The sequence below is a fragment of the Cyclopterus lumpus genome, chromosome 17, assembly GCF_009769545.1.
Source record: "Cyclopterus lumpus isolate fCycLum1 chromosome 17, fCycLum1.pri, whole genome shotgun sequence".
Taxonomy (NCBI): Eukaryota; Metazoa; Chordata; class Actinopteri; order Perciformes; family Cyclopteridae; genus Cyclopterus; species Cyclopterus lumpus.
Window position 1 is genome coordinate 4,303,951 of NC_046982.1, and position 144,179 is coordinate 4,448,129.

Consider the following 144,179-nt stretch of genomic DNA (forward strand, 5'->3'; position numbering starts at 1 on the left):
TATGTTTTCTTTGCAAAATGTAGTGAAAACACTTAAGTACAGTAACAAAGTATTTTTTACTTCGTTACTATACACCACTGATTATAGACGTATTAAAATAAAATGTACAATATCTGCATCTGACATTCAGTAAAGTTGAAGTATAAAGCTACATCAACTGCAAGCACTCAAGTAAAAGTACCTTGAATTTGTACCTGCATGTTAATCTTTCTGCGAATGATCGCAGTAACGCAGAAGCAATGTGAATAATCTTTATCAACGTCATTTTTCTGATCATTTTTAGTAGCGGCCCTTGTGCACAGTTGTTTTTTAATAATTGTTTATGCCTATTAAAATCTTTTTGTGACAAGTTAATCTGCAGCATGGGAAAAAGAGGGGGAGGATGTGCAGAGGAAGGGAGCGACAGAGGAGGAGGGGAAAAGAAAAGAAGCAGGCACGGACAGGAGCTTCTTCAGGACAGAGGACAAGAGAAGAAAGGAGGAAAGATAAGTGGAGGAGAAAAGAAAACAGGAGAAAATTGGGAGTCAGAGAGGTTATCAGAGGAGAGCTTGACCCCTATGGGTAGGATTAACCCAAACAACGGACCTGCCCTCAAACACACACGGACACACCAACAGTCACCAGACGGAAACGCTGCAGGCCAAACGCTTGATACCGTTTACCTGATTTATCTTGTCTTCTATTTGAGGATACAATTGTGTGCGCACGGCTATTTTATCTTTTTTCTTTTCCACGCCCAATATTGGCAGTGGATCACTAGCTTGGGTTAAAAAAGACATACACAAATCTATCTGAGGGGAAACTCTCCCGTTAATCTCTCAAATTCTTAAATCACTTTCAGACCTGCGTGCTTTTGATGAAAGCCCGCATTGCGAAGATTAGAAACGTTTTGGATAATGACTGGAGCAGGCATCCAGCATCACATTAGAGAAGTCACAGGGCCTCAGATACACGCAGCCGACAAGACCGGAATGTGACTTGCAAATTCAGTCATTTCATTATTTTAGCAGATTACAACAGATTATCTCAACGTTACTGAGTGGACAGTGTGTGCTTTAACCCGAGGACTCAAACGTTAAATGGACCATTAATCATGGTGAAGACACAAGACACTGTAATACATAGCAATACCGTAAGCTACGTGTCACACCACCAGGTAAGGCAGCAAAACATTGATTTATTGAACGCTCATGAGCTACGGTGCCTTTTAGTGCTTATGGATTTTATTTTTCATTTGTAAAAGGAATATTTTCTTATCTTCTGTCAAAAGTTACATAGTCTCTCTATGAAATTTGAAATTTAGGGGCAAAGCAATCAGCTAACGAAGCACCACTTTTTACACTAGCAACATTTGCATATAATTGAAGTTGTGTTTCTGTCCTCCTAGTGAATTTTAGACCTTGACCCTGACCTCACTCACTCACTCCTATTAGCTCTGTTTTGGTCTCAACCAACTCCTGCGGGAAATATCGGCAAAATATCTAGCTAGCTGCTAAGTGCTCTGCTGCGTTCAATAGCTAAAGTTGCTAACTGTGTCTGTCCGCCGTTTGCTGCTACACAGGCAGCATACAGGTTTATTAAAGCTATTTATCTAGAATCAGCTGCCTGCTGCAGCAGAACATCATTGATGAGAGCCATGAGACTCAACCAAAACATTAAGCTGAAAGATGCTAAAATGCTCTTTAAAGCTGATGGAAAATACATTGTTGATCATTTTTACGTATTTCTCACTTCGCATCCCTTCTCACGTAACCCAAAGTCATTCAATTCAAGGTTTAAGGTTTATTTAAATATCCCGATCACAATCATGTTCCGATTGAGTGGTTTGGTGGCCGTTGAAGAAAAGAAAACATTTACTTTTGCCATAAAATTAAGTTAAAACAGTCTTATGGTAAGTGGTGCGTGAGAGCAGCACAGACTCTTCAACATGAGGGCTGATTGGCTTAATGGCTGACAGGCTGCCTGCCGATCCACAGTTCATTAACACAGTAAGCATTTGAGTCTGCTAACGTTGTAGATGAACTTCTGACTTTGAACACACACACACACACACACACACACAGATGTTCGCTCAATGCCACACTGCACGGCCTACACCATTATTGAGATGAAAGAATGCATTGTTAGGAGGTCAGGGATGGACATCTGCAGAAGGACAGTTTCCATTACATAAAGTGTCCCGGCTTTCACCCCAGACATTTCTTCTTTTTTTGTGGCTGATTTCATAGTACATAGTACATGAAAACTAGGAAATGTGCCAGGAAAAGTGGCATTCTTCCATTTTCTAGAAAGGTTTTTCTGTAATACTGTAAACTTTATTTCATACGATGCCTTCAAACGTTCTTTGAGATTAGTCATTTTCTGTTCACGCTATCTTACAGTGAGAGCAGACAGGGATCATTTGAGATGAACCAACCAAGCAAGCGGTCAATCAATTTCTACAACTGTTTATGATCTGATTATGCATGTGTAGGGCATTGAATGTGAGACTTGTGTGTTTGTGTGTGCGCATGTTGGGTGTTGGAGGTGTTTGCTCAGCTGCAAGTGTTGTCCCCAGTGCAAACAACCTCTCATTGCTTCCCGCATCGACTCGCCTCTTCCTCCAATACGAATGTTAATGAAACACATGGGAGGCACAGTGATTGGGAGGGTGGGGGAATGAAAGACAACCTTCAGAGAAATGCGACAGGAAAATATTATCTCATGGTGTTCCTCTGGCAGAGAACCATCTATTGACGTGCGCCCACTGGAGTCGCACCACAAAATTCGCTATTGTTCAGATCGGTGATCTGTGTTTGTGTGTCTGTTGAGACTTTCTAACAGGACAGTCCTTGTGTCAGTCCTAAACTGAGGTTTAGCACTGATAGAATGCACAAAAAGCTATTCTTCAAACATATACTGTTCAGGCCCGAGATCGGGTCGTTCATTTACTTGTGTTGCGGGGGCGATTTCTCCAAAAGCTTAGTTTACATAACTTGTCCGAATTTAGATTTTTGCCCTCTAGTCCCTAAAAAGGATCTGGGTCATGTATCTTATAGTGGTAAATTAGTCCCGAGTGTCCTGAGCACATTCTGTCCTCCTTCAGTCATAGAAGTAAAAACATCTCCGTGGCTTTCTTAAGCTGCACAGCTCTCCAACCCGACGGGGAGTCCCTGAGGAACTGGATGATACGGAACACACTGACATAGTGGGAGGCAGTGTTTTTAGATTAAGTTAAACATTTTCTTCAATGATACAGACGTGATAGGAAACTGAGAAAGAAGTGTTTTAGTTTCAGGATTCTCAGGAGTGTTGAACGATGTTTGACCAACGATGATGGCTGAACAAAATGTATCGTTTTTGACAAAAGGGTGAAGGAAAAAAGAGATACAATTAAAAACTAGTGACGCTAACATTGCAATGAGATATGATTTTTATAAACTTAACTTCAATAGTGGTTTCACTTCCACCTAAACTTCTACTTAGAGGACAGAGGTTTTGACCTCTAGCAGCACTATGGAGCCGGGTTTGTTATTTATTATTATGAGCAGGTCCCCATTTAGTTTAACTCACGAGGACGTTACAGTTGGTTTCATACCTGAGTTTAGGATTCACAGTTTAGTGCACAGTGGGGAAAAAAAATAAATGCAGTCAATTACTGTCTATTTGAACAAACATAATAATGATATACATTCCTGCTAATGTTTTTTTTTTTTTTTTTTTACAGGTGCCGGTAATACTCCGTGACACACAGCAAAGACACAGAAGAAGAAGGCCGCACGCCAGCATGGATGCTAACAATGACGTAAAAGTTTAAAGATTCGCACAATGCCTTTGGGTAAGAAACACTGACCCTCTGCAAACAAAAGATATTCAAGTGGGATGTTTATATTCTCTATGAATTGCCATTCGAATAATAAGCAGATTTAGAAGGTCAGAGTCCGGTCAAATTCAGGTTTCTAAATTATACTCCAATTGGATTACTTGAGAATATGTGCGGAGCATTGCCATATTATTATTCCATAAAAGTCCCCTTAGAGGACAGAGCAAAAGTCACAACATCTGCTATGATGAAGACGTTAGCAAGATTTGTTTTAGCGAAGGGAAAGTGTATAATTTCCTTTAGCCACAGACTCCAAAATATTCAAAAGCATAGCCGAGAAAACACAAACACAGAAGAACAGTGTACTTTCACCGTTTGCCTTTTAACCACTTTCTGAAAGTGTCCTCCAACCGAGAAAAGAGAACAACCAAAGTAACCAGCATGACAAACTCCTACAAGACAGTGTGGTCTTTATGGGTGTCTCAGATTAAAGTCCCCGTTTAAAACTATATGTTTAAATCAGAGCAGTAGGGGAAAAAACTAAGCGAGAAAGCTAAAGTAACTGCCTTACATGACACAAAACTAATTGCAGGTCAGGTTACCATCGTCAGTGTGCCAACTATTTACTGGCTGATAGCATCTCATTAGCTCTCTGAACCCACTTTCATCTGTGTAAGAAGGAGTTTGGCTTACATGGAGGTCCTTCTACATTGTTATCAGTCTAGAAGCTGTGAATGAGTGTCTCACATGACGGACAGCAGACGCAGGAGGCCGCCGCTGAGGACAAGGACAAAGACCCTGATGGGTAGGATAGAACACTCTCCAGTGTTATCTTCAGGCTGCATCAAACATTTAGGCCTTAAACATGTTACTTTTCTCAATTCCCTTGATCATTTCCCTTTTTGAAAGACATTATATAACTCATACGACATGGTATCAACATAAGCATCGCTTCACCTTTCTCCAACAACACCACTACACTGAACGAGATGTGAAATCTGTTGGTGAAATACCGGAATAGCTGAGCGCCAGGAAATTCATTGGCAAAGATCTCAATTCTAGATTTAAAAAGTTACTTTTCCTGTAAAAAAAAAAAAACAACAACAAATATTTGCTGGGTTAAAAAAAATTGTTGTGTTACCATTATTGTGTATTCACATGTAATGCAATAACAATGCACGTAAAAGTCTAAAATAAAAGCCATAAAGTGTGCACATAAACGGAATGTTAACACTTTCTTCGAGTAAATAGAGTTTTGGATTCTCTTAGTTGAAATACTTTCTTTGTACGTGTTTTGCCCCAACGACCAGATAGCATGGAACAGACGTACAATGATAATGATTCATGCTCCACTTTTTAGGCGGTAACTATGGAAACGGTGTACCCAAACACCAACAACAGAAAACGTTCTGTTTCCTCTCTAAAAAAAAAAAAAGGAAAAAGAAAAAGCATTACAATCAAAGCTGTCGTTTTTGTATCTCTTAAAAAACACAAATTTAACGAATGCTTCTGATATCACTTTAACGTCCTCTGCACAAAGCAGCTTCTTCTCTGGCTCGTCTTGGGGACGTCTCCTCTATACGGGAAATGGAACCAAGGCTGAAGAACGACATCATCTCAGTGAGCATCACATCATGGAAAAACAGAAAGGCATGAGACCCAGAAAAGAAACACCCATTCTTATTTTCAAGTTTCCACTCCCCCCCCCCATCCCATAGAGCTGACCGTTACACGCATACAGCAATGACACCTTTTACAGTTGCCCCATTGTGCCCGACTCTGTTCCAATCAAAGTCACTCTGGCTGAGTGAGCACATTCCAGACAGGACGCCGCTGCAGCGAGGGCGTTCGGTTCCTCCAATATACTGAAGACATTTAGGTGCAGGCCCTTTCATGACATTCACGCCTGCCAGGTTTTTAAACTCATAAAACACTAAATGGAGCACGGTGGGAGTTTCATTTCCGTAACATCAGAGACCAAATCGGGTCAAGAGGGGAAGCAGTTGAAAGGCTTTGTAGGTACAAGCCGACACTAAAATATGTTTTTGACCGAAAATTAAATAATGCGACTTTGGTTTTCGCAGTACAGAGGCGCGCCTCGTCCAAAACAGACTCCTACTGGGCTCACCTCACAATCATTTATATTGGCTAAACATGGAATCCTTTCAGAGCAACTCAACCAACGGTAAATGGAAAGTGAAGGTTCCTGGAGGCTGGAAAAAGAGTGTTTTTTGGGAGGGGGACAGGGTGAAGTTTGGAGTGCAGAAAACAGTAAGTAAAAAGCTTCTCTTTCAGCTGGTTCTGTTTCTGGAGATGTAGACACTGACAACGAAGCTCACCCTAAACGGAACACACTAAACCTAAACTATGACATGATATACTTCCAGCATGCCGAAAAGTTTGATTTAGGTCCAGGAAAGATTGGGTAAATGGTAAATAAAATATGGCTCCTGTACGGTTGGGTGAGGCAACGACAACCCCCAGTCAAGTTTAGGTAAAGACTGTGATCCCTTTATTACGCAGAATTACAACATTAATTGTAGATTTGCATGTGGCAGGAGGCGACTCCGGGCTCCTGCATGAAAGTTGTTGTGCTAACATGCCCATCCACTACCAACCCCGATGCGCTTAAGGCGTCAGTATGCTTCAGGCAAACTGCTTGTCGGATGGTCAAAAGTGGTCCAAGTAACCTTCGACAATCCGACAGTCACGCACAGTGATTGGCCAGGTGTGCAGAGGTAAAAGAAATAGGTTTGAACTTCTCACACACATTTTCATTGTTTTTACATAACTACCACTTTTAGTGTGAACAATCGGATGCAACACTGAGAATGACATCAAGAAAAGTTTGTGTTCGCCGCATATTTGAAAGATTCTCGTGTCTCGCGACTTTAACACTTTTGCCTTCCAACGTGGCCGGATGCTGCTTTCTACGTTCTAGTTAATAAGGTACTACAGTGTTTTTATTGAGACATTTGATTTATGTAAAGCCTAAAAATTTTCATATTGGGTTAAAGTTACCAGAACATAATAGTTAGAACTAACAAACACCAAATAGAGTTGAAATAAGCGTTGCGTCCAGGACTCCAGGAGTCAAAGAGATGACATTTATTGTGTTTTGCCCAGTGCGCTTAACTTGGAACACTCTGCTATTCCAAGCTGTGTTTTTGACTTTAAACATATGATTTTCTAATCACAAGACTATCTCTAACCGTCCAGCCTGTGGCAGTCCGCAATGTGATAAACTGTGTTCTGTGTAAAGAAAAAAAAAACCTGAATCCTGGATTATTTATGGCTTTCTGTAAATGTTCGAAATAGAAAATTTGTTCCACCTAACCTACACCTGCTGACATCCAACTGGCACAGGGACAAGTGTGTTTCTCGAGGTGCCACTTCAAAGCTCCGCCTGAACCAACCCAATGGTCCTCTCTGATGTTCTCAAGCACGCAAACAGCACCGGTGCAGTGTGGACGAAACCCCTCACACCATTACCATTACCACACACACAAAACACTCCATTTCTCACCCTGGTGCAGCGTCCTGCCTCCTCCAGCAAACCTCATTGTACACACACACACACACACAGATAGGGGTGGCTATAGAGGGCAGAGGAAGCCTGTTCTATCACCAAATAAACAAACTATCTCTCTCCAGCAGAGCTGTATAAGAGGAGCCTCACAGCAGGGAGTAACTAAAGGAAACCCACAGCTGCAGACAGAGGTGTGAAAATGGAAATGGTAAGGGACTTGTAATGGATCTTGTGAGGGAGGAGTGGGTACCATGAATTTTCGAGTCTTGCCATTGTCATTAAAGACGGAAAACATTTGACCATAGTTATTTGGCATGTCGTGACCTAATTCACCAATTCCTTTGGGTGTTCTAGAAATTGTCCAGGTATCATGGCCCACACTGAGCAGCTCTTTGGCTACTCACCCACAAAAACCTCATGCTGGAGGTATGCTCAGTCTCAAGTGAAAGTGAAATGGATATTCAGTATAGTGCTAGTGTGGTATTTTTAGGTTTTCTCGCAAATATGCAGGTTACTCTGATAACGGTGTCAGAGCCGAGACAAATTATTTGTATATTTCGTAAACATTTTTAAAAATGTACAAGATTTCAGGCAGTGGTTAAATAAAGGATTCTCATTTCTCTGTCTGAAATGACCACTGTCGCTCACACATTTCATCCAGCGCAGCTAGCTACAGTAAATAAGCTAGTTAGCATGTTTGGCTAACTAGCTTATTTACTACAGGACCTAAGCTGGCGTTTCTTCCGAGGCCAGGCTCATTTCTTGCTCAATTAAATGTCTTTAAAAGGTTTATGGTTCTTGTTTTAAGCTTGAAAACATTCCAAGTCAGAAGCCATACCATGAAGTCGACATTAATCAGCCTAATTAGCTTTAAGTTTGCAGTTTACATGAGAACAAACAAACACACTGATGCATCCATTACCTATACTTTGACTCTTTGGTTTGAGAGAGGATGATGAAAGAAACCACCATCCAACCAGCCGCCAATAAAACATGTTCACATTGAACATTAAATAAATTGAGGCTACATCTGCGCTTTAAAAACTATAACATCTGAATTAATTGCCAAGATCATTCTATATGGTCAACAATTTTGACAGTTTTTTACTGCCACAAGATGAAAAATATTCTTAATTTTACCTGATCGACATTAGAACTTTACTGGCCCTTAACGTGATTCATCATAAGCGAGATACAGTGCCATCAAAGCAATGAAATCCATTTCAAATGGTGATCAACAACAGAATTAATTGCTTTCCATGGTCATAACATTTTCTAATGGGATTTGAAGATTAGTTAGAGCTTCATCAACATGAGGAAGAGCTCCTTTACTGTTGAGTCAATAACAAACAGTATTATCCCTCCTGTTCTCCTGTGGTGGAGCCAACACAGCTGTATATTGCTTTGACAGTGTCCGCAAAGAGCTGCAGCAGCATGGCTCTTACCTTCTATAACCTGCAGGGCAGCGGCCAGCCAACACAGCAGGACTGGATGCAGGGCGAGAGACCACCTAAGGAGACACATCAGTCACATAAATTGCATTTTATAAAGACTTAAGATATTAAAAAAACAGGTGTAAAAAGTATCAGAAAAGAATCAATTTAAGAAAGCTGAAGAAATGTTGCTAAATTGGTGGTCCACCCTGAGCTGAAGTGGAGATATGAAATGGATGGTGAGGTAAAGTCCACTCTGCTTTATTTACGCGCAGAAAAACGTTGAGGTAACATTGAATTGTCTTACCCTTGAAACATTTTAGCGAGTAAAGGAATACAAATCCAGGTTTGGACGAGGATGTGTGTGATGGAATTCCGTCAAACTCCGTGGTCCCTCTGCCTCACTGTGCAGACCTGAAGTCACACTACTGCTCTCTCTCTCTCTCTCTCTCTCTCTCTCTCTCTCTCTCTCTCTCTCTCTCTCTCTCTCAGTACAAAGGCTCTCTCAGTTCTGAGCTGAGTGACTCTCAGACCCACTGAGTTGGGAAATTTGACTCTCTTAAAGGAAAAAAAAAGAAAACCCCCTCTGACTCACTGAGTGGACCCTCTCTCCTAACCTGCTGCTGGACTCAAGTTCCTATAACATAATGACATAATGTAAATGTATGTTTAACTCCTCATGAGGGTGCCATTCCAACTGGGAAAAGTGCAGCTAATATTAGACTGAGATTACATTTTCCAAAAACACAAATATCTATGAATGAATCAATAAATATGTGAGATGGTCATGGGGCGAAAACAATTAATAAAGAAATCAATGTTGGGGCTTTTGACCTACTTCCCACCTTCTATGTATGCACCCTGTGTATAGCCTCTAAATTCCCATTAGCTATGGTGCAAAGAGGAAATTACACATGGCAGACTTATATGCTCTGAGAACCAGAAAACTACTCCTGCGGTGGAATAATACTACCTGATCCCAGGTTCTGGCAGTTCATTAGTTGTCACTTGAACAATGCTAACTTTATTTGGGCATATGCAGCATTAGCGAAAATAACTATGTTTTAACTTTATACTCCAAAATATGAACTTTGCATCAAGGGGTTTTACAGTCTGTACAATATACACCTTCTAGTCAGAAATTCATTCAAAAGAGAAACTAAATAGTCTCCTCGGACATGCATTAGATCAAAATAGCAGAATGATTTATGTGAGATCAGATTACAATATCACGGATGGAATGTACAAATTAAGAATATGGATCCTGAGGTCGGCGAGCCACTTCCAGGTGCTGCCCAATTTATAGTGAATACAACAAAAGTCTTGGAGTCCTTCACTTTTACAGAAACGTGTCGAGCATCCAAATGACACCGTTTTTGACACTGCGCTCACATCGGTCCCCAAGCAATACAATAGCCAAGTGGGAAGCAGATCGGATGGATTGTTCTCGAGATATGCAAAAGACACACAGACAGACTCCTTGCTTTAGTTTTATGATAAAACTACTGAAATGTTCCTGTGTGACACGCACAAATGTAGTGTAACAATTACAGTGGAGTCACAAAATCAGGGAACTGATGAAGTAACGTCAGTTTCATAGCCATATTTGTTTGAATTTCACTAACATACGCCACCATTAGCCAGCGTTCACAAACCTTTGTGGTCCAGCCACTAAACCACAAAGGTTTGTGAATTCACCTTGTTGTTTGAAAGAGGATGATAAGTCATTTCAAAGTGTCATCATTCCACTTTGAAACTAGTCTATGATACAGGACCATTGGGCCATAAGGCAGGACCAATATTTACCTCGTAGGAACACAGCCAGCTTGGTGAATAGAGATTTGTTTTTTTTGTCTTTTCTTCACATTCAACTAATTCAATTATACAAGGCTGCATATGCAAGGGGCTGGTTCAAAAAGCACAAAACTGAAAACCATTGCACTACCTGCTGTCCCGAAGTCTACCAGTCAAAGCATTTCTCTTGCGTGTTGCCTTCCCATTAGATTTAAACTCACTCCCTGAGTGAAATACACGACTCCTCCGAACAGAAAAGACATGTCATATATGCATCACCCAATTGTTTGGCGCTTTAATGAGTCAGAGATGAAAATTATTTCAGACCATTATAGTCACACCCTGACACTCTGTCCATACTGATACTAAACACTGATTTATTTATTTTTCATAATGCACAAATACCCATAAGTCTAGTGTGCTGACAGTTATTTCACATTTCTCATCAGGGTAAAGGAGTCCATTTAAGTGCTGGACTTCTTCTGTCCCAAGCTTCAGGGGTCAACAAGATCAGAGGGAGTCTCAGGGAAATTATCCATGTTGTGATGTTAACACCCCACTATTAGCACATGCTGGAATGATAATGGCTCAGAGAGAAAAGAAAAGGTACCCCCCCCCCCCCCCCCCCCCCCCCCTCCCCCTCACACACACCCCCTGTCCTCGGACTGCATTCCCTTCCTAAGCCACTTGTGTTTTCCCTCTTTAGCCCGTCTCCCAGATTAAGCTCTCAGAAGTGGAAGAAAAGAAAACACTTTTTAGCCAAAGGTCCGGGTGTTACTGGAAGGTCAGTGCAAGCTGTGGGAAGATGATGATGAATGTCAATTTGCGAGTATTTGGTCAGAAAACAAAAAAAGTTTAACATTTCAAAATGATGACCGGAAAAGTTAGAAGTCTGGAAGATTTGAGTTTATTTGATTGGAGGGAATTTGTTTGTGTTTTTTTAATTGCTGAAATCCTTACGCCAATAGACTAATTGTCTTTGTTCCCCCTTTGTTCTTTTTTGTGATCTATTTGTTGTGGAGTACAACCCAACAATTAATGAGCAAACGGAGTCCGGTGAAGTAAAGTTAGTTCTCAATATTTATTCAGTAATAAAAGCAGAGTTAATGCTCCCGTACAGTTAAACGTGCACGGTCCTAAAATGAACATCCAACAGGGTTGAGAGTCCAATGAAAAAGGCGCTTAAACAGAGTGCGCAGAAGCGGCATATAGGATTCCTCTTATCAGGTCCCATTAGATTAGAAGTCAAAACTGATGCAGAGGGGGCAAGGTTTATACCCAGCCTGTCCGGTAGGAGCACTGAGTACTGTCCACTCACACTGGCTCACGTCCCGGCATCTTCTTATCAGTGCGCGTGCATGTTGTACGGTGTGAGAAGGTGGGGGCATGATCGGAGTGCGAAGGTGGGGGCATGGTCAGAGTTGGTATAATTCAGCTTCTCAGGATGGAATGCCCTTGACTACCGTCTGGGACGCTACTGTGTATGTCTTCTCCTTTGCCCCAGTTAGATAAGGGCAGTCTGGTCCGCTGGGAACCGGACCCTAGCTTCTGAGTTCGGCCTTGGGCTCTCCCACTCTTAACGCTAGGGTATGTGTTGTTGTTCAGACTGAAGCGAGCTAGTGTGCAGATTTACCTTAATGCTGTATAAAGATGCAAGATGCTCTATAAATGTGTTATCTAGGCTGAAGCAAGCTGATGTGCAGATTTTACCTTAATGCTGTATTAAAATGCTCTATATATTTTTTGGGGGGTCATTTTTGTCTGTTCAGTTCTATTTAAATAATTATTAAGGGGTAATAAAACCCTCTCTACAGTATAGGCCAGGGGTGTCAAACTCATGTTCACCGTGGGCCACGTCAGCGTCATGGCTGTCCTCAAAGGGCCGGTTGTAACTGTAATACTGTATGAATATATAAATACATAATGTATAAATGTAACTACTCCCGAACATTTTGTTAAATAACTCTTTGCATTTGATTATTTTTTATTCAAGTGTAGAAATATTGTACATGCATTTATATAAATGTAAAAATATATATAAGCAAATTTCTTTAATATTATAACATAAATCCATTTCATTTAATTATATTTATTATAACCCACATTACTGTATCAAAGATCAAATGGACATTATTAAATTTTTTGTCACAGTTGAGAATGACATAACTCTGGTCCAACAAATAATAGTGAGCTGCTCAGAACATGTGTGACAAATGTGGTCTGGGGCAGTGGTTCTCCACTGGTCTGGGGGGCAGTGGTTCTCCACTGGTCTGGGGGGCAATGGTTCTCCACTGGTCTGGGGGGCAGTGGTTCTCCACTGGTCTGAAATAAAAAAGTCTGGTGAGAAGTAGTTTTAAAAAGCTGTAACTTATGGCTCAAGTTAGTGTCTTGGGCCATATTAAATGACGGGCCTTGTGTTTGACACGGCTGTACCCTCTCTGTATAGGCTGTACTATCTCTGTATACCCTCTCTGTATAGGCTGTACCCTCTCTGTATACCCTCTCTGTATAGGCTGTACTATCTCTGTATACCCTCTCTGTATAGGCTGTACTATCTCTGTATACCCTCTCTGTATAGGCTGTACCCTCTCTGTATAGGCTGTACCCTCTCTGTATACCCTCTCTGTATAGGCTGTACCCTCTCTGTATACCCTCTCTGTATAGGCTGTACTATCTCTGTATACCCTCTCTGTATAGGCTGTACTATCTCTGTATACCCTCTCTGTATAGGCTGTACCCTCTCTGTATACCCTCTCTGTATAGGCTGTACTATCTCTGTATACCCTCTCTGTATAGGCTGTACCCTCTCTGTATACCCTCTCTGTATAGGCTGTACTATCTCTGTATACCCTCTCTGTATAGGCTGTACCCTCTCTGCATACCCTCTCTGTATAGGATATACTCTCTCTGTATAGGCTCGTATTGCGTGTTCAGACAGTTCTCATTGAAAAAAAAACTTACATTTGGAGGCAGGTTGAGATAACACACACAACCTGATCTACTACATATATACAGTAGCACATAAATAATATATGCATGCTTGTGCCCTTCATGATCTTATAATATGCAGCTGAACTCACGACAGAACTAAGATCGTGCAAATCTTTGGATGTTAAAACCAAATTTGCAGTAATTTAGTTTTTGTATGTGCATCCTGGCCACTACACAAGATTCCCATCAGGGAGATAATAATGCTTTACAGTGAGCACAGAGTGAGCAGGACAGACAGCACAGCATGTAGCTGAGATGTAGCTCAGACACTGATCAAAGCACCAGACCTAGGTTGTTGTTGTTGTTGTTGTTGTTGTTGTTCTGTGCGTGCTGACCCAACTAACTACTCAAACAGGAAGCCATTTATCCAAGGCCAAACTTCTTACTGCAGCTCCAAGATTGCTTTTGTTCTTTTGTGCAACGGCAGACAATCATGATTTTGGGGTGAGATTGATTTTTAGAGACGGAGTCCCGGTTCGGTTACGTAAGGCGGATCCAGCTCGGCTCCCATCTGGGTCAGACGGGAACGTATTCCATCGGACAAAAGAAATACAATAAATCACCTTCTGATATATGTCACATAAGGAAATCAGTGAATTTTAATGATTGATACAAATATAGAAAGAAAAATAAATTGGATTCAGGTTTTGATGCATTACGTCTCAGTTACCAGGATGAATGATTCATCGTTTTTTTGGGGAGTTTTCCCTGATCCGATGTGAGGTCCTGGGACAGGGATGTTGTATGTGTACAGATTGTAAAGCCCTCTGAGGCAGATTAGTCATTTGTGATTTGGGGCTAAACTAAATAAACTTAATTGAATTGAAACATTCTAATAATAATAATCACAGTGATCTAAATCTGACCAAACACTCATCCAGCTTCATTTCCTTTGTCTCCCAACTTCCTGCTTTGACGTTTTCACGCCTCTTTAATGCGTGTGTCTGCATCTTTCATGCCATGTTATGGGAGTTTGTCTGAATAAACAGACTCAATTGTTTACATGCACAAATGGTGCCTTATGTACAGATAGAGATGAACACAGTGTATAATCCGTTGTCAGGATTTGTTGTTGATGCTGTTAACGGCAGAGTACAGAATCTCATTATATGGTGGAAAACCCAGCTTCCTAGTTAGAGGAAGTTCGCTTTGCAGTCTCCATTTCAGTTTATATTCCAGTACTGTGTCAGGATATCACCCAGAAGACGTATTTAAAAGCAGCAGACTTCTCGGCGCCAAAGCATCGAGGACTTTTGTTGATGCCGTCCCTCTACGGGGACACCGGAAAGGTACGAAAAACAACTCGACTAAAGACTCGAGGGGTGAATTCACGAAGGGATTCCGCAGCTTTTGCGGCCGCTAAACCTGCACAAATAAGAAAATATCAACTTCTCAAATCCACCCCTTACTGCGCTGTCGAGCAAATAGCGGATCAGTGCTACGTTCACATTTTTAAATTAAGTAATATGCATACATTTGGGCACAGAAATCAACAAAGTGGTACTCATTTGGGAAGATTATCTTGCCGAACTAAAAAGTCTGTATCGTAAACTTCAACAAACTATTCTGCAAAAATCTGAATTTCCAATGGAAATAATTCCCATTGGCTATTTATTCAGGGATCAGTGTGAAGCTTCCGGGGGGGTTGGCCTGCAAACATACGTCATATTCGCAGTTAAAGTGAAATTATTAGCGACCTCAGAGAGTTGGCAGCATATGAAGCGCATTTACAAGAGTTGTCACATCCAGACTTTCCACTGACGCATAACGCCATCTTCTTTTACAGCCTGAAGATGTGCATTATATCCCAAATGAGGGTATAAATTCCCCACCTCAGGTTCAGAGGACTGCCTCTGGCCCTCGGCGGTCCGGTCCTCTCGCTCGCCGCCTGAACATTTAATTTGTCTCTCTGTCATTGTTCCGCCTGCAGAGTTAATTGCCGCAAATCTATATACATTTACACTTTGCCAAATGGATAATTGCAATCAGATGCAATGAAAGGGCTAATAGAACTCAACTGCAACACTTTATGGGTGTGTTTGAGCTGTGATATCATCAGCATATTGTTTGTGAATCAAACCGCTATCTGCGGTTGCAAGTGATTGAAGTGATGGCGCCATTAGCGGCCGCAATCCTCTCTTCCCTCGTCAGATTTCTGGACATTCTTTTTTTTTTTTTTTTTTGTTGAACCAACACATTGTACTTAAAAACAATAGCAATATTCAATGAAATATAGGCTCTACGTTGCTCCGTTTCTTTAACCCTGTGTACTCACGCACACGCCTTAACATTCTGCACCAAAACAAACAATACAGTCAGATACATTGTTAACTCAACTAAAAATGCACTAAAATCCCTCCCCTTGCATTCTCACCTGCTCCTTAAGCAATGTCAAAGACAATCTACGGATTACAATCAATCAAGTTTGCCCTTGAACTGTTCTCATAGTGATCAATGGCATTTTGGCTTCTGATGCAGTGACATGAGGCAAACGCACCGAATATAATGGCTTAAAAACATGACCAACTGGAAAGTCGGCTCTTGTCATACATCGATGAAAGGTTCCATCAACGGTACTGAGATAAATAAAAAGGCACTACGTTTGCAACCTTCGTTGGAGCCGATGAGCCTGTAAGCAGCTACAACAATCAGTGGAATGCTTAAAAGGAAAACACACTTCTCCTGAGGAAAGAACATCTCCGCAGTGCAACCACACAGTAGTCATTTTACAGTGTATAGAGTCAGAGGACGAGCCCCAGGACGAAGGGGTGCAGAGAGCCCTCTGTTGCCCCGGACACTGCACTGAGCTCAGGCTGTGCTGCAGGTAGATCACGGGCCTCCTTTCCCCTCAACCCCCCGACAGAGTGAGAGGCAGTGTACTGTACTTCCTCTGTCCAACATCTTTGCCCATCATGCATCTCAAAGTCCGGCCTTCTCCCTCCGCCAACACCCTGTCCTCTGGGGTTCCACTGCCCAACAGTGTTTACATCCAAAAGGATTCGGAACCTCTTGGTGCTATGAGTAGATGGTGATGACCTCCCGACCCCCTCCACGAACCAACAGGACGCGGTCCAGGCCCTCCATCAGGACCTCCAGGAACTCCATATCTGTGAGGCACATTCTGGTTAAGGACATTCTGCACAGTGATGGCATTTACTTGAGAACTGTACTTAGACACACACTTGATGTGCTTGTAATCTACTTGAGTATTTCCATTTGATGTTTCTTTGAACTTGCACTTCACTGCATATTTGTCTAAATTGCTGCAACACTTTTGTATTAGTTTATTTACAATTAACCTAAATAAAATAGTTAGTCATTTTGGGAAATACACTTATTCACTTAAGAGTATGAAGAGAGTTAAATGAGACTATCGATAGCACTCTAATTTATACTAAGTGGGAAACTACAGCTTTGTAGCTAGTTAGCTTAGCATTAAGCATGGCTGTGTAAGAAAAAATATATGCCTACATTTTCTAAATTTGAATGGATAAGATGACTGACATTGGAAGGGCATCAAGAGAGGTGGATATGGATTAAACAAAATAGATATCCCATGTATGGTGTATTTATATGATGATTTCAGTAAGATTAGCTGGTGCCATTGCCACAGACTCTTTTTCAACTATTCCTTTAATGCGTCAAACTTTCTGCACACAAGGATACAATTGCTGTCCCCTTTCTTGTTCTTCGGCGGGCCCGGCATGTTGAGCAAGACCAGCTGCGAGTCGCAGGACTTCTTGAGCACCACCTCGTTCAGCTTCACAGCTGTGTGCATTCTCCGCACGTTGGACTGGTTGCTACGTTGGACCACAGACATTAATGAGAGCATCGGTTATCCTGGCATTCTATCTCAGGGCGATAATCTACAGGAAGCACAGCGTGAGTGGCCGTGGATATGATGATCTTGGAGGCAAATGAAGGTGCAGCTTTCATATTTGTCATCATGCAGCAACATACAAACAGAACTGGTGATCTACTTTCACACAAGCATGCCAGCACGGACATTATTTGTGCACATTGCGTATGCACAGAGAATGAAGGCACATGCAAACAAGAAGCGTGACTTACAGATTCTCCCACTCGCTGGAGGAATGGATAAAAAAAAGAAAAACATATCCAACATTAGCACAATAATAAGGGCTGATCTAGATGCAGGGAGGTCTTGGATAATTAGCGCTCCTCTGCTGTCAAACATGAGCAAATTACATTATAAACTACAAGCCAAAAGCAAAATGATTGAATACACTTAAGAGGCCAACCCTTGAATAATACAATGTGATGTGTTCATTTTGGTAAGCCCCGCCCATCTCTCTTACGCAGTCATGCCCGGTTGGAGCGGGCCGATGAAACGCTCCGACTGGCCAGTCTGCGTTCGAGGGGCGGGACTTAGCGAAGATGGCAAGGAACAATTACAAATTTGTCACAAGTACTTCTTGCGGCATTTTTAAATACATACAACACATGTAATAACATGAATTATTAAAGTGCAATACATTAAGATAATAATAAAAACATTTAACCAGACAAAGGAATAATAGTGTTCAGTGTAGCGTTGCATATAAACATAATGTTTAGCAGTGCAGCTGGAGCTACTCACGGCCTCATGTTGAAGATGTCTTTAACCCCCATGCCTTCTCTGTGTCTGTTCCTCTCGTTGACCAGTTTGTCTTTGGTCCAGGTCATGTGGACGCGATCCGGCGGGGCGCCTGCATCTCGGTCATTTGTTGCGGAATGAGACGCGGTATTCCGATCGTGGATCAGCTGGGCCTAAACCAAGGACAGGACAGACGATGCAAAAGACAGGTTGGTGTTTTTCTTTTTTTTTAAAACCATGTTGCATTCTCTAACTTCTCTTAAGAAAAATTGGATCTCAATTCAAAACCTTTCTAGTGCTCGACTCAAAAACATCCAACTGATTCTACGTTTCTGTTCAGCAGCATCCTGTATTTTATCTTTGCGTTGTTTTTTTTTACATTTTAACCAAAACATATTGTCATTGCAAGTATGTAATTATGAGGGATGCTCAAACATGATGAGAAGAGGATACAAGGACAAATTATTTAGATGTAGAGCAGACAGGTTCATGGAGATGCACATGCAGGAAAAGTACACAGAAACACACACATATTTACATATTACTACAAGTATTACAAAAGTTCAAAAGAGTAATTTAAAAAGAATCAGGTGAAATCTTCAGAAACACTGAAATGTTGCATATCTAAAATGCCTTAGTAAACAACAATAAAAGCAAAATCCAGTGAGCCTCATCCAGGCCCCTATGTATACTTCCCCTTACCTGGATCGTGGAAATGTATACAAGCACGACTATAAAATAATGTATATTCCTTAATGCTGACCTTCTAGTATCAAACGTCAGATTAGTTAGGATGGGAATGTGGAAGGAACCACAATTATTTTTGCTACAAACTACAAACATGCTCCATAACATGCTGACCCATTTGTGTGTGTTAGAGATGTTGTTGAGGGATGTAATGGTTAATAGTAACTGTCTCATGTAGACCTCCCGTACTGCGAGTCTAGTGCACATTTAAAAGTATTCAGTGAGGAATTTGTCTCCCTCTAGTGGCAGCTTCTAGTCCCCGCGTTTCTGCCTACTCAGCATCTATAGAATTATAGAGTTCAGCTTCTAATGACCTCACGGTCTGCAGCATCGCGGGTGTTATGAATGAATTATGCAAATAGTTGGACCAGTGGCAACAAGGTTGGCTGCTACATGCCGTTTGGTCGCCGTGGCTACCTCATCCTCCGGTATGCACAGGGCGCTGAGGGAACGGGCTCCTGGCGACTTCTTCCTCTTTATGTAGCCGCGCGATACATCTGTAATGCTCTGAATCTGAACCCGCTGTCCAATCACAGAAGTTGGAAGGGTTCAAAGGTCAACGACAGCAGATCACGAGACGAGTTAAGCTACGCATTTGGGTTGAGGATAGCTGTGTCAGTATTTAGTATTTTATAGTAGTTTATAGTTTAGTATAGAATGTCTACATTGTGTTTTAAAGTGTAAACATTACACCTGAATATTTAAAAAATAAAATATAAACGTTTTTGAGTGCATACTAGCTCTATTTATAGTGTAGTTTTGCAACAAAGTTTACAACTTTTCTTCTTGTTTGGTTTTCAGAGTTGTGGATAGCGCTTATGTTTATTTTGGTGACACTTTCAATTGACCCTTCGCCAAGTCCTGCCCTTCAATCATAGCGTTACATTGGCCAGCTTCAACCATTGTCCAACAAATATGCGTCTCTGCTCCATAGACTCTCATGCACAGGTTTTAGATATTTTTTATCTTGAGGCTGGTTTTGTGGATTTAGAGTTGAGATACTCGTTACCCGGCGAGGTTTGAAGGAGATAGACGTTTCTAAAACACTAAAAACAGCTAGTCAGCTAACAATAGCACATCATTAACTAGCGTTAGCACTTCTATGCTACTGGTCTTGTCTCGATCTCCAGGTGATGTGGTGTTTCACTTTTACACTCTGATCTGTAGGGTTTAGTTTCTACCTTTATCTTTTGAACTCAGACATCCTAATATAGCCTTCAAACACATATTGTTTGATTTGCTTCTCTCTAAAATCGCTATTTTGTTTTTCAAAAAATTGGATCATATTTATTCAGGGAGTTAGCGACTGTGTGGGCTCCTTGGTATCTCTGACTGAGTAGCAGCGGCGGTGTCACTCCTACCTCTTGATGCTGTTGGTTACAACATGTCCTTGTGTTGGTAATAAGGTCTAATGGCACAGACATTACAGTGTCGAATGACAGGCCGCGGTCGATTAGTCAAAAAAATGACCTCCTAACGTGTAAACCCGTACCACTTTTCATTGACCTCTGTGGAAAACGTCACGGGGTCGAGGAAAGATGGGAATGAGAATTCATGAGGAGTTATGAGGCGACGGCCGGCAGATGTTATTGACGTCGGTCTGCAGCGGTGAAACTACAACGTTCAGGAGATGGACTACAACAAAGCGCATCTTAGATACTTGGTCTGTGCTCTCACAGTGTTGTGTCATAACGACATGAACAACCCGGTTCATAGTATGACTTTATTAACGAGGTTGGAATAGAAATGACAAAAGTGTCACCAGCTAATCTTACTGTAACACGAAATATTAAAGTGAAACCAAGGGATTGTTACAGAGAGAACAAAGTCTCATTGTTCAGGGTCAAACATGCTGAATTAAATATGTCCCCCCCACTAACAATGTCTCATATCCCTTTATGTTGTTATGGATTATATGCAGATTATAATCTGACCATAAGAATATGCAGACACTAGTTCATGAAACACCACACAACTGTGTGAGCTAGACGTGTTGACTTGATCTTGTTTTAAAATTGTAATGTGACAAAATAGTTGATTCAAAAGATGATAATCAAAAACATGACGTCCAGTTTAACACTTTTATCAAAGCTTCTGTAATTTAAGTCAAATAAAAGAATGCGGGCTGAGGCTGCATTACAACACCAGAGAGAGAATATCAAATATGTCAGTTTGATCACTTTTCAGCAACAGCAAAGTAACGTTCGTAGTTCGCCAGCAGGTTTAACAGATTATTGAAAGTATTTTTCAAGTTATAGCAACGGTTATTTACATGATCTGAGTTGGTCGGTCATGATCGTAGAATGGTGCGTCACTTTAAATGTTGCCCGCTCCAAGGAATTCTGGGGCGGAATTATCTCCTTTCCTTTTGTAAAGGAAGGTCCACTATGCTAAAGGAGCTAAATAAGGAAGCATTGAAGCTCCTTTCCTTTGCATGTAAAGCACTTATCGTGGCGGCCACTTGGCGGGTCATTTCAGTGAGGAACCTTCCTAACCAAAAGGAAATATTCGATCGAGTACCTCTCTCTCCCTCTCGGTGCGGGACAGCTGCATCTGTTTGAGCAGTTGAGACCTCTGCTCCATCACCAGGGTCTTCTCATAGGTGAAGGCTGAGATGTCGCTTTCATGCTGGAGGGACACATAGAACAGGCTTGTAGTTACTCTGGTGAGGCTAATGTTCTCATTAAGGGCAGATTAGAGAAACAGAGAGCCTTTCTGTATCTCGCCCTAGGGTCACGTAGGACCACCACCACCTGGCTTACCAATCATTAGATACCAAAAGGAAGTGACTGAATATCAAATTGTCCCACCATTTCCACCACCTCCACCACAGCATCCAGACGTAGGTGGTAGAGAAACATCTGGAGGTCTTTCTTCATCTGGATGGAGTTGTCCTCCATATGGGCCACCGTGAAGATTCGCATTTTACATTTCCTCCACACCTGCAGAGATTAGAGCTGGATCAGCTGCTGGTTGCACACAAACTCTCAGCAACTTGAATTATGCACACAGTAAAATAGGTTTTAAAAGGTTCTATGAAGGGTGTAGTTTTTACATGATTACTTTTTAAAGTAAATAATCTAAAAAGGGAAAAGACCATTTAGACAACACACACGCACACACCTTGTGTTGACTAAGTAGAAACGGCAGCAGCATGAGCAGTCCACCATCGTGTACGATCCACCACACGTCGATGGTTCCCTCCTTCAGACGATCCTGGTTGCCAGGGAAATGGTCGATGTTCTTGGCAACCAGCAGAGCCTGATGGGCCGCCGTCGTCTCTCTCACCGTTTCTGCAGAAAGGAGAGGTCAGGGTTCTGTGTCCTGCTGTGTTTTCCCCTCAACTCTTTCCATGATTGGTTTAATCTTGCCGCACACTTCCTTCAAGGCGTTCTGGAGCATTTTTTACCTATGAAGTTCCTCCTCGCGGAGGCGTCCCGGTGCTCACTCCAGCCGGCCGGCCAGGCCATCAGGACGGCATTGTGTTTCATACCTCCCAATCCCGCTGACTGGATGAGCAGGGAGAAGCCGTCTCGCAGGTTGGAGGACACCACCACGTGGGAGAAACCCTTCATCTTCTCTGCCGCCATGGCCGCTTTCAAGTTCTGGAGTGGAGGCCGAGTGGTGGGAAGAAAGGGAGAAGGGAACGGACAGGGAAATGTGGGGATTTAGATGTAAATTGGTAAACTGAATTATCAGGGTTTAAACCGATGCTGGTCTTTAACATGATTCACTCTCTGAAACTTGAGTTTGTATAAATTGTTTTCTAAAACTTTTAATGAGAGATATAAACACACTGAAGCAGGACTAACGATGACTTTATTGGAATTGTGGCGTGGTAGCTTACATTAAAAAAAACATCCATCTGTCCTCACTCAGGGCTGAATTTTATTCGCTGCCACCTTTACAACTTGATCATTTGTTCATATACGTTATGTTTTCAGCTTGTTCTACTGCCCCCAAGTGGCCAAAGAGAATATTTTAATGCAGCTTCAAAAAGTATAAAACAGCTCCACAATCAGATCGCTGGATTAAAAAAAAGAAGAAATTTTAAAGCTAAAAATGCACAATTTATACAATTTTGCAGTGGAGTCTCAAGCTTTCGTAAACAGAGTCTTGTAGCACACCAATTTATAGTACCTCGTTTATAGTTTTCTTAATGCATATGTACTTGTTTTGCAGATTATATCACTTTAAAAAGGGTTGTAGCTGTATGCTAAATTATATAACATGCACTCAGTGGCAACTTTATACAGTACACCTGTCAGCATGTGATTCAACTACAACTGTTCAATACAACGGTGATCTCAGTAATCAACATATTTAAATTTACACATTTACAAAAAACGGAACATCTTAAAAAGGTAGAATCTGCCGCTGTGTTGAATTGCAGTGGATTTCACAGGTGTGCCTAATAAAATGGCCACTACTTTAAATGTAAATGAGCACAGCATTTCTTTTGTATAGCTTTAAAAGGTTGCACGCAGAGGACTGAACAGAGCCGACCGACAAACCTTCTCTCCCGTCTTGGCTTCGTTCCCCCGGGTCATGAAGGTTCCCTCCAGGACCGAGCTGACGATGGTCAGTCCCTTCCCCGCTTTGAGCTGCGTCGTGAATGACAGGAGGCGAGGGTGCTTCACCCCCAGGTCGGAGTCCAACTTACACAACACCAGCAGCTGAGGCCTGAAGAAAGAGAGAGAGACACAGGGTCAGTAGTAGAACACAAAGGGGGGGAATAAGCATTAAGAATGACATATTACAAATCTGTCGTTCTACTAAAAGGAAAGTGGCCCGGTTGTACTCATCACAGTGTGTTTACATGTCACTACTAGCAAAACCCACCTGAATCCTAGACTGAACTCGCGAGGGACATGATTTTTTGGGATTATATTTTGCACATATTTTAATTTTAAAAGTTGCTCCAGAAGAAATCCAGGCATGACAAGAAATAAAGATCCTTCCTTTGGATCAAAGCAAATCACAACGCACACTCACCTCCAGTTTTTGGTGTGGAGCGGCACTTCCTCCAGGCGGATGAGAGCGTAGCGTGCTGCATTCAGGGACAGACCTCTGATCCCATCCCCCCATTCCTTCACTGCCCTGCAAACCCCAAAAAGTACCAAAGCGGGCCTCGTTTCACCTCGTTCCCGAACGCGACACAATAAAATGAGACATTCGCATGTTTCGCCGGCTCTTGGCGGCGTGAAAGATGTAAAGCTTCCTCTACTGCCGTGATAGATCTCCTGACTCACCCTCTGTACTCAATGTACTTGTAGAGACAACCGGCTATCACCATGGCGACCAGGGCGTAGTACCAGGAGGAGATGAACATGAGAGAGAGACACAGGCTCATCCCTAAGAAGGACAGGGTCCTACAAGGACACTACATATTAAAACATGTGTGCTTTTAATCAAAGCATTATTTCTCACATGTTCTTGCGTCTAGTCGGAAGCTGTTCTTACCAGTGATAGAACTTGAAGCGAGGTCTCCAGTTGGGGGTGCGGAGCAAAGTCTGGACAGCACAGGCCAGGTTAACAAACAGATAGCACATGAGGAAAAACCTGAGCGGGGAGCCAAAACGAAAAGATTATTGAAGAGAGAAAGAACCGTCATTAAAAAAGTAACGCGGGCTGACGGGTAGGTGAACAAACGGACTATCCCTGAAGGTTGGACAGGTTAGTTTGTGGTGTTTTACAGGGATGTGCCACGTACATGGAGAGGATGGGGGCCACGGCATCCAGAGAAGCAATGAGGATCCCTATCTCACAGATCCCCACTGTCAGCAACAGAGCCCAGGTGGGCTCCCCGTTAGCCTTCCCATGACCGAACACCTGAGAGAGAGAGAGAGAGAGAGACACAAACATGTCTTATTGTTCAGGTCAAACACTTTCCAACACTTTTCACACATCATAAGAAGCATGACATGTTTAGTTGCTTTTTTTGTCTTTGAATCTTACTGCGATGTAGCATTGTAAGGATATTGTATATGTGATAACTGAGTATTATTATTTCAGCCAGTTATCGAGCAAAAATCACATTATGCTCAAGGGAATTACGATGGGCATATTTGTTTTTACGGTTGTTCAGACAAAATAATTATTCCACAATGGTCGTCCTGCAAAATAAACGTGGCTTTTCTTATCTTAAAGCTGTTCCAGGTCCATAATCTCTCTTGTCTAAACAAACACTTTACAGCCTGTTTCAGCCTGATGAATGTCACCTTGTCATGTGGAGGTGCATTTATTTGATTATTTTGTTTATTTTGCCCCTAAATGTACATTTCAGGCTGCCCAATCGCGGGTAGGTTTAACTCACCAAAGAGTTACAACAACAACAATTTAAAAACAATTTGAATAAATAACTGGTACGAAATATGGCAAGCAAGGGTCAAACACACACACACACACACACAGGTGTTTTTTTTACCCTTGTGGAGAAAGACCATCTGTAGCCGAGATGACTGGTACGACAGAAATTCCAAGAACGTGAAAATTGGTGAATGCCACGTGATGAGTGCTCATACGGTTGCGCAAAAATAATTGCTTATTGTGTTTTTCTTCAATTCTACATTTGTGTAATATAGGATTTAAATGACTACATTATTTTGTTGCCATGTATAATATGACCAATAATTTATTTCATTATTTTATAAAAGCATCAGGATCTTTTAAAATAAATACAAAATACTGTATATATTTGTATATGCGGTATGCGGCCCTGCGGTCTATTGCCCTTTTTTGAGGGATTCCTGCGGCAGAAGTGGCAAAATAAAGCGGGCAAAATAAAGGTCAGCAATCATTACTGTGTAATGTAATTAGGCCGACAAATGGCAGTGTCATTGAGCTGAAAAGATTCAAGACCAGATCAAAGAGTAACACAAACCAACATTTTGTGGTTGGGCCGACGCTTGACTTTAAAAGCACACAGGACTGACACTGACCTGCAAGAACGGAATGATGCCATCCCGAGCGATGGCCTGCAACAGCCGGGGGGCGCCAGTGAGGCTCTGAAGCCCCGCCCCGCAGCAGGAGAAAAACGCGCCAATCACAATCACCCAGGGCGACGGCCAGGCCAGAATGCCAATCACCGGGGTCTTATTCACGGAGTAACCAAACCTGCAACGGCCACATCCACACACACCATCAGAGGCAGTTCAGAAAGCAGACGGCCCACTGGGAGGCGTGGTCGCGCCCGCTTAGGAAACAGGAAGTGCACGACATCTTCGTTATGGAGCATCTTTGATACCATATCCTATACTCTTACTTGTCTCTCAGCACCACTCCTTCAATACAGGCTCCAAACAAGACCACAAAGGAGATGTCTGAGCGCCAAGTTAAGATGGAAAACGTGCACGTCGTATTTACTAAACACCTCCTACACATGCATAAGCTAGTTTGTACTGTAGTGTGTTTATATGTCTCAGAGGATACAGATGAACGAGGTGGTGAGAATGGCCATTATGGTTCCTATTGGGATGGACCTCTGGGCGTCTCTGAGATCACCAGACCTATTGGAACCGGCCATGATACCTAAAAACACACACACACACACACACACAAAACGTAAGAGTTAGAGGAAGTATGGAAGTATTGTGATCCTTTACTTCTACTGTCTATTTAAGACTCTTTTCAAAGTGTTTCAATATATAGCATCACCATCATAATTTCTTATTGATATAATCTCAGACTCCTCACCTATTCATATTTGTTTGGTATTTGATCTACCTGTGACGGAGGGGAAGTATATTCCCACCAGCAGAGTGAAGTAGGTGGCGATGTCATTGGAGACGTAAGGCATGGACATGTCCCCGGACGAGTCCTGGGCTTGCACTGAAGGCTGGCTTTTCTTCTCTATGTTGGTATTAGCTGGACCATATTCGCCCCACAGGTTGTCTAGCGGAAAGACGCGCAAGGAAAAGCAACCGGGTGAACATGAGGATTCATTCTCGTTGGGCGGTGAATGTCTTGTGGACGCAGCTGAGAGAAACAATACTGGATCTCAGCATCATGAAGGGTTGACGCTTCAGAATCGGTCCCCTCCTCCTCCTCCTCCTCCTCCTCCTCCTCACCATTGATAACTCCACTCAGGAGCCCAGGTATGGCCTGTATCTCCGTCAGGTTGTTGAGGGTGAAGTATTCATCACAGGTCGCGTTGGAATAGTCGCTTTCACAGAAGATGCTCCACAGCTCCGTGAACGCCGTGACGTTTTGCACAACCACCGTCTTGGCGCACGTCTTAAACAAGTAGTTCTTCAGAGATCGGTTCCCCAACAGACAGGCGCTGTGGAGGACGGGAACAAATGCGGACAAGGAATGAAGGAGGGATTTGCAACAGTGCAAACAGCGGTAACAGCGATGCTAGCGGTGTTTACCGGAGTGTGTATGCTACGCCACGGTTCGGGGCGGCGTTATCAGCTGTAACCGCCATATGACAGCGGCGCAGAGCGGCAGCGGTGAGCTAGAAAATTAGGGCAAGGCAAGGTACACTAACATTTGTTCCATAGTTAATTAGGCAAAGCAAGTTGAGTATGTTGCGTGATGCAACTTAACTTGCTTACGGGTCTTAAAATGAGACTTTTGGTTTCACGTGGGAGCCAAGGAACGCTGTAGCTTGTATACAGCCATCTCTATTCACGGCACACACAACCCCCTGCATGCCGCTAGTGCCACGCGTATTATGAACCAGTGAGTCACAGCCGTAACCATGACAGCCCCAATCAATGAAGGCAATGAAGGGCATCCCATTTGCCCTTTTGCATTCATATCCGACACTTAAAAAGCGTTAAATGATTCTTCAGTAACTCACTTAATCTCTGGTGGTTCAATGATCGTCTTGATGACTCCTGCGTAAGTGGCCAAGATCGAGAGAACCACCCAGGCCAGAAACACCAGAGACAGTTTGTTCACATACCTGCAGAAAGAACGGGAATACATGAGAGTCTGCATGCTAGTGTGTGTGTGTGTGTGTGTGTGTGTGTGTGTGTGTGTGTGTGTGTGTGTGTGTGTGTGTGTGTGTGTGGGCACTTACTTCACCCCTACAAACACTACCAGAGCCATCAGGAGCAGGCAGCATGTGCCATAGACGCGCATATTGTTGGACAGTTCTTCAAGCATCGGTGCCTTCGGAGCGATGTAGATCTAGCAGTGGGTAGAAGGCATCAGAAAGAGAGGGAGGGGGTCATTAGGGGTCATTAGTGTGCAGCAGAAGTGACGTGGCCGACCTCCTACCGCCAGTGTGGTAACATACCAGCAGAATCTCTATGGTGCCCAGTATGTACATGGATCCAGCGAAGGTGGTTCCCAGGTAGAAACAGAGACCCACCGCTCCTCCAAACTCGGGCCCCAGAGATCTGGAGATCATGTAGTACGAGCCGCCGGCTTCGGAGAAATGAAAACAGTTAGTTCGACAGCTGGTACATTGCCATTTCAAAATGTATTGTAAAAAACTCTGGGACGACAAGCTCTAATCTGATAGAAATGTTAATATGTAAAATTATTGATCTCATGCTCACAGAAATGTGTCAGTGGAGTTTTTTTTTTTTTTTGGTAAGTCTCTAGCACTGATTATCAATCAAAAGGGAATGCAGTAAAAAAACATTTGATTATTTATTGCGTTTAAAGGTTGACAATTGAAGTAGCAGTTAGAATTCCAGTAAAAACCCGTTATTTAACATTATTCATATCAAGCAGATTCTAAGTGATTTTAGGCATGAAATGCAACAATTTAGTGGGCATTCTGCCATTATGACTAATGTCTTTTCCCCAGAGACATCCTGTGAGGTTTTTAGGAACTTACAGGACAGCAAAATAAGGTATCGCCATTAGCTTTCACCACAGAATCGTATCTATCTTTATCTAAGCCGTTCGTTGCTTTTCAATATTTCAAGTGGAAAAGACAAAATAAATAATAATAATAATATTAATGGACGCATTATACGCACCTGGGACCACTCCGTTGGTTGCTATGGCACTCATTGATATGGCTGTGAGCAAGGTCTGCGTGGAGACCAAGAGGACAGATGTCAGGTTTCGGATGGAAGAAAATACAGATGTTTGCCATCTGCAATTAATGTATTTTGTTTTGTTTTGTTGAAGCAACAACTCTCTTTTGGATCTTTTGTACTTCTACCACGGTAGAATATCATATAATCCCGATCGCTAAACCATAAACAAGTTCTAAAAAAGGGATTGAAATGAAAGAAAGGCCAATGCACGGCAATAAGTACATGTCATACACTGAGCTCTCACCGTCTGCCCCGTGGGGGAGTGGGTTTGGGTTTGGTGGATTACAGAAGTCTCCAAACTTCCTTGTTAATCTCCAAAAATATAAAGAGTCTTTTGCAACCGAGAATGACCTCTGACCTTATCTGGGGTCATGTCTCCAGACAACTCGAAAGATGTCTGACCTCCCAGAAACAGAAGAATGACTCAGAGCTCCTACTTGTAAACTTTGGGCAAAAGCCGCGGCCGCCGCCCACAACACCCTTCGTCATCTCTCGGGTCTGAAGCACCAGAGCCAGACAGGGTGGGCGCGTCCTGCAGGAGGGCGCTGAGCGCCGGCTGCTCGCATCACATGACCGATGAGCATTTTGAGTTCAAACTTTCCAAACAGTCAGCTCTCTGTTTGGCCGCGGAGCCGCTGACGTATGAGCCCCGGATGCAAATGAGACGGCAATGTTCCGCTCGGTCTTTTTTGTTTTTGTTTTAGTGTGTGTTTCTCTTGCAGACCCCACTGAGCATGAATCGACATCACAGGCCGAGAGGACGGCGTGCTGATTGGCCTGCGGTCTTGACTGCCATGCTCTAAATCTCAGACTGAACCTCAGATAGATAGATAGATAGATACTTTATTCATCCTCATTGTTCCGTTCATTCACAGTGTCATTGGTGCCACCTGCCTATTTCGACCCCATCCTCCCCCGCACCATTTCTTCCTGCCGCCTGTCTGCATTCAGCAGAGAACCAATGCGGTCGGTTTTGTGAATCACTCACGCAGATGCAGCACATGGAGACGATGGCGAAGGAGCCCAGGATTCCCGCTGTGCCCACGATCCAGGTGAGACGCAGGAAGAGGATCACGCCCAGGATGTTCTGCATGCAGGGCAGGTAGACGCCGATGAAGGTTCCCATCTGGGGCACCTGGGGGCGGATAAAGGAGCACACAGGGGGTGTCACGGAGTCCGACGAATATGAAAATATGATTTAAAAAAGTGAAAAAAGGACCAGAAATTCCTGTTGCCATCATATCATTCATATATATATATATATATATATATATATATATATATATATATATATATATATATATATATATATATATATATATAAACCTTCTTCTCTCCCCTACAAGCAAGTGTACATACCATTTTCCCAGTTACAAACATTTTTTCCTGAGCTTTCTCCACCGCGCTCAGCTGTCGGTCTAAATACTGTGACGGGCCTGACGTTGATCTCCAGATGTCCCACATCTTGCCTCTCGTGTTAGTCCGTCTTTCTTCCCCTGTCTGCTCCTCTGCCCCTCTCTCTCCCTCTGCATGTCTGACTCGTTCTGCTTAAGTCTCCAAACTTCTGCTCTTAAAGGAAAAGCACAGCTCCTCAGATCATGCAGGGGGCGGGTTTCTCTGAGACGTCGGCAGTGCCTCAAAGCTGCGGTCCGAGGTCCCACATGTGTGTCACCCGAAGACAGCGGGAGCGACCGAGGACGCCGGCGGTGCTGAGAATGTTTTCAACATATTTGCATGTGCAGTTTTATCTGTCAGTAATGTGGCAAATGAGAGCACATTACTGAGATTATAGAGATTTTAGGGGATTTTTGTGGGGACTTTTCTATCCAATTGGAATGTATACATGTTAAATATATATAAATATAAATAGTCTCTTTTTTTTTTACTACCTCAAGCTACTTTTACAAAGTGAAAATACTGGGTCCATTATTTCCCCACAGAATTGTATTCCTAGCAATGTGGAGAAAACTTCATGTGAAGCAATACAATTTTAAAGAAAAGGGAATTAGAAAATTCTACAGATTCTCTTTTTTTAAGCGTCTGGTGAAAGTCCTAGCTGTGGTCCATTCTGTAGCTGACATTGAGAGGATGAAGATGTCTCCGGGCTACAAATGCAAATAAATGGCACTTTGTATTTCAAGTAAGTGACAAACAGATTATGAATTGAGTCAAAAAGCCTGAAAACAAAACAAAAAAGCAGTCTGGTGTTTTCTTTATGGGCTAGGCAGCTTTGTGTGTTGTCCCAAGTCTTCTATCCCTATTTGCCTTTAGGCGAGACACCTCAGTCAAAAGAATATATATATATATATATATATATTCTTTTATACATATATATATATATATATATATATATATATATATATTGTCTTATATAATATTCTTTTATACATATATATATATATTTTTCTTATATAATATTCTTTTATATATACAGTATATATATATATATATATATATATATATATATATTATTTTGCCTGAAGTGTCTCGCCTAAAGGCAAATAGGGATAGAAGACTTGGGACAACACTAAAAGCTGCCTTTTTTTTCAAGCAGTAGTCCATTTTTTGATTTTCAGCTATTTTGCTTCCATAAAACATCTTCTTTCAGACCTTTGGAAAGAAAACATCCAAATTAAACATTTAGGTGATTATTTTACTACTTTGTCTGTTTGCTTCTGCAGATTTCTCCTAAATTCTCCAGAAGGTGCCATCAGATCATGCCTCATTTGATATGTACCACTTCAGAAAATGTCAGTAATCAACTGGGTACGTTTAATGGTGATACTTATTAGTTAATTATCCACCTGATTCACCTGTAGTGTCTTAAAATTGTATGTAATTTTACAAAACATATCTTTGAAGGCCTTTTTCTCAAAATGTCAGCATATATTATTTTTTCTTTTGTATGGCTGTTTACAGTATTTCTAATGTATGGAGTGCCAAAAAGCGATGCCATTAATGAAAACCTTTGGCTCGAATAAACCAACAAAACTAATCTAGAATTTGGAAACTGGTTTTACCTAATGTTCCGATTTCTGTTCTGGGAATGTATGCAAAGTATTGCATATTTAATAAAATCGTGCTTGATTTGCACATTTAAGCATTCATACAAAATAATAATTGAAAAACACTTAATGACGTTAATAATTAACAGGGAATGTTTTGGAGTTCCATTCATACATTGTCATATTCATGTAATGTGTTTATGTAACTTTGTAATGCTGTTCATTCTGTACACATGACATCTATTGCTTCTGTCCATCCGGGGAGAGGGATCCTCCTCTGTTGCTCTCCTGAAGGTTTCTTCCCTTTTTTCCCTGTGAAAGGTTATTTTTGGGGAGTTTTTCCTGATCCGATGTGAGGTCCTGGGACAGGGATGTCGTATGTGTACAGATTGTAAAGCCCTCTGAGGCAAATTTGTAATTTGTGATATTGGGCTATACAAAATAAACTGAATTGAATTGAATTGACAGCGATATCTAGTGAATCTTTTCCATTCTATTCACCGGGGGTCCTAAAGGACTTGTTGTTAGCTTAGCATAGCATAAAGTCTGGAAACAGACTCTGTCTGAAGGCAACAATATCCACCATATTCCTTCAATTGTTTTTAATTCTCACCCCTTGATGACGAACAATTCAGAGGCTTGGCTTTTACAGAGCTCTCCAACACATGACCAGGCCCAGAGGTGGATTCTTGCACTGCGCAAATTTCAAGCTCTGAAAATGTGTTATGCAAAAGACTTAAAGATCATGGCACTTCTTTCTCACAATACAGCCCATTCTTTGGCGATGTTTATGAGCTGCATTAACTCCTCGTGATATCTTTACAAACATCAAAGCCTCCAGTAAACTGTACTCAAGCTGCATTTACAGCATTTAAAGAATGGATTGCAATGTGGTTTGACTAAATCATTTTGAATGCATTTCAGAAAGGCAGGTGGTAATTGTGCCCTCGAAGACAGTGAAGATGAAACACGTCAGATCAAGGGCACACGTGAAAACTGGAGTTCTTTTGGGTCCGGTTGTGCGTCATAACGACACAGTGGGCTGCTTTATGAGGGGGCCAGTGAGACAATAAAATACGCTCCAGGAAGTCTGGTTTGAGTGACAGAATGCATTCAGAGGCCCCAAAACAGACTGCCCTTTGGGCACCCTTGCTGAGCCACTGGTTCTCACCTTTTTTCACTAACATACGTTGTGTGAAATTTCTTTCCAGCCAAGTACCCTCTAAACAGCGCAGATCATTTGGGGTTGAAAACAAAGATGTAATACACAGCGCTGTGCCAGCAGTGTCTGATTTAATATTCCATCCATCCATCCCATCCATCCATCCATTCAGTTTATGAACTTACACTTATATTTTATAGAATATTTATTAAATGACACATTTTAAAAGGATTTTTTAATGGATGCTAATTTTAAATATATTTTAAAAGAATATCACGTACCCCCCTGGCGTGCCTCCATGTACCCCTATTAGAGAACCATTGTTTTAGTGGAAAAGAAAGCTGCCAGAATTAGTTTACTCCACGCTGGCTGCTTAAAACAGATTTAAAAATCTAAACTGACGATCCCTACTAAACATCACACAGGATTAAAAACGTTGGTCCTCACCACGACAGCGACCCTCCTGACCCCATCCTCGTACTCGGCCTCCTCGTGCTCTCGAACGCCCTGGGTCAGGTTGGTGTAGTTGGCCAGCTTGTTGAGGAGAGATGACACCATCGGGTTACTGTCCATTTCCTCCTGCAGGGGGACAGAGGGGAAACAAATATATGCACGAATGAAAAAAAGCATGCGCATTTTGGCTTTTGACAGGAACATCGCCCCCCCAGTTTGTTTAGAATGGATTTTAAGATCTTATTGATTACTTCAAAGACTCGTTGTGGCATCGCTCCTCGCTATATTTCTCACCTCTTTGTGACATAGCAGCCTGTGCATAGTTTGAGGTACTCATTCAGAGGTCTTATATCTGTTCCACAGTCCTGGCTTGAAACTAGAAGGGACCGAGCGCTTGCAGTCAGGGCCCTGACCTTATTTTACAAACTTCCATCAGAACGCAAATTCTGATTCTTCTTGGGCCTTTGAATTTTACTTCAATTCAATTCAATTCGGTTTATTTTGTATAGCCTAAAGTCACAAATTACAAATTTGCCTTAGAGGGCTTTACAATCTGTACTAATACGACATCCCTGTCCCAGGACCTCACATTAGATCAGGACCCCCCCCCCCCCCCCCTCAAAAAAAGAATTGTCTTTTGTTTTTAATCAAGCTTCTATTTGCTTCTATCTTACATTTCCATCTCACAATGATGGAAATCAATCAATTATCATGACAATTATTACCCATGTCTGAAGGTTTGGAGCAATGAAAGCTTCTGATCATAGGCTACAGCTGTGCCTTGAACCTCTCAGTCAGAAAACTTCCAATAACGTACCGGTTATTATTTATCCATAAATCTTTTTTGCTTTAAAAATGTCACCTTAGAGCTTTTGCATCAAATGGTTTAACATTCATAAACAGTGGACATCCGGACATGGTCTTACCTCAAACAAGGCCATGTTCTTGCCTTCATAATAATGTTCTCTGTCATCGTCTGTGTTGATGAAGGGAATGGACTCTCTCTGACTGTCATGTCCTAGTGGGAACACACGAGACAAATACGCACACTGTGAGACGCACACCACTAAGCAGCGAGAGAACATTGTTCTTGTGTAGCATCTGCAGATGTGTAGTGTCTGTATACTGTACTGCAATGTCAATTTGACAAGAAAACACACTAAAATACAACATTTATGATACACAAGATTTATACAGGCGAGTTCCATGTTTTGGCCATGTTTACTGTTTACATGTTGGCTATCTACAGTTTTACTTCAAATCACAATGTATTTCTATATGACCATGTTACATATGGCTTACATTCCCCCAAATAAGGCAATAGTACAACACAATGAATATTGATCAATATGTGTGTATTTATCTAGTTTAATATGAAAAAAAAAGTATCACAGATCTTTTGAACATAACTTGCTTGTGTATTTAAGAAGGTTACATTTGAACGACTTCATTATTCAAACACTTCGCATGTAGACACATTTTTGCACAACACACAGTTAGATGTTTAAACGTGCTTCTATTAATAGACCATCTTCTACTGCGGGTTTTTGTAACTACGTCAGGGGAAAGGAAAATAATGTTGACCTTGAGGAACCTGGCAAACATAATCAGAACCACAGATAGTGTTTCGGATTACTTTGCAAGTTGTACCAATTCTATAAAACAAAAAAAAGACAAATGAAGGCTCCGCCCCCTGTTAGCTTTTTTAAAGACATAGCAACATAGAGTAACATGGTGGGCCTTTTACACGGCTCCTCAATTTTGGTCACTTTAGCCCCCCGGTTGTCATGCAGTGGTTTATTAGGGTCGGTATGCTATCACACTTTAGCCCGTCTTTATTGCCTTGAAGGACCCGAGACCTAACAATGTTTCAGAGGTCACTGAAGAGCATTTAATAAGACCAGTGTACTGTGGATTGCACGTGAGATGGTGAGGATTGTAACAAGATGCAACGGTGACATGGGAAGTCTCTCAGAGGGCTCTGAGCCCAAAACCCCAGTCCTTAAAACAAACTGAGGGGATCTTCATGGAATTCTTAAACCCCAGTGGTGCAGAGGTCACGGTCAGGGTTTAAATCTGGAATCAGTGTTTTCCTTTGCTCTGCGGCCACTTGGTAACCCGCGATGAAATGGAATACATGAAACTGAACAATAGGGAAGTACGACAACAGCTCTGCCTTCCTTTGCATCAGGAATTATCTCAGCACGGATTGTTTGACACATTTAATCTGAAAGCCACTGTATGTCAGATCACGGTGTCCGCAACACATCAGTATATGATTGTCTAAGCAGTGAACAAACACCTGGGCAACATTAAGTAAGCTGTAATAAACTTTCATTGAAGAGCTAATACCTTTTGGATTACCTTTCAATGTTCACCTCAGTGACGTAAAACCACCAGGAGGCCAGATGTGACGTAGTAATTGACGCATGACGTAGTAATTATTAATATAGCTGGCCCATATGGAGAAAATCAAATATCACAATATCTTTGGACCCAATCCTTCATTATCGATATTAAACACTGGTGCTATTGCAAAAATATTTCCACATTATCAGTCGTGCGGATATAATGACTTAATGGTGAAGGCAAATAAAAGAACAGCTAGATCAAAAAAGTCTGGCACAAGGAAAAGACAACACTATTTTGCTGGCCCCGCTGGAGGAAAGGGGGGCACGGGAGCACCAGAACCAGGACTGCAGGTGGCAGACTGTCAGACCCTGCTGCAGTAAAAGGAGAGGTTTTCTACAGGGACTCTGGTGCTCAGAGACACTACCGCCCTCGTCCACCAGGACTGCCAAAATCAACACAAACTGAAAGTACCAGGTAGTAGCTTTAAGGACTGCTGTGAATCATAAGCTGACTAAAGGTCGATCAGACACACATACAAAATGATGTGTTTTGTGCATACTGACACCAGCATACTGTCTCTTTCATGGCAGTAAAGTGCACACTCAGCTCCTCAAGCATGTTCCTTTGAAACAATTGGCACAGTATTGCTGAGCTGTCAGTTGGTCTCTGGCGTCAGACGAACACACAAATATGTATACCTTCGTTGAACATTCACTGCCTGGGGTTAACATTGACCTTCAAAACCAACTATTTAACTTAAACTCTGCCAGTGACAAAATACGATTCAAAGTTATGTCTCAATTTTGAAATGCTTTACTGAAAGAAAGTCCATCCATACATTTTCATCTGCTTAATCCGTGGTCGGATCGCGGTGAAAGAAAGATCCAGCAGGCGGACCCAGGCTTCCCTCTCACCCGCAACATTGTCTAGCTCATTCTGGAGGATCCCGAGACGTTCCAGCTGGGAGATATAATCCCTCCAGTGTGTTCTGGGTCTTCCCCGGGGTCTCCTACCAGTTGGACTTGCCTGGAAAAGCTCTAATGTGAGGTGTCCAGGAGGCATCCTTTTTATCAATGAATGCGGAGGTTAAATAAATGCACAGTAGATTTTAAAAGTGTGAGAGCTGTCTGTTGCTCGCACATTTCATTTGCTTACACAAAAGCTAACGTGAGGAAAAGCTTGCAGGGTAGAGGATCAGTTCATCAACTATATCACAGCATGCACAAACTGCTGCTAAATGATTAACAACCAGGATACTTAGATAATTGTGGTTGTGATCAAATAAATGTAACAGTACTATCATAGCACTCTGTTGAATGCACTGAGAGTGTTTATCTTTCAGAGAAAGCTGAGTCACATTAGTTAGTTTTCTTCTATTGTTTTTGGTTTCCTCTGGCATGAAGGAAGACCCATTGACTATTTTGCTAAGCCCCACCCCCTCCTGCTACGTCAAGCTGTCAGAGCTACCATGGAGCCCACACTGTCACTAACTGCACCCTCTCAATAAATATTATAATTTTTTGGGAAAAACTAAAAAGGGATATTATAAAGTAGCCAAAGCAGTGAATTGGATGTATCAAGGACGCCAAACTGATTCAGCAGTAAAAACAGGTTCAAAAGATAAAGATAGACGCTAAAACTACAGAAGTGTAAACTGAACCACCTCCTCATCTGGGGATCGAGACAGGAGACAATGAATGTTCCTGTAACGCTGGGTAGGTCTTTATGCAAAAGAAGCATGCGTTTACATTCAGTATACAGTACCTGCAGTAGCTAGCGTACCATAGATGTGCTAACGCTAGTTAATAACGTCTTAACATACTCTACTAGTGTTAGCTCCACAGGTTATAACGTTTATGAAATGCTAGTTAGTAGTGGGGTGTCAAAACTATGTTTTTGTGCAATTAGTCAAAGACAAGTTGAACATGAATTGGAATTCATATACATCAGAATGAATCTCCGGTGAGGAAGTTCAACCATACATTTAGAAACCAGCCATTACTGTCCAATGCAGTAGTGTGCATATTTTAGACTAATGTTAACTCTTTTGCTTAATTTAAAATCTATAAATACATAAATGAAAGTTTCTGCTAGATCTGCGAAATGCAAGTGTTGTGTGCAGCCTAAGCAACAATACTTCAAGCAGAACACCACCAAAGACGACACCAGTCAAAGGTTAGCTTTGGAAAATGATTGTAATGAGATGTTATTGTTTATACAGATAACATCTTGTGTAATCAGCACTGAGCGCTTAACGTTCCGTGACTTCTGCCTCTGCGATGAAACACATGTACGAGTACCCACTGTACCGCCACTAATAGAGGGTGATATTGGGAGCCCTGCTGATAGTGCATTAAAGGGATAGTTAGGTTTTTTTGCTCACAATGGGGCACTACAAATATTTTCACATCAGGTTCAGTTTCATCAATATCTACAGTTGTACAATTGGTCTGTGGCTCTGGGAGTGTGGAGTCAGAAAGAAGTGAGCATACCAGACCTCTGTAGCCCACTTCTGCTCAAGGCTACAGGCTCGGTCCAATGATAGCGTGCTGGGAAAGTTGCATTCTGGGAAATGTAGGATTGAGTGCTGTTGGGGCTAAACCCATAAGGGTTGCATTAAGCACCCTCTTTAAATACCCTTTTTAAAAAGGTATGTTGAGAATCCAAATGAGCCTAGCTTAGCATAGCGACTAGATGTCTATGGGGTTAGTTTGTGTGCCTGTGTGTGTGTGAGTGAGAGAAATTCTGAAAATCTCACTGCTTCTAAATTAATGTCGAGAGATAAACAAATGCATCAATGATCGATTTGTTTTTGGGTGACAAATATACAAAGATACAATAAAGCTGTCATTTAAATTTAGATCTTTAGTCAGATATTTTTTCTAAATGACTGATTTGTACTTTCATTTCCAGGTGTTACGACACTCAACAATCCACATTATTTGAATTACCCAAAAACTCAGTGAACAACCAACATAAGTTGGGGAGGGTAGGCCATAGATTCCTGCTAAACAGGAATTGCATTGCATGTGGAGTTTTCTGTAATAAAATGCTCAGCCTTCAAACAAAGGTATGTTGTCATCGTAGCGTGGAATTAACCAGCTCTAGACCCTTGGCAACGGAGCACACTGCATTCTGTCATGTTGCCTTAAAGTAGTTACCGAAGTAGATCGCTCCGAAAGCGGTGTAGACTAGTTTTGCTAAAAAGGAACAGCAAACTGACCTAAACCCATCAACACGCACAGACAGAAATATTAGAAAAAAAGACAAGGTATCCAAAGAACAAAATCAGAATGTTTGGTTTGATCTCGTGGCTTAACCTTCAGTGCAAACTGAGGACATCCTGGTCACTCATTGGCAGATTTCTTCATCCTTGTCATAAACATTAAGTTGCAATGGCTAACTAGACAGCTAAATAAAAAGAGCTAATAACAAGTTTAAAGCTTTGTTTGTGAAATGTAAAGTCCAAATGTCATTACACACAACACTGAATGTTAGATGTTAAAGGAAAGCAGGATTGTTGGAGACAAAAAATTAGCGTGCCTTCCCCGGGCCCAAAATCACTATCAGTAGTGTGTGAAGTTAATGAGTGAACAAATGAAGAGTCTGTCCAATAGCATAAAATTACGAAAACACATCGGCCAGGTTTAAACAAAGAGACAAAATGACCACAAGTAGAGGCAACTATCTTAACATTTAGCAACTACAAAGACATGCAGAGCAACCACAAAGAGACGCCACCAACCACAAAGAAACGCACAACAACCACAAAGATACACAAAACAACCACAAGGAGACACAAAACAACCAGAAATGAATGTGAAATGAATGCTAAAAGATGGTGTGATGCCCTTGTTTTTTTTTTTGCATCTTTTTCTGTCAGTGGGTCTTGCTGTCTGTGTCCTCCTTGTCTCATAATCTGGCCATGACTGCAGGCTGTCTGGTGTAACAAATAGCATCAATTTATTATTCAAAGAGACAGTGTCTTAATCCAAATGAGAGAAAACAAAAGTTAGCTAAACTGCTGCTAAGGTAAAACTACCGTAGCCAATTTCTGTAGCTGCCATCTCTGCTTTTGACTTATATATTAATAATCATAATTTATGCGATTTGGTGAACTGAAGCTAAATCACATACTTAAATGCATTGAATCGGGACTGAATCCACTATCTTGGTCTAAATATATGCCGTGATTGTGGTCAAACAGCAGACAGCTAGAAAAACAGAGGTACATGGTCCGTAAAAAATAAACGTTATAGGCGCTAAACACGAGATTGGAAGCATTTCTATTGCCTCTGAGTGGCTCTTAACATGGAGACGGCTGAGCCGGTGGCTAACGCGGCTAACAGTGCTAAAAGTGATGACAATGTCGCTTTCGCGAACGGCGGCGCTATCAGCTGTAACCGCCTTATGAGCGCGGTGCACGCTCACATGCACGACAACCGTGCCCCATTGGCCCACATATGTCAACAAAGCAAGGAGGAACTCAGATGACGTCACACACACACACACACACACACACAGAGAGGGAGAGCGGCTTCATTTTCTGCTCGGGTGGACATGAATCCATTATATCTTTACATAGCAAATAGTTAGTAGCTGCAATATTATTGCTTGGAATTCCTGACTATTGGAAGTTCAAAATGAACGAGAGAGCTGAACCTTTTGTCGGTAGACAGATACTACATTTTCTTCAAGCATTCCGTGGCGACAATGCAAAGGTAGTGGGCAGTGTCATGTAGGTTCTGTCATGTCATTTAAATCAGCCTTAAAAATACTTCTACTACTTCTGTCCTTACAGCTCCAACAGCTTTTTATGGGCTTAAGTAACAAGAACCCCTTCCCCCTACTACTACACTAACCAAGCTGTCTTGCAAGTTCTAGCTAGCTGTGTCTGTGCGTGTGTGTGTGTGTGTGTGTGTGTGTGTGTACACCATGTGCCTGCCATAACCTGTCAGCGTGCTTCCCTTTGTAAGTGTTCAATTACACACTGAGGCATACAGTTTATCAAGCATGCACATTACAACAGCCAGTGCATGCTGGGATAGGTTCCTGGAATAAGAGGGTCTTAAAAGCGGGCCTCCACAGCTGTCGGAGCATGCCTACGGGCCAAAGTAGAGGCTATTGTCTTACACCGTGTCCTTACCTGAGTGAGGTCCTTGTGAGTTGTCGTCATCTTCTTCCGCTCTGAAGATTTTTCCCAAACTGACAGGTCTGCTGCCTCCAGCCGCCGCCGCCGCGCTGCTGCTGCTGTTGCCGCCGCTGCTGCCCTCTGCATCCTCCACGGGCACTACGGTGAAGTTGGTGGGCATCTTGACTACTCAGTTGTCTGGAAGATAGTTTGAAAGAGGTTGTCCAGGGAAGGCACTTTGTGTTGTGCCACTTTAACCACCACAGGGAAGAGACAAAAAAACACAAAAAAAACCATCCATAGCAAGTGAAATCAAGGCAGTTAGAGCTTTGGCTTGACCTCAACATGGCACTCGCTCTGAATCTTTGGTTCCATTCCTCTTTGTTATGAGATCCAGTGTCCTCTAAGCTCAGGGGGGAAGTGCCGCTGCCTCCTGTGCATGAGGCAGGCCAAAGTCCTGCAGCATGTATATTCTTTACTCTCTCCTTTTTCCCTTCCCTCCCTCCTCCTCCCTCAACCCCACGGCTCCCAAGACTATTGCCCCATGTGACCCTTTTTTACCATATGAACAGAGTTGGAGTCCATACACGGAGACCACTGCAGCTCCTCCCAGTGCTCTGACCGTCCCACTTCTCTGACTCACACCTTTGTCATGCCAAAAGGCAGAGAAACAAACTGAAGGATCTGTAAACGTTTCCAGATTATATATCAAATCCACTCTGACTGAAAACAGCTGCCTCGTGTTTGAGAAGGGGCAATCCAAGCGCAAGCTCCTTTTCTTTCTCCGTTCCTCTGGCTTTCCTTTTGTTTTCCTTTTGCTTCCTCTTTCCAGACTGGTAGAAGTTTCTGTCTGGCTTCCTCCAGGTAAACAAAAGGGGCGTTGCATTTCTTTCTCCCACAGTGCATTATGGGTAGCGGTGCTGAATACCTCATGCTCACAGGCATTGTGTTGGCAAAGGAAACACCTTGAGAAGCTTGGACACAAACTATCCTCCAGTGTAGGTGACAATGGACAGTCTCAGGGGAACAGGACTAACCTTGGTATTAACAATGGACAAACATAAACAGGAATTGTTTTCAGTTTGTCGGAATGGTTTTAGTGGCACTCTCAGGCAAGGTTTTCTCAAGAAGTCTTGATGCTCTGAGCTTTTCCCTACTTTAGAAGGATATGCAGCAGTGCAAGTAATAGAAAGTAAGTAGTGTATACAGTGTGAATGTATATTTCTGACAGTGGATTTTTCTGTAGCATTGTCTGTTTGGATACTTAAGTACAGTGGTAGAGTAAATGTAACCAGTAAATATAACCAGCCTCCGTTTGTTATTTTTGTTGTCAGGTTGAGACTTACTATAGAATAGAACAGCCAATAATATCAAACATTGTTGTTCACTAAGTAAGTGCTCATTTGTCATGACTCTTTCTTTAAACCATGCCATTCTAGTTTGACCTGTTTCCTAGAAAGGTAATACAGCAAATAATGTAAATTCTTCTTTTTATAACACACTTCCACTAAGTAGTCCTAGACATTTACATTTACAATTACTTTTTTTCTACTTTTTATTGTTGACATCATAATGCAAAATCTAACAATGCTGAAATTAAAATGATGAGACGTAAGCGCTGGCTACATTAATATGCATATCATTGTTCTGTTCCTGATATGATTTGCTCCCTGCTGACCTGTCCTCGCTGTTCAAAATCACATACTATTCATACATGACGTTAGATTGAGCATGTAGTGCGTTCACACTGCATAGTAGTGTGGAAGTATGCGACAATAGCAAGAATTTCTGAGTGTGAAACATGAGCTTACTGTACATAATCAACTGCCCCACAATGCATTGCTGTTGGGTACCTTGAGACAGCCGTCAGTCCTGTGAGATTTTGAGCTCAGAGATAAAAAACTGTTAATATTTTGTTTCACATTTTTATCTAAATAACGCTTGTTTAGAAATTTGCTGCAACTTCGTCAGAGATGTGAGAGCTGTGATATACTTGATATCTTCTAGGCCCATAGCTACCTTTTCTTAGCTTTGTTTAGCTTAGCATATTCTGCAGTACCTCACCGAAGCTTTCTTAGCTTTGCACATACAGTATGTCTTTGAGCTGAGCTAAACCATAGCCCTAGTTTTTGTTATTCTATGTTAGCTTAACTTAACTCAGTTTGTATTAATGTAGCTTAGTTTAGCTTATCCTTCCGCTAATACTGCAGAATGTTGTAGTGTTTCTAAACTGGTGATAGCAATAGCCTACCTGAACAAAACAAACTAAAATGACTTTATGAAAAATATGTGAAAGCAAACAAAGTAATGAATTGTCCTTGGAGGGACAAAGGGACCGCAACATTTTAATTTATTTTATAGTTTGTCAGTGTGGACTCTAAGCCATATATTTCTACACCATGTCCAACATACTTACCGTGCTAATGATTATGTCTGTCCTTTCCCAGATATATCGAGGAAGGACTTTGTTACCTTGATACAGCTTTCTTTGGTCCATGACAATAACTTTAACTTTTGGTCTCTGGATCGGAAAACTCTCACTTCACTTTCTTGAGTGTTTTTGTCTGACAGAGGAATCATATGTTGATCAATCCTCCAAGATTCTCCAACTAAACTTAATTAAACACACAGGTGTAAATCGATTTTGAATTTTTTTAAATGCAGGCTGCCCAGATGTTTAACCAGATGTTTGTCTTTGAAGAATGAGAATTCGTCCCCAGGCCTATTTCAAAACTGCTGAGCCATGTGATAATTAACATGAAATATAGTGTGCCATGAAACGTAGACCTTAATGGACCAAACTGGTTTGGAACAGCAATGAAAGCAAACATGGCTCATGTTTAACCTGCAGACACCCCTTCTACTGTAGGCCTGACACCAGATAATCTCCCGGACACGAAAGCCACACTGGATACCACAAAAGAAAGCTGCTGTTTGTTCAGCTTTGTTGAGAGAAGTGGTGTACGATGAAGCTGTACATATTGCGTTTCTTTCCTCTGCCTTAAGCTAAGTGACAAAGAGCTGAGCTGTAGAATATTTAAAGTCTGCATTAACTTTTCCTTCTTTATATCTTTCACTTTCACTTGTAAGTGACATATGTTGTTATAACTCTTGTTCTAAAGCATCTCTTTAGGTTTTTAAAGAAATTCAAAATGTTCTTCATCACAGCGTCAAGTGCTAGTGACAACGTCTGCCTGTGTAATGCCAGCAGAGGGGGCTGTGGGTTCATGGAGGGCTAAACATCTAAGTTGACAGTGAATAGTAGAGGCCGAGAGACATTCGGTCTATGTCCAACTCAGAGGGAAAGACATTTATAGCTTTGTGAGCCAGCAGTGGGGGAACAAGTGCAAATAGGTTTTAGCAATGGTTCACAGCAGGAGGTAGTAACAAGCACAAATACATACTCCAGGAGCTTGAGGACTTGTGGCAACAAGTATCAGCACTGTTGAAGGCACTCAATCAATGTTTGGCGCTGACCCTGACTTCTGACCTCTGACCTTCGGGTGATACGCATGCATGTTTACAAGTGTGCATGCTTGCTTACAGATGTCTTCTGAAAGATGCAGAACCTCCAACCACCTTGAAACATTCATTAGCTGGCACGGCTTCTCATTGACGTGATATCACTTGGCCCACGACTGAACTACTCCAGCTTTTTCTCCGTGGACAAAACTGCCATTTTATACCTCTCAAGATGGCTTAAGTGTGAATGTTGGGGGAGGAGGGAAAGCGAGAGAGTTGGAGGTGAAATCAAATCCCTTTAGCAAACAGTAAAAAGGTCAGTGCTGACGCAGACCCGGGAACAGGCTGCCCTCCCTCAAGACTATATTATTAAGTGGCTAGGTTCTATTTGTAGCATTTTTACCTGTTTACTGACTCCCCCCAGTCCAAAGCCAGGTAGCTGAGCAAACATACTGGAGGGTTTGGACGACCTCTTGTGTCATCACACGGGGAATAAATTTCAACTGCCGGCACTGTGCTGTCGGACCGCAAAACGCAATATCAGGGCGAATGTACGCATGTTCATCAGGTGCACTTTTTTTCAATCTGGATCAGCTCCAGGATCCTTATTCCTCCCGATCATCTAATATGAGAATCCAGCTTTGAATTATTAGCAAATATAAATTGCAAATTAATTGCAGTTTCCTTCTGGATAAAGCAATATTGCAGTGTTTTGTTGAGCAGTAGATAACTTACAAGCTATAAAAACAAGTGGTTCTGTACTAAACCTTTTTTAGTTGTGGTTCTTTATGGTTGTTTATAATAACCCTAAGGATTCTTCATACTCATTCTACTAGAGCATAGAGTTTTGTTTTATCCTCCAAGTGGTTCATTTGTTTTTTTGAAATGGTGTTTGTGATGAAGTGATGAAATGGACAGGAGGTACAGGCTTCGTTCTCTCTCTCAACAACACTGGTTGAAGAGCAGCACTACTCTGAGGATTAGAAACAGGAACAAAAAGAAAAGGTACATTTATTAAGTTAAGATAGTTAGTCGCCATCTGACTAAAAACGTTAGCCAGTTCTGTTGACACCATTTTTAAAGGCATTTCAAGTAGTAGCAGTAGTAGTGTTAGCCAAATACACTTCATTTAAAGTGGAAAGAGACAACTTCTGTACTGAAATGGGGATAGCCATAGCTACCTTGGGTAAAAAATTTGTATCCTGTTCCTGTTTAGGTTTCATACGGTTGACGTACTTCCTTTGTGCTCTAAATCCGGCCTTCATTTTTCCAAAAAAACATACCCGGTGGACAGAAATATTGCACAGTGCAATGGACGGAAGTCCACTAACACATAGTGTACTGACATCTGACTTTTGTCCTTAGAGGGGAAAGTTTCAATCTGCATTCATTACCGTGACAAATGACTCACCAGCTCCGATCTGCAGTGATGGAAAGATGACACCCGGGTTGCCCCTTTTTTGGCTCAATGCTGCATGCTAAGCGATAACTTCAGTTCTGCTATTTCTTTTCATCTCAGCCACGAATTTCAGATTGAAAAAAAGATCGGATAAGTAACATATATTAAAAAAGGTAGTAAGATTAAGATGTATCCAACATAACAAATTCACTGAATACCAACCCTGTTTTCCGTTTTAGGTGAAAAGAGGTGTTATAGGGAACCAATCTCAATATTGATATTATTTTTCCAAAGCCATTCTATTGTGCAACCAAGTTAAAGGGAAAACAAATTGTCTATCGACCCTCATACAGCCAACATCATCAAGCCGAGGTGGCGTTTGAGCCCCAGCCATCCAGATGACTTAACAGTATCAAATCTGGTTGTTGCATGTTCCAGTGTCAGAATCAACAGCAGTGGTTCTTAACCATGGGCAACACCTAGAGGGCAACTCTTTCAGTTTTGCAACGCCACGAATCTAACAGCATGAAAGAAAAGTGAAGTACTGCTACATTTTAAATAATTTTGACAAAACTGAGCAATATAATGTCAACTTACCTCCATGTCCTCTTCACCGTAACCTCCCATAAGTGTGTTACGAGCTGAACCTACCAATAGAAACTCCTGGCTCAAGCCCACTACGTCCAAACTCAACTCGTAGCTTTTGGTTTTTTTTGTTTTTTTTTAGAGCAAAAGTTTTTATATTTGCAGCCAGAAATTCTAGTTTCATAAGCAAAACTAACACATAATTTATTCTCAGTTTATATATTTGTAATTACAAACGAGAAATTTGCCCTCAAAACCTTTTTTGTTTGTTTGCGTAATATAGACACAAATCTACCTTCTTACTGTGGTTGCTCGTAAAAACTTACGTAGGTAATAAAAACCCAAATGAGTATTTGAAATTGGCGTTCAAGAGAACACCTACATGTTCTGTCCGACAATACTAGAAACTATCACTACACACTACACACTAATAAATGCCTTAACTGCCACTGGATTGAAAAATAAATCTGGTATTTGACTCACATGACCACAGATAACGTAAGCATCTATTGACTGTGTGCTCGTAATTTCTCGCTGGTGTAATGGTATTCGCAATCAAATACCTGTATATATCTGGCCACTAAGTGTAAGATCACTTGCTAATGGCTTCTACCGACTTCATAACAGCACGTGCCAATTGATGCGAATGGCGCGGCGTGAAAATGTCATCGAAGTTGAAATATTTTAAGTTTGGCAAAATATTCGCCCGACGCTGTGTGGCGAAAGCCAATAAGCATTGAGACGCTCCGCCCGCCTGGCTGCTGCTACTAGAGTAGACTAGAGTAGCGCTGGAAGCGGCAGTTATTCAGACGTAGTCGGTGAAATTCATCGAGCTGTGTGAGCCTACGGGTGACGTTATGAACCCAAACACGAGGGCGTTAGATGTTCCGACATTTGTGGGATGTCCACAACAAGTATAAAGCAGAAATAGGGGTTCATTCTTCCGTGGTGGATGGCGGAAATGATAACCGTTTCCACGGAGATAAGGCGCGAATGAAGCGAATGACGTGAATAAACCACAACATGTCGGGCGATTAAACTCACGCGAGTAAAGCGTTGAGAATATTCGCAACGCTTTTGGTGTGAATGCAGCTATGTTTTCTCCACAAATCTAATATTGAAACTTTTTGTGGCAAAAGATTATTTGATTTTGGGACCAAGACCAAGGGTTGACGGTTTTATGAGAGCAATAAGAGTGTAATATTTGCAAAGAGTGCTGTAAAGACACCAATGTGGGCATCCTTCAACCATATTATTATAAAATTCTAGCTTTTCATTTAATAATAAATTGGGTCTTTGGGCCAAAGTAGTATACTGTATAGTAGCATTGAAGATCATATACAGTGCCTACCTTGTCCTCGCCCTTCATCTTTTTTTAGGGACATGCCCACTCTACATACAGCAAAGCCCAGAACACCCAGTAGTATTTTCCTTTATTTCATCTCCCTCTTTCTCAAACTCTCAATGCTTTTCGCACGCAACGTCTTACAAAAACTGGATGTTCATTCACCATAGTTAAAAATAAAACGAATACAATAAATTAATGAATTTCATAACTATTAGGATGAAAATAGTCTGGTCGTCCGTCTCTGTGCTCAGATTTCCATAAGCGACAGGAGGGCGACAGGAGGGCACCAGACGAGCGTGGCCAGCAGTGAGACAACTATTTTTGGTGCGAATGGAAAAGTTCTACGGGGATTCTATGGTGGTGGGGACCAACAGCAGAGAATCAGGGGGAAAGTCTGTGAAACTTGTGGGACTGTGGGAAACAGTGACCCTCTGCCACACTCTGCTGGCACTGGAGGTCTGCGTGTGGGTTACCAACAAAACGGGAGGACAGGGAGAGCTGCCAAGCCCATAATTTCAGTTTGGGATCAGTATGTGTTGGAGTGTGTGTGTGTGTGTGTGTGTGTGTGTGTGTGTGTGTGTGTGTGTGTGTGTTCGGTGGGTAGTAGGTGTAGGACTCTGGGAAAGCCAAAATTCACCGTCCTTAAAAAAAATCTTTCCCAAATGCTTTTTATTTATATAAAAAAAGTAGTACAATCTGCAACGGGTGACATCGTGTGAATGATCTTCTTCATGTCAGCGTCTTGAAATAAAACAGACAAGCTAGACCACTCCTCTTGTATCAAACACTGTCCCTTTAGAAGTGTGAGGGAGAAAAGATGGAGGCAGCTGGCAAATTAAATGAAAAAGATGGAGGCAAAGGAGGTAGAAAAGTAAGAATGAGGAGTAAACGGAGTGGGGGAGCTTACCTCCAGTTCTTCCTAAATACTAAAAGGAACAAGCACTATGACTACACATGACAGATTGGGATTAATAACTTATTCCATCTGTAATTAGTCAGCTCAAATGTATTAGATGGGCACTATTAAGTGCCATAGGATAGGAAAGGAGAACAACATGGGTGGCAAGGATGCTAGAATCACAGCCTGGTCGGTAGAGGGAAGTCATTTTGTGCAGGAGGAAAGATAAGAGGCCAAAGAAGACGCCCGGCAGTTGTAGCTTCAAGTGAGACGAACAAGGAGATTGTGCCAAGCGGTAGACAAGGTTTAAGATGTACTGACCTGAATTGAACTGTGACCGGTTACTGTATGCAGTCCAACAGAAATGTTTGCCGAGGGAGTTTAGAAACCGTGCGACTGAGTGAGATATCTGTCTCGCATTTATTTCTGTCGCCTGTCATCACCCACTCACTTGCAGAGTGGGCAGAGCATTGGCAGCAACCGTGTTTCCCACTGGGACGACCTGTAGGCGCGAAAATGAAAAACACTCACGGTATATTTTTGAACTGAAGGAGGTGTCTCAATCCGGTTCCCCCTCAGGTTAACACTGTTAGCTCTGTCAGCACTGTTGCCGTGGTTTGCACTGATAGCTGTGCCAGCGCGTTGCTTGCATCGTCAGCGTCAGGCTTAGCTGTAGCCATGTTGAGAACTGTGTGGAGACAATAGATATGCTCTGAATTACAAATGTAGCACCTTTTACGTCAGTATAATAGCAGGTTTAACAAATTGAATTCCAATCTGTATGTAGGGGCGGGTATATGTTTGTGGGTTTATGCCTCGTATCGTAATTTCTGGGTGCATTGCTATGATATTTTTGACACACTCTGTATCTACCACCATCACATTTAAATTTGTCCAATGCTATATAGTTAACACATCAGCCGCAACTGTACTTTGTGTTTAGTGCTACTTAGAAATGCTCACGCCTTAATGGATGGGCGTGGTAAACGTTACCTGTGAACATGTTAGCATGCTGCAGTTAGCATGTAGCTCAAAGCACCTTTGGGGGCGAAAATACAGCCTCACAGAGCCGTTTGCAGGGCTGTGAACTGTTAGCCTCGTTTAATCTTGAGAATATTTCATTGACTTATATTGTTATATGCATTCTCGAAACTGCACCAACATATAGATGCAGAGTTTTATTCTGGTTTGTGGTTTCTTTCACTTTACATTTTGTTCTTTCTATCAGAGAGTAAATTAAAAAAAAATATGCCAAATGCTTCCATCAGGGCAAATAAAGGCCGACCAAATGACATGTTGTGATTTTGAAAAGCCTCCCCATCTGTGTTGTGTCATGAGAAAGTGGAGTGAAACAGTCCACAGTTATAAATACACCTCAGCCCGATAGAAAAGCCAGCAGCGGGGAGATGATTACCATGTTTCGCCACCAAAACACAGCTGCTAACTATGTTGAAATAATAACGTCTAAATCTATGAGTGGTGGAGGGCTGAGAGGAGGAAGTCCAACCGCACATTTAAACACCAGCATACACACACACACACACACATTGCTTCTCATCCTGTCCGCAGTGATTGTTCGCCCACATGCACGGTGTGTGTCCGCCCTGGAGTTAACCGCCTGAGGAGCCGGTTACATAGCATGAGAGTGATTGCATATTTAGAGAGTGCCTCACTTCAACCCATGCCAGGCAAATGCAAAACTACACATTCACATAGATGTATTCATACATAACCACATATACACACACACACGCACACACACACACACACACACACACATAAAGGCAGGCGCACACCGGTGTGTTTCAGGCAAGTGTCCAAATTTCAAACACATCTCAAAAACCCTCATAATTGCTACGTCCATTGGACGTTTCTGTAGTTCACTGACCAACACACACAATCAAAAAGGTTTTAATGCTAAAATTGGCAACACATGAATCTGTTGTTAGACTTACACAAATACCAGCCATGACTATTTATTCATTTGCTATGAAAAGACTCATACTTTCTCCTACAGCTTAATGTTATGGATTAAGCTTTCAAGGCCTGTAACTAGCATTATTTAAAGAGTCGTGAAATGACAGTTATGCGTATGGGTGGAAAAAATAGAGCCAAAGTGGGGTGACTCAGTTTAGTTTGGTTTGTGAGTGAACATTTTGAAGGCAGATTTACTGAAGCATTCAACGTACGCAGTGGCTTGCTGAGCAGTGTGGCTCACGGAGGGGAGCGTACGTCCTCCAGCTCCCGATGCCAGGTTCTACTCTGCTAAGTTCTACGCATCAAGGTCAAGGGGCCATGTTTCCTTTCTTGTCAGGGGGCTCAGAATTCCAGTGCACTTGGGCTCCTTTGAATACTGCACGCTGCCATGTTTCACAGAAGACAGAAACATCTTTGCCAAGGGAATAAAAGCTCACTTTAGGCTGCAAACAAACTGCACCGTGGTTGCATGAGCGCGAGTATAGACAACCTCGTGAGCAACCGTCTTTTTTTAAGAATAAAATATTCCAAATTTACTTACGTATTTTATATCGTAAAACAAAACTCTTAAGCTTGCGTTAGCTGCAAAACCTTTATCGGCCATCACCAAAAACCTACGTTGCGCTGTCATCTCCCAAGGATGAACACAATGGGTAAGCCAATGTTCAAGGATCAATGCCCTTTATTCTTCAGTCTCTACATCAATGACCTCCCCTGTGTAGGTTATGGAGTAAATGTACAAATGTAAGCTGATGACATTGTTATCTACACTAAAAGTGCAGAGGAAGTGGCAAACAAACTCACATCAGTGATAGAGAAAGTAACAGAAGGACTTCATCACTCCTGCCTTATTCTAAACATGGACAAACGTGTTGCCATGTTTTTCTTTCTATAAGAGAGAATATCCAATGCTATCCTAACATTCAATTGGAACTCTCAACACAAATATCTGGGATTTACTTTCGATCCGACTTTTAAAAACACATTAAAAGAAATTCCTGAATTTCAAACTTAAGACACAAGTCTACATTACCTTTCTCTACAAGCTGCCAATTATTTTTCTATTATGCTAAAAAGGTATTTATTGTGCTAAAAAGGTGGTAGAATCAAGAATTAAATCATTAATTTAAATTATGAACAATTCAAACAACTACAACTGTATTTCATAGTGCTTGTTTTATGTACTCCACATACTGTCTGTATTATTGTTCACCTTCATCATCTCCATCGTTCTTACTCCCGGTAAGAAAAAGGAATAGGCGGGTTGCCAGAAATGTCAAACTATCCCTTTAAGAAACCAGTATCCTGAAAAGCCTGAAAAGCCTTTGACTGAATGACAGCCTGCTTTCTGTAATGGACTTTTTGGCTGTCTGACTGAGAGTCATGACGTACAAACTAAATTTCACATTGATGAAGTGCTGCCTGCCGACTCTAAATGCTTGGAAAAAACTGGAATTGGCTCGCATGATGACGGACTGACTGTTTTCTAACTGACAGGCTGGCTAACTGACTGCAGCAGATCACAGACGTCCTGCGCCACTGGTCGCCTCTGTAACAGGGTTGTGTGGATTTTGACAGCTCTGCGATGCTTGCCCTTTTTCTCCAGGAGACCCGGCCCAAACCCAGGATATTTTATCTTGGCTCATGTGATATAAATTCAGGGAAAAGGGTTATATCCATTTCAGAGCCATATTACTTAAATAAATGCTTTTTCAGAGCATGTTTTTAACATGTTTAAAGCAAATTCCTGGTAAAGATATTCCCAATTGTGTACTTTATGGTCATTAAAATGGGTCATACTTTTGAATATTAGCACAACAAATATCAATACCTACAAAAGGAAATTGTTTATGTTGGAAAGTTTGTGACTGGCCCACCAAGGTGAAAGCAGTGGAGCACAGACAAAGCCCCTCCCACCCTCTGGAGCAAAAGTACTCTTTTACAGCTTGACAGTACACTAAAAAGTGCTTCTGAAAGAGAAATAGGCAATACAGTAAAATAATCTTGAGTCATAGTTTGACAGTTTGATTGGAGTTGTCGTGCTTCACCAAAGGTGATTGACAGCACCGTCAGAGACTCTTGGCCTCTGATTGGTTGTTTTCCTTCGGGCGTGATGGATCTTGCAAATGAAATCAAGAAACTAAGATGAGGCAGAAGGAGCAGATTTTATTCACAGAATATCAGTCATATGCACTACTGTCAGGACATATTTTAACAAATGTGAAAAAAAGTATAGTTCTAAGGGGTGACTGACAGGGACTTTGTAGCTGGAGCCAGACCACATTTGTGCCCTGTCTAGATGAGGGAACGGAAATGCGTCCTGAGATGTTGAGGTCAGCTCCACACAGAGCTGGTCTTTGTGTGTGCACAGTCAGCGGTCCTGAGCACCTTCACATCAGTTAACTCACTTCACTGGGATTCAACTGAAATGTGAGAAGCGAAACAAAACATACACAAATGTGGTAATGCATTGAAATGTCTCGTCGATTAATACAGGGAGATGAAAAGTGAAGGATTGAATCGTTACGTGCGGGTCAGGGCCGGTGATATTAAAATTGATTATTTTCCTAATTGGACTTTGTAATGTAAGATTCTTTTATTCCCAGAAGGTAACATGTTGTGAATCTTGAATTGAAGTGATATTATTTTAAGCACTTGGGTACAGTATTAACAAAAGCAAAATCTTAAAGAGACGGTTCACCCCAAAATCAGAAGTCATTTTTTTGCATCTACCTGTAGTGCTAGTTATCAATATCTCCAGTATTTATGAGCCAACTCAGAATGGATCTGTGTATTGCATGGTGTTTGCATAGAATTGTTCCAGACCTTTTCAATAACGCCAGAGAAACTCCAAAAGTCAGTGATTTGGTTGGTGGGTGTAGTACAGGAGAAAGAAAATAGTTCCGACATGAAACTGCTCAAAACAGGTTTGACTGATTATCTGGAGTAAAAATGTCCGATTTCTGGAAAGAGATTTTGAGTTTTACAAAACTTTGTCATAGAGTTTCATTGTATTTGATTGTTTTTGAAAGGCCAACACATATGGAATAAAACTGAATATTTTGCAAGATAAAATGTAATTTTTTAAATAATTAATACATGTATCTTCTTTCAATAGATGTTGGCTTTTGGACTTTACAAAACACCGGAATATTGTAAGTGTGCACAATATACAGATTCTGGGTCCGCTTGCGATCCCCGCAGAAGATGGTTAACTAGAACTATACGGTCATTTTCTATTTTGGTGTGAACTGTTTCCTTAAGTCTGACGGGTAGGACTGTAAGGACATATCTCCTGTTTTGACTGCACTGACAACTTATTTTCCCGTTACTTGAAACATGCAAAGCCAACTTGTAGATAAGATCTCCTCCCTGGAACTGAAACCAGCAGCTTTCTCTTCCTCTGTGTTCCCCACAGATCCTGGAAACAACCACAGCTTTCTTAAAAGAAAGTTTACATGAATGTTTTGATCCGCAGCTGAATTTGAGACGTTGTTGAAATGTTAATGCCCAGATTCCTCAGGCTATCTGAACGCTGTAGGGAATGATATTCAAATAAGGTGGCCACTCAACCATATGTCTGTAACCATATGACCGCAAAAAAAGGAAAACAAGTGTAATATAATACAATGTAAACTGAGGAGCAGAGTCAAGCTTGTAACTTGTGGTTTGTAGAATTAAGGTTTAGTATTTTCTGATACATCCTGCCGGAGAATATAGTTTATTGATTTTATAACACTGACTGTTTAAAACAATAAGACATGACACAAAAACACATCTGAATTTAATCTCCAAGTCATTTATTTGTAGTTCGGCCATGCACGTTCCTGGCCAGCCAGGGTCCATTTATATAAATCTATTAACAAAAGCTGGGAAATGCAGCATAAAATAAAACAATATGTTACATACACAATATTTACAAACATATGAATATAATGATTGTCCTTTATAAAAAATAACAGCTTGAGTGACAAATATATGATTTGCATGCAGAATCTGTTTTCAGCATCTACTGCTTATTGCTTGTATTGCTCTTTGTATGGCTGGCAATGTATTAGAAATGTTAAGGAAAAAGGCAACAGTAGCAAGCATTACATAGCAAAGTGTTCAATACTATTTACAACATTATGTACATTAATATACAATCTGTATCTTACTGCCTGCATTTTTGGTATAGTATATAACCACTGTGACAAAAAGTGATATGTGGAGGCCAAAACCAGACTTAAAATGAATTCAATACATTTGAAAAATCCCTCTCCTTGTGTGCATGGCCAGATTTAATAGCTGAACCTAATTATGATATGATGAATAAAATCTTCAATATGCAACATTTGAAATAAAGCCACATGGATCGTTCCCAACACACATGATGCTGCGAGACCGCTCAGGTAAACAGGCTTACCAGCAAAGTTTGTTGACGTGGCGTGATTGATGGGTATGTGTGGCGCCGGACTACCGGAGACCGGAGTTCGCTTCCCTTCCAGAACAACATCAATGAGTTAATGTTAGCTGAAGAAAACGTTCTCTCTCGCCAGCCTTTGAGTTGCTTAACCATAACCGCCCCATAGGCAGTGTTTATTTACTATATATTTAACATTTAATGTAGTTACTATGCATGGATAATCTAAAAAAATAAATGTTAAGAGTTGAACTTTCAAACATGTTGTCAGTGGACATAGAAAGAATCATCCAATTGCAACTTCTGCAATAATATTTGAGATTAAAATATTTTCTACAGTAGAAGTACAATACAATTCATGCCAATAAATGTTAATTGCAGTGGTGGTTATTATCGTTGCTAAATGTTACAGAAATCATAGTTTTAAAAACTGTCTCGGATGATCCGGTACCAATGAAATGGAAAACTGCCCAATCTAACATCAATATAGTGATTTGATGTGTAAACAGATGTCAAGCAGGACAATAAATGATGCTGATGGACAGATACATCCTGCTCATACAAAGAAAAGAAGAAAAAAAAACATTTTAATTAATAATCTCTCCAGTTTGGTCCTCCATAGCATATACAAGACGGTGTTTTGTGCTAGTGTGATGGGCACAAAATACCCAAGGAATTCATTTCAGCCCTGATGGTTTGACTAAATAACCGTCTAATCTTGTTCCCACAAGACGCCAGAACAGATTTTATGACTCTGTATCGGACTGCCCCATCATGTAGCTGCTGTGTGTCTACATTTAGCTTAGACATACATCAAATCTCTGAGGTTATATTTTGACCTTCACGTTCTGAAATTGTGGTGGGCATTTAGAGCGGCGCTACGTCTGGTGGTGTATATTCTGTTTTAAGTGATAAAAAAAACATGAAGTCATGATACCATGTCAGAAAGATGCATGGCAGCCCGATGTGGTTATTACTGTGAGCACTTGAAATGTAGGAGAGACGTAATGCAAAAGACATCCCGAATCATCGTTCACCAAACAGCCTTTGCTGAAATGTAATTTGACACAGGTTCGCTCATGACCAGACATAGGGAAACCTTAAAGCAATGTTACACTTTAAGTATCAGACGCCAAATTATTTAACCTAAGAATGACTAATTACAGGTTGCAAGATGATGAGTGGGTTTGCTGGATGTGAAGTGGCCATGTTGGATGGCACTCTGTCCTTTGAGAGTGTCTTTTCAGATGACTGCGAACACTCTGAAGGCTTTTCCACCTGTCGGGTTCAGTAGGCTGGAAGAAGAAGGGCAGGCAGACAACAGTGGTGGTAAACAACAATGGCGTGTGGTTTTCCACTGCAATAAAAGGTTCTCACATAAAGATGTATTCTAAAATTGATTTGCTCATCACACTGAAAGAGATGAACTCAAGACAAGGTCCAACTCCATATCAAATGAAATACACATACATTAAAAATATGTATACGTTCACATTAGTTCTTCTCCATATACACTGAACATAATGTACTTCATATACTTTGTTAATCGTACCTCTCTGAGGTGATGCCATTCTGGTAGCTGCCACTGTACTGCTTCCTTTTATCCACAGGCATCACATCGAGGTACCCTCCTGACTCATTCTGGATCACTCCAGCATGAACAGCTGCTCGGCAGATACTGGATTTCTGAAAACAAATAAGAAACCGGTTGTTACATCAAATCATTCCTTTAAGAAACAAATCCTGAGAAGAATTCCCACTGTTATCTATAGAATAAACATCATTCAATCCCCTCTAGTGTGCAGAAGATGACGCCTTTTTAAGAATGGGTTGTTATATGTGTTTTATGAATCAGTGTGAAATCACTGGTTGAATCCCAAAACAACGTTAGTTACGCATGTCCGGTTTGCTTCTGATCTGGAGCTCAGCGAGTGGAAACTACTCTGAAGCCATATGGTGTGGACTAGGCCCTTACATCGTGAATGTTGTTAATTACCCCAAAAACGTCTACTGTGAATAGGCTCTAGCTTTTCCAACAAATCATTGAAAGACTTGAAAGGTCAACTTGTGAAAACTGAGTGACAAGAACTTACATCTGAGTAGTATTTTGTCCCAATGACTCGGGCTCCACTGTCACGCAGACAGTTCCTGGGACAATAAGACCTGAGGAAAAAGCCAGAGGTCATTTTAGGTCCTAGGATATTTTCAGCACATGTTCTCACTGTCTTAAAAGTAAATGCTGCAAATGCTAATTTTCCTTCACTGATGATGTTGTAAGGTATCAGAGGAGCTCAGGGTATCTTAGCCTACTCTGTCTCTAGGCTAGTTTGACTACTTTTCTTTGAATTTGGCAGGTCACATGTGCCAAACAGCTAACCACTACTACTGAAAAGGATCGTGACTTATTGGCTCAGCCGATTGTGGTTTAATTCAAACATTGAGATGTGTTCAGTCCCCCGAGTGAACACACTTAAAGCAGAAAGTTACCTGGGACAGTGTCGTACGGGTTTCTTGAAAGGGCAGAAAAGTGCAACGGTGGTGTCGCATGATAGTGCCTTGACTGGGAGAAAAGGAGAAAAATGACAGAGTGTTTCTGTTTACAGACGACATGTGACTGTATCTGTGTTCTCAAAGTGATACAAATTATCGGATGCTCCTTACCAGGCACCGACTCTATTTTGAAGGAATTTGCGCTTCTGTTTTTCCTGTGAATTCAAAGAAAGCTGCATTAAGCTATGGTCTGTTTTGCATCGCCACGCATCATTAGTGCCCACAAAGGGAGTACATTTATATCCAGATTGTATTAAACTCACTTTTTTTGCTTAATACAAGAATATATAAAGACTAAATACTGAGACTGATTCATACCCAATTGATTGAATACCATTCTTGTATGACTTAGGGAATTGTTGCTTTCGGCCCAGTCTGGTCACATCCAGCCATCCTCCATCATTGTCAATAACACCAGAGTGTAACCCAGCTCCACACACGCTGGATTGCTGCAGTAAAAGACAAAGATGTGAATATTAATGGTATATCTTAAAGCAGTACTATTTGATTCCCCATATTTTCATGTTTCCTTTAACAGAAAGCTACGGAGGAGATTTTGTTAAAGGTTTTTGGTGTTTACAGTAGCTAATCGGGCAAAATATGCATTACACCCCCCAAATTACAGATTGACAGTAGCTACTAGCTCAACATGGAGACTTCTCACCACCAATATGGCCTTAAAACAGCAGATTTCATCAGCCAATCTGACAGGGATGAAATTACAAATGAAGAAAACCATGAAGGTGTCGTTTTTTGGAGGGAGGCCATGCATGTACAAGCCGATATCCAAAGCCAAACTTTATTCATACAGCACTTTTTGAACCAATCAAATGCCTTTTAAGGGGTTAGTAAAAATGTAAAAATATGAAATTGAATAAAATAATTACTAATGATTGGATCTACAGGAAAAAGAGTAGAAGAAAATATATATAAAAAAATGCTTTTAGAATAATTCTAAATAATAAAACTACAACAATTATAAAGTGACGACCAGCTTAATACATATGTGATGAAACAACTTAAAACATCTATTTTGATTTCAAGGCAACTTTAAAAGACACATCCATTTGTTTTGTGGCTACATAGTTAAATGCCCGTTTCTTACCATGTCATAATATCCAGCCCCAACGACTTTTCCAGGACTGTCGAGGCAGCCTGGAGGACACTCATATCTATGGACAGGAAACAGTGAAGTAAACACGTCTGGTGCTTTGTTTTTAATACAAGCACATATACTATTGTAATAATAATAGTATAATTCAGCGCTTTTTACCTGAAAATTAAACAACTATCAGATTCTATCTGAACTGTCCTGATAATTCCCTACTTATCTTTGTCCATCAGATGTTTTTCCAGAATTTGCATGCACAGCATTATTTTGACATCCGTCCGTTGCAGTGTCACCACGTTCCTGAGCATTTACCTGTTACAGGTTGTCCCCTTGCACTGATCTCTCAGCTTGGTCTCACAGTCGACCTGTTGACCTAAAAGAACAAACAAACGAGGGCTTTTCACAATCTCATTTTAAAACTATTTCAACAATGCACACTCTAAAAGCTGCACCATTCAGACAGGTGTGGTATGGCCAGAGCCGTCCTTACACATCTGCTCTGTGCTGACAACCTGGTTTCTCTCTGGGTTGTCATTGGGCGAGGGGTTTGGCGTCTGGGACCTGGGTTGGGGCTCCCTGTCCCTCACTGGTTCCAGTTCCGGTTCAATGTAGTTGGTCTCCTCAATCTCAGGAGCTGGACGCCTGTCAACGCCGCCATCTAAAAAACATGCACTAGATTTGATCATTTTCTTCGTCTTACATCGATACAAGTTGTGTTTATGTTACACTTGGAACATAGAAAACCATATTGCCGTGACAAAATCCCGGCAAGAGGGGGACCATGCACGGGGTTGCCAAATGTTGTGAACTACTAAAAACAACTCTTTTAGTGAAACTATTGCTTATACTTGGGGTAGATACAAAGTTATGTAAGGAGATAAAACATAAAGAAAACCAAAACTCAAGACAGAGACCCACCTTTGTAACAGAGATTGTCCCTGCAGCCTCCAGCATAGCTAGCTGGACAGGCAGAACAGGGAGTTCCGTATTTGTATGGAGCATGACCCCACCAGTTGCCCCTGAAAAAGAAATCCAATCAATTATGGTTAAAAAAAAGTTGTATTTTAAAATAAACAAAGTTCAAGGATTTTGAGGAATAATCTGATTTACTGTATGTTTGTTATAAGCAAGAGATAGAGTTGTGTTGTAATGAATAAAACAAATGTAGCATTTGACGTCTACATAACATTGATGGACTCACTCCTCTCCCTTGTCAAAATCGGGTGCCTACATTACCCAAAACTACCAATAAAATAAAAAATAAAAACCAGAATATGCGATAACTCCATTTATGATTTTAGTCTCGATCTCTGTCATTTCGGGGAAGTTGTACATCATTGTATTGAAACCAGCAAACACGTACGGTGGAGAGTAGTTGCAGACCAGGTAGACAGCTTTAGTCCAGATCATCCCCCACACGTTCATGTTGTAACACACGTTGATGGCACAGCCAATGCGATTGCTAGTCGCCCACACCAACTGAAAATTGAAACACATACACACACACGCACACACACACACACACACACACACACACAGTGATGTGTTCAGTGGTCCTCTCAGATTTAGTGGGGCTTGCAGCTCAGTTAGACAACCTTAGGCCACCATTGTAGCTTCACCAAAGGCACATGACCATTTGGTGTGTAAGAGTTTTGGGGAAATGTTGAAGTGCCCTCTTATCTGAATGCCAAACTACCTCTTTCACAGCCATTGGCAGTTGCACGACATGTTGCGTGGTTGGATTTTTTTTTTTACACGCGCCTTCCACAAAGACCCACCCTTTCGCTGCCTCTGATTGGCTAGTACTCGCAGCAATTGCAGAAATCGTTGTTTATTGCTGATGAACAACATTTGTGGGAAGTCGATAGGGTTAATGATTTTAGCTTAGATGTGGATGTTTTCATAAGGATGTCAGCCTCTTCCTGTATGGCTCAAATCAACATCTATGGGGGAAAAATATTTTTAAAAGTATTTCACTATGCACGTCGCCTAGATAGATTTTTTTGTTGCTGACCCCTGTGGTAGCTGAAGGCAATACTTATGCGACTCTCAGTGTAACAAAAGCAAAAATAAATTGAAAGAAAGGGACTTGTTTTAATCAAACAGATCTGAAAGAGGAAATTATTTATTTATTCACAGAACAATTTTCAGGTGTTTGTAAAAGATAAATTATATCTCTTCTGAGAGGTCTAATCAGTCTTAGTAACTAAAAACACTGTTGTGGGCTATTGTTTGACCATCATAGAGCTTCTTCAAATATTATCAATGTTTTTTGTTTTTTTTAATATCCCAAATTGATATACAATTTTAAGTAAAAGCCTAAAATGATCTAAATGCATTGTTAAGAGACTTGGAGAAAAAAAGCAGCTCTTACCTGAGTGTAATGAGTGCAAACAGGTCCTGAACATCTGAGTGGGCAGTGTGGGTTGCATTCCTGGGAGTAGGGGTAGCTGTAGTGCCTCACCTCATCATACCAGGCCTGGACATGGAAGGTAGGGGGGCGGTCCCTAAAATCACATGGAAAGTGTTATACTGTATTCTTTATATTATAACACCAAAGCATTTCTATGAATGCAACCTTGTTTGTTTAGGTATGTCATGAGGAGCTAAAGTATCAAATAAAGGCAAAAAGTCTTGCCTTTTTAATAGACCATTTTCACAGCAGACATTTGAACGCGTCATAGCAGGAAAAGCTATTGAGTTGAGTCATTTCCAGTCCTGGCTTAATGTTTTCATTGTTGTTTCATTGTAACTCAGCCATCATCATTGTCATTAGTTACATCTGTGCTGTTGGTGCCACAACTGTATGAGCAGAAAACACCCACAATTTGAATTTCAATTTGAGAAAAGGCGTAATTAGCCACATTAAGTGAAAACACCTGTGTAGTGCACTGTGGGCGTGGCTTATATTTTAAGACACAACCCGGATGAGATAGTCAATATTGGAATTATACAGTAAGTTCTTCATAAAAATATGTCTACCGTGGTCATTATTTACTATTTTGTTTTTGCCACATTTAGCCGCATTGCTGCAAAGAATGTGTTGTTGACCTTCGAAAGCCACACTTAGCAGACCTGGAGCAACACTAGCATACACTAGGCGTCATGTTTCTGACCACCTGACAAATATAAGTCCAATATTCACTCTCCTTTTTTAGAAAGTTGCTCTTCAGCTGCTAAATGGTCCACTATTTTCACCAGCTATCTGCTAACTGTGTCTGTCCAATGTGATCTCGGCCATACGCGTCATATTTTGGCGCTTGGCCGGAAGCTCTCGGTTCCTTTTTGCGTAGTATCTTGACGCAGAAGGTTTGTGCGTGGTTAACACAGTGACACGTGGTTTACGTCAAACGGATGCAGTTAGGTTTAGGCAACAAAACCACTTGGTAAGGCTTTTGTTTTGGTTCAAAATAAATACGTTAGTTAATTGAAACCTACAGCGTGCCTTGTGCATCAGTATTTCTTCCCAAGCATCGGTATCTGACGCCCCGGGACAACGTATCCTCATATGTATGATATTAGGTTTAGGAAAAGTTAATGAAATACTTAGTTAGGTTTACACAACAAACCTACTTAGCTAAGTTGAAGAAAAGATGGTCGTTTGGATATAACAATTAACAAAAGTGACATAACTCCCCAAGTAGTTACCCAAGTTTAACTCAACATTAACTTCCCGTTTCACGTGGGGGACAAACAGTGGTCTACTGGCTGGTTTGTTGGACCCATTCCCCTACCCCCCCTTTGTGGTCTTTATACTTCCTCGTTCATTATTACGTGGATAACATACAAAATCATTTTGTGGGATCAGAATCATGGCACATTATTATTTCCGTCGGTATAGCTACGCATGCTGGATGAGACCAGCCTGCCCGGCTGAATTACACCAGGCTGGTCGTCTGTTGTTTGGTTTTGGACAGGTAGTGCGTAGTGCGTTTTGTTTTATTCAAGAGTGAACCAATCAATAAACAGTCTGTACACACCTGCCCCAGTGCGCTCCAAGGTTTTGGCCTATTTGTGTCAACATGTGGCTCGGTCCATGTTCCCATCGGCAGGTATGTGCCCAGTGCTCCGCGCTCCTCTCAAGCTCGTAATCCCATACCTGAGGAGACACACACAGAACACACAGGTTATTTTTTTTAGCTGGTATCCAAAGCATTAAGGTTTGGTAACGTTATTTTTCTCTTGGTCTCAGGTCTGCAACAGATGTGTGCAGACCTGAGACCCCACTCAGACTGGATTACACTAATGATTTAAGTGGGCTAAGTGGCCACTCACTGTAGTTGTGGCCTCAATTGCTACTCATTGCGTATTTTCAGATATCTCATTGTCCTCTTTAAGTAAACGTAACTACCATAAATTCCACTGAAACCGATCTGAAAGTAACCTTACATACTGTACATGAGGCAAAGTAAACCTGCTCTTTCCTTTCGGGTACAGCGGCTGTACGCATGCGTCTCGCAAATTTAACACAGTATAGTCAAAACTAGGCCTCTCCTATCAAGACACACATTCACTCGACACACACACACACACACACACACACACATAGACACATACATGAGAAAGAAGGGAAACAGAGAGGTATCGCCACCACCACATCAACTTGTGGAATAGTGCTACTATTCAATGTGGTTGTTTCATAGCTTGTTTCCAGTAAGTTTTGGTCTCGTAAAAACAAAAAGCTGACAAATAAAGGCTAACGAAAATAGAGCCTCTGTTTTTTTTCTTACTTTACTTCTCTTCTTTTCTTTTTTTTTACTCACTTGAAGTCCAAATACCTGAAACCTATTTTGAACAAAGCAGACCATGGGTATAGGATTGAGCAAATCAAATGTTGCGGCAAGGTTTAATTTACTGTTGACTTTGTTGAGGAGGGAGAAGAATAGGCGCAGTGTGCTCCGCCGCTGGCATGCTGTTTGGTTGCATTACGGCTATCGCAGGTCAAAAACCAATAGGATAATGCTTGAGTGTGGAGTTGTAACTGCTCTGATTGACCACTATAATGCATTCCATATGTTTGGTAGGGCTTACACACTGTGCACACTGTTTCCCATTCACTGTGGCGCTGCTTACAGGTCTGATTGGAGACGGGATATTGTGACCATTTACTTCTCTGGCCCCAATTCCGCTGTGGCTGAGATACCAACACTGGGGTGCTTTTCATGATCATAACATTATATTGTCACTATTGGATAGAATGTTTATCATTCTAATTTTGGTGATGATTTTCAGTCAAACTCAGTTACATTAGGCTTTGGAAAATGTATTGACTGTAATGAACAGAAACAGAATACCAGAGAAGGTTGTCTTTTCAAAAATTAAAAACAGGAAACATGCTTAAATTTTTCTATGAGTTTCATAGAAGTGAATGGCAGACAGAACGGACATTTGCAGGGCACAAGTGAGATGTTGCTTTTACTGGGCAGTCTGACTGAAAGCAGCTCTGTGTTGACATCTTGCAGGGGCCTGATGCTACAGATGCCAAGTGAAGCCAATGCGGAAGTGCCTTAAACCTGCATTCTTTCTAATGGCCAGCAGGGGGCGACTCATCAGGTTGCAAAAAGAAGTCAATTTGTATAGAAGTCTATGAGAAAATGACCCTACTTCTCACTTGATTTATTCCCTCAGTTAACATTGCGAACATAAGTAAATGTGTTGTAAATGCTAGTTTCAAGTCTTCTTCAATACAGCATGATGTTCATTTGTTCATGACCATAAAGTATGCTTTAGGTTGTGGCTTCCTTGTGATTTACAGATCCTTACCACGCAGTTGTCCAGTCTAAGAGTTGTCTGTTTCCGAATTTTAACGCCACAGTGTGTTTTCACTTTATGAAAGTTAATTGTAACCTTTTTGTTCGCCTACAAATGTCTTATTCAGCATTCGGTTGGACCCTCTTGTGTCACTTCTGTTTGCCAAAAGCCAAGATGATGAAGGCCAACATTACTGCTGTATAAGGACAATCTCACTATCGACAATCTAACACCTCCATTTAATTTGCCTCTCAAATAGATATTGCGAAAGAAAAACTATTGGATTCAACAAATTTTTGCAACAGTACTGGAGGAGTCCGTATGCTACAAAAACGCGTGTGTCAGATATCCCTTAGGCCTGTAGTGGACTCCCTTAATCCCCCTCCTTGACACCTTTCTGAAATAAGGGTAAACTGTGTGTGTCTGTGACAATTTCTGTATCTTTCTGGAATCAACAAATCTACAAGCACTTAAACTTCACGCAGCCATGAAGGCTGAGGTAGGAAAATATGTAGAAATTGAAACTTTTCTCTCATGCTCTCTTTTCTTGCGTCCCATTTGTAGACTTTACACACTTTTACTGCACACTGAACCCTTAAGGCCACTCATAAGGCATCACTGCACAGGCCATGTGTAACAACTCTTGGAGGTTATGATGAAGTTCAACTTCAACACAAAGCTTTCACTGCTAACAATCTACGGTGGATACTAATGATCTCCGCAGGCTCATTATTCTCTCTGTGTTCTTGTTATTCATCACCCTCAATTATCCAGCAGAGAGGAAAATGGACTGCCCGGCAGCCTTTGGGAGAAAGGTCACGGTAACAATCTTGTTCCGCATTCCAAAGAGCATTAAGTTCCCAAAACACAGAGCTGTTTCCAACCATCTGCCAGGACCACCTCTGCTGCAGGAATAAGTGCAAGATGTGCAGTGTTTCAGCAGCAGATTCGGGACGAATGCTTTGGGAATTTTACTTACGCAGAATGTGTCATGTAAATGCTTGTAATTCAACCTACAAGTGGTTGTGATTGTGCAAACCCTTAAAAGAGGTGTCAGGAAAACAAATTTGCTGGGCAATAGATGACGTGCTTTAGATTAAATGGACGTAACGGCGCTTTAAAGGTTTAAAACCCAAAGGCTTTTGTATGAAATGAAGAAGTCAGAGCTGCAAGGAAAGTGCAGCCCCTTTGGCCTCCAAAATCCTGCAATCTGAAAACCAAATACTTGGCCCTCATCAGCCCCCAGCCTTACCACATCATTATCATCAGTAATAGTATCCCTTGCTGAAGAAACACTGGATTAGTGTACATAACATACATCTACGCTCCCATGCCCCGCACTTCAAACGGCGTGTTTGAAATAGATTTACCGCGGTGGGCCCCGAAATGAGATGCGCGGAGGATCAAACAAAAGATAACATCGGCCGCGGCCAGGGTTTGAGTGGGTCGGGTGAAGGAAAGAAAAAAAGACGGCAAAACAGTGAGGCATGGATAAAGAGAGGCAGCGTGAGGAGGATTGGAGCGACAGAGTAAGGAGACGCAGGGCAGGAAGGAAGGGAGGGAGGGAAGGTTGGTTGAGGTAGAGCAGGAGAACACTGCGGGGGGGGGGTGAAAGCTGGAAATGGGCCAGGATCAACGAGGCTGGGCAAGTGCTGCAGCGAGCCAGATGGGGGCTTTGGATTGCAGATTGTTCTCTCCGTGTTTCCTCCCCTCCTCCGCTGTCTTTAGCTGACATAGCTACACTGGTGGTCGGAGTCAGGGAAGTTCTTCAAGGACGTGGTCGATGAGCAACAGACAAAAATCAGCATCCTTACCATGATGATGTGTCGAAAAAAAACGTGGACACAAAGAAAACAGAGTGGCTGTTGTATTGTACTGTACACGCAGCAACCCAACAAACAAATACAACCAAGTTAGTAATGGATGTGCTCTTTGGCCCTGTGGGTACGCTAGGTAGCCAGACATGCTAACGATTAGAGCTGGGGCAGAAAACACACTGTGCAACCACTTCTCTTTCATGTTTTCTTTTTACAGTGTTTACTTCAAAGGGCTAAAACAGACACCACTCTCAAAAGTATTTTTGAACACAGAGAATCCCTTTCCCTAGAGGCCAATGCACACCACCAAAGCTTTCGATGGCGAGGGCATGACCCGCCCTGCTCCTCGGCGCCCCGTTATGCTTACTAAAGTATCATTGGACAGCCTTTAGTAAATAATCGATCCAAATGATCCATCAGTTTAACTGACTCTTAAACTAATGTGGTGGTGTTAAATCAAAAACAGAACCACCTACCATGTACTCCATGTTGGAGGCGGGCGGGTGGACCTGGCCCCGCAGCTTGTTGTGCAAGTCCAGGATGAGGTGCATGTCCCCCTCGCTGATGGCCCTCCTCCCCCTCGACCTGGCCCTCCACCACCCCTCGTCCCTGTCCCTGTACTTGTCCAGGATGGACTCTAGCTTCGTGGAGTTGGTGAGGACCATGGCCAGGACGGTCTGGGTCAAACACAGGAACAAGCTCGCCGCTCCGACCCAGCCCGGGAAAGGAAGAGACCTCTTCATGACGGGCAGAATGCTGCTGCTGAATGGAGAACACTTTTTTTTGTATGTCTGTAAAACAGAGAGAGGGAATGTTTGAGCAGAAGGGCATGAGTTTGGATTTCCGCGCAGCTCATTATTACAGTAGCTCATTATTTGGCCACCTTTTTAGGGACTGCAGGCTAAATTTACATCGATGTGTGCACACATTAATTTCTCCCCTTCTAAGCAAGCTGACCTGCACTACAGCATCTTTATACAAGAGCCCAACGGCACCTTGAATCTGTCCTCTGTCTCTGTTTCAATAATGCTGCAATCATAGAGGGAATCCACTTCAAACAGTGAGGCTAATACAGCTTCCAGCAGCCTGAGTGCATCTGCGGGTCACTGCATCACTACGCACAGTGGGACCAGTGTGGACCGAGTTTTCGCACAAACGAGAGTTAGTTGCGCATGCGTGAGCTGCTGTCCTGTACTTGCCAACATGCGCTGAACGGGAGGCGGATTTGTTATAAACAGATGCAATCATAATTATTATCTTGTTATCTTTTCTTTTAATGATCGCTCTGAGAACTAAATAGTCCAATAATGTATTTTATAAAAAGAAAACGAGTTTGACTAACAAGTTCCGTTATAGAGGATATCGTAAAATAATATATATTCATGCAAAATTGTAACCTCACATGTGGCAAATGTACACACGCAGCTCCATCATGAAATTATATTACTTGTAGTGCATAGATTGCCGCAAGTTTACCTTTAAATTGCGCTAAACGGATAGAAATATATAGAAATATATCTCCCAGGTGCAATATTCCAGATGGCAGAGATTACTGCAGAGTGACCGTTTTCCAATCGGTGGAGCCTTTAATTCCATCCATCACACAGAATGAGTCCAATGCAGTCGGTACATCCGCGCTGGAAGAGTGACAGAGAGAGAGGGAAACGTCTGGAGGTACCTGTTGAATTCCTCGGCTGGCTGCGCGCGCAACTGGCTGCTCATTTTGCATATATATGCCAAATTTGCGTTTAGCTGAGCAACGCTCAACGCACGGGACCACGCCTCCACAAACCACTCGCCCGCTCCCCTTTTCTGTGTACCCCGCATCTAACACACACACACACACACGCGCACACACATACGCACACACACACACACACTCACACTCCAGGAACTCCAGGGCTGATCTATTTGAGTAGGCACCTGATCGCACTAGATGTGACGTGAAGGTAAACTTGTGGATTTTATGAGAGCAGCTCCTGTTACAAACTCCTGTTTTTATTTTTGTTTGACAGGAACACTCGGTCAAAACTAGCCATTGGCATCATAAAATAGATAATAATTATATATATATATATATATATATATATATATATATATATGATATAATAAATAATAACGATTCCTTAGGATTAAGAAGCCAACCGTGCACTTATGACATCCCTTTTAGTCTCATATTCACTAGCAGAGACATTTCTTCTGGAGTCACTGTACGTATATTTTGCCAGAACAGTTTCCTGTATGGTGTCCTCGCAAAAAAACAAACAGTGGGAAATTATTGTACAGTAATTATAATTTGCACAAATGCATCAAACATCCTATATTCATGAACATCTGCGAGTGTTCCTTTTCCTCCAGGGCTGATCTGAGATCCCATTCGTGTCCTTTACTGTGTGTGTGTGTGTGTGTGTGTGCGTGTGTGTGTGTGTGTGTGTGTGTGTGTGTGGATGTGTCTGTGTGTGTGTGTGGGTGTGAGAATGGCAGCAGCAGCCAGCAGGGTGGCCAGTATTCCCCCTGCGACGCGACCACAAAGCACTGATTCATCTCCCTTTTACATACACTAGAACATTTGTGAAAGTTTGTGGGCTCTGTGTGTGTGTGTGTGTGTGTGTGTGTGTGTGTGTGTGTGTGTGTGTGTGTGTGTGAGAGAGTGCCGTCTCTCTCTCACTGCTTCCTCTGCTCCAACGTGCTCGGTTCCGACTGTCCATCAGCATAAAGAAGACTTCTGAAAAAGGCATTGAGGTCCAAAGGCAAGGCGGAGGAGTGTGAAAACACATATCAAACAATGCAAAACAGGTGTGCAACATCCATCCATCCATCCATCCATTTTCAATACCGCTTATCCTCATTAGGGTCGCGGGGGCGCTGGAGCCTATCCCAGCTGACATAGGGCGAAGGCAGGGGACACCCTGGACAGGCCGCCAGTCCATCGAGGGCACATGTAGGGACATACAACCATTCACTCTCACATTCACACCTATGGGACATTTAGAGATCAATTAACCTGCAGCATGTCTTTGGACTGTGGGAGGAAGCCGGAGAGCCCGGAGAGAACCCACGCTGCCACGGGGAGAACATGCGAACTCCACACAGAAGGACCGCTCCGACCGGGAATCGAACCCGCGGCCCTCTTGCTGTGAGGCGACAGTGCTAGCCACTACACCACCGTGCAGCCCCGGTGTGCAACATGTCAGGGCATAATGATAATACGTATAAGATAGTGAGATCACATTATGGCATGGCCTGTGTCACAGATGGCTCTGTAGCGTTGGCTTTCATAGGTTCTTGAAAATATAAAGTATCTTCAAACGACTCTCCCATGAACACACACCACACCTTACCATGGCAAAGTAAATGTCCATCAAAATGTCACCAGAGACTAAAAGACAAAACCGTAGAATGCATGTTTGCATGTTTGCTGTAAAAATAAAACACAAAAATAAAAGGTATGAATTAACCGGTTATGAAGATAGTTTCCGGCTAACTTTCTGCCAATCAACCAATCGGTTACTCAACCAGTCGATTCAACACCGACTCAAACGTACTAACCTGTGACTACTTCCTACGAAATGACCGATAACATAAAAATTGCTGCAAATATATGGCTTTTGTTTCACTTAGTTACAAATCCGGTACTGTCCACAGTTTTAAATGATTCCTACTGTATGCACTTACATGCCAGATGACATGGATTTGCTTTGGTGATTATGTAGCATGATGCAAGGATGTTTTCCACATGTCCAATGACGTGAGATCACTTCTCCAAGCATCTGCTGCCACCTCTTGGAGGAAAAAGAGACTTTTAGTAAAAGAAAAGAAAAACCTTCAGAAGATTTATCTGTGTTTTCGTGGTGTTTGAGCTGAGCCATGCATCACTTTTGTAATCTTAAGAGGGCTGAAGCTCAAAAGAAGGCTATATTAATTGCCGCATTAAGAATTCAGAATAAAAACATCCAAGCAAACATCCCCTCAGTGCAGTCTGGCTTTAAAATAACTTTAATAAGTTTTCAGAAAAAGGGACGATTGTAATAATTTTTTAATCCCACACAGCAAACACGACTGGAAGATGGAGAGACTTCCAGGAAGGAAACAAGGACATGTTTGTTTAGCTTGAGAATTTTGACACGTGTATCTCGATTGGTTTCATCTGCGCACATTCAGTGAGAAGTGCAAAGGATAACTTGCTGTCAGGTGTAGCCACCAGGAAACAGGACCCAAACGGCAACAATCTTGAATAAAAACTTTAATCTTCACTTTAACAACTAGTGGAATTACTTAAACTGAGGAATCATCAAAGAACGACAGGACTAACACACATGATCTCTAGTGATCAAACCAGGACGAACCAACAAAGGGGAAAGACACAAACAGGGTTTAAATACACAGGGCTGGTGCAGGTGATTGGACACAGGAGGAAACAATCAGGGACATGGCAGACAATCACAGGGACAGGAAGTGCAGGGAAACAGAGGACACGAGAGACGGGGACTTCAAAATAAAACAGGAAACAAGACACAAAAAACTCCAGATCCTGACACTTGCAGATTCTGTTGTTTTCACCATCAGAGTATAGTCGTAGTTCCTACTTACAGGTCAGACACTTCATAAGTAGACTTCGGGAGGCGACTCCACTTTTCTACTCCCAATTGATGACATTCTAAGAGAAATCAAACACCCCAGAGGCATTTTGTCCTGAACAAAAAAAACAATATCGCACTAGTGCACTATTTATTGATTGAATTCTCAAACACAACCTCCACCGCCAGCCAGGCAAGGGCCACGATCAAAGTAATGGGATTCGAGTGTGAAGGGGAGGGGGTTACATATGTGAAATAAACACCAAAATGTCGACATGTGTGCGCACCTCTCTTCGTCAGAAGAAAGGGAACAAACCCTCAAATCGCAGGTGAGTTAGGGGAATCTCTCAGTCGTGTGCCCTGAAGTGACCCTCTGTGACCCGGTCGCTTACTGGCAACCACAAGGCCGTGCATACAGTTGCTTCACTTTTCCTCTTTTCCCTAGAGAAACATGACTTGTACTATAATAGATAACTCAAAAAGCGTCAGATAAATTTAAAAAAAAAGACAGTTTAACATAATGAATTTAAAGTGGTCACAGTTACATCATGAAAACACAACGTCTGTTAAGTTATGTACTATCTCTGTTTCTGTGTGGCACTCTACGAATGCAAAACCTTTTACGATCTGTGTACCATCTGTCACATGTGTCTGCTGGACATGTTTACTGTTTTGCAACTGTCAGTGTGCTTTGGCAACACGAGGAACAGTTCAAACACAGACCATCACAGCCAGATAATGATCAACCGCAGGCTTGATGACACAATCCCACTTTTGGCTTTTATTAATGATGTCCAGGTCCAAGTGACAAATCCACTTCGCGATGGGGAACATGCAGTGCGACATCGAGGACTCGACCCTCCTGGCCTCCGTCGCCCGGTCCGTCTGCCCTTTCCCAGACTACAACCCTGGTCCTCTTTTGAGTAGCATGCTGTCCCCCAACTCCTCAATTTACCTGAGGGACCGCTACGTGGAAGTGCAGTCCTCCCTGACCCCGGAGCAGCTGGAGGACTTCAACAGGGGCCTGAGGACCACTTTCGGCGAGAGGGGCAATGTCACCCTCGGCGGGGTGGGGGTGGTGGCCCTGTCCCTGGCCGTGCTGTTCGACATACTCGCCGGACAGGCCAGGGGAGAGCAGGTGTCAGACTCGGGGCCCATTCCAGGTTTGTTTCTCAAGGACTTGAGTGGCTGCTACCCGCCGCACGTCAACACAGCCAGCGAGTACCTGAGGCTGGTCCCCCACATTGCGAACAACCCCACCAGGATGAGAGCGGAGACAGGGAGGTGGGTATGCTGCAGTCTGTACGGATACTGTAGATGCAGATGTAAAACAGAGGACTAAGCCAGGGGTCGTCAACCCGCGGCTCCGGAGCCGCATGCAGCTGTTTAGCCCCTCTGTTGCGTCTCCTGGAGGCTTTGACAAAAAAAGAAGATATATATATATTTATGTTTTGCCCAGTGGACAATCATTCAAAGGGAATTTTTGAGTTTGAGCTATTACTGTGTCACTGAAAATATATTAAAAAAAATATTTGTTTAACTGAAATGTGCGTCACATCCTATTACCGCTGTCAAGCTTCTTTCCCTGCAGGTGGCTCATCATGATATGCAGAGCCCCGCCTTCGTTAAACTGTCAATGGATACATTTAAAAAAGAAAAGTCACGGAGAAAAATAGAGTTTAATTCTGCTAGCACATATTAATTTGCTTTCTCTGCCAACGATGCTGGCTCACCTGTATGCTTGATATGTGACAGGAATTATCAAACATGTACTGTTGAAAGACTCTTCCAGAACTAGGGGGGTTCAGGACCTACATAGTTGTCTGATTAATTGACCAGTTTATTATTTTTTTTCTAACAATTGTCTTTATTCTGGTTCTAGAATTTCATAAATACAACAAACTATACTTTTTATATATAATGTGACTATATATATTAAACTTTTGCGGCTCCGGACACATTTTATTTGGTGGAAAATATGGCCAAATGGGTCTTTGGATAGGAAAGGTTGCTGACCCCTGGGCTAAGCTAAGTTAATAAAAACATTAGTATCGTCAATGGGAGGAACAACTGAGAAATTGCTTCCTGCGGAGACAAGCGGCAACATGCAATACTGTGCAATGTCCAGCCATCTTGTGAGGGGTTGGTCGTTTTTTTTATAGCCAATTTCGGATCAAATTGCTTTTTAATTTCACACAGGGCTAATATTCAAACAAAAAGGGACATGCCTGGTGTGCTGTATCCATGAGCAAAATGAGTTGAGAATGCATTTACGTTGCATGTTGGGTTCGGTTTGAGCATTTGCAGATTGCTTAATGTCTCTCTTGTGTGTATGGGTGTTTGTTGTTGTTGTTGTTGTTGTTGCCAAGGTACCTCCGGCAGCTCCTGATCGACGAGAACACTGCGGAAGACAACCCAGGCTGGGCCAATGGCGACATCGCATCGGCCAACATAATGCTCGGAAAGTTGGTTCAGAACGGCCTGCGCGTTCACCTGCTGCGCATTGCCAACTCCACAGTGGTGGACGAGATCGAGAGGTCTGTTCGGGCGTTGAGGCAAAGCCAAAAGAACAACCCGGCCCCCACAGAAGACGCCGCCGCCAGCGGAGCAGTGAGCAGAAGCAGAAAGAGACGCATTCCCGCCCCGGAAACCTCTGTCGTCTTCAGCCTCAACTGCGTTCCTGACGCGGCTAGCGATGTCTTTTTGGCCAAGGTGCACACATCCAACAACACGCGAGAGGCTCTGAAGCGATGCGCGCCGTTCAACAATCACCTGACGAAGACATGGTTGCACTACATTGCCAGTTTGGCCTGGCTCGACGTCATCAACGCCCCCATCTTTGATTTTGATAACAGTCGCAAGTCACTGCTGGCTCAAAGAGAAAGCTTTGACCTGAGGGCCCATGCGCACACAAAGTGGGCAGAGTACTGATACGTGTATGTATTATTTTCAACTCAATAAATATACATCTGATGTCACTTTATTTTGTCTTCATGAGGGGTTTAAAGTGTCATGATCGATGACTCACATGAATCTATATTTTGGTTCCAATCTTGTAACACTACCAGATTTGATAAATCATTGTCGATGTGGTGTGTGCATTGGCGTGTGCTGTAGCACACAAGCGTTGTAAAGGAAATAAATGATTGATTGAATCAAGAGGAAAAAAACGTCATGATGCTGCATTGACTCATCCAGCGCCATTCGCCACGCGTTTTGTGTTTTTTGCAATTGTTTTGCCGTTAGACTATTAATGCATCCATTGCGCCTCTCAAGAAGTTTGGTGTCGGGACTATTTTCCCTTTCGCTTTGAGAACAACACTAGCTTATTCAAGCAGGTAGAGGTAGGGGATAAACGATCACATACAGTAACCTCCCTCTTAATCAGCTAGAACATTGAAATGCTGCTTACAGGTTAATGCATCAGCATTAATGATCCACTCATGTAATAAATAGCAGGCTAACGTAAGAGTGACAAGTCTGCAGCATAAAGAGAACTTTTGATACTTTTTGACTTTTACTGACTATTTTAGTTTTTTTGCGACATACACTGAAGTTAAGAATCGTTTTGTTTTTTCCCCACCACTGAATCAAAATGCATTCTTGATTTAGGTCAAATAAAAACTTCAATACATTTTTTTAGTGATTTTAGGCACACATTTACTGAATGGATGCGCACGCACACGCACACACACGCAGTGAATCAGCGGGTCGTACTTTAGTTAGAGGATCGGCGGTTCGAACCCTGGCTCCGGGAGTCCGGTCCAAATTGATTCATACACCTGCTGCCCCCCCATCAGTTCATGGATGTGAATGATGTCAAGTAGTGTTGAAGTGCTCTGATTGATCGGAAACTAGAAAAGCGCTATTCAAGTTTACAGTCCATTTACCAAACACGCGCGCGCACACACACACACACACGCGCGGTGGTTTTTCAGTCCAAGGGCGCAGGCTTGTCAATGGCCGCATATCTTCTGAGAGGATTAATGCAGCCTAAAGGTGGAGCAAAAATTGCGAAGGTTTGTAGAGTAATCCTTTGAGCTGGGAGAGAGAGAGAGAGAGAGAGAGAGATGAACTCTTTGTGGCGCATTTGGTGAGGGACTGATGGACACTGTTCCCCAAGGAAGGGACGTCTGCTCAACGACTATTTAATGGCAACATTTGTGACTGAGCTCCTCATCCTCTGTGAACAGAAATGGTGCACAAACTTCTGCTGCCCATCGGTGAGTTTACAGCTGTGCACCGTGTTTCATAATGGAGGCGAACATCTGACTGTAGACGCGTTAAAGGACAAATTATCATTACAATTGGTGTATCATCCGGTTCTTTGACGGTGTGTGTCCTTGTTTTGTAAATATTCTTTGTTGTTTATTTTGTTGTCGCCGTATTATTCACTCTGTGGTTTAAGACTTTGTATTTCTGAGAAAAATAAGTTGAAGCAGATTTGTGACAAATAAAAGAAGAAAACAAATCTTCGTTTTCACTTCTCTCAGCTTTAGCAGCAAGCCTCGTCTCACCTGAACTTCCAGGTGCCTCAGCCACCAAACTAAAAGCTCAAGGTACCTCATCGCATCCTGTCACCGCTCATTCTTCACCATCCACCGTTCTTCTAAGACTGTGTTTGCTATAGCACACTAGTACAGCGCAGTCACAAGGATACAGGAGAACATCCCTGATACAGGAGAACATTCCAGATACAGGAGAACATCCCTGATACAGGAGAACATTCCAGATACAGGAGAACATTCCTGATACAGGAGAACATTCCAGATACAGGAGAACATTCCAGATACAGGAGAACATCCCTGATACAGGAGAACATTCCTGATACTAGGAGAACATTCCTGATACTAGGAGAACATTCCTGATACTAGGAGAACATTCCTGACTTTATAATAAATCTCCTCTGGCCAAATCCTCATTAAACTGATCATCAATAAACCTTTATACTTTAGAGACACTCATGTGTACACTTTCATTTTTTTTTTTTTTTTTTTACATTTTCATTTCCTTTATTATTTAAATGATCAAATGTAATATGTCCTGCAATTTTATTGTGTTGTATATTTGTAAAAAAATGTTTTGCTGCTGCGTAAAGAAATTTCCCCCTGGGGATGAATAAAGTAAAATCTAATCTAATCTAAAAAGAAATAGGTCTATTTAAAAAAAACTATAAATCATTTTGTGAAGAAAGAAATGTATTGAATGTGGTTCAGAACAGCGCAAAGACAATTTAATTAATTGATTACTTTGAGCCACAGATTAATTCATAAATTAATTAATTTATCAGCCTCCATTATTTCACTTGTTTATTTATTTTTCTATATCATTAGACAACTAACTGATTAAATCGTGTGTGTGTGTGTGGGGGGGGGGGGGGGGGGGGGGGGGGGGGGGGGGGGGGGGAGAGAGAGTCTAAAAGTGAGTAAATAACATCTCACAAAAAGTCAAAACCCTAACTTCATCGTTAGATGGACACATTAACACGTATCCAATAACATAATGTATTTGATGTAGCTAACCATGGAGTATGAGTTGATTGTGCCTCTTTCATATGTATATAGATCCCCCCATTTAAAAAATGGTAAGCTAACTTAGCTTTGTGTCGCTAACAACAACAGTTAGTATTTTAACTGTAAAATACATTTAAAAACAACCACACTACACTCTCAATTGCCCTCTGAGACATCTAAAAAATGAAGCAACGATGAACACAAAGAGCTGTGCAGCTGGTGGTGTGCTGGACGCTTTCATCTGAATGTCGCCCTCTGTTTCTCCAGTGAAGAACAACTCGGGTGTGACACCAGCAGGGCAGTGTGGGACCTGGGTAAAGGAGCCTGAGGGGGGGTATTTCACCTCACCCAACTACCCTGAGAAGTACCCTCCTGAGAGGGAATGTGTCTACATCATAGAAGGTGAGGCTTCCTCCATCGCTCACTTTCCACCCCCCTCCTGATGTTACTCTCACCTTGACCTCCCCCCCCCGGCCCCCCCCCTCTCCTGCAGCCGCTCCCCGACAGTGCATCGACTTGTTCTTCGACGACAAGTATTCCATCGAGCCGTCCTGGGAGTGTAAATTCGACCACATTGAGGTCCGCGATGGGCCCTTCGGTTTCTCTCCCATCCTCGGTCGCTTCTGCGGGCAGGTGAGCCCGGCGTACGTCCGCTCCAGTGGGAGGTACCTGTACATCAAGTTTGTAGCCGATGGTGAACTGGAGGCCATGGGTTTCTCTGCCCGGTACAACTTCACGCAAGGTGAGTGATGGACGACAGGGTAAACGTGTAAAAACAGGTCGTACAAAAATAATCTACCAATGGACGATGGATCACTTGACTATATGTGAAAGCGTTTTCTTGTGGCGATGAACCCAATCATCACCTGGCTCTGCCACTGTAGTGCCTTAACCTCTTTCAGCTCATTGATTTGGCTTTACGGCCCGCAACTTTACAGTTTTGGGTAACACTTAAACTTATACAGGTCCTGTCTGTGCTTCTGGGAATTTGGGCCTGTGAACAAATTTAATTTGCCCTTGCAGGATTAATAAAGTATGAATTCTTCTTCCTCTTTACCAAACTTTGTTGGGACCTCTGACCTTTGCCAAAGCGGTTGTAAATCAAGAAAAGTGAAAGGAAAATAGTGTATCCGAGTTGTTCTCTGGTCACATAATCTAATTCATGGAGGAATGCAACGTCCAATTTTAAAGGTATATTTCAAAATCATACTCCTATAGTCCAGTTTCACAGTCATTTGCTCATTTGACTCAATTTGGGAGACATATCGTGCTTGTTTTCAGGTTTAAATGGTTTAATTTTTAAAAAAGCGAATTATTTTCCTCATACCCCCTACCGTCTGTTTTAGCTCCTGTCTCTTTAAGCTCCTCCCCTCCTTAAAAAGCCCATTCTGCACTGATTGACGTGCGAGAAAAAAACCGGTTCATCTTTGTAACGGTAGTTCTCAAGGCGTGGGTGGAGACACTCGGTATCGTCATTCTCGTGAACCGACATGTGACACGGGAAGAAGAGACACGTGGACTTTCTCAAACAACAGATCTTTTTTGTCTCCCAGGTCGATTCCTTTTGGAAGTGTAGCAAACAAAGGGGGAAATACCGCAATTCATTAAAGTAATTTTGCATCTTTCTGCGATATTGTTGACCTCGTATCCTACCAGCTGCCACTCTGGCTGGCTGGCAGGGTTGATGTTGAGAGTATTACTACGACCCTAAGCTCTTCAACTCCTTTCCTTGGCACTGTACCTCCCACTTTACCACCATGCAGGGAGTTTCACAATGGCTACCTCTTTTACGGAGTCTCCGCCCCCCCTTTAGGCCCAATTACGTATTCCAATTAAAACACACGTTGACACATATTCGTGATTTCAACAAAAAAAGCGTTACATATTGCAACTTTGATATTGTTTTGGTGGAACGCTGCTGGGAACGTAGTCTCATTTCCATTTGTAGTGCAGGCACAGCAGCTGCAGCTGATGAGGGTTCTCTCTGTCGCACACACACACACACACACACACACACACACACAGTTAATGAAAGCTTGTCTTCAGGGGAATACAGCTTGTCAGCGCTGAGCCGCAGTAGCAGCTTAAGGGAGTCCAAGGCAGAGGCTTCATTAGCAGCAGATTTTATAGGCCACCTACACTGACGGGGGGGGGCGGCAAAGATTAATCTGCATCCCATCCAGCAATCCCGCCCTCTTTCTTTCTTTCTTTCTTTCTTTCTTCCAAACATGATTGAGCCTCTGTATATTGTAATTTAATTCCGCAAGGGATGCTCCAGTTTCAGACTAGTCCTGTGAGTCCGTCCCACACATTTTAGGTTATTTAAGTTTTTATTTCAGAAAATTCTACAGGGCATCTCACCTTCCAGTGTTAACCACTTACTAAGCATACTTAAGCATTTATTATTTTTGAGAAATGCTTGGACATTAAGAATTATCAAAGCGAAAAAAAACATTGTTGTCCAACTCTTTTTAGGATGAAGGTAAAAACAATTGCTAAACACTAGCGGCGAAGCCACTCCCCCAAACATATCATAAAACATTAGTCCTGTGACAGCCACAGAGACCGGATTCTGTTCTCTTCCTTTGTCAGAACAGTTGATTTATTGATTGCTGTCAATAAGTTTCAACACATATAGCCAAACAAGCTGTCTACAACACATTACCCAGCTTTAAATAAACAGGCTCCTGATAACATGAACTATCCCTTCCGTAAGATACTTTTCCTTATTGGCAGATCAGGAGAAGCTGCTTTCGTCTGTTTACATCAAACATAATGAGTTTCCCATGCCAAATGTTAATCTCCTGTCTAATTCCTCTCATCACTGGTGGCAGGAGAAAATTAATGCATACACACTTTGTTTATGAACTGCAGTAGTTTGAAAGGGTCGCTGCGCACTACATTGATCAGGTTTTGTTACGCAATGTGTGAACAATGTGACAGAACTGTGTTCTCATGTTAATATGAAAGTTAATATGTTGTGCGCGCAAGATTCAAATGAAACTTTAGTAGCTCTTATTATTAGCTAAATGCTTTTAATGTCTAATGTTGGATAGTTTGGACACGTGCAGACACATTGTGCAGCAACAACTAGAATGCTATCCTTGCTTACACTAAATGATTGTTATTTTATGTGTTCCTCCAGTTTATGCTCACTTTTGTGTGTGCGCAAGTAATTTAACTAAATAAACTAAATATATAAACTAGTCAGTCGGCTTGTAAGTTTGTTGTTCTTCTGGAAAATTAAACATCCAATAGTCAAAAGTATACGTTTGTAGCACACATCGCCTTCAAGCTGAATAATATTAAGATATTTAAAGGGCTTTACATAAACCCTCCTATATCTCCATGGGTATAAAGCCTGTGGGAGTGGCATTGTTGCGCTCACACATTTACATGTAGGAATGATTGGGAACAATCTGGACAAACCTGACGCACAGGCAGGGGTAAGAAACATGAGATGATTAATAGGTGTTCTTTATTAATGCATGCTCTTCTTACGCCACAGCTACTGACCAATATGTTGCCTTACCAACGATAAAAGTTGATGATGTGGGAGATTATGGTTTTAAAATAAACTCACTCTCCTCTCCACGCCGTGTCCTTTCAAGCACATTTCTTTCCTGTGTTTCATTGGGTGTCAAATGTAGAGGGTGCATTATTTGGGATTTTTGTTTGAGGTTCTTTGAAGTTTCCCCTCACTCAACGTCAAACTATTCAATTCAATTCAATTCAGTTTATTTTGTACAGCCCAATATCACAAATTACACATTTACAGATTTACAATCTGTACACATACGACATCCCTGTCCCAGGACCTCACATCGGATCAGGAAAAACTCCCCAAAAATAACCTTTCACAGGGAAAAAAGGGAAGAAACCTTCATATCTCCAGGAGAATTTAGAAAACAAAAAAGAAGGGACATTTTCATCACCCTGCTGGCGGGGGCCTAATCCGTCCCGAACTAAACCGGTATATCAGGATTTATAATCCACCTAGCAAGTAGATTCATCAGCACAAAGGTTTAGAGCACAATTTCTCCTCCCTGTCTCTTGCTGTGAGACATGGAAGAGAAATAGTGTGTGTTTTTCTTCTTTTTTTTGATGAAGGGCATCTGGGGAGTTTAAATGAGAGCAGGGGGAATGCGCTGGTACATAGATTACGTGTAAACCGGGTCCAGCTGTGATTTTGTTTTGCAATATGTCTTTAATATTATCATTTTTATTCTGTTGTATTTTTTGGCCACCGGATTATTTTTCTCTATTCTTGGGCCAAATGTAATGCGGTGAATATTGCATACGCACATTTCGAATACTTCAGCGAAGGTTTAAATATATTAAGAAATGATCAGTTTTAAATAACATTCACGTTCAAATCCACATTTGGTACACACCTCTATCAATAACTATGCGAGAAGCCTTTTATGTTCCATATATGTGGAGAACGAGTTTAAATATGTTTAATTTGCATTGTGGAGACACTGGAGTAAATGTTCCAAAAGATTGATTTATTTGTTTGAATATTATGTTCTGCTTTTAGATCCGGAGTTCAACGGGCTTGGGGAACTGCCAGCTCTGCCATGTGAGTATTTAATTTATGTTATTATGTCACAATATCCTATTAGACCTGCTGCAGGTTAAATGCAGATACTGTTTAACTGTGGATAACTGCAGATTTTGACCTACTTTTACATAATGTGACTGAGTCCTTGTGTTTACTGAAGCAAACCATTTTTTACAATCTCACATTGATAAACACAAAAATATTGTTATCCGCAGATTGTGAGTTTGAGATGAGCGGTCCGGAAGGCTTTGTGGAATCTACCCAGATAGCCGGGGAGGGCCGGGCGCTGCCGACTGAGGCCGTGGACTGCAGGTGGTACATCAAGGCCCCACCAAAATCGAGGGTCTGTATAGGTCAAACTGTGGTGTGTGGTGGTGTGACATGTAAATGATTTATCCTTCTCACAACAGATACAAAATAGTAGACTCTCGTGGAATTGTTGAACATATTTCTTCATTTTCAAGCTGGCAAAGTGGATTTCAAGTGGGTCAAGTTGCCCAAACATTGATTGAAGGAAGATAACTTAGCATACCATTAACTAGCGTTGGCACGTCTACGCTACGCTAGCTACTGAAGCTATACTGAATGTCTAAACATGCTGCTTAATAATTTTAATGATTGTCACAGTAAATAAAGACCTACCAGACTTTACTGGAACTTCATTTAATTGTGTTCTGTCTCGATCGCCAGGTAATGTTTTGGTTCATTTTTACATCTGTAGAATTTAGCTTCTATCTTTATCTGATGAATCCGCTGAATATATCTCTCAAACTTCTATTGTCAGGGAGAGCAGTGAGTGACAGTGTGGGCTCCATGCTAGCTCTGACAGCTCAGGTCAGAGCTTAGAGAAGGCTGTTTTAAGAAATGTGGAATACTCCTTTAAAAAGCCTTCTGCCTTTTCCCCACAGATCTACATGCGCTTTCTGGAGTATGAGATGCACAACTCGAATGAGTGCAAGCGTAACTTTGTTGCCATCTACGACGGCAGCAGCTCGGTCGAGCACCTGAAGAATAAGTTCTGCTCCACGGTGGCCAACGATGTCATGCTGGTGTCCTCAGTGGGCGTGGTGAGAATGTGGGCTGACGAGGGAAGCAGGAAGAGCAAATTCAGGATCCTCTTCACAACTTTCCATGAGCGTGAGTGAGCGTAGCTCTCTTTTACAGGCGCGCACCATCCATATGTGAGAGTAGAGGGCCCAACAATGAAAGGATATCGCTTCCCCAGTGGCATTATGGTTACTTCTCTATATTAGTTGCCTTCAACATTAAAAATGTCACCAAAGACAACTCTTGAAAAAGGTTATTTAGAAGGTGTATTCGTCCAAATCAGAAAACTGCACAATACTTTCAAGAGGCATGGCTAGCAAAATAATGAGGAATGACTGTTAGCTGTGTAGATAGATAAGGACGTTCATTCGATCATGTCGGCTCCAGTTACTTTGGTGGTTTTATTTTCATTAAATCTAAATGAACAATGGATCACAATGGATCAGATGGCTAATTGCAATGGGAAAAGGGTTGTTATAGTTAATTGTTTGGTTTAACAGCCTGCAGACTCTGTGATCATCAACCATGCCCAAGCAAAAAGAACTTTGATGAACAGACAAAATTTGCGACTAGCTGGTGAACATAACAGTGTATCTAGCCATCAAAAAGCCATAGTTTATTACTTCCCTCAGGAGATGATGAAGACTAAAAGCTGTTTCTCGATGTGCACAATGACGCACACCAGTTCCGGTGTGTCCCACCCAAAACCTATCCAGACAGAGCTATCCCCGTCCCGTGACCAACATACACCGTTAGCAAGCGCATGTTAGCTGCATTCCCATCTTCTTGTATCCCAGCTGCTCTGCGATCTCAAGCCATAAACTGACCTTTATTTCAGGTCGTCTTTCCATTTCCGAGACACCAATAGTCTGGAAGAATGTGCCATTGGACCGAGAGCCCATTTGTCTGAAAAGAATTGCCCATTGCTCCTAAAATCCATAATTACTATGCAAAATGACAGCAATTTTGTTTAGGACAATAATCACAACCAAGGATTTCATGGTCAAACATACGTGGAGATCCGCTGAAATCAAGGTCCGAGCGAGGATTTTTTTCCCCTCAGTAAGTTCTGCACATGTGTGTAAGCATTCATAAGAACCCATATAACAAGTTTTTTACAAATGTTCTTAACGTTTCAGACAAAAATCCGTTTTTGGTGGGAAAGCTACTTCATAGAGTGACAATGTCAATGTTGTGGTGTGTTTTTAACTTGCTGCATCCCGTTGGCCAAGCTAAAAAAGTAAAGAAATTAAAAAACTATGATTGGAAAATGACCTACTTCCATCTGGTGGTAATGTCCACAGTGACAGAGTGGTAAACCTGCAATGGGCACACCTGATACAAGGACGAAATATTAAATAACATACCATTAGCTGTGGGGGGTGTGAGGTCCTGGGACAGGGATGTCGTATGTGTACAGATTGTAAAGCCCTCTGAGGCAAATATGTAATTTGTGATTTTTGGCTATACAAAATAAACTGAAATGAATTGAATTGAATTACACAAGCAAATACCCTTCTGAATTCTACCCCCTCTGACCCCCATTACATTACATCACTCTATCATGCACTTCAGCCACTTTGATACAATCTGTTTGCACTCAAGTAAATATGCACTGAATATTTGCACTAGCAACCCTAGATAGTTTCCATTTATAGTAGTCTTTGTTTATATTCTGCACTATTTAATGTTAATTTCATCTGTATTCATATTTTATAATCTGTATATACTGTTGTACTCTCTGTTGCACTTCTGGTTAGATGCCAAACTGCATTTCGTTGCTCTGTACTAGTACATGTGCAATGATAATAAAGTTGAATCTAATCTAATCTAAAAAAAATTGAGCCACTGAATACCATCTAACGAATACCTATAATTCAGTCTACTGTGTACAGCCGCATGACTCTTGCCTTTTCTCTTTCAGCTCCGTGTGAAGGGGAAACTTTCTTTTGCCATAGCAACATGTGCATCAACCACACCCTGGTCTGCAACGGTATCCAGAACTGCGTTTACCCATGGGACGAGAATCACTGCAAAGGTACCCTACGACACAAAAGGAAGAGAAAGCGGTCATACGTCAGCTGCAGCTGGACGCTTAAGTCATTCCTCTCTGTGTTGTCTCCCTAACTAGAGAAGAGGAAAGCCAGCATCCTGGACACGCTGGACAACACTAACATCACTATCATTGTAGTAACCTGTGGCCTGGTTGTCATCCTGCTCATCATCTCTGTCATCATCCAGGTCAAACAACCACGCAAGAAATACATCATCCGCAGGTGAGATTTAGTTCTTCCAGCAAATCTCCATGCAAAATTCCATATTTTTGGCTACTCAAGAAGATGAGGGAAAAACAAGCTGCACTAGTCTATATTTCTACGGAAACAATGGCTCATGGCCAGCGGTGGAAAATAACCAAGTACATTTAGTCAACCACTGAGCTTTAAAACAATTTTATATATATGTCAAAATTGTCTATTTCCATTCTATGCTACTTTACACTTCTACTCTACCATACTTCAGCGGGAAATGTATTTTAATTTATAATTACTTTGCAGATTCAGATTTTTAAATAAATATATAATCAACTAATACCTAATAATAATAATAATAATAATCCAATAATATAATGTTTATTATTCTGAGCCATTCTGTGTAATGACTACTTTTACTTTCAGTTTAAGAAGCAAAATACAACAGCTTTAATGCAGCTTGAACAATAAAGACGTCTTTGATATCTTGCAGACAAAAGCTTGACCTCAACCTTCTGGTGCCACTGTAACCAGTTCCTATTTGGGTTAATGCAACAATAGACTGGGCCAATTAAGTTTGTTTAAAGAATTAATGTTGCTTTCCACAGAGATGACTTTGACCCTGCCCTCCTCCACCCTGGTTTTGAGCCCCCTCACTACGAGCTCTGCACTCTGCGCCGCGCCCCGTCCGGCGACCTGACCGATGCCGCCATGGCTGAGGACTACGAGAAGTTCCACAAGCTCCGCCGCTCCTCTTCCAAGTGCATCCGTGACCACCACTGCGGCTCCTTCCATGGCAGCATGCATGGCAGCATGCACGGCAGCCGCAGTAACCTGAGCATGAGGGACGCCACCATCGCGGCCGACGGGGGGGCTCACCCGCTGGCAATGGTGAGCCAGCAGTCACCGCGCCTCCCCCACCACACCACGCCGACGGGGCGAAGGAGCATCCTGGTGATGAAGCACAGTTACTCTCAGGACGGGGCGGAGGGGTACAGAGCGGAGGAGGAGGAGGAGGATTCGATGATGGATGAAGGCCCCACCACCAGCCAGCACCACATGCACCACCACCAGATCCACAGGGGCCCACCGGGGCTGGACCAAGCTGTCCACCGCACACTGTCTAATGACTTCTAATGTCAGCCGACAAATAAAGATACAGGGGGGAAAGAGGTCATCCCCTTGATTCTTTATCTGGGGATGTGACAACCCTGACCCTTTTTTAAAAAATAGATTTCAATTTAACTTATAGGAATAAATGCTGATCTTTAAAGCTCTTGTGAGTGTTTCTTGGTCTCAAATAAAAGGGAACTTATACATTGTATGCAACACGAATAGGGGTGACTGGAGCTTAAGGAACCAACACTAGTATTTATAATAAAGAGTTTAAGAGTAACTGTTGTACGTTTTGAATACTACTTTGCTTTGGTAAGAGAGTGACAGGGTAATAATTATATCTGGATTTGACAGGAACGGACCAAAGGGGGATTTATAAATTGAATTCCCACACCTTGTAATGCATCACAGCTCCCTGTTTGTGTCCCTTGTTTACTTTTAAGATTATTTTATGAATGAGGTGTCAACGTGTTTTCTATATGTTTGGACATCATGCCACCACCAAAGCAAGGAAAATGTTGCAACTCTTGAACATTACTTTTCCTCAAACAAACAGAGGTTTTTGAGTTGAGAATATGTCCACAATCAAACAGGAATAGATTGATATTATAAGGTACAGCATATGATGGAAACATAAACATAGGACTGAAGTCAGCACACACACAAAAACATGCAAAATACTATTTTGCAGATATAATACTGGCTTATAATTTATATTGTACGTTGCAGTATAAAGGGATATATTTATTTATTTGTTTGTTTTATTTTTTCGGATGAACTCATTGATGTTTATTGATGTGTTTTCAATTTGATTTGCCACGGTTTTTTTCTGGGTGATTATTATTTTTGTTGACTCCAAGGCTGTCTCTATTTCTTTTTGTTCATTAAACATCTTCTCCTCCCTCCAATCGGCATGGCACCATGGCATTGTCATTCAATGTGTGCGTGTGCGTATTTATTTTGAGGCTGCCACCTCGCTTTTAAATGATTTCCATTCACGTCACTGACCAGAGAAAGAAGGCGGAGGGGAACCGTGGTGCGCTCATCTTTGTTCCCCCGTCGGATGAGAAAGAGCGCTGCACAGATCAGATCCCACGAATAACAGAACCATTGCTTTTTCAGTGGCTAATTATTTGGTTAGTTGTCTTTCTTTGTGGAGCTTTTGGCGTTGCATAATGAGCAGGTGTGCACTGAATACTATAGGTTTGATTCATGACGTCTACATTGGGTTGCTAGCGTGGTGAGCTGAACGATAGTTAGCCGAGAGCCAGCTGTCATTCGTGCACTTCAAGTTCAGCTCAAGTTAGCTCGCGTTCCGTTGAGCTCGCGACATGTCACAAGAGGGGCATTTCCTGGACTCTGCGGCCGGACAAATGAAGAGCGACGTCAAGGAGAAAAAGAGCCGGAGTCGCGTGGGCGTCATTGCCACGGGCCTGCTGGGGGGGGCGCTTGTTGCCCTGTACGCGGTGGCCGCTCCGTTTGTCGCTCCTGCCCTGCGGAAATACTGCCTCCCGTTCGTCCCGGCGACCACAGCCCAGGTGGAGAACGTCCTCCGGGTGCTGCGAGCCAGATCAGGGACCCTGGTGGACATTGGCAGTGGGGATGGAAGGATAGTAAGTGTTGTATTGTCTTACCCTGTGGGGGCAACAATAATGATGATACTAATTTAAATGTATAGCCCTAACATCAAGATGAGCAGAACTACTGCCATGGAAGTTGGTGACCTCTCTCTCTCTCTCCCTCTCTCTCCCTCTCTCTCCCTCTCCCTCTCCCTCTCCCTCTCCATCCAGCTGCTGCTGTAGTTTGTTACTGATCCATTGCATTTGTCCTCCGTCCCTCCTTGCAGGTGATCGCAGCGGCCAAGCACGGGTTTCAAGCGTCCGGCTTTGAGCTGAACCCCTGGCTGGTGTGGTATTCTCGCTACATGGCCATGAGAGAGGGAGTCCACCACTCCACCTCCTTCCACATCTCGGACCTGTGGAAGGTCAGTAAAGCCTGAATAATGTAGTAGTGGTGACCCCATTTTGGGGAAAATGCATTTATTTGATCACAGCAGTGGAAGTCTTTTCTTGTTTGTTGTTGTTTTAGTCTTTTCTCTCTCTCTCTCTCTCTCTCTCTCTCTCTCTCTCTGTAATGCTGCTAGGTCAGTTTTGCTCAGTACTCCAATGTTGTCATATTTGGAGTCCCTCAAATGGTGAGTTCAAAAAAAAATCTTGGCAAGTTATTTTTTAGAATCCCAAAGTATTACTCTTGATATCCTGATTCTTGCTGTCCGTATCTGCAGATGGACCAGCTAGAGCTGAAGCTGGCAAGCGAGTTACCGGGTACAGCCAAGGTGGTGGCCTGCCGTTTTCCCTTCCCTACTTGGGTCCCTGAACATTCTGCCGGGGAGGGCATAGACACCGTGTGGGTATACGACGCCAAGACATTTAAAACCCACCTGCAACATGGAATGTCAAGGAGGACAATGGCGACTCCAGAACATGAGGATAAACCAGATTCACACACATAAATGCAAACACTTGGTGTAGAACTGAAATTGCTGGGCAAGACTGTTTGTTTAAAAAGTCCTTAAACACATGACTCGAGTGTGAGATTGAAGTTGTGAAAAGACCCTGATTGACACCGGCCTCGATAAGCATTTACACTCCTGTTAAAGTGGGTTGCCTCCGGTCATCACAGGGTTATCAGCCCCATCATGTCTGCACACTCGTGCCTAAAAGCAGGTGAATGATCAACCAAGCATTTCGTGTTTGGTACGTGTGTGATGCTCAAAACCAGACCAGGAATAAAAGGGAACACGAATGGTATCGTTAATGACTCAATGAAAGTTGAAAGGAGTGGCACATGCCGTGAATGATGGCATGACTTGATTATCAATAGAAAGTTGAATTATTGTTTATTTCCAGAAGGACAAAATGTTGCCAAGTGGCTGCCAAATGTAGCAGGTCTGTCTGACAGAAGACTGCCAACCACATTCTACAGAAAACTGCACTGTGTCTTATTGTTTTTTTCTTTTCAACTTGTGTGTCCTTTATAAATAAAGGTTGATTGCGCTGGGCTGCCACCTAGTGGTACAAATAGCGCACTCTCTAGTTGTGGCGCTGAGCAGGTCCTGACCGCTAGCTAATGCACTGTGAAGGGGAAAAGAGGTGTTATTGTGAAACGCATGGTCACGCCAAAGACAGTCTGCGCTCGACCGAAACACTGACTTGAAATGTGTACATGTAGACGGCTGCCAGTCACCGCTTTTATACTGACTGAGCGCGGAGCAGGGCCGCCCCAGTAGCCAGTCAAGATGGACACCGCAGAGGAAGGTAGCTAATGTTACAACTCGATCAAACTTGTCCGTGTTAACTAACCACAACTGATACAAACGAGGCGTTGAGCACGCGCTAACTCATTAAGTGCCGTCAGTGGTAATGACCCGGTTCAGCATTTTCTGACAGTAGGACAACGTTTTCACACTTTATAAAAGTATTATTATTAAAGAAACCGCTAAGATAGCCAATTAGCTCGCCAGCTAACTACCGCTAGCATTAGCTGCAGCCGCAACGTTGGCTATCAGCTGTGGTAAACACCGTCAGCAGCAATGGGTGACGGTTTGCTTTAATGGCAACTACGGCTCCCACAAGTGGGCCGTTATGAGACGGCCGTCCGCTCGGCACGGCCGTCTCGCCATTAGAGTCGGTCCCAAACAAGCTAGCTAATTATCTAACGTCAGGTTAGTTAATAACACGCTCTCGCTGAATAAGTTTGACGCTTCAGTTAGAATGTGGCGTAAGGGACACCAGGCGACCCTAACGGTTAGTGGGGGACACACTCTGTGACCCTAACGGTTTGTGGGGGACACTGTGCGACCCTAACGTGGGGGACACACTCTGTGACCCTAACGGTTTGTGGGGGACACTGTGCGACCCTAACGTGGGGGACACACTCTGTGACCCTAACGGTTTGTGGGGGACACTGTGTGACCCTAACGTGGGGGACACACTCTGTGACCATAACGGTTTGTGGGGGACACACTCTGTGACCATAACGTGGGGGACACACTCTGTGACCATAACGGTTTGTGGGGGACACACTCTGTGACAATAACGGTTTGTGGGGGACACACTCTGTGACCATAACGGTTTGTGGGGGACACTGTGCGACCCTAACGTGGGGGACACACTCTGTGACCCTAACGGTTTGTGGGGGACACTGTGCGACCCTAACGTGGGGGACACACTCTGTGACCCTAACGGTTTGTGGGGGACACCGTGCGACCCTAACGTGGGGGACACACTCTGTGACCCTAACGGTTTGTGGGGGACACCGTGCGACCCTAACGTGGGGGACACACTGCGACCCTGCCACTCGACGAGGCTGCTTGGTGTTGTGTGTTCAGGTGTGATGAAACATATTGTCACTTGCTCATATTTTTGAATATAGCTTAATGTTTATACATGAAGTCAGTCAAGTGGACTCTGGGTATCCTCACTGGTGTTATTCCCCCTGGGCTAATTATAGTTCTTATATATCTTATAGTATCCAGGGATTACAGTTTACCGTACGAATAGGACCTGCACTGTTTGTATTCACTGTTGAGACACACACTTATCCCAAGTGGGTGTTTAAAATCCTGAAAATTACATGTGCTGCATGAATAACAAATAAAAAAGTGAACTACTGATCTGCGGTTAAAACGAATAGAAATGCAGCGTCCCCAGTTAATTTGAAATGGGAGGAAAAAAACACATCTCAGGAGCATGAAAAGCCACGGTTGTGTGTTGTGCCTACTTTGCAGGGGACATCTGTCGCGTGTGCCGGTCAGAGGGCACCCAGGACAAGCCGCTCTACCACCCCTGCGTCTGCACCGGCAGCATCAAGTTCATCCATCAGGAATGGTGCGTTGCATTCGTTTTCCTTTCCTTCTCTTCTTAAATCTGAATCCACAAGGTCAACAGGTGGGTTGCCGTCTCGTCTAGGTCGTCAGTCTGTTTGCTTTCACAGATGCTGGGTTTTTTTTCGCGCTAGGAAGGGCTTACATTTCAGCTGTGAAGAATCATGGGAAAGTTGCCTGATTTGCCTGCATGACGAAAACAGTAAAACTCACAAAGGTGTCCTTTTTTGTTTTCACAGCTTACTCCAGTGGTTGAAACACAGCAGAAAGGAATACTGTGAATTATGCAAGCACAGGTTTACATTCACACCAAGTAAGTTGTTTGTTTTGTCAGTGCAGTGCAATAATTTGCTGTTGGCTCCTCTAAACTGCCTAACTATGGACGACCCTCATTCCACCGTCTTATCTGCCTCCCTCGTTCGCGCTTTTTGTCCAGTCTACTCTCCAGACATGCCGTCTCGCTTGCCTGTCCAGGACATCTTCGCGGGGCTGGTCACCAGTGTTGGAACAGCCATCAGATACTGGTTCCACTATACGCTGGTGGCCTATGCCTGGCTCAGCGTGGTGCCTCTCACAGCATGTAAGTCATCCTACATGCTCAAATGAAAGGGAGATATTTATCAGAAGTTGCACATTGTTTTTAGTTTTCCAACAACATTTAGGGAATTGTTGAATAGAAAATGAACTGAAAACTTGTAGCAACAAATGAACGTAAGTGTTTTATACCACAAATGACTTGATTTAATTAAGGGAATGGAACAAAGCGTAAGTAATATCTCTATTTAGTTGGAAACGGTTTTATTCAGCATAACATGTAATACAATTCAAATATGATTCAAGAATTTGCAGCATAGTTTTTAGTTTGTTTCACGCCACTTGTCGCTTTTCAGAAATGATTCTCCGATTGTGTTGTTTGTTTGTTTTTCTTTTCTAACAGGTCGTATCTACAAGTGTTTATTTACTGGCTCTGTGAGCTCTCTCCTTACTCTGCCATTAGACATGCTTTCAACGTAAGTTTTAACTTCCTCTCCGGTCTCGATCTTGCCCCTTATTCCTCTCTCACACTGTATCATCTTTATTGTCATGTGGATATTCTCCCTCGCAGGCAAAACCTACTTGCGGACTCTCTCCAGGGCTGTTTTGTGGTCACTTGCACGCTGTGCGCCTTCATCAGCCTGGTGTGGCTTAGGGAACAGATTGTCCACGGTGGCGCCCCCCAGTGGTTGGACCAGAATCCACTTCCTCTAGTTCCGAACCAGCCCAACGGTCCAGCACCGGCTAACGAGGTGAGTTCAGTGAGACGTCTCCAACTGACGTCTATCTGCTCACAGAGCTGGAGCTGCACCGTATATTCTACCACTACATAGTTGGCACAGTGACAGCTTCATATCTGTAATTGATAATAGTCCAATCTTTTTCTTGTGAAAGCGATATCTCAAGAACACTTTTAGGGAATTTGTTTTGACCTCGGTGAACACGCTTCTGGCCACTACTCAAGAATTGATGTGCACATTAAGACATTTTCACACAAGTTTCTGATAGGATAAATGGGGATATTTCGGAAAGACGTGGATGCAAACTGCAATTTGAACCTCGAAAGGGTTAGATTCTAGTTGTCACACGAAGCTCGATTAAATCACACCTTTGGGATTTAGTGAAAGCCACATAATCTCCTTGAAGTGAGTGCAGGCGAGCTAAGCTGTAGGTAAAGAACTGTAATGTGTCTTTTTTTTGGTATTATTTCACGATTCTACAGGTTCCAGGTGGCAACGTCGGCGCCGACGCCCAAGCTGCTGCTGCGGCCCAGCGGCCTGCAGACGCTGCCCCAGAAGGACAGGCACCCGCCAACCCAAATGACGCCGGCAACCAGGGGGGCGTGGCTGGACTCGACAACGAGGATGAAGATGATGATGGGGAGGAAGAGGAGGAGGACGGCGACGACGACGATGAGGATGAGGATGAGGAGGAGGGCAGGGAAGAGGATGCTGCCGAGGCCAATAATGGAGGACACGGTCAGTGTGTACATAAAAATATCGACATGTGATACACTTTTAAAGGAGTGGTTTTCAACCCCTTTTACATGTTACAAGAGGAATCAACACAATTCTTACTTGGTAAACCAAGTTATTAAATTATGATGTAAAAGTCGCCAACTGATATGCGTGTACGTCGTCAGTTTCATCAAACAAAGATGACCAAGAATGCTGAGGGGATTTTTTAAAAGATTGACCACATGCATAGCTTTGTGTGAAGTGGTGTTTTCATTCCTCTGTAAAGGAATAAATAGATGTAAACCATGGCAGGGAAAAGCAACCTCCATGGTAATGTAGCCACAGAAGCATATTTTCTCCGTTTCAGTTATTTCCTTTTTCGTTCTTTGCAGAAGACTTGAACTGGAACGCCCTCGAGTGGGACCGAGCAGCTGAGGAGTTGACCTGGGAAAGGGTGGGAATATATATTTATATATATATATATATATATATTTTTTTTTTTTTTTTTTTTTTTTTTTTTCCTAGAAAAGTGTTGTGATGCAGCTAAGACCACAATGCTAGAAAAAGCAAAGTGTGCAGTCAGGGTAGCAGTTAGTTGGCAGATGCATTGGGGCTAAAAGCTTCCATCTCTTGTGTAGCGTGTTTATGCAGCACTTTCAGAGATGCTGTTTGTTGTATTAGTAAATATTGCAGATGCTAAGAATAATAGCAGCAGTTAGTGAAACTCATAATATTACCATGTTTATCTGTTATGAAACTGTGACATTGTTTTTTGTTTGCGTCCCAGATGCTGGGGCTGGATGGCTCCCTAGTTTTCTTGGTAAGTGCACACACACACACACACACACACACACACACACACACACATACTGCTGGATACATGCTGTATGCCCGAGACACACACACACACTCTCTCTTTCTATTCTTATACAAAGTGTGCCTCAAAGGGGGATTTTGGGATCTACGTCTGGTGCTCCAATATAACGTAACCATTGTAAGTGACATCAAAGTGGGTACAGGAAAATGTATAATCAGATGCAAGCGTTAATTGCTGGTAGGGTCGCATGTACCCCTCAAATAGAAATATGTCTTTCTCTTAGCGTTTGAACAGTCTTAGTGTCTCTGCCTCCATTCTTCATCTTTTAATCCTCATTTGATTCAGTCTTTTTGCCCGTGAACCCACATTTCCAATAAATACATAAGTGAAAGGATCCTAGGTCAGTGAAAGTCAGCCTCACATGTAAACTAGTAATACTTATGCAGGGGGAAAGGTCAGCCCTGGATATAGGTCCCTAAGATGCAGTTAACCAACTTTCTGTGTTGTCTTTATGGTAATTATGCAAGGCTGAAATACAATATACCCAAATCTACCTTTAACAACCTCGATGTAATTAGATGTTGATGTGCTGCATACAGACAGAAGTTGAGACCCTTGGTGTGTGTGTGTGTGTCTCTCTCTCTCTCTCTCTCTCTCTTTAGGAGCATGTCTTCTGGGTGATGTCTCTCAACACACTCTTCATCCTGGTCTTTGGTGAGTTAAGTGATGTAGTGCTGATGTACTGTACATACCTTTGGAAAGGCAAGCCTTTTTAATGAATTATAGAGACATGCACGCTCCCTGCTGAACTACAGATTCTAACCTCGGCCATGTGTTTCCCTGCAGCTTTCTGCCCGTATCACATCGGCCATTTCTCCGTGGTTGGACTGGGCTTTGAAGAATATGTAAGTGCATTGGTCACACGATTACTACTATTTCGTTTTTACATGCAGTGATGGGAATTCTCCAATAATGATGATATTATATCTGGTTGCAGGTCAAAGCGTCACACTTTGATGGCCTCGTCACCACCATACTGGGTTACATCCTCCTGGCTGGAGCTCTCATAGTTTGCCATGTATCCTCTGTATACAAAACATTATTTTGTGCATGGAGTGACCAATAGCAAGTCTCACACTCCTAGTTGCTTATTATGTCTGTGTCTAGCGAATACACCCTTTACTAAATGTTTTTTGTCATACAGAAAACCTGAATGTCAGTGGTCCATCTTTGGTCCAAGAGTTAATTGTGATGCTTAAAATACAGACTGGATGACATTTCTCTCACATTGTGTTGTTGGTCCCTAACCGCGCCTCCTGTTAGGCGTTCGCTTCATTGGTGAAGTTCCAGCGGTCCAGACGCCTCTTGGGCGTCTGCTACATTGTTGTGAAGGTGAATTAGAGATGCAGAAATCTGTTTCGCTTTTATCAAACCCGCAACGCTTTTTAGTCTAAAGTATTCGGTACATTATGTTTACAGGAACAAATTGGGATGAAAAGAAACTAAATTGCACTTTTATAATTTATTTTACACGTCTTAGGTGTCCCTGCTGGTTGTCATGGAGATAGGCTTGTTCCCACTGATTTGTGGTTGGTGGCTCGACATTTGCTCGCTGGTAAGACAGTCAATGAAAAAACTCATTTGATCCTGTTGATATCGTCACATAGCGACCCTTAATGACCAACCAAACAAATGAAATGCAATCAGGATGTTATATTACATTTATTGGACACATTTGAACATATTTTTTATTTTATTTTTGAACACACACACAATAATGTACGTCATTTGTTGGTTGCAGGAGATGTTTGATGCAACTCTGAAAGACAGGCAGCAGAGTTTTGACTCGGCCCCCGGCACCACCATGTTCCTCCACTGGCTGGTCGGCATGGTCTACGTCTTCTACTTTGCTTCCTTCATCCTTCTGCTCCGAGAGGTCAGCGCAGGACTTTGACCACTCGAGAATCTGTTTTGCAACTTGTGAAAAAGCTCTCTCACCAACCTGCAGCCTTTTAAAAATGCGGTGCGTGTTTCCGTGGTTGCAGGTGCTCCGGCCTGGCGTGCTGTGGTTCCTGAGGAACCTGAACGACCCAGACTTCAACCCAGTCCAAGAGATGATCCACCTGCCCATCTACAGACACCTGCGGAGGTTCATACTCTCTGTGGTCAGTCAAGTACCCTGCTCCTCTGTTACAAACCAAACCTTCCGTGGCATATCAATGCCCAGGTTTCTGTTTACTTTAAATATGTTGTTGTATGAAGTCAAATACATTTATAAATACATTGCAGACATTCAGAGAAAATAATAAAACATACTTGAAGCGGCTATAGACCCATTATCAACTTTGCCTGGTTGAGTTTTCCCCGTCCCCCTAAACCTAATTAACAACACAGTGATATTTCAATTCAAATAACTATTTATGCCTTTTATGCTACTTTGGGATAGCTTCCGAAAGCTGTTGCGTTTGTTTGACGTGCTTCTTATGTGCCTTTATATGGAGTCTACATTTGATTGGACCCGGTCATCCGGAAAACAATCTAAACACTGATGGCCATTACAACGTGTAATTTACTTCATAATGATAAGTTAAAGCAAATTTCAATGTGAAGAGATTGATCCAAAGTGTTTAATGACGTTTATTGAGGTTAACAACAGAGAAGGACTTAGATCAGATGTGATGCATCTCCAGTACACATCGGACCTGTGAATACAGCAGAGCGGTAGAATGCCCCTGAGTCTAGGTGGTGATGGATTAGAGCCAGCAGATGGAACCTTTTAGTTGAAACGCCTGGATCGTCCTGAGGGACAAGGTGGTCATGGCGGGGAGTGGGGATTGGATAAATTGTGAAAGACGGAATGACAGTAGGTCATGGCTCAATACGTATTGTAACTTTCTGTATTACTGTGTGATGGTACAGGGATACTTTACAGGTCTTGTTGTTTTGTTCCCTCTCTGTGTGTGTTTTTTCCAGGTGGTGTTTGGCTCCATAGTTCTGCTGATGCTTTGGCTTCCTATCAGAATCATTAAACTGCTCTTTCCAACCTTCCTGCCCTACAACGTCATGCTTTACAGGTACACCTGAATATCGTCTATCTCTCAGTGCGTCAAAGATGAAGACGACGTTGTGGATTCTCAACACGGGCGTGACCCAGAGCTGCTCCTTCTCCTTACATTGACAGTGGGTTGTTTGCTTCATGTCTTGTGTCTGCAGCGACGCCCCCGTCAGCGAGCTGTCGCTGGAGCTGCTGCTGCTTCAGGTCGTTCTGCCGGCTTTGCTGGAGCAGGGTCACACTCGCCAGTGGCTGAAGGGCCTCGTTCACGCCTGGACGTTCACAGCTGGATACATGCTGTATGCCCGACACACACACACACACACATATATATATATATATATTGCAACTTTGGATGTAAAATAGAGCAATGGAATTTTTGGCATTAATGGGCAAACATTTCATAGTAATTTTCAGCATATTGTACTTTAAGTGGTGCCCCAGGTAGGCCGTTTGCAGCAACGCCAGATTGTGTAAATACAGTCCTCACCCTGCAGTTCTCCTCTCTGTTCTCAACCAGCACGGCACATGTACATGCTTGATACAGTGACCTGTATGAGTACTAGTCATTCATTTCATCCCGATAGGGATCCCGATGCTGTTATATAGGCCCGGTTTTACATATAGGGACATTTCTGGGAGAGTTAACGTACATTAGTTTTTGCTAACTCGTGGGTCTCTAAAGCCCTTTGAGATGACGTACTGTGATTTGAGGCTCTAGCGAGCTACAATGTTGGTGTGTTTCAGAGATGGAGAGAAAATGTTGCTCATAGTTTAGCCAGCTGCTTACTAAAATCATCACTGATGCACCGCAGCGGCAAACTCCCGCTAAAGGCTAAATAAGAGTTGTTATTAGGAATCCCACTGCGTTTCTATACAAGACCCGGCCGACAACGCTGGGTGAGGGGGAGACAGATGGTTAAGGTGAAGGCCTTGACCATGCGTTGTTACAGTCACGATAGCCCATGGGTTGGACCTGAATAAATTGGGATGGCGGCCCCTCGGCAAGCATGGACATCCTGCCAAGAAAAGCAGAGGGGATTCATAATAACGCAAACTGGAGAGATTGAGGGAAAAGGACGCTTGCTCTGAGTTACAGTTGTATCCAGCTTGGCCGTGAGCTGCAGCCACTTGAATTGCAATATGCTGGAATTTGTGCTCAATGACACCAAAACTACCCTGCCTATCCCATCTTTAGGACTACCTTCTTCTAGTGTAAATAATGATCATACGACATGCTTTATTCAAGATGGTTACTCACCAATGGCTTCCCCACAGCGACCTTCACTCCTACCTGTTGGGAGACCACGAAGACGAGGACCACCAACCAAACGACAACCCTCCTGGTCGCCGTCACAACGACAGGATCCCTGGCTTGGGGGAGGGGCTTCACGCCGCCCACCAGGCCATTCTGCAGCAGGGCGGGCCCGTGGGTTTCCAGTCGTACCACCGGCCCATCAACTTCCCCCTTAAGGTGACACGCAGCTGTCATTCTTGTCATGCAGTCGTTTATTCTGCCACCGTTGGAGCCTGTGTGGCTTTTAAATGTTTTTTCGATACCATTTTGACGTTCTTTTCGATTGTTAAGATCATTCTACTGGTTGCCTTTATGTGTGTGACGCTGCTACTGGCCAGTCTGATCTGCCTCACACTGCCGGGTAAGTTGTGGGCTCAAACCTTTTTACTGTTGGTGCTTGCCTTCCCTCAAGTCATTCTTTACACCTCCATACGTCTTCCTCTCTCCCAGTGTGTGCGGGCCGCTGGCTGATGTCTTTCTGGATGGGCAGTGCCATGGTTCATGAGCTGTACACAGCGGCCAGCGGCCTGTACATCTGCTGGCTGTCCATTCGAGGCGCCACCGTGATGCTGTCTTGGATGCCACAGGGGCGGACCATCATCATGGTCAAAGTCCACGAGTGGACCCTCATGGTAATGCGTCTTTAAAACAAACAAAAAATACAAGCTCCCCCCCCCCGCCCCGCCCATGTGTGGCTAATGGTTGCATTTTGATGTGACGTCTGCCTACAAACAGATCCTGAAAACCATTGTGGTGGCCGTGCTCTTGGCCGGGGTGATTCCTCTGCTGTTGGGTCTGCTGTTTGAGCTGGTCATCGTGGCTCCTCTCAGAGTCCAACTAGACCAGACGCCTCTCTTCTACCCCTGGCAGGTAGGACACACCCCCTCAGTGTTCGCCATCCATGTGAACCACAGATTAATTACACAATTTCATCAGCATCGTGTGACATAAAGTTTTACTGCTGACTATTGTGGACAGGAGGAGAGCTTAGGGATGTCTTCAGCACAGTTCTGTTCAGTAAAAATGATGTGTGCAAATGTATATTGCTGTTTTTACAGCAATGTAAAATAGATATTGGAGAGGGAAGTCACTTCCTGTCATTTGCTCAAAGAAGAAATTAAATACATAATAATTGTGTGTGTGTGTGTCAGGACTGGGCCCTGGGTGTGCTCCATGCTAAAATCATTGCTGCCATCACACTGATGGGCCCCCAGTGGTGGCTCAAAACCGTCATTGAGCAGGTCAGTCGCACATCCTTCTCGCTTTCATGTCATCAGGAACAAAAGACGGACAAATCACCGTAAAGATGAGAAAACGTGGGAATGCTTTAAAAGCCTTTTTCTATCGATGCATATTCAAAAAAACAGATGTAAATGTTGTCAGAGAAAGTATTGTATGAAGTAAAAACTACCCTCGCTCTCCCACAGGTGTATGCTAACGGTATCCGAAACATTGACCTCCACTTCATCGTGCGGGGGCTGGCCGCCCCAGTCATCTGCGTCCTGCTGCTGTCCCTCAGTGTGCCCTACACCATCTGTAAAGGCATCACGCCACTGCTGGGTGAGTCCATGCACGCTACTAGGATGAATGTTCTCACAGGTGGTTTCTTTTCTTTTCATTCCCCCTTATTTTACATGATATTTTAATATCCATTGGTCATTTACAATAATGTTGAAACTGGGATTTGATTTTTCTCTGTACCTTGGCTTTCTCTGTAATAACAAAGATTATAGCAACGTTATTCATTTAGAGAATTTTACAAGAATTTTGTGTCTTTCATTTACTTTGTTACCCCAACTCGAAGTCCATCGGTCCCCAGAGATAAGACCTCTCTCTCCCTCCCTACACCCCTCCCCCCTACACAGGTGTGCAGCCAGAGATGCAGACGCTGGTGGAAAGGAGGATCTATCCCTTCTTGCTGATGGTGGCCATACTGCTTTCCATCCTGTTCTTCCAGATCCGACAGTTCAAACGTCTCTACGAACACATCAAGAACGACAAGTCAGTAGAGCGAGTGTGAAGGAACACAAGGGGGCAGTGTTTTATTCCCATCATGCTGTTTTACTGATCCGGAGAGGAGGGCTGTGTGATATGGCAGAACAATTAGTACAAAATAGGTTTTCATAGCATCCAATATTTAGATACTTATATTGCGATATAGGGTTTTCTGTTCCCTAGAAATGTAACAAATAGAAAATCTGTATCCCTTGGAGACACAGCATCCACATGTAGAATGGGATTTATTTATTTAAGTTAGTTAATTGTTTTCGTAGGGTGCAACATTAGAGAAAGCGGGTATAAACGTCACGTTTAAAACAGGTGACGGGGTTCTCGTGAAGCTGAATGTGTCTTTGTCTATGTGATGTGTTAAGATGTTAGTACTGCATGTTGTCAAGCAATATATCCTATGGGCCGTGTGTCCAAGTTTCTCATTTTCTAAAATCACGCTACGCTATAAGCCCGCAAAACCATTGTTTTCCTAAGGTGCTTATTGTGTTTGGCCCAGGCAGCCAATCAAATCAAGCAAGAGGCGGGCTTTAGTACTTTAGCACTGACCTTTAGATGTTCTAGGGCTAGCTAATTGGTCAGGGAGCTGTTGTGCTGTGAGGGAAGAGCTCATGCCTCACGTTGTGATACTTTCATGTAGGCTACAGTGAGGGCGCGGGCTCCTTATTAATTTCCCCCTCGATCACACATGCAGGCGCATGCAGGCACCTCTTACAGGAAATCAACGTTTAAACTGAGATTGATCACTAAAATCTCAACATAAGTTGTGTGCATTGAAATGTTAAAAATGATTTGCAAACATCTCTGTGTTTCCCCGTTTCTCCTCCAGATACCTGGTCGGACAGCGACTTGTGAACTATGAACGCAAGATGGGCCGGAGGATGTCAGCCTCCTCGTAGGCCCGGTGCTTAAACATTTTGGGGGGTTTCTCTGCGTGCTTTGTCTGCCAGATACCAGCTTCAAACGCCAACCTCTAAACTTTAACGGCGGCTTCGTCGTCTACCGGTGACGAAGGACGTCGAAGAGTGAAGAAAAATAGTCTGAACCAGGTTGCCAGCCGACCTGCAAAAAGAGTCGGCACAGTTGAAACTCAGCGGAACCTTAAAGTTGCTAACTGTGCGTCCTTTGTCCATTTTTGTGTGTGTCCTCAACTCAGCTGACATTTTAAGTTGTAATTATATTATTAGTATTTTTTTAAAGTTGAAGTCGGGTCGCTTGAGCAGAGCTTTTACCTCAGATTGTGCTTCCCTTCTGAATGTTTGTCGTGAAGTATTGTCTCACTAACCCCCGAGCGTCTCTTACTGGGACTCGCCTCAAGTGGAGCTGGTCGGTGAGAAAGGATGAATACATGACGTAGCAATGTAATTTGTATTGTTTTTTTAATGTTTTTATTTGACAGTGAGCTTTTAGTTCTGACAATTTTTTTTTGGGAAGTAAAGATGTAAATGTATCTTTGATAATCTGGAAACAGCGCGGGACATGTTTTTAAGATGTTCTCCTGTGAATTTCAAAACTGGGTTGTGTCGCATAGTGGCCATTAAGTCAGGAATATTTCAACTGGAAACAACAACCTCGGAACCTTTCACCTGCATTCGGTCAACTGAGGAGACAACCGCTAAATAACATCACAACATTGATTTTCATCGGGTGAACTATGAATTTTACATTGCTGTGAATGCATCTCCAAACAGCTGCATCGCGAAAAACTAAAGATTACATTTCACATCAGGGTAACTTTATATTTGAGCTCTGCCCAAACTTGTTGTTTTACTGAATGGCCCTTGAACCCATCACAATGTAACTCAATGCGACCTCCTTTAACGTGAACTGTAACTGATGTAGCCACGCAGCACTTCTCTCCGCCTCTTTCAACAGAGATTAATTTATTCATAATTTAGCAGTCGGGGAGAAAATAAGTGTTTAACCACAGATGTGTCACACATGTTTACACATGTGCAGTATGAACGGGCATGATGCTTCAGATTTGTATTTCTTTGCGGTTGAATTAAAAATAAATAAAAAGTTTTACGTTGCGCGCGCACACAGCAGGGCCATGCATCATCTCTATTAATAAGCAATATGACATCGTGATTAGCAGAGTTGTAAACGGGGCCACCAGACTGGCTGCCAAGCCAGTAGGTGGTGGGAGGAGAGTAAGATGTGAACGCTGGGATTGATTATTACGAAATGTGTGTGTGTGTGTTTTTGTTTTTTGTTGAAACGAGACAAAACAGTTGGTCTCAATGCAAATGTTTTATTGTGCACGTTTTACCACACCCATTTAATTTCTCCCAAAAAACATTGAAAGATGTCAGTAATTCACTTTTGGGACTGCACAAGGGGTTTCACAGGATGAGTTTGAGTTGAGTTTTTTTTTTATGGATATGGATTGTGATTTACATTAATTTAGTGCTGCTGTGTGGAATGCTCTTATTATAAATGAATATGATGCTATAAAGTGACCTTTTAATGATCTTCTTAAACTGAGCTGGACATTTCAAATTTTGATCTTGAATTTTTAGAAACAAATGATTTCTATTTTTATATGTGCAAAAAAAGCATGTAGGTATATCCTAATGTCTGTTAATTGTTGGTTACATTAATAAATAGTTGAAATGACCGGATCATCGTGCCGTTTCTTGCTCACTGCAGACAATGTTACTGCCTGATGTCTTAAAACGTCCCACTAGAGTTTATCAATTGAAGTCATAAAATGTATAGCTTGTCGACGAGTCGAAAGAAAGCAATTATTTGTCTAAAAAACGATGTAGAATATTATATCTGTTCTGAAATAATATCTTGAACCTCTGGAAAGAGCAGCTCTTGGACAGGATGTCGGGTTATTTTTGCTGAATCCAATTACCTTCCTGCTAATGCAGTCTGAACAGTTGTGGAAACCAAGTGCACAATAGGAACGAACACATGCGGCTGAAACAAGACTTCTACTGTCAGTCTAAAGACGATTTTTTTAATCTGTGCTTCATTTTTCGCGAGTACAAAGAGGATACACCTTTTTGTGGCGAGCAAATCATGACCAATTCATCCCTCCTCTATTGTAAAAGACTTCAAGCAAAGAGGGAAGTGAAACATATACTCTGTGGCACAGTGGGCTACTCTGAAAACAAAAAAGAATATATGGACCTTTTTACCTCGCTAGAGATGGGCAGAGGTCTTTAAAAGATGATTTACAAGTCATAAGTAAGCAACCGTAGGACAAACACAACTGAAGAATAATGTTGACATTTTAACGCCACTGAATTTGCCGCACTGAGATATTTTACTTGAAAACTATCCGATTTTTATATGGTTCCAATGTTTGATGTTTCCAGTAGTGGTGATAATGCAAAACTTGACTTTAGGTATATTGCATTTTACAACTCTGGTTGCTTCAATGCACAGGTTACAAAAAACCCGGTTTGCTCAAATTGGATTACTGAAATTCACTCTGAAAATTCCTGATGATAAAATTCGCCAATTGAATGTGCCTCCCCGGGCAACTTGTTCAACAGGTCAACTTAAAGAAATGTCAGATGAGACATTGTTGCAACCACACAGGTTTGTAATGTCCAATCACAATTTGATTAACTGAATTCAAGCAACTTGATAGTTTTGGAAACTTTAATTTTCTTGTCTTAATTTTGAAATCTATAATGGAGATTGGATTGGCATTGCACTCAAACAAAAGTATGCCTTAGTTCAGGCCCTAGTGCCACCTTCGTCAGTGTCTGTTTTCCACTGTACACTGAAACACAAATGAAGTCAGACCTTTTGTTAAATCCAATTTAAGCTGGCAAGTTGGCTTGACCTGTTGCACCGATGACATTCATTCTCTGATAAGGATATCTCGGTCAGAACAAAGGTTGAGTGTTGGTGTAAACCCCCGATATGGATGTTCCAGTATGTGGTGCATCTACTTTGCATAATCTTGTGATACAAACATACTGACTCACCTGCTATTCAGTTTCCCCCCTGTATAGCAAATTAAGATATTAAGATAAGTCTTTTAAAAGTTAAGCCATTCCCTCCGCGCCTGTACCGTTACATTTTACACTGTGTTCCTAACAGAAAACATTCAAAGCGTCCTGTCACAGGGGAGGGGGAACACGACACAACAGCTCGAGCGAGAGAGAGAGAGAGCGTCTAAAGGGATTATCATGGCTCAGTTCAAGAGAATGTCTCATCCCATCGCCGGCCATCATCAAAGGAAGCTCAACGCTTCTCCATGGGGGAACCGCGATTAGTTGCCGTGGTGGACGTTTGACGTTTCCAACCAAGAGACGGCCTGTTCTGCTTTCCAGAGGGAAACTTCAGCTTTAACTTCTCATCCAGACTTCAAGAATTCAAGCTGCCCGTCTGGGTTCTGAAGCCGCGATTAAGATATTTGATGGAAGAGGCTTTTGGGAAGGATCAGAGGGACTTTTCCACAATTTGTAACTCATGGAAACTCTTGCTCTTGATGACCTTCACTTTTGTTTTGTATTGCAACGCTGAAAATGTGACACTTTGCTTTCATCGACTCTCTTGGTTTCCTCAGATCATGCATATGATCAAACCTTCCTTGGTGACATTGTCTCGTGGGGTTCTGGGGAATTCGAATCTCTACGGCATGATTCAACGCATTGAACCAGGCCGGTGAACATAAACTTTAGGTCTTCCCACAATAATTTGTAGAAAAGTGAGGGGGGCAGGGGAAGGTTTAAATGGTGTTAATAACCGAGGAACAAAGTGAAGGTTTAAAGGTTCGGGAGAATGGAGTGTCCGGAGGTGAGATTCTGTTCAGGACTAATAAAGTGGCTATGGATACACCTGCCATGTCCATCACCAATGTTGACGAAAATGGCGATGAGTGTGAGGTGTCAGGATGAGGACGATAACGACGAGAGTGAAGTGATTACAGGCAAAACTACTGGGAGGATGAGGACGAAATCTACCAGGAGTTCGAGGAGTTGGACTTCGAGGCCCTGCCGGATCGCTCGGACACACAGAGCGTGGCCTCGGACGATTCTTTCTATCCCCATGACAATTCGTTTGTGTCCCACATGTACCGCTCGCCGAGCCCCGACAGACCCGAACCCATTTCCTTCTTCAAGGCCTGCTGCAACAACAACACCATCATCGTCAAGATCATGATTAGGCAGGGAGTGACTGAAGAGGAAGTGAAAGAGACGGATCGGAACAGAAGAGTAGGTGTCTGGGATTTTAATGCAATATTTGATTATCTGCTGACTTGAAACCAGCAAAGTCTCAATTCAAGTTAACAGCTTCCCCGATTGAAACCAAAAGAATCCCAATGTTTTTCCATTGGAAATCTAATTTTTATAATAAAGGTTTTAATGTGAACTTGAGGGTTTGAGGGTTTGAATATATTTTACTACTTTACGGCAGCCATTGGTTTCCATTAATCTTACAATATCATTGCACGGTAATTTAAGTTAAGTGCAGATTAATTTTAATAGTCAACAGTGTAACTTTGAAACAATAGTATAACTTTGAGCAAAGTTTTAGCAGACTAACCATTTGTTATGTATGATAGATTACGCAGCTCAAGCACCAGTGAGTTGATTATCAGACTGTGTGGAAATGAATGGAAACCAATGGCTGCTTCGGTAGGTAAAAATCCATTGTCTACAAAGTTCTTGCGAAGTGCTTTGTGTGTTGTGCAAAATACCACTTATGAAAGGTAATTTACATTCTAAGCAAACAGCTTGAAATGCACAAACTTGTCCATTGAATGTTGATGATACATTTTAATAGCATCAGTTGTCAGAGTTCATGTACATCACTGCTACAACACTATAGATCATGGTGTAAGCAATGCACTGATTAGTATTGTAGAGATGATTGCCAATGGTTACAGCTGCAGTTCACAGGAGAGCTGTTGTATCATCTGGGAACAATCATCTGAAGTGTTCACAGCTTAGTCCTCTGCAAACAATACAATATAGAATTTCCTTCAGTGTTTATGAGATATATATATATATATATATATATATATATATATATATATATATATATATATATATATATAAATATACTGTATATATATACTCCTATAATTCATCATGTTAAGGCCAATAACTAAGTGTTGTGGTATGTAACACAAACATACACAACTTTCCTGTTGCTCTCGCCGGCAGTCGGACTAAGGTTTTGCGGTCAGGCCATCTGATTCTGGTGCAGCTCCTGAACACCAGCTAGACACTGAGGGTCAAATCCTGGAGGAGGGTTCAGAGCGGTTGGTTAATCCTACGGTGACAGATGGGAAGTGCAAACTGCACGGAGACTGTGTCGAGCAGCAGCTTGCCATCAGGGCTCAGCCTCTAAAGGGCTCCCTAAGACATTGACCTGAGAACTTGGTCAGGGATACTTCGTGCTCACAGAGCTGGAAACAGACAGAAGGATTGTCCCGGAGTACTGCCACAATAATGTCTTTCAGGGCACCTTGGAGACCCAGCATATGTTGCCATGGAAATGAGCATGGTGTGACATTTGCTACTGGGATTATATTGAGGCAAACAATAATTCACGATTTTCCACTTTCCTGACTGTAAGAAGATGTGCCTTTTTCTCACCAGCAGTTTGACTTCCTCTTTGGAAGAGACTGTGGCTCAGTGTTAGAGCAGTGTCGTGCTTCTATCGGAGGCTCGGTGGTTCGATCCCCTGCTATTCTAGGCCAATGTCGATGTGTCCTTGGGCAAGATACGTAACCCCAATTTCCTACCGTAGGCTGCTGTGCCTGTGGCGTATGAATGGGTAAAGGTATGAATGGTTAGGGTTCTGATGTTCACGTGGCAATTTGCATGGTAACCCCTGTCATCAGTGTATGAATGGCGGTGAATGGGTAAATGATGACATGTAGTGTAAAAGCACTTCAGAGGGCATGACTGCTAAACTATGCAATCAAACTTTACCCCCGATTTGTAACATTATGCACAGCTCAAGTCATTTCGGTCAAAGTTATTTCAACTATTAATACACATTTACTCTTTTTTTCACCTTAAAGACACAGCTGAAACATAATTCCCTTAAATTCCTTGAATTGTATCACAATCTAAATGTTCCTCTTGCTTTGCATTGAAATTAAGTTCTTGTCTTATCCAATCAACACTTCACGTTTTAAGATGCTTTATTGCCACTCAGAAGAAGTGGGTAAGGCATAACTTATTACTTGTCACTTGGTACTACAGTGGGAACAACAACACAATATACCTAAACTGGTGGGATTGAATAAGAATGTGGCTCATTAAACTATTTGTATTACAACTGCATAAAGAAAAAGGCAGAGTTAGAATTTGGTTGCAAACCAGTAATTGCTGCTTGTCTTTGATTCTCTTGCATCGTTGTCCAAGAACAGCTGACAACATCCCACAGAAAACAACAGTAACAAATGATTTATGTTTAAAATAAATGATATTTTAAAGATCTTTGCAGTTGAATCTTGGTTGCTCTGTCCACTTCAGCAGAAGTGAGGCGGTGTCTGCTAAAACATTGATTTGATTTCACAGAAGAACTCTAATCTAACTTTGACCCATTGGACTTCCTATAGCCCTGAATAACACCTGATGTTAAGATGTGATCTGTGTCTGGATACGTTATCCGGATAATGATTTCCAATCCGCGCACCACCACCAGATGTGGTCTGGTGGATCTGATCACATTCCGATCCCAATGTGTTCTGCGTGCATGAACCCTTTGAATGAACATGGTGCACTCCCTTTAAGGTCAAATCAATGGTTTAGCTCAGTGGTTCTCAAATGGGGGTACGTGTACCCCTGGGGGTACGTGAAGATACTCCACGGGAATTAAATAAGGTATATATTTAAAATGAGCATCCATTAAAAAATCCTTTAAATATAAGTAACAATATTCTATATTAAATCAGACACTATAATGTCACAATGCTGTGTATTACATATTTTTTACATCACTGGTGAGGGGGTACTCGGCTGAAAAATATATTTAAGGGGGTACATCACTTTTGGTATTTGACTTGCTGGACTGTTGTCATAACAGATGCTAATTATGGCTAAAAGACATTACTTTACTCCCAATCTGGACTGGAAAGTGTGCACAACTAGATCCAGTACCATTTGAGTTGTGTCCTTAGGGATGCCCGAAGACCTCAATATGGCATACACTAATTGCTCAATACAACCTTATTTGTTTTCAGTGGTCTTAATCTGCACTTGCTACATAATACTCATCCTGCAGTGTGTCTAACGCTTGCAGATCTGATGTCTTTCTTCAAATCTGTCACACCGCCGGCTGGTTCGAGCCTCCGTGCACATCAGTATTATAATCAGTCTGTCACCTGTCCTTTTTGTTAATGTTTTTTTTTGGGAAAATATGATCACTATCTATCTGTTATATACTGTGAAAAACAGTATTTTTCCTTGCTTGGAGGCAGCATGACTGATGAGCCTTATTTCCTTATGAGCCGTTTTATGAGAACAATTTTCTCCTGTGAGGAAATATGGCTATGAATCCCCGAATACGCTTGCTTGTAGCCCCAAAGAGCCATTTTGGTGTTTTTAAAAGCAAAACTAAAATCAGAAGAAGAAATTCAAGCACACTTGTTTTGTTTTTTGTGTGTTCCAGTCAGGTCTGATTGTGGCGTGCTACCATGGCTACGTGGACGTTGCCATGGCCCTTTCTCAGTGCCCGTATCTTGATGTTAACTGGCAGGACAACGAGGGCAACACAGCTCTTATTATTGCAGCACAAGCAGGTAAACACACACCTCAGTCCTTTGAATTATAGGATTGTTAGTGCAAGTATTTCTTAGAATGAATCTTCCAGACCGTGTACAGACTGCACTCGATTGAGATCAGCCAACCAGCCCACTTTAGATGAAACCACGCCCACCTCCATATGGCGAAAGCCTGACACAGATTGGCTCGTACTCGTTGCCACGATATCTACGCTATGACAACAGTGTGGCCTTTCGTCATACAGACGTAGACGTGGTTTCAATCTTCAGTGTGTTGGAAAAAGGAAATTGACGTGGACGAGACATCTGTTTTCCCCGTCTTTGTGCTATGCTAAGTTAGCCTGTCGCGGTTAGTAGCTTAAACCTTGCCGTATGGATAGGAGAGTGATAATCACCCAAGGGATTCCTTTGAAAAACTAGATTTATCTATTTATACCTGAGCAGGGAAAAAAAATACCTGTGTGACTGTGCTGAGCCTTCACAGTTTATTTCACGCACGCCATAGATTATGTTATAAACATGATCAATCATGTTCATTATGTTTGATATTAATTTGTCGTGATTTTTGTGGTTTTCATTTTTTTATATAATCATTCATTCATTGTATTACTTGACAATGACTGTTTTAAATGGTTTGATTGAGTTTTATTTATTGTTTGGGATTATACGTAACCCAAAAATTCAACTCAAATTGCAACAAAACTGTAGTTTTCCTTTAATCAAAATACTCTTGTAACTAAAGATAAATGAAATGTGCATTGATCCTCCAATTGCCACTTGTTGGTATGATCTCGCTAAAAATGACAATCTTCTTTGATTAAAAAGGAAAGACCTGTACCAGACAAGCATGAACTTCAACCATCCTCATACGTACATAAATATCAATTTTGTATTTAGGTATTGAGTGATTGAGTACCAACACAGTCCAAGCTAATGAAGTTGCTAATAGCCCATCTATTAGATTGAGACAGATTCATCCCGATGTACTGACTTTGACAGAAAAAGATTTTGCAGAGATGGTAGAGAGCTCAAGGAGTTTCACGGTTAGTGACTGTCCATACACAGATTACATGAAGCCCAATTTGCGCATTCATAAACCTATTAATATATTTCACCTTATATACTGTATTGTCCCTAAAAATCAATGTCTCCCTGTGAGACATGTTACCTTGTATGTTTCTCCCCTCTTACTACAAAGTGTTGGTGCATATTTCTTGGTGGTAGAAATTTGATTACAGATAATTAAGTTTCATCATTAAAAGGCACCGATTATATTATGAGATCTGGTGCTTCCAGTTGCCAGAATCAGTGTAAGTTTGGCATTAGACAGCCAAATTAGAAAATCCTGCTTCTAAAGTGATGCAGCCACTTGTATCAGACTGGGCGCTGCTAACACTGACAAATGGCTCTTTGGATCCTGTGATGAACAGCTGCAGACTACACTTCATTTTCTGCTTCGTTAAAAGAAGTATCGATCCCCTTTTCATGACAAAGTACTTGACAACTCTTCAGAGGGAACAGGTGACCAAGAGCGCGAGACCCAACAACTGCGATGAAGTGGTCAATTACATGACAAGATACTCCCTCCATTGAAAGTAGAGAGTGTCTAGACATATATTGGGAATTAAACCCAGGTCCTCTGAGGTGAACTGCCAGTATTAACCATCCACCTCACGCTCTGCTTCTGGTGGTACCTCTTTAATAGATTCCTGTTGCGTGCAAAAAGTCTGCATTGTCATCACTTCGAGGAATTTCAAGAGATCAGTCTCGTTAGTCTGGATTTAGACGGGATTTACTCAATTAGGTACTCAGGTTGTGAATGTTTAAGAAGCTGTTGTGAATGGTAACAGGCTGCAGTTTGACATTAAATCCCATCAGCAAAAATAAAGTGACTTGTTCGATCCCCAGAGTGGCTGACAAAATATCATAGATGTATAAAGAGAATTGGATACAGCACTGCAGGCGGGGACCTGTTCATTCCTATGGAAGTTGCTCAGTGGGGCATTAAGACAAAATGTTTGTCTTTAGAGTAGAAAGTTCAGATGAAATTACCCAGGTCTTCTATCGATCCAGCCACAGTATTCAATACAGGGGAGTTGATTCAACGGAGTTACATACATCCCTTTCCCAATGTAGGTCTATCTGAAAACTTTTTTTTCTTCTTTTTTTTTATTCAAAGACATCTCAAATGACAGACCTAATAGTTTTAATTCCATGGTTTGGCCACAATATCAAAATGTACTGCAAACCCCGGTGTTCTTCCGCGGTCTTGTAAAACAGTTTGCAAACTTTTGACTTTTTCACAAAATAGGATACAAAGTCACAAAAGAAATTAAAGACATTTGTTTGAATGCATATTTACATGTCAAACAATTTATGCTGTCAAATGGCCATTTATGCTGTTAAATTACTGCACTTACTCTTTAATAGATATAACTTTTGTCCAGATATTACTAATTAATGTTCTTGAATCAGTCATTCATGTGTGTGGATTAACAGACCATAATGTTAATACATGTTGTTATTATTTTAACGTAATATTGTCTTCCATGCACAATTAAAAACAAAACTGCTTTAAGCCCAAGTGTGAGCTGTATGTTGACGAACTGAAAACAAGCTGAAAAGTAGGCCAGCAGTTCAGAAACATCAAATGTAGCATCATGACAAAAGAGTCCTTGAGGCGATGAATGCATAAATGTGATGAAGACAATACTAATTTGAAGGAATTAGCTGACCCAAACACCATTGCTAGCCTACCGCTAACCATCTTTGTGCTCCTACAGCCATGCTAGCAGCTCTGTGAGGCTGCTAGCATGGCTGCACAACAGGGAGTTTGAACTAACTGCTAACATGCTCACAATGACAAGGCTAACATGCTGCGGTTTAGCAAATGATGCTTAGCACGCTATCTGTTAACTAGCAATACACTTCACAGCCTTCATGTATGTGTAGCACATTTTACGCACCCATAAACTCCACTCTGGAGCCTCACCGTTAGCATAGTCGAACATTCACTCATGGCCTACATATTGTTAAATGGTATAAGTGAGATAGAAGATTTTTAAAAAAGCTTTTCGAAATGCAGAAAAGACAAAGGCAATATCGTGCATATCAAAAGAAGCTTTGCTCCTGCCAAACTGTAGAAACTAGCGTGTATAACGCGTGCCTGTGTCTCTCTCTGGTCTGCAGGTCATGCATTCATCTTAAACTACCTGCTCAACTACTTCCCTGGGATGGACATCGAGCGGAGAAACTGTCACGGTTTCACAGCTTTGATGAAGGCTGCAATGCAGGGCCGGGCCGAGTGCGTCAGGGCTCTCATGCTGGCCGGTAAAACACAAGCGATTTAATGATTAAGTACAATGTACCCCCGCTCTATATGATGACATAAAGCCTCTCTCATTCTCCTGACGAGCAACCGAGCGTTACGTGTATAAAATGTCCGTATCAGGGTAGAGAGCTCCTTTGATGTGTTGGTGATGAACGTAGAGCAGATTACGGCACTGAGTACAGATTACAGATTAACTCCTAATGTTTCCAGGAGGTGATATCCAGGCACGGGACAACGGCCGCAGTATGACGCCCAAGGATTGGGCTCTCTTCACTGGTCGGTACGAGACGGCCCATCTGATGCATCGGCTGATGTCAAAGCCTTGTGCTGAGCAGTTCTGTGACTCCTTCTCCTTGGAGTGGCCCGTGTTGGAGGTTAATACATTTATAAATGTCATAATGACCACAGTCCTAATATTGAATTTCCTTTCAACTATAATGTTTGATCTTCCAGGAGCTGGTGGGCCAGGCCCAAGAGCCAAAGTCCCGCTGGAGGCGTTTGATCAACTCCCTGTCCTGCTGCCCGTATAGGATTTACATGAACAACAGGGTAAACCCCGTGGATGATGGCGTTTTTGACCACATGGTCCAGATCACCACCGCCATCTCCAGCCCGGTCATCGCCACGGCTTGTCGCACAGTCTGCCCAGGCAGCCCGCCGTGCATCGGCAAGCGTCGTCAGGCCGTTCAGGAGATCCTGAGGAGGCAGCGGGTGTCGGAGCTGAAGCGCCTGGGCCCGGACAGACTGAACAATTACAAGAGATTCTTCCAGAACTCGCGGGTTCTCCTCATCCCCAAAGCGAGGGATCGGAGGGCTAGCCTGCAGACTCAGCTGCTGAGCGAAGTGGCCACGGTGGCCATGAGGCGAGCGAGCCTCCTGCCTCTGAACATGCTGAGGAGAAGCAGCGTGCGCCCGGGCCTTGTGGTGCCCAAGGTGAGGCTCTGCAAAGCCCCGGCTCCGAACTTCATACCGGAGAAACTCAAACGGAGCGGTGGCCCAAACCAGCTACAGATCCCCAAGTGGAACTATAAGATGAAGAGGATAGAGAGGAAGCAGGAGGAGGAGGAGGAGAGGAAACAACTGTTACCTCTAATAAGGAGGAGATGAGGGGAGAACTCGTAGAAGGCGTGTAATTGATTTTTATTTTATTTTTCATTGCGATCATTGATGGATTGTTCCTACTTGAGTTCCCGTGCTTCAATTGGAAGGGTGTACAATATGCAATATTTGCCTGAGGCTTTGTGAGGGCTTTGTGGCAGAAAAGCAGAGCCAAAAATAAACAGCTTAGTGCTGGACTTTGACTTGATGGTTCCTAAAATATAATCACATGAAACGGTCCACTTCTGTAGGTATATCTCCTGCTCTGTGTTGGCCTCAAGATCACCACAGTCAATGATGTAATCACCAGACTATCATACAACTCCATAATGAGAGTGTACAATTACATCACAAAAAAGGCAGCTCTCCAGGACCGTCAATAAGTCCACTTAAGGAACAAATTGCAGAAGTTCAAAAATAAATTGAAGCAGGAACAAGAGCGCGCTCTCAAGGAATTAGAGCTGAAACATGTGATTGTCTTGAAGGAGTTTAAGAAACAATTAATCGGGGAATAATCGCTCAGGCGGCAGAAGGAAGATGAATGGAAAAAGTTGAGCAAAACAAAAACGTTGAATTAAAAATTAAACGGTCAGGTGAATTAAATGGTTACATTAAACCATCAGATGCAAGAATTTGCAGGGTTTAAAAATGTTGCCGACAAAAAAAATGGGAGAACAGAGCGATGACTTCAACATTTGGAAGAAGCTACATTCAGACTGACTGAACAATTGCATGAGAAAAAGCCAGTGAGTACAAATACCTTGTAAGAGCCAACTATAGTAAAAAGATGTTGCTCTGTATGTTCACAGGGTGAGATGTTCTGGGGTCCTGTGCACCGCTTTCGGGTGTATGGCCAATCCCAACGTTCCCCTTCAGGCCTCAAACCCTAAACCGTCAGGGACTTACTGACGTCAACTGGTAAATGGTTGGGTGTGAGAGACAATGAGGGCTTGAAATAGTGCAAATAAAAATGGGACAACACTTTGCTGCAACACATAAAACAAATATAGTATACAATAGTGGGTATTTATTTGATACTGTTTACTCCCTGATTTAAATGTCTTCCAGGCTCTTTCCTCACAAGATGAGACTGAATAAATGTTTGATATATATATATATATATATATATATATATATATATATATATATATATATATATACATATAAATAAATAAATATATATGTATAGATATACTGTATATATATGTATAGATATACTGTATATGTGTATAGATATACTGTATATATATATATTATACATTCTCTGCTTGCATTCATCTGATTTCATGTGTTTTCCATGTCCCATATTTAATCCTTAATGTTGTTGAGTAAATGTAATTTATCGGACTGAACACCCATGTGCCCTCCTCTTTGTTGACCTATTTTTTAACATCTCCTTGCTTTCATTGGTAACTGTGTGTTTAACGTCATATTGCTATGAATTGTGGGTAATTCCCCTGGGCAAAGTCTGCATCTAATGCTGACTCACGGAAGGGATTCATAAAGGGCTCAAAATGTCTGCCAGAGAGCCCTTAAACACTCGACGATGTGACAGTGATACAGAACAAAACCCTAACGGAGGTATGTATGTACCACGGCTGAAGAGAAGAAATAAACTCTTATACATAACAACCTGTCTGAGCATTATGTACCAGAACGGAAGTCAACTCAAGGAAATGGAGTCCAGACAAGAGCGCGTCAACCATGGCAACCCAGAGGGAACAACACCTCAGTAGCCAACAGTATCAGACTGGGCTCCTTTAACAGACCTATTAAATAGACTTATCCCAGAAAACAATAGGGTATTGGCGGGCGTGGTTGGGCTCAGCTGCGGAGGGGAGTGGTTCAGGGAAGGAAAGAGGTTCAATCAGCCTCAGCTGTATCTTGAATTGTGTTTCTCCCTATTTAAAATGCTTGTAGCAACAGAGGAACGAATGGAGCAGAAGAGCAGAGTTGGGAGTTTGCCAGAGCAGCAGAGTGGACGCTGGCAGGGAGCTTTGGGAGAGCACATGCCTATCGTTGTGCTGCCTGAGACTCAGGGGAGTAACAGAGACCTGTTAAAAAAGATATGAGGCGGTAAAAGTGCAATGTGAGAAACAAGTCATTGACATCAAAAAGAGAAGGCTTTCAGGTGAAAATAAAGAAATTTAAAATCGCAACATTATTTATTTCACCTACATATTCAAGTCACCAACATGTGCAGAGTTTGTTTTCATCATTCCATGGCGCTAATAAATAGTACTTGTTAGATCCTGTATTGACAGATACATAGTGAAGAAAGTTCTCCACAATTCCCCTGAGCCTAAGCTGACATGTTGAAACCGTAGCTGTTTGGTATTCCATCCCAGAAGTCTGAGAAAACCAGAAAATAAAACTTTATTTGACAAAGTTTCATATGAAACATGCATTTACATACATTGCAGGCATCAAAATTAATACTTTTTCTTGTACTAGAGAAAACTCTATGCTCTTAAACCATGCAGCCTGTTAAGGGTCTTGGACACACACAAGTGATTTCTAACTAAACTTGTTCTGACTGTTTTGTTGTGTCGACTTTGGTTGGTTTTTGGTCTCTTTCTCTGAGTGTGCCGATTGTAGTGTGTCTAATGTACTGCAAGTAGATGTGCTATGCCCAGTGAGAAAAGAGATAACGTGCTTTTGATTACCCTTGAAAGCTAACGGTCACGTATGAAGGAAATATAGCGCTTGGGTCAAGTTTCGAGACTCAAATGTAGCATACCAGTTACGTTCAGTTAAGGAAGGTCCAAAGGGCTGAGTTTTGGGCCTGTGCTGAACTGTACTCTGGGTTAGCATTTGAACTGCCACTAGCGGTCTCTTGTAACTGGAATGTCATGAGTCATGCTAGCTAGCATGCGAGCTGGCGAATGTGCTTTTGGATATAAAAAAAGATCTGGCCATTTTAATATTTTGGAGTGCATTGTCTCTAAATGTTTAAATCTTCTGAAAGCTTGGTCAGTTTAGAATACTTTTGCATGGCCTCAAGTCATGATGCTTTAGACCAGTACGTTATGTTAGCAAGACTTAAAGTCAATAAAATTGTGTACGGTTATAAAACAGTACATATAATTGGTACTGTATGCTTAACAACAAGACAGGCTAGCTATCAGGCATGTTACTGATATTAATATGTTCACAAAATCTTGATTAGCGTAAACCTAGCATAAAGCTAATATTACGCTTGCAAGATTAGTTAATGACGTTGCCAAATAGTGAATTGAACTTGATGGTATGTGCAACAGGACTAGCTAGCTATCCAGCCATGTCACTGTCCCCAAATTATAATTGCATTTTTTGCAAACAAACGAGGTACCGGCAGTAACTTCCAACTCGCCAGATACAAACGCTTGGTTTGTTTACCCTTGAGCGTTAGTGTTGGCGTGTTGGCGTGTTGGCGTGTCAGGGACAGCGAGGCGGTGTCCGCTTATTACATAGTGCTTTTTCAAAATAGTTTCAAATGTTTTTTTGGTTTACATGGATGGGTTTAGCAAAACATTGTGTTTGTTTTTTTAAATAAGTATGAATCTTAAGAAGGTGAAATGTATCCTTAGTGCGTCTGTATCGAATACCGGGGCCCACTGACCAGGCGTTGGTATTTGACAAGTTGGGTTTGCACCTTGCTGTCATAATCGTACGTCTCTCTTAATCTTTGCTTTTCTTTTCACAGATCTCATCTCAAGGGCTGCCTTCAGAGCCCTACTCTCCTTTGCAAAACCCTCCCCCGCCCGAAAGCGTCAACTACGAGGACCAGGCCTTCTACGAGAACCAGGTTCACGCGGGAGTGCGCGCCCCGCATGGTGACCTCAACATGCACCTTCAGGGTCTCAAGTCCACCGGCAACTATGTAGACTTCTAAGGGAGACAAGGGTGGAGGATCAGCAGCACAAGGAGAGGATGGATGGTGAAGTGGGTAGTTTAAGAAGAGGTGTAGAGAAGATGAGAGGACAGGTCCCCCATCCTACTCTGTAGTTCCTGAGTAGCATCATAGATAGCAGGACGATGGTGGGGAAGGATGGAGAGCAGGAGAAAATATAAAAACTCCTCTCAGACATCTGAGGGAGGAGGGAGAGGGGACAAAGGAGCAACAGAAGCGAACGGAGGAGTGGCCATGCATGTGCATGCACACCACCACCAAAACTGACGGACACGTTTTCTCTCTGTGTTTAGTTTGTGATCAACTACTGCGAGAAAGTTCAGCAGAACAGAAAGACCTCCTGCGCCCGAAGGCCTCCGGATACAGAACGTAAGAGGGACGGACACAACGAAAAAGAACGTGGAGGGGAACGATGGAAGTGTGTATGGAGGTGAAGAAGGACAATGAAAAGAGAACAATTAATCGCTGGACTCAAAGAGTGGAAAAACTTATTGGGGGGTTTGCGAAATGGAACATGTAAGAGCACCCGGGAGAAAACCTGTAAATATGTGGTATAGCAACATGGCTTTTAGTAATGTGAAGCACAAGAAGCAGAGCTGTAGGACATGTAGGACGTCTGTCACACAAACCTTTGTTTCTCTCTGTGGCTCCAGTGTGATGTATCCTCCTCTGGGTGAAGAGCGCCTCTGGACTGGTCATTTGTAACTTATTGTAATTATTGTAAACTTGTCATTTATTTTCTTTTTCTTTTGTTGTGTTTCTACTTTTTTTATTCTCGATTATGGTTGTATAGTATTTGATGTACACTGTACATTTAACGAGATGCATTGTGTACTGTACATTGCACTACTTTCTGTGTCATGTCGGGCCTCTTTTGCCATTGGTTCAACCTCACGTCCTCACTAACTATCCCCCACCGTAAACACACACACACACGATTCCTGCACTTTTTCAGAACTCATGTTAAAAGGTCCCGACTTCGTATATCGATAACAAATGATTGATCATCGGCCACGTGACGGAGAACAACCACAACTTAGATTCTTGAATTTCATGGATTCTTGCATGGAAAAAAACATTTCTGATTAATTGGTTTCATTATGCTACATAGCAGAACAATTTCACCCATGAATGCATGATAATTTGTTGTCAGTAAATCTGAAACTAAATGGGGATTAATTCTTTTTTGTTGATATTTTCTTTCTATGTGAGGAAGGCTACATTGTAATACAGACCCTGGTTCTCCCCTGCGCACTGCTGTCTAGAAGTCCTAGAGGTCGTCTTCTGATGCTTGGAAAAATAACACAACTACACAGAAAAATTGCAGTTTTGTCGTCACGACTAAGAGCCAATGAGCTCTTCGATTAGGCGACAGCCAGGAGTTTCCCATCATGCCCTGGGCTTTGCGGTCGGTGATGGGGACCAACCGCAGTGTTGGCTCTCAGCAAACCGCCTCAGTCTGAAAGGAGCCTGGGCCTCCACCTTAAGTGCCACCTGACCCCCTGCCCAGATAAGAGCAAGCAAGCAAATCACACAGTACTGAACAGACCACTGCGGCACGATCTGGAAAGTTACTGCTGCTGACATGTGAATCTCTCTATGGGCACCCATCCATAACAATCAGCACACCAGATATTATAGACCCTCATGAACTGCAGATGGATTTCACCTCAATGAGCTGCTGAACAGCTGCTCTAGCACAACATCCCCCAGGGAGGATCCCACGGCAGCCTTCATTCACCACGATACGCAAATGAAACGTCAAAGACTTGAAACTTGCTCTACATCCAACCTTTCACAGTAAACACTGTGTTGCCTATTCTTTTTTCAGTCGGTTATTGTTGCGTGGTGTATTAAAGTCGTTGAGGCAAATGTGTGATGGCGAAACCAGTAGGCTTGAGACCAAAAACATATATATTTGGTAAAATTTGAAAAGAGAATCAAATAAGCTATTTCTTCATACTGCATTTGACAAACTATTTATTGGCACTTGAATATTTTTCTCGCATACTAAATATTATGGTAGTATGGCTGCTGGAACGCAAAACATGCATTGGACCTTATGAAACCAGAAGTGACACGAGAGGGAGGAGCTAAGTAGTAAGACGTTTTAGTCACAATAATGTAACAATAACTTTCATGAACCAAAACACTGTGAAAGGGTTAAATTCTCAGACAAAAATGCTAAATTTTATTTTATTTGACAAAATGAACATCATGCTGTATTGAAGAAGACTTGAAACTAGCGATTGAGAACATAAACTCATGTTTACAATGTTTACTGAGGGAGTCAATGAAGTGAGAGGTAGAGTCTTTTTTACAACCAGAGGAGTCGCCCCCTGCTGGTCAGTAGAAAGTTTGAGGCACTTCACTTCAGACCCAGAGGTTGACGCCTGATATTACTCTCAACATTGCATTATTCCCTCAAGTAACTAAGGTTACAGTTTAACTCTGAAAGTCTCATCCCTGTGCATACAACCACAAGTCTAAGATTAGTTGTTATGACAGACACATGTATATTTATAAAAGTAAATAAACAATCAAAAAAGCATTACCATGCACTTGTAAATGAGAGAATTGTGCATCAAGAAATATTAACAAATCCGAAATATTGTGACACTGGGCTCAAGTATTACAGCCCGCTCTCGTTTAAGCAGTGGTTTGAACACAAAAGTCATTGCAAAGTAATTTATAACATCATACAGGAATTGGACACAAAGTGTATGAAAATGACCCTTTTCATTGAATGCTAATGAGATAATATCTTCACGGTTAGAGTATTGACCTCTAACAATGGTCGTGACTGCCCGCAGATCGAGACGGAGCTCTATGACACTCTTGCGGCACCCAAAATGACAAGGTATGCAGCGCCTTTTTAACAAAAGTCTGCATAGGTAGAAATAGGAAACTTAGGCGAGAGTGTCGGCGATCCTCTTTGTCTCCGGAAGCTGGATCTGTTTTTAACGAGGGTCCGTCAAAAAACTAAAACTGGTAAACAGCATGGTGAAAGTTATTAAGTGTTAAAACAAGTAAATGTTACAGCATAGCACAATTGCTTAGTATATATATATGTGTTTTGTCTGCAAGCAGTACGGATATTTTCGTCCTCGTGTTATAGTGTCCGAGTGGTACGGATAAATTCGACCTTGTGCTATGTATATGTTTTGTCTGCGAGTGGTACGGATAATTCCGTCCTTGTGTTATAGTGTTCGAGTGGTACGAATAAATTCGACCTTGTGCTATATATATGTTTTGTCGGCGAGTGGTACGGATAAATTCGACCTTGTGCTATAGATACAGTGGTATGAAAAAGTGTGGGCACCCCTGATCATTTTCAAGATTTTCCTTTATGTATCATTGGTTGTTCGGAACAGCAATTTCAATTAAATATATCATATAGCAGACAAACACAGTGATATTTAAGAAGTGAAATTCAGTTCATAGGATTTACAGAAAGTGTGCAATAATTACTTAAACAAAAGTAGGCAGGTGCATAAATTTGGGCACCCTTGTTGTTTTATTGATTTGAATACCTTTAGCACTAATTATTGGAACACCAAATTTGTTTGGTAAGCTCATTGACCCATGACCTACATACACAGGTGAAGCCAATCATGAGAGGGTATTTAAGGTGGCCAGTTGCAAGTTGTTCTCCTCTTTGCATCTTCTCTGAAGACTGGCAACATGGGAGCCTCAAAACAACTGTCAAATGACCTGAAAACAAAGATTGTTCAACATCATGGTTTAGGGGAAGGATACAAAAAGCTAGCTCAGCGATTTCAGCTGTCAGTTTCCACTGTGAGGAACATAGTGAGGAAATGGAAGACCACAGGCACAGTTCTAGTTAAGGTCTGTAGTGGCAGGCCAAGAACAATCTCAGGTAAGCAGAGGCGAAGGATGGTGAGAACAGTCAAACTCAACCCACAGACCAGCTCCAAAGACCTACAACATGATCTTGCTGCAGATGGTGTCACTGTGCATCGTTCAACTATTCAGTGCACTTTTCACAAGGAGATGCTGTATGGGAGAGTAATGCGGCAGAAGCCTTTTCTGCGCCCATGCCACAAAAAGAGTCGCTTGAGGTATGCTAAAGCACATTTGGACAAGCCAGCTTCATTTTGGAATAAGGTGCTGTGGACTGATGAAACTAAAATTGAGTTATTTGGACATAACAAGGGGCGGTATGCATGGCCGAAGAAGAACACAGCATTCCAAGACAAACACTTGCTACCCACAGTTAAATGTGGTGGTGGTTCCATCATGCTGTGGGGCTGTGTGGCCAGTGCAGGTACTGGCAATCTTGTTAAAGTTGAAGGTCGCATGGATTCCAGTCAGTATCAGCAGATTCTTGTGAACAATGTTCAAGAATCAGTGGCAAAGTTGAAGTTGCGCCGGGGCTGGATACTTCAACAAGACATCGACCCTAAACACCGCTCAAATTCTACCAAAGCATTCCTGCAGAGGAACAAGTACAACGTTCTGGAATGGACATCTCAGTCCCCAGACCTGAATATCATTGAAGGTCTGTTTTAAAGCGGGCTGTCCATGCTCGAAAACCATCCAACTGGACTGAACTGGAGATGTTTTGTAAAGAAGAATGATCAAAAATACCTTCAACCAGAATCCAGACCCTCATTGGAAGCTATAGGAAGCGTTTAGAGGCTGTTATTTCTGCAAAAGGAGGATCTACTAAATATTGATGTAATTTTTCTGTTGGGGTGCCCAAATTGATGCACCTGCCTACTTTTGTTTAAGTAATTATTGCACACTTTCTGTAAATCCTATAAACTTAATTTCACTTCTTAAATATCACTGTGTTTGTCTGCTATATGATATATTTAATTGAAATTGCTGTTCCGAACAACCAATGATACATAAAGGAAAATCTTGAAAATGATCAGGGGTACCTAAACTTTTTCATACCACTGTATATGTTTTGTCTGCGAGTGGTACGGATAATGCCGTCCTTGTGTTATAGTGTTCGAGTGGTACGAATAAATTCGACCTTGTGCTATATATATGTTTTGTCTGCGAGTGGTACAGATAATTCCGTCCTTGTGTTATAGTGTTCGAGTGGTACGAATAAATTCGACCTTGTGCTATATATATGTTTTGTCTGCGAGTGGTACAGATAATTCCGTCCTTGTGTTATAGTGTTCGAGTGGTACGGATAAATTCGACCTTGTGCTATATATATGTTTTGTCGGCGAGTGGTACGGATAATTCCGTCCCCGTGTTATAGTGTTCGAGTGGTACGGTTTTGCCGGACGAACACCCTGGATTTCTAATATAACTGACTGTCACGAGGTTTCCAAACACTCAGTGACTTCAGTACCAGATCTATACGTTCACGATGGATTTCAACCTGGATTTCTAATCTAACTGACCGTCACGAGGTTTCCAGACACTCAGTGACTTCAGTACCAGATCTATACGTTCCCGATGGATTTCAACCTGGATTTCTAATATAACTGACCGTCACAAGGTTTCCAGAAACTCAGTGACTTCAGTACCAGATCTATACCTTCCCCACGGATTTCAACCTGGATTTCTAATCTAATTTCAATTCAATTCAGTTTATTTTGTATAGCCCAATATCACAACTTACAAATTATCCTCAGAGGGCTTTACAATCTGTACACATAACGACATCCCTGTCCCAGGACCTCACATCGAATCAGGAAAAACTCCCCAAAAATAACCTTTGACAGGGAAAAAAGGGAAGAAACCTTCAGGAGAGCAACAGAGGAGGATCCCTCTCCCCGGATGGACAGAAGCAATAGATGTCATGTGTACAGAATGAACAGCATTTACAAAGTTACATAAACACATTACATGAATATGACAATGTATGAATGGAACTCCAATCCATGAAACAAAAGGATGTAGAGAGGAGGGGGCGGGGCATCAGCAGGGCCAACGCGGGAGGCCGGCTCACCAGGCATCAGACACCTCCAGGTCCAATGGACCCTATGAGACGTGAAGTCACAACGACTCCGGGGAGGAAGCAGAGTTAATAAGGTGCAATGGAGAGATGTAAATTCATCCATAAGGAGAGAGAGAAGATGAGATAGGTGCTCAGTGTATCCTAAAACATCCCCCAGCAGCCTATAAGCCTATAGCAGCATATCAAGGGGCTGGACCAGGGCAAACCCTGATTCAGCCCTAACTATAAGCACTATCAAAACAGGAAAGTCTTAAGTCTATTTTTGAATGAGGTGACTGTGTCTGCCTCCCGGACTGAAAGTGGAAGCTGGTTCCATAAAAGAGGAGCTTGATAACTGAAGGCTCTTGCTCCCATCCTACTTTTTAGGACTCTAGGAACCACAAGTAGCCCCGCATTTAGTGAGCGCAGCTCTCTAGTGGGGCCATATGGTACTACAAGCTCCTTAAGATATGATGGTGCATCACCAATCAAGGCTTTGTAGGTGAGGAGAAGAAATCTAAATCTAATCCAACTGGCCGTCACGAGGTTTCCAGACACTCAGTGACTTCAGTACCAGATCTATACGTTCCCCACGGATTTCAACCTGGATTTCTAATATAACTGACCGTCACAAGGTTTCCAGAAACTCAGTGACTTCAGTACCAGATCTATACGTTCCCCACGGATTTCAACCTGGATTTCTAATATAACTGACCGTCACGAGGTTTCCAGAAACTCTGTGACTTCAGTACCAGATCTATACGTTCCCCACGGATTTCAACCTGGATTTCTAATATAACTGACCGTCACGAGGTTTCCAGAAACTCAGTGACTTCAGTACCAGATCTATACGTTCCCCACGGATTTCAACCTGGATTTCTAATATTAACTGACCGTCACGAGGTTTCCAGAAACTCAGTGACTTCAGTACCAGATCTATACGTTCCCCACGGATTTCAACCTGGATTTCTAATATAACTGACCGTCACGAGGTTTCCAGAAACTCAGTGACGTCAGTAACCAGATCTATACGTTCCCCACGGATTTCAACCTGGATTTCTAATATAACTGACCGTCACGAGGTTTCCAGAAACTCAGTGACTTCAGTACCAGATTCTATACGTTCCCCACGGATTTCTCAACCTGGATTTCTAATATAACTGACCGCACGAGGTTTCCAGAAACTCAGTGACTTCAGTACAGATCTATACGTTCCCCACGGATTTCCAACCTGGATTTCTAATATAACTGACCGTCACGAGGTTTTCCAGAAAACTCTGTGACTTCAGTACCAGATCTATACGTTCCCCACGGATTTCAAACCTGGGATTTCTAATATAACTGACCGTCACGAGGTTTCCAGAAACTCAGTGACTTCAGTACCAGATCTATACGTTCCCACGGATTTCAACCTGGATTTCTAATATAACTGACCGTCACGAGGTTTCCAGAAACTCAGTGACTTCAGTACCAGATCTATACGTTCCCACGGATTTCAACCTGGATTTCTAATATAACTGACCGTCACGAGGTTTCCAGAAACTCAGTGACTTCAGTACCAGATCTATACGTTCCCACGGATTTCAACCTGGATTTCTAATATAAACTGACCGTCACGAGGTTTCCAGAAACTCTGTGACTTCAGTACCAGATCTATACGTTCCCCACGGATTTCAACCTTGATTTCTAATATAACTGACCGTCACGAGGTTTCCAGAAACTCAGTGGACTTCAGTACCAGATCTATACGTTCACGATCGATTTCAACCTGGATTTCTAATATAACTGACCGTCACAAGGTTTCCAGAAACTCTGTGACTTCAGTACCAGATCTATACGTTCCCCACGAGATTTCAACCTGGATTTTCTAATATAACTGACCGTCACGAGGTTTTCCAGACACTCAGTGACTTCAGTACCAGATCTATACGTTCCCGACAGATTTTAATCTGGATTTCTGTCTCCAGCTGCGTGCAGAGAACGTTCTGCCAGAGAACGTTCTGCCTGTGTGGTTATGACACTGCAATGGCCAACTTAAGACCGTAGAGGTGGGAATGAACAGACAAATGGCTGAGGGGGTGGATTATCGGAGACTCCTCAGAATTGATGTTGATTGGGAAGCGAGTTTGCCTTGACACAGGCCTGGATTTGTCCTCCATGGGGCGCTCGGGTTTTTGGAAATAGGGGGCAAATGGGTGCGCTTGCTTCCCAACTCCAACCTCAGTGTTCTCAGGGCACAGGTCAGCTCCTTGTTTTCTTCTCTCAAGTGCTGGTATTCTTCCCTGGTAGGCCACGAGCTTGTCCCTGTGCTCCCTTCAACTGTTTGCTCAGGAGTCTTTTTGTCCCACTGACACTCCTGGAACTTCTCTATGGCATCATCCGGTCGCCGTGCCAAACCTGAGCCTCAAACTCTGCGATCTGGTCGTTCCTTTTCTTCAGAAGTGAATCTTGATTTTTCTGAAAGAATTGCAGATTGGCCCTCTTAAAGTTCATAGCTGGGCGTAAGATGAGTCTGGTTCGCAGCACTTTTGAGGGTCTGATGTTTATCTCAGCCTTTAGTCTCATGTTCTCCAGCTGGAGAAACCTCACTTCATCTCCAGAGTCCTGAATTGACTTTTGTAACGAGACCGTTACGGCGTCCTGAAGGTTGAGCCGCATTTGCTGGTTGTCTACCATTACTTTGCATTTCAGCACCTCTTTCTCCAACTTTCCCTTCTCAGCAATGACCTCATTCAGTTTAATGTTCGCCAGCAACAAGTCCTCTGATTTGTTCAAGTCCTCATACATTTTCTTTGTTTCTGCTAGCTGCAACATTTGACTATTCAGCTTTTTTTTCATAGACTTTGAATTCCGGTCAGCCTTGGCCAGCATCTCGTTCTTGGCATCAGTCTGGCGATTGAGGATTTCAACTTCCTCCTGCAGTTTCGTAGTTGTTGTGGTGTTTTGTTTGAGTTCCTCCTGAACCTCGGACAGGTTTCGGAGGAGGAGCTTTTTCTCAGTCTTGAAGCCCTCAGTCTCAATCATTAATTGTCGTTGTTTGCTCTCTGACACACACAACGCATTCTTGAGATGCTGGATCGTCTCATCCTTGTTCAAAATGTGCTTGTTGAGCTCTCTATCCTTAGTTTGGAGTTTGATTTTGAGATTTGCTAAGCTGTTCAGTTCCTCCTCCATCTTAACAATGAGATGACGCTGCTTCTCTGCCTCTGTTTTCTGATTTTCTGAGAGGCTCAACAGGTTTACCTCTCTTTCAATCATTTTGGCCTCCACGTCTTTCTGATCCTCATATAAAGTTGAATACTTTGCAAGTTTGACTTTCAACTCCTTATGCGCGTTTTTATATTTTTGTATTTTGGACCTGTAAGCCACCTCTTGTTGTTTTAGAGTATCTATGTTAGTGATTTGAATCTCACATGTAGCTTTTAAATCCTCATTTTGGATTTCCATGATAGGCACTTTGCAATTTGTGTTTTGTACATATTGCATTGACGTCCATATCTTTCAATTCTTTTAACAAATCTGTATGTTTTTTCTCCATACATTTAAATGTATCCTCTTTGTACTCCCATTTTCATTTCTGCAGCAGATTTATATCCTTCACATTGTTGGATCTGATAGTTCAATTGAACCATTTTTGCATTTAATTTTTCATTCTCTGATTTTGTTTTGGCTTAACTTTTTTAAGTCTGCATTCATTTTCTTCATGAGCAATCTTTCCTCAATCAATGTTTGTTTAGACTCCGCTAATTGCTTATACACAGTCTTATATTTCAGCTCTAATTCCTTGAGAGCACGCTGTTCTTTTTCCTCCTTAAGTTCAATTTTGACTTTGTGCAATTCATTTCTTAAGTGCACTAATTGACGGTCCTGGAGAGCTGTCTTTTTTCGTTCTTTTTCAAGCTCAACCTGGTAGTTGTTTGGAACCCGCTGGTTTAACTGTCTCTTGAGAGACCTGTTCTCCTCCATCAACCATTGCTCCTGTGTTTTTTCCCTATTCAGTTTAGAATTATCCAAACTTAAAATGTGACCATTTGAGGCTGCGTTGGAACTCATGATAGTTCTACAGTTAGGTCTGTTTAAAAAGAAATTAGAAATATATTGTTCTAAGATATACTTGTAATAAATGCAATGAATGGACTTTCTCTATGTGTCAAAATTCTGTGAAGAAAAAAATACAAACAACTGTGTACTGTTGCTCTATCTATAGACTATGATGATGATGACGTAGTTCAGATCGTGACCTCATAGAGCCACAGCGCAATCAAAGGCACTCAGGGCCACGCCCTGGAATTGTTTGTGGACCAGACTGGGCCTCCGCCACTGCGAAGTACGCCTCCATAATTCGAGGTAAACTTTATAATTATGTCAGTGTTTTAGGAACTTCAGTTTCTTATTGTATGCTAATATTACCGCCAACGCGCATATAAGTCTAACAGCCGTGTGCGTCATCGTAGCTAACGTTAACGGTTAGCTGAAGTTCTGGTTTGTAATGTTACATTCCACACTTTGTGTAACCGCTAATGGTGAAAAATATGCTACCGTGTTTTAAAAAGGGTCCTGCGGATGGACGTTACGTTATCTCGTGAGTGGTATCGACGGCGAGATGCATCCGTGTAATGAACGCTAGCTCGCTAACTATTAGCAATGTGGTATCATGTTTGGCACAAGTCATTCAACACAACTACGGGAAGCCCAAAGCGACATTAAACGCCTCTATTTTCACACTCGATTTAGGTTTCAAACGGCGTATTTTCCTAATAAACCGGGCTATGAAATACAGAAGGAGGCCTCATCACCATACGGTAATCATTACTATACGGTAATGAGCCCCTCTTTCTGTATTTCATAGCCCGGTAAGCCCAACGTTTTCTGTCCCCTTTTGGTTCAAAAGTATAGCCAGATCAAAGCAGTGCAAGTGTCTGCCATTTCTTTGTGAATTGCACAGTATTCAGGGAATTAAATAGTTACTATAACGCTAATACCCTCTATACGTACATTGTCTTTTAAAATGAGCTCTTTTTATCATCGTGGTGTAAATACAACTATTGGGTTTTGTCGTACAGGAGGTGGACACTGATCATTTTACAGAATATGATCGCCTTACCTTGTCTTTTTAAAATAACCTATATTAATCTTTATGATTGTGAAGATGTAAGTGTACACTCTCATTAAGGAGTTGTATGATAGTCTGGTGATTACATCATTGACTGTGATGATCTCGAGGCCCAAAGACCGATCTTACAATTATAACTTTTGCTCCAGAAATGTTATTGTTAATAAGCTATTCCTATTAATCGTAATAGCTTAATTATTCATCAAGGTGAAGCTGTGTAGTGTAATTGTAGGTACACTTTATTTTGCAATAATACAATATCTGTTTATGGAAATCTCACAGATTAATAGTTCTCAATCATCGCAATGAATGAACGCAGTTATATAGCCTGAATGCCCACCTCTTGCACTGAAAGAACCCAATAGTTTTATTTAGACTACAATGATTAAAAAACAGGTACAAGTTAATGAAGGCTGGCAAGGGGATTATATTATCAGGCATTATAGCTGATTATTTATTATTTAATTCTTTGAATACTGTGTAATTCACAACGTACAGACACTTGCACTTCCTGAGAAAATGTAAACACAACTGAATTGTAACAAAATAACTCAACTCAGAATTCTATGAACAGGCTATTCTGAAACACATACTCTTGTCATCCTAACTTGTATTATGCACCACACATCATCTGCAAAACAGATCCGTTTCTAGTGGTTTGAAAGCGGATGAAGTCCAGAGCCCAGAGAAGTGAGGGGGGCGTGCAGCACCTCTCTGACCACGTCGCCTGGAAACATGCCCCAGGCTCAGCAGCAGGCACTTGATAGGCCGGCCAAAGTCAATCAGTTTGTCTTTAAGGGGGATAGAGCTGTGGTCAGCTGATGAACCAAAGGACGCAGCAGCTGTTTTGAAGCAGCTTTTTAAGAGACACTTACACCACACACCTGTGGCTTTATGGGCCCTCAGGGTGTGGGGCCCTGGTGGTTTGCTCAGTTGAGAATCCCATCCCATTTGTTCAACGATACGTTTTTCTGGAGTGGTCTGTCTCTCCTCCGTTGTTGTTTTTTCGTCCCTTTTCCTCCGGGTTGGTTTTCACGTCCCGTCTCCCTGCCTCCTCCTCAGGTGTTTTGTGGAACTTGTCGTCATGCGACGCCCTGAAGATGCCCATCATCCAGGATGCCCTCGCCGTGCTGACCAACGCTGTGATCATCCCCCACTCGGGCTGGGACACGTCCCCGCATACACAGGAGGACCGCAAGCTGCACCTCCACTCCTCCCAGGTCCTCCGCAACGCCACAGGCTGCCTCCGGTCAGTATCTGTTTCTTATCCAACATCAGTGATATTTATTGTCGCAAATATAATATAATATATATATTCTATATAATATAGAAATGACATACTCGCTCACTTTGCGAGATCACGGTCTGCCAATACCAACCACATTCAAGCAGAGAAAGGAGTCCCCCTATTGTCGGTTATTTTTAGGTCATAGTCTGTCATTTTTACCCAGAGAGCTGACGGACTTCAGCAGCATTTCGGATGACTCGCCACGAGGCTTCAGAGTTGCTGTAGCTTTTGTGTTTTTACACTCGAGACGTGATGCTAGTCATACAGGGAAGTCTGGAAGTAGTAGGACTGTGACACATTCTTGTTTGTTGTTTTTTGGCTCCGTGCTCCACCACGCCGGATATTTAAAAAAGATAACAGTGCCGATAACACCCGAGTGCCTCAGATGTTATTGGCTGTGCGTGACATGTTTTTAAAACAATTCAGAATACGGGGTGTAAAAAAGTCCTGTTACTTCAAATCGTTCTGGATTGTTGTTTTTTTTCTGGCCACTTGGGGGCAGTGCAACGATCTGTAAACACTAACACTGACATGCTGCCAACTTATCGTCAACGCTGGGGTTCACACTGAGCGCAGGATTGCCAATGGGGTGGGGGGAAATCAAAGAATCAGATCATATATGTGTTTATATTATCAGAGTAGCTTTTGTGATTATATATTATCAACTATATTATCTTAATTTTCACTACATATAGTCATGTAGCTCCTATATGTAGTCACACGTACAGTGCAGTATAACTAGTCACTTATTTACCTATAAATATGCATTAAGGCACATTGTTCATTATGAATATGCCTATTCGTCTATTTGTGCTTGTTGTGATAATATCTTGGCATTCTTGCTAGTGAATATGAATATAAAATACAGGAGTGAGAATTAGGAATAATGAAGGCACGTCTGATAGACCACCCTCACAGACTAATACATCCTCACACCATTATTAAACATCAGATGTGTGACTGGGCCTTACCGAAAAGGCCCCGTCTGCGCCGATTGTCTCGTGTGAAGGAATATGGGGCACCTATTTCTCAGGCCGTGGTCGGTATGTTACAATGTTCATTCATTGTCATTGGACAACAGAGTTGCGCAACAAAATGCAGTTTGTAGTTACACACACCTGCAATTAAAAACTACGCTATTTGTGGAGTCTGGAGGACCATTTTAAGGGTCTCTCTCCATCAAACACATCTTGCAGACAGAATAATGACGACTTTGCCCTGAAACATTCCCGAGTACACATCAGCTGTGTACGTGTATTTGTTTTTTATTGCATCATCTTATTATTTCTGCAGACATATATTTGAAACAGGAGAACAAATAGTTCCCGTACCATGCGTGGCCCATTAATCTCAACTGCAATGTGTCTACTCACCTGCTCTCTGTGAAGATCCAGTAAACATATCAAGTGCTTAGTCGAGCTTCTAATGCTGTGTGTGTTGTATAAGAAATAAAATACCCAGAAATTAATCTAACCAAAACACAAACTGCATTTATGTTGATGTTTTATCTGTTTCTGTCTTTTGCCATGTCCACAAAAAGCTGAAAACCACACACACACACGCACACACACACACACACACGGCTTAATGCGGCTACCTATTTCCACATTCGGACAAACGTGGAGCAACATTAATTTGCAGTCACGATTCTCACTGTGAAAATACGCAATAAAAGCATCAAAGAAGCCCACACTAAAACACTAAGACATATTTATCATCACTGTTCTGTTGTTTATGAAGGCTTACGGACGTACTCACTCCATTTAAGAAGTATTCAGGCATTAACACAGGTTGCATAAGTAAATGCCCCCCCCGGGTCTTGACAACCACATTGGTTTGAGACTAAAATGGTGACGTTTGTTATTAAAGGAAAACAAATGCGGCTAATGGCGTTTTGGAAGCTCGGTGCCATTTCTCACTGACATCGAGGGCGCGGGCATCTCCTAGCCGTCCTTAATAGTCTGACATTTAAAGGGCATTGCATTACGTATCCACTATCACATATCCGTATGCTTCAACACACACACACACACACTTTACAGACGTGCGTATGATATTCTGAAGCTGTGCTCCATGTTCAGTTCTCAGCTGGACTGTTCATTGATTTTGTGTGTGTGTGTGTGTGTGTGTCAGGAATGTGAGTTCTGCAGGCGAGGAGGCCCGGCGGAGGATGAGAGAGTGCGAGGGCCTGACAGACGCTCTGCTCTACGTCATCCAGACCGCTCTGGGGAGCAGTGAGATCGACAGCAAGGTGCCTCTCTTGCACACATTCTCTCATGGCCTCGAGCTCACGCACACACAAAGACATCTGAATACAAATATACTTGCACGGGAATAAAAAAGAAAAAGATCTCAATGACTGAAAAGTTGTGTGGATGTGGGTCTGCATGCTTTTATGTTTTTATCATAATTATTTATTTAGTTTTTATCACCGTCCAAATATTTTTAAAACTGTGTTTCATGATGATAACTGTGTCGAATATTTTTTATTGACATGCATATGCACGAGTTGTGTGCAAATGTGTTTTATTTTTGTCTGTGCAGACTATTTGCATACGCTGTATATGCACATTAATCTGTATTAAATGTTTGTCTGTGGTTTCTATGTTAATGTGCGAGGTTGGCAGGCCACAAACTACACACTGTGAAATATGAATATGCATCTGCTGATAAATACACATCACTAAGACTTCAGTCTTAATCAGTAATTATCATCAGTATTTATCAAAAGTATAAAAGCCCAAGCTGGCAGATTCTTCTTTACAGTAATATTACCCGACACAGATGGACACGGAAATGTAGACAGACGCATGTGTGTCTGCGTGTCCATATAGCGTATATTATACAGACATCACTGCACAGTATGTTCATAAATGTGTGTGTGTGTGTGTGTGAAAGAAGGACCCACCTAAAACAGTCACGGTCAGTTTAAGTGTGCACTATTTAGCTGTTGCCGTCGACAACAGTGCATTGCTTTGCACCTGTCTCGTTACTTCTGCCTGTCTCTCCAAACTTAGGGCGCACGAACTGCCACCGCTTTAGGTACTACGCCGAATAGAGATAACAGCCCCACTTCAAAACTCCTGAACATCCCATTAATGTATTTAAAGGATCTTGCTAGTGTGTCGCACGGAGGCTCCTCACGCGGAAATGTGAAGTTTTTAATTCATAGGAAAACCCTCACAAGATCAAAGTCTGCGACAACAATGGGATTAGTCTGTGTGCGTAATGTAGACACAGACGCATGTGTGTCTGCGTGTCCATATAGCAGCGTATATTATACAGACAACACTGCACAGTATGTTCATAAATGTGTGTGTGTGTGCATGTCTACTCTCCAGTATGATTTTCAGTGTTTGATTGTTATCTGTCCTCCTTCATGTCTGTCTCTTTCTTTCTCTCTGCCACCAGACTGTAGAGAATTGCGTGTGCATCCTGAGGAACTTGTCGTACCGTCTGGCCGCAGAGACGTCTCACAGCCAGCAGGGGGGGTCGGAGGAGCTGGACGGTCTGTTGTGTGACACCAGCGGCAAGGACGCAGAGAGCTCCGGATGCTGGGGCAAGAAGAAGAAGAAAAAGAAGGGGCACGACCAGGTGGGGAAGCCGAAAGTTGGATGTATTTTTTTAAAGATCTTCCCTTTTGTCCTGGTTCTTTACGTCCTCGATTCGGTCAAATCATTTTTGCTGGTGCTTCATGTGAGATCAAAATGGTCGGGCAGAGTTCATCACAGAGCACTGCACATCTGTGCAGTTAATAGTATGGTGGATAATGATAACAATGTGGTGGATTCATCGCTGCTCTCGGATGAATATCCAGACAGGCTGATGTTTGCTCATAGCTAAAACGGAGGCTCCTGTTGCTCCACCTAGCATCTGTCCTGTCTGTGTAATTACTATACCGTTTGTATATCCCTGCGTTGCCTTGGATTCTTAAAGAAGACCGTCTCGTGCTTCCACAAGCATGCCGCAGGTCCGTGCATATACTGAACGAGTCGTGGAAGAGCTTTGTCAACTATTGTGATTTAGTTTAGACTCATTTACTTTAGTTTTCTTCAAAAATTCAAGATAACACAGGGTGAGTAATTGATATGCAAATGTAATTTGAGGTTGAAGTAAATATTAAGGAAGGCCATAAGTATTTGTACTGAAAAACATTGTACATAAAAAATAAAAAAAAACGGAGGATTTGCGAAAGACAGACTTGAAGGCTGAAAAAGCGTCAGGAACATCAGTTTAGTTCATATAAAATAACCGGTCCCAGTTCTCGGGATACAACTTCACCAAACTTAAACTTTATTACAATCATCATGTACACTCATGGATAATTGGCATAAAGACGGTTGTTCTGTTTTAAACTTGTATTCTCTCTCCTGACCAGCAGGGGTGACTCCTCTGGTTGTATTGAAGTCTATATACAATTACTCTACTTCTCTTTTGATTTATTCCCTCAGTAAACATTGTAAACATGAGTTTATGGTCTCAATCTCTAGTTTCGAGTAGTCTTCAATACAGCATTTTGTCTGTCGTACATTATGGTCCATTCAGAGTAAAAAATAGACCATAAAGCAGAGTAGGCTTTAGGGCGGGGCTACCCTCTCTGTGTCACTTCTGGTTGCAGAAAACCAAGATATAGATGGCAAGAATACCAAACTCGACTACATCTACTTCCTTTATACAGTCTGAGTAGTACGAATAGAATTGTAGAGCATTTAATGTGTATTTTCTAAGACACTATGCCTACCATTATATGTTTACATTTGTATTGCTTTGTTCAATATATCATTTTGTACTTCAGCAACATTTGCTCAGTTCACACCATCTCTCGTCTCAAATGAGTATTTATGAATTTGATATTCATGATGTTTTAGCCGGAATTGTTGTTTTGTCACCTCGACCTGTGATTTCACCCACCTGGATTATTGAGGGCCACGTCACCCGAATACGGTGATTTACAGCTACGTGCAGAAGCTAGATGATGTGATTGGTCCGTCTTCTTAATTGAATGTTTTTGTTGTTCTACACAGCAGGATCACACGATTATGGCTCTACCTACATATTGACCCTCTACTGTATGCACTCACTACCTTTGCTCAGAATCAAAAGAAAACAGAGGCACTTTTAGTATTTCGCTCTGGATTTCCTGGGTGTGTCCATCTGCTGCCAACAGGAAGAGGTCCGTCCTCCGGTTAGTTAAAATAAAGCGAGTGCCCTATTAGTTGTAGAATTGGCAGACACCAAGCGGCTGCCGTGGAGTAGGCTCGAACCTCTTGTGATGGTAAGAAGCAATCAGCATCACATTCTGGTTGAGTGGAAGACGTCTTTTACAACTTCTAGTGAAGCTGTGAAATTGAAAACCCGACACATCCGGTGGATTTGTTCATTAGCCCTGCATGCTTTTTATTTATTTTTATTGATCTCCCCCTTTTTTTTTACTTCTGGAAAAGGAAGAGAAAGGAGGTTTAAGAAAAAATGATGTTAGTGATGAGCCAGGCCTTTTAACTTATTTTTGCCAAGCGAACCCTCAAAGAATTTGTTGTGTATCCAGGCAGATCCAGTGAGATAAGGGATCTCAAAACTATCCCTGGGATCAGATTGTAAAGGGAGAAATCATAACCTCTCCAAAATTATAATACCCCCCCCCCCACTTATCGTCCCTCTAGCTGTCTGTCTCCACTCCAGTGCAGCTGTAAGCGATTACCATGAAGTAGCGATTGGGGAGCTTGTTGGAGAGGGCAAAACTCTATCAACGGTGGGGTAATTAGAAGAGAGAATGAGGAGACAGGAGAGGAGGGAAGGATATATCAGTAGAGAGGAGATATAAAGGGAGAGGGAGAGTCAAGAAGGAAAGATGGAGGGGGGAGACAACAATTTATTTCTTATTTTTTTCAATGCAGTCTGTTGGCAGCGTTACAAAGCCTCATCAGATGTTGTGGGACATTACGTCATTGCAGATGGAAGGAGGACGATACTATTTTCTATACAAAATCACATTCAGATAAAGCATACAAGGACTCTTTAGTCGAGTTTTCAGAAGTTCTCAATAGACCTCAGACCGTCTTTACAATAAATGTGTCCTGGATCACAAGTAGACAGCTCTACACACAAGTTTAAGCGACCACTCAGACCCATTATTGTGATATGATGACTTGCCGAGGTGGGCGACTGTGGCTCAGTGGTAGAGCAGGATCGTCCTTCAATCAGAGGAGGATTGGTGGTTTGAACCCTGGCTTCGCTAGTCCATGTTGTGTCCTTGGGCAAGACACTTAACCCCAAACGATGTGTGAATGTTAGATAGTCCTGATGGGCAGGTGGCACCTTGCATGGTAGCCCCTCCCATCAGTGTATTAATGGATGAATCATGACAAGTAGTGTTAAAGTGCTTTGAGTGGTCGGAAGACTAGAAAAGCGTTGTACAAGTACAGGTCCATTTAACTGTACTTTATGTATAATAAGTTATGATAGATGAGGCTGCTTATGTGTATGTTTTCACTCTTAACTCATTCTTTAGACATTCTTAGTCACTTTTGATACAATGGTTGCTTTTTTTTTTTTATCCGACTGAAATGACAACTGGCGCAAGCAGATTTGATCAGCTCTCTGAATTTGCACAAAAAAAATGCATAGGCATATAACAACAAGTCAACCATGTAGTACAGGGCAGCATCTAATGATTACTTATTGATTCCAAATACCTCTCTTCATCATGCACCTACTCATCAACACATGTCAGTCAAATGCCACCACTGCTAATCTGTGTGAATTATATTGCAATGTCACTTCCAAATCTTATCAAGACCCAGAGCTTTCACTACAAATACAGTATGTGTGTGTTTTCCAAAATGCATCAGCAACACAATGTCAGATTTCAATTACAGAGCAGAGAGAAAAAACAAATGCACAAACAGATGAATGCCAGCGTATTTATACACAGTTAATGAATAGTAAATCCTCTCTCTCTCCTTCCCCTGTTCTTGCCCGAGGGGACCAGGCTGGCACCCTACCACTGTCAACCTCGCCTCACGCAGAATTCAAAACGCTTTTCTATTCTAAATGACGTCTCATCTTCCGCAGTGGGACGGCGTCGGCCCATTTCCAGAATTGGCGGAACCCCCGAAGGGCATCCAGATGTTGTGGCACCCCACCATCGTCAAGCCCTACCTCACACTGCCTGTCGGAGTGCTCCAACCCAGACACCCTGGAGGGAGCAGCTGGGGCTCTGCAGAACCTAGCTGCTGGCAGCTGGAAGGTAAGGATTATGCCTATATCACTGTTATACCAAAGGGCATCTGCTGTGTATTGAATGTGTTAGTGGGTGCCAAAGTGTTCTGAAAGAAAGAATTCTCAGCACACGGCAAAATAACAACCCCAGAGGTCCCCCATATTCAAAAGAAATCAGATTGTCTAGAAGTCTATGATAAAATGACTCTACTTCTCACTTGATTTATTCCCTTAGTAAATTGTAAACATGAGTTTATGGTCTCAATCTCTAGTTTTGAGTCTTCTTTAATACATCACGATGTTCATTTAGTAAATGATGGTCCATTGAGAGCCAAATAGACCATAAAGCAGGGTATGCTTTCGGGTGTGGCTACCTTCAACTCGTGAAAAGCAAATTGTAGCATTTTGGTCGCCTAAAAATGTCTTATCCAGTGTTCGGTTGTACTTAGCTCCACCCTCTTGCGTCACTTCTGGTGGCGACAGACAAAATGCTGAACTCAAGGCTTCAAAACTGTAGTCTATAAACCAATGGGACGCCACAATTACTACGTCCATTTCTAACATACAGTACACGTGTTGGATAACACTTTTATGCAATGGCATCCAAAAGACTCTAATAATACATTTTAATAATAATAATGATCTTTTTTAAGATGATGCTATAAGTAAGTAGTGTTATTTTCTAACCTCATTGATTGTTAGCTGTCTGTCAGTTAACTTGACAGACAGCTCTTTGGTTTGTGCAGACAGACAGCATATGAACTGCATCAAGCTCTTGACCTCTCTTGAACTCTGCACTTGACAAGTGCCATTTCTTGTGAACTAGAAATGTCAGAGTACAAAGTGTTTGACAAAAAACATATCACACTCTGCATTTCCAGAGCTTTTGGTAACATCACATGGCCTACCTCAGCTTCCGCAGTATCAGAAGGTTACACGATAACAATGAAAGTATAAGTTATACGCAACAGTTAACGAACCCTCCTTCCCCCCTGTCCTGCCCAGTGGTCGGTGTATATCCGGGCCGCAGTGCGTAAGGAGAAGGGCCTTCCCATCCTGGTGGAGTTGCTGAGGATAGACAACGACCGAGTGGTTTGTGCCGTGGCCACCGCGCTGAGAAACATGGCTCTGGACATCAGGAACAAGGAGCTCATTGGTAAGGTGTTCATTCACAGACCTCACACAAAGGTGACACACTAAGTCAGGACAAAAAGTGACACGTGAACTCGGATCCCAATAATGGGTTAATGCATAAATCTCAAAGCAACTGTGTTCCAGAGTTTGACTTTAATTGGAGATAATGGCACTGAAAACAAGTGCAGCTATCTTGACCCACTGGCAGAATGCCTCAATTGTTTGAATAATGTTAAATAAAAGTTTGGCAGAGTCTGTTTACCCGCAGTATATTTTTGTCATTTTACTTTATATGACTGTTTGACAGAAGAGACAGGAAGAAGGAAACATGGGGTGGCAGCAAGAGAGGGGACATGCCACAATCAAAGGCTCTGTGTGCTGCCAATGCCTGAATTGTATTGAAACTGTATTGTCCCTTATCTATATACATGTCTCGATGTTGGAAATATCTTCTCTATCCAATATCTATCTTAACTTTAAAGACTGATTATGTTTGCCCAGAAGAATCAGTGCCATGGAACCTACATAATGCCAGAAATGAAGATACTAAACTCTCACCTCTAGGTATTTTTAAGTGAGGACATGCTGTATCTACCATCAAAAGGTGTTCTTTCAGCTTTCCTGTCCATATTAACCAATTATTTAACATTAAACAAAACAACAACAAAAATATTTACAAATAATGTTATTTTGATTATTTAAGGGCTATAATGTGTAGGGATTAAATGTTTCTCTGTTTTTCTAGATGTAATTTAAAGGTAGCGTAACACAATTGCATTAAATCCACTGGAGTGAAAAGCTACTGATATCTACTTAGCTAGTTAGCTTTAGCAGCAGTTTAGCTATGGTGTTTTCTCCATCATGGTTGGATTCAGCTACTGCTTCATTCATTTATGGTAAATAATTACCTTATGTACCAGTACACTTTTAATTTATAGACAGCTACAACGGCTATCAATAAGTAGAATTAGTTTTAGTTTTAGCTCAGGCTATTCCTAGCCATCTCAATGCTAGCTTTTACTCAACATAGACCAGCTCTCGCTGTCTCGTTGTTGTTGGCTCTGTTTAAACTTTTCAACATTTCTTTCACAGAAATTCAAAATTTCTATGGCACACTGTTAATATATTAAAACGGATGTCAAAAGAGTCCTTCAGGTCTCAACAGAATTTTGACCAAATATGTCTTTAGCATTTGTAGGGCAGTTACATTTGGTTCTTAGTTTTATCCAATTAATTTCAGTTATTACTCAAATAATATCTCATTAGAGTCGCTTTTGGAGTATTGAAGGTCTAAATCCAAAGATAAGCATGTCATTTCTTATTTTGCTTATTCTTTTAATATATTCTTGTTCTTCAAAGAATGTTTTAAAGATCCCTGCTTTGCATCACTGCAAGTGCATGATACGCAATCTCAGAATCCCCAACAATAAAAAATGTTCCATAATGACTCACAGAAATAAAGTTTAATTTGCTTAGCGTTGATAAGGCCACATGAGCCAATTAAACTTACAGCCATTATTCAGCTGAGTCAAACCCAGAGGACCCAGAATGAAATATTGGCCAATCAATCAATCATTACTCAATTTGGCCTCAGTACAATTGGAGTGCCATATTTGAGGAGATAAAAAGAGGCATTTTCATTTTGCATCTATGGTTGTCCCTCTTCTTTGGAGACAGCAGTGAGACGGTGCTTTACTGGTGTAGTGTCTCGCCTTAATGTCTGTCTCCTCATTCTTCTGCATTGTGATGTCTTCATAGCTCCCATGAGCACAAAGCAGGACAGTCAAGCTTTATACTTGTTTTGTCTTTTTTTCCCTCTCTGCTGAATTCCCAGACATAGTCCCAAAGTCGTGAAAGCAGCATCTCAAGTCCTGAACAGCATGTGGCAATACAGAGACCTCCGCAGCCTCTACAAAAAGGTAAAGTCTGAATGCGCTCCAGACCGTTTGCATGGCGTGCAGGTGCATTATTTCTTACATCGTCTCATCTCTCCTCTCCTCTGGTCCTTCTCTTGTCTTCTCCAGGACGGCTACTCCCAATACCATTTCGTCGGCTCCTCCTCCACGATAGAGAGGGACAGACAGCGCCCTTATTCTTCCTCTCGCACTCCGTCCATCTCTCCCGTACGGACCTCACCCAACAATCGATCAGGTGAGTCCACACACCCAACTGTCCTATCTTCCTGTTTGTCCTCTATCCATCGTTCCACCCGTGCAGTCAAAACCAAATAAAACAGCTCGAACTAGTAGCTGTGTTAACCTTCACACTGAGACGGCCACCGGCAAATTACTGTGCTGTCAAGTAAAGTCCTTGCAGGGTCCCTCCCTTGCGGTAGTACCAAATTAGGGTTTCACTATTATTGGACTCATGACAACATCCTTTGAAAAAAACTGTGATCAGTGTTTTTCCCATGACACGGGTGCCACTTGTGTAAATATTGCTTGTGATGTCACTCAGGACATTTCAGGGCTGTTACGGAAAGAGCTACAAGCAGACCGTTGTTACGTTCTCTCAAAGGCTGCCATTAGATTGGATTCTCATTTTGGTGAAGTTGTATCCCGAAATCCTCCAAAAAACGACTGTCGTAAGTGCGTGGGAAGCTAAACACATAGATATAAATGAATTGCATTGTTTGTTATTAAGATAATAAATCATACACATGCAACTTGGTAAATCTTCAAAATTACCATAATCTACAAGTCAAGTGTAAATCTTTTTAATGCAGCATCGCCAGTGATTATATTTTTAGTATATAATGTATATAGTATAAAAACATAAAACTGAATTGAATAGATTGGTCCCAGTGTCACAGATACTCATTCCTGCTCTTTCAGTCAGTATCAGCTCGATATCTGATCCCTAATAACAATAGAGGAAGTTATATGTTGTGTCAATATAGAGGATATAGTCAGTTCTGCACTCAATACCAGACAAGTTGCTCTGTTTCCATCATATCTCATGATACTTTTAATTTAGTTTCTCAGTTCAATGTCGTGCAAGCAAACGGTCCATCAAGTCATTTTGTGATTTCCTTCTGTGGCAATCCTTCACACACTAAAGACATATTTGGATAACTGGCTGTGGAGAGGTGCCGATATCACGATAGACCTGTGATATTATTATCACTCATATTATTATTATTATTATTATTACTCATACTGATGAGCGTATGGGTCAATGCTAAAAGTGTGAAACAGAAGCGAGACAAAGCCACAGATGCAGCCACACAAAGAGGCTGGCAGGCCAGCAGCCTCCATGTGAAGGGCCGTTGATGATTTGAATATGAGAGGAAACGCTACTGAACCATATGGCACTAAATCAATAGCCAGGTTTCCTCCAACACGGCTAACCAGATCTAACTCATTATCAATATTACAATTAAAATACCTTTTGGCTGAGTAATGCCAAGACAGAGATTAAAGGGCCAGTGGGAGTTTGAGATGGTGGCCTGCAGCGAGACAGAAAGAGGAAAGAGGAAATCAGATGCGGGGGCGATGACTCAATATATACATCTTTGAAATCACACCCTGGTCAAAAAGCCAGATTTGTGAAGAATACCCACAAGCAGCACCCGTTTTCGACTCATTTCAGGGTGACAGTGAGAGTGCTGTGTCTCTGTTGAGGTCAAATACAAAGCCTGTAATCCTTAGAAATGTGCACATCCATCTGCCATGAAGGGACTCTCCGTGTGATGTGAGCGGCTGTCCCTCCTGTTGTAGTCTCCACCCCTCCGATTCCTAAGGAGTATTGATGATGTGTTTCTGATGGAGTGAAGGTCTAAGACGTCCTCCGTTTGTTTGTGTGCAGCGAGCGCCCCTGCTTCCCCCAGGGAGATGGTGGCGCTGAAGGAGAGGAAGGCAGACTACGAGTCGACTGGCAATGCCAGTTACCATGGCAACAAGGGCGAACACATATCCCAGAAAGACGCCATGATGGGTAGGAGTTCCACACTGCACGTCTGACACATTCTCCCATAAAGCTAATGTGTTTTCCAGCTCGGTGTGTAGCTTTGGAATACGTATCAACCACATGTTGATATAGGTCTTACAGTTTTAAAGGAACAGTTCAACATTTTGGAGAAGGCGTCTTTTTGTTTACATGTAGAGTGTTGGATGAGAACCAGAATCCAGGAAATCACATTGTACGATTTTTAATGAATTAATTAGTAAATTCCTCGGTAAAATAAGTATTTGGTCAACTACAAACAAGCAAGATTTCTGGCTCTCACAGACCTGTAACTTCTTCTTCAAGAGGCTCCTCTGTCCTCCACTTGTTACCTGTATTAATGGCACCTGTTTGAACTCGTTATCAGTATAAAGGACACCTATCCACAACCTCAAACAGTCACACTCCAAACTCCACTATGGCCAAGACCAAAGAGCTGTCAAAGGACACCAGAAACAAAATTGTAGACCTGCACCAGGCTGGGAAGACTGAATCTACAATAGGTAAGCAGCTTGGTGTGAAGAAATCAACTGTGGGAGCAATTATTAGAAAATGGAAGACATACAAGATTACAGGCCTCTCTCATCTTTTTGAGTAGGAGAACTTGCTCAATTGGTGGTTGACTAAATACTTTTTTGCCCCACTGTATATGTATATTGGTATTTTTTAGGGGGTGGATTTCATTTTATCGTGGACACAGGCGAGACTTACTATTCGCCCGTTTCCCGTCTTTGTGCTAAGCTAAGCTATTTACCATCCCACAGTGGCGTCATAATCAGCGTACAGACATGAGACAGGTATCAATCTTCTCCTCTCATTGTCAGCAAGAAAGCAAGGCAGCATGTTTCCCAAATTGTCAATCTATTCTATTCAAGATAAGTTTTGTGGGAACATACATGAACCTACATCAAGTACTGTGAACAGTCTGCTATAAGGTTTCATTATTTCATTTCTGCAGACATTTTTTCACTCCGACAGCAGGGACACACTGAGCTCCAAGCTTTCCTTAATCATCCTCGCTCACCGTCATTTTGATTCCTTTTGCATCACGTCCAGCTGATAACGCTGACAGCCGACCCACCATCCTCTGCCTTCAGTCAAACCTGAATAAATGGTTTCAGAGCCGGCGTTCAGCTCATGTCCTCATCCTCTCTGTCTCTGCAGGTCAAATCTCCAGTGGGTCTTCCACGCTGCACAGAGGAGCATACGTGTCGCCCACTGATGACCTGAAGTACAACCAGGTACGACGAGTCACTTCTCAGTGTTTACAAAGTGGGACCTGTGTTGTAGCCTTTTTAAATGTGATCACAAAGCGCTGCTGGTGCACATATCTCAAAGTATTCACTGCTACTGCTAGCTGTCATTTAAATAAGCTTCAAATGCCTCTACGTGGGAGAAGGAACTGCTGTATAGAATCCCCATATTAAGTTACAGAAGGAGAGAAAATATTGCAGCAAAACTACTCCTCTTTTTATATGGGAATTTACACCAAAGTGGATACAACTATTAGAACGGTTCATTCATTATAGGAATACAGGAATTAATTGCTGCCACGGTGTTAGCATTCAAATCTTCAATGTTGCCAGTAAAAGCCTTTCAGATTACCCAGAGATGATGGTTGTTTCTCTAAATATATGACAATGTACAAGAATCAATTTGTGTGTAGACACTAGTTTGCTAGCTAGCTAAAAACGCTTTTTAACAAACAAAATCATTACTGCTAATTGACCTTTGCTGCAGGTGGGAGACAGATGGCTTTTGATGAAGAATGTATCATTATTTCACCTACATATTCAAGTTACCAACATGTGCCGAGTTTGTTTTCATCATTCCATGGCGCTAATAAATAGTACTTGTTAGATCCTTTATTGACAGATACATAGTGAAGAAAGTTCCCCACAATTCCCCTGAGCCTAAGCTGACCTGTTGAAACCGTAGCTGTTTGGTATTCCATCCCAGAAGTCTGAGAAAACCAGAAAATATTCATATCTGATGAACTTTATTTGACAAAGTTTCATATGAAACATGCATTTACATACATTGCAGGCGTCAAAAATAATACTTTTTCTTGCACTAGAGTGCTTCTATGCTCTTAAACCATGCTGCCTGTTAAGGGTCTTGGACACACACACGTGATTTCTAACTAAACTTGTTGCGTCGACTTTGGTTGGTTTTTGGTCTCTTTCTCTGAGTGTGCCGATTGTAGTGTGTCTTATGTACTGCAAGTAGATGTGCTATGCCCAGTGAGAAAAGAGCTAACGTGCTTTTGATTAGCCTTGAAAGCTAACGGTCACGTATGAAGGAAATATAGCGCTTGGGTCAAGTTTCGAGACTCAAATGTAGCATACCAGTTACGTTCAGTTAAGGAAGGTCCAAAGGGCTGAGTTTTGGGCCTGTGCTGAACTGTAGTCTGGGTTAGCATTTGAACTGCGGTCTCTAGTCACTGGAATGTCATGAGTCATGCTAGCTAGCATGCGAGCTGGCGAATGTGCTTTTCGATATAAAAAAAGATCTGGCCATTTTAATATTTTGGAGTGCATTGTCTCTAAATGTTTAAATCTTCTGAAAGCTTGGTCAGTTTAGAATACTTTTGCATGGCCTCAAGTCACGTACGCCAGTACGTTATGTTAGCAAGACTCAAAGTCAATAAAATTGTGTACGGTTATAAAACAGTACATATAATTGGTACTGTATGCTTAACAACAAGACAGGCTAGCTATCAGGCATGTTACTGATATTAATATGTTCACAAAATCTTGATTAGCGTAAACCTAGCATAAAGCTAATATTACACTTGCAAGATTAGTTAATGACGTTGCCAAATAGTGAATTGAACTTGATGGTATGTGCAACAGGACTAGCTAGCTATCCAGCCATGTCACTGTCCCCAAATTATAATTGCATTTTTTGCAAACAAACGAGGTACCGGCAGTAACTTCCAACTCGCCAGATACAAACGCTTGGTTTGTTTACCCTTGAGCGTTAGTGTTGGCGTGTTGGCGTGTCAGTGACAGCGAGGCGGTGTCCGCTTATTACATAGTGCTTTTTCAAAATAGTTTCAAATGTTTTTTTGGTTTACATGGATGGGTTTAGCAAAACATTGTGTTTG

At 42.2% G+C, this 144,179-nt stretch overlaps 7 protein-coding genes across 9 annotated transcripts in view; 5 read left to right on the forward strand and 2 right to left on the reverse strand.

Moving 5' to 3' along the window:
• Window positions 1-14,116: 14,116 nt before the first annotated feature.
• On the reverse strand, window positions 14,117-41,866 carry LOC117746181 (solute carrier family 12 member 7-like). Of its 2 annotated transcripts, XM_034555131.1 has the most exons (27): window positions 41,562-41,866; window positions 41,016-41,198; window positions 34,444-34,535; window positions 33,512-33,643; window positions 29,886-30,032; window positions 28,835-28,889; window positions 28,141-28,271; window positions 27,922-28,031; window positions 27,700-27,804; window positions 26,963-27,174; window positions 26,619-26,786; window positions 26,325-26,423; window positions 26,158-26,215; window positions 25,835-26,009; window positions 24,607-24,725; window positions 24,357-24,455; window positions 24,146-24,265; window positions 23,889-23,993; window positions 23,408-23,576; window positions 22,303-22,498; window positions 22,017-22,186; window positions 21,704-21,835; window positions 21,414-21,521; window positions 18,150-18,319; window positions 17,621-17,635; window positions 17,216-17,349; window positions 14,117-16,656 (listed from the first exon to the last, which is right to left on the reverse strand). In XM_034555131.1, the coding sequence occupies exons 2-27, from the start codon at window positions 41,179-41,181 to the stop codon at window positions 16,565-16,567; spliced, it is 3,279 nt and encodes a 1,092-aa protein (XP_034411022.1). In that variant the 5' UTR covers window positions 41,182-41,198; window positions 41,562-41,866; the 3' UTR covers window positions 14,117-16,564. The 2 variants fall into 2 exon arrangements, with proteins under 2 accessions (XP_034411022.1, XP_034411024.1); XM_034555133.1 differs by lacking the exon at window positions 17,621-17,635 and having other exon boundaries at window positions 41,016-41,866.
• A 12,661-nt stretch (window positions 41,867-54,527) lies between these two features.
• On the reverse strand, window positions 54,528-67,978 carry LOC117746478 (cysteine-rich secretory protein LCCL domain-containing 1-like). Its single transcript, XM_034555630.1, has 15 exons — window positions 67,777-67,978; window positions 66,777-67,091; window positions 62,713-62,831; window positions 61,107-61,239; window positions 60,096-60,211; window positions 59,651-59,751; window positions 59,223-59,390; window positions 59,045-59,105; window positions 58,727-58,793; window positions 57,940-58,070; window positions 57,733-57,776; window positions 57,559-57,631; window positions 57,165-57,234; window positions 56,624-56,757; window positions 54,528-56,366 (listed from the first exon to the last, which is right to left on the reverse strand). The coding sequence occupies exons 2-15, from the start codon at window positions 67,041-67,043 to the stop codon at window positions 56,315-56,317; spliced, it is 1,536 nt and encodes a 511-aa protein (XP_034411521.1). The 5' UTR covers window positions 67,044-67,091; window positions 67,777-67,978; the 3' UTR covers window positions 54,528-56,314.
• A 6,980-nt stretch (window positions 67,979-74,958) lies between these two features.
• Window positions 74,959-85,387, forward strand: LOC117746289 (neuropilin and tolloid-like protein 1). The gene is made up of 10 exons (XM_034555336.1): window positions 74,959-75,100; window positions 75,371-75,436; window positions 76,658-76,792; window positions 76,884-77,132; window positions 80,931-80,972; window positions 81,170-81,297; window positions 81,863-82,091; window positions 83,926-84,039; window positions 84,133-84,277; window positions 84,859-85,387. The coding sequence occupies exons 1-10, from the start codon at window positions 75,073-75,075 to the stop codon at window positions 85,385-85,387; spliced, it is 1,665 nt and encodes a 554-aa protein (XP_034411227.1). The 5' UTR covers window positions 74,959-75,072.
• A 1,046-nt stretch (window positions 85,388-86,433) lies between these two features.
• On the forward strand, window positions 86,434-88,176 carry LOC117746207 (ATP synthase subunit C lysine N-methyltransferase-like). Its single transcript, XM_034555172.1, has 4 exons — window positions 86,434-86,979; window positions 87,213-87,350; window positions 87,510-87,560; window positions 87,651-88,176. The coding sequence occupies exons 1-4, from the start codon at window positions 86,698-86,700 to the stop codon at window positions 87,876-87,878; spliced, it is 699 nt and encodes a 232-aa protein (XP_034411063.1). The 5' UTR covers window positions 86,434-86,697; the 3' UTR covers window positions 87,879-88,176.
• Window positions 88,177-88,426: 250 nt separating this feature from the next.
• LOC117746206 (E3 ubiquitin-protein ligase MARCHF6-like) lies at window positions 88,427-102,034 on the forward strand. Of its 2 annotated transcripts, none has more exons than XM_034555171.1 (26): window positions 88,427-88,683; window positions 90,156-90,255; window positions 90,491-90,564; window positions 90,688-90,831; window positions 91,189-91,261; window positions 91,357-91,537; window positions 92,008-92,263; window positions 92,638-92,696; window positions 93,030-93,062; window positions 93,722-93,773; window positions 93,906-93,964; window positions 94,057-94,137; window positions 94,383-94,451; window positions 94,600-94,674; window positions 94,861-94,995; window positions 95,105-95,224; window positions 96,033-96,133; window positions 96,273-96,410; window positions 97,390-97,585; window positions 97,700-97,769; window positions 97,859-98,040; window positions 98,144-98,278; window positions 98,560-98,649; window positions 98,836-98,968; window positions 99,274-99,409; window positions 100,245-102,034. In XM_034555171.1, the coding sequence occupies exons 1-26, from the start codon at window positions 88,665-88,667 to the stop codon at window positions 100,312-100,314; spliced, it is 2,781 nt and encodes a 926-aa protein (XP_034411062.1). In that variant the 5' UTR covers window positions 88,427-88,664; the 3' UTR covers window positions 100,315-102,034. The 2 variants fall into 2 exon arrangements, with proteins under 2 accessions (XP_034411062.1, XP_034411061.1); XM_034555170.1 differs by having other exon boundaries at window positions 88,428-88,683; window positions 92,635-92,696.
• Window positions 102,035-104,164: 2,130 nt separating this feature from the next.
• LOC117746290 (ankyrin repeat domain-containing protein 33B-like) lies at window positions 104,165-112,563 on the forward strand. Its single transcript, XM_034555337.1, has 6 exons — window positions 104,165-104,179; window positions 104,329-104,598; window positions 108,014-108,143; window positions 111,315-111,455; window positions 111,667-111,830; window positions 111,910-112,563. The coding sequence occupies exons 1-6, from the start codon at window positions 104,165-104,167 to the stop codon at window positions 112,561-112,563; spliced, it is 1,374 nt and encodes a 457-aa protein (XP_034411228.1).
• Window positions 112,564-126,423: 13,860 nt separating this feature from the next.
• The window catches only part of LOC117746291 (catenin delta-2-like), a 19,295-nt gene continuing 1,539 nt past the window's right edge, over window positions 126,424-144,179 (forward strand). Inside the window, 12 exon segments of the mRNA XM_034555339.1 lie at window positions 126,424-126,442; window positions 126,621-126,719; window positions 128,548-128,734; window positions 130,907-131,024; window positions 132,185-132,367; window positions 135,845-135,940; window positions 135,942-136,019; window positions 136,997-137,154; window positions 138,960-139,044; window positions 139,150-139,276; window positions 140,933-141,061; window positions 142,235-142,311. Of these exon segments, the coding sequence (XP_034411230.1) occupies window positions 126,424-126,442; window positions 126,621-126,719; window positions 128,548-128,734; window positions 130,907-131,024; window positions 132,185-132,367; window positions 135,845-135,940; window positions 135,942-136,019; window positions 136,997-137,154; window positions 138,960-139,044; window positions 139,150-139,276; window positions 140,933-141,061; window positions 142,235-142,311 (1,356 nt within the window).

Excerpts from the sequence above, each read along its gene's own strand:
- LOC117746181 (XM_034555131.1), bottom strand. The coding sequence starts at position 41,181 with ATGCCCACCAACTTCACCGTAGTGCCCGTGGAGGATGCAGAGGGCAGC. Across the intron at positions 26,216-26,324 it reads TCTCACCACCTCGTTCATCT|ACATCTCCTTTGTGGTCTTG; the intron begins GTATCCTCTGAG and ends CTTGGCGCTCAG. Across the intron at positions 26,010-26,157 it reads GGAGTGGTGCTGAGAGACAA|GTTTGGTTACTCCGTGAATA; the intron begins GTAAGAGTATAG and ends TGGCCGTTGCAG.
- LOC117746478 (XM_034555630.1), bottom strand. The coding sequence starts at position 67,043 with ATGAAGAGGTCTCTTCCTTTCCCGGGCTGGGTCGGAGCGGCGAGCTTG. Across the intron at positions 61,240-62,712 it reads CTTGGAGCGCACTGGGGCAG|GGACCGCCCCCCTACCTTCC; the intron begins GTGTGTACAGAC and ends ATGTGATTTTAG. Across the intron at positions 58,794-59,044 it reads AAGGGGACAACCTGTAACAG|ATATGAGTGTCCTCCAGGCT; the intron begins GTAAATGCTCAG and ends TCCTGTCCATAG.
- LOC117746289 (XM_034555336.1), top strand. The coding sequence starts at position 75,073 with ATGGTGCACAAACTTCTGCTGCCCATCG. Across the intron at positions 77,133-80,930 it reads CCGGTACAACTTCACGCAAG|ATCCGGAGTTCAACGGGCTT; the intron begins GTGAGTGATGGA and ends TTCTGCTTTTAG. Across the intron at positions 81,298-81,862 it reads AGGCCCCACCAAAATCGAGG|ATCTACATGCGCTTTCTGGA; the intron begins GTCTGTATAGGT and ends TTTTCCCCACAG.
- LOC117746207 (XM_034555172.1), top strand. The coding sequence starts at position 86,698 with ATGTCACAAGAGGGGCATTTCCTGGACTCTGCGGCCGGACAAATGAAG. Across the intron at positions 86,980-87,212 it reads GCAGTGGGGATGGAAGGATA|GTGATCGCAGCGGCCAAGCA; the intron begins GTAAGTGTTGTA and ends CCCTCCTTGCAG. Across the intron at positions 87,561-87,650 it reads TATTTGGAGTCCCTCAAATG|ATGGACCAGCTAGAGCTGAA; the intron begins GTGAGTTCAAAA and ends CCGTATCTGCAG.
- LOC117746206 (XM_034555170.1), top strand. Across the intron at positions 97,770-97,858 it reads GATCTGCCTCACACTGCCGG|TGTGTGCGGGCCGCTGGCTG; the intron begins GTAAGTTGTGGG and ends CCTCTCTCCCAG. Across the intron at positions 99,410-100,244 it reads GAACACATCAAGAACGACAA|ATACCTGGTCGGACAGCGAC; the intron begins GTCAGTAGAGCG and ends TTTCTCCTCCAG.
- LOC117746290 (XM_034555337.1), top strand. Across the intron at positions 111,456-111,666 it reads CAGGGCTCTCATGCTGGCCG|GAGGTGATATCCAGGCACGG; the intron begins GTAAAACACAAG and ends TAATGTTTCCAG. Across the intron at positions 111,831-111,909 it reads TGGAGTGGCCCGTGTTGGAG|GAGCTGGTGGGCCAGGCCCA; the intron begins GTTAATACATTT and ends TTGATCTTCCAG.